Source organism: Pan paniscus, chromosome 9 (assembly GCF_029289425.2).
Source record: "Pan paniscus chromosome 9, NHGRI_mPanPan1-v2.0_pri, whole genome shotgun sequence".
Taxonomy (NCBI): domain Eukaryota; kingdom Metazoa; phylum Chordata; class Mammalia; order Primates; family Hominidae; genus Pan; species Pan paniscus.
Window position 1 is genome coordinate 68,980,165 of NC_073258.2, and position 119,562 is coordinate 69,099,726.

General features: G+C 49.2%; 3 protein-coding genes across 14 annotated transcripts; 2 read left to right on the top strand and 1 right to left on the bottom strand.

The window, feature by feature from the left end:
• The first annotated feature begins 947 nt into the window (after positions 1–947).
• Positions 948–7,115, top strand: NDUFS8 (NADH:ubiquinone oxidoreductase core subunit S8). Of its 4 annotated transcripts, none has more exons than XM_003828744.4 (7): positions 948–1,196; positions 2,622–2,679; positions 2,756–2,806; positions 3,393–3,482; positions 3,581–3,753; positions 6,722–6,850; positions 6,931–7,115. In XM_003828744.4, exons 2-7 carry the CDS (start codon positions 2,622–2,624, stop codon positions 7,060–7,062), a joined length of 633 nt encoding a protein of 210 aa, XP_003828792.3. In that variant the 5' UTR covers positions 948–1,196; the 3' UTR covers positions 7,063–7,115. The 4 variants fall into 4 exon arrangements, with proteins under 4 accessions (XP_003828792.3, XP_003828793.3, XP_034789077.2 ...); XM_003828745.3 differs by having other exon boundaries at positions 1,171–1,340; XM_034933186.3 differs by having other exon boundaries at positions 1,189–1,424.
• Positions 7,116–9,428: 2,313 nt separating this feature from the next.
• TCIRG1 (T cell immune regulator 1, ATPase H+ transporting V0 subunit a3) lies at positions 9,429–21,342 on the top strand. 4 transcript variants are annotated; one of them, XM_003828746.5, is made up of 20 exons: positions 9,429–9,573; positions 11,771–11,891; positions 12,252–12,330; positions 13,142–13,362; positions 13,445–13,530; positions 13,870–13,996; positions 14,070–14,152; positions 14,313–14,406; positions 14,590–14,802; positions 15,416–15,560; positions 17,881–18,020; positions 18,095–18,252; positions 18,330–18,420; positions 19,327–19,445; positions 19,529–19,742; positions 20,111–20,236; positions 20,410–20,514; positions 20,585–20,702; positions 20,934–21,111; positions 21,188–21,342. In XM_003828746.5, exons 2-20 carry the CDS (start codon positions 11,775–11,777, stop codon positions 21,264–21,266), a joined length of 2,493 nt encoding a protein of 830 aa, XP_003828794.4. In that variant the 5' UTR covers positions 9,429–9,573; positions 11,771–11,774; the 3' UTR covers positions 21,267–21,342. The 4 variants fall into 4 exon arrangements, with proteins under 4 accessions (XP_003828794.4, XP_063464688.1, XP_063464687.1 ...); XM_063608618.1 differs by having other exon boundaries at positions 14,297–14,406; positions 18,095–18,420; XM_063608617.1 differs by having other exon boundaries at positions 14,313–14,443; positions 18,095–18,420.
• A 1,948-nt stretch (positions 21,343–23,290) lies between these two features.
• CHKA (choline kinase alpha) lies at positions 23,291–91,405 on the bottom strand. Of its 6 annotated transcripts, none has more exons than XR_004665134.3 (13): positions 90,797–91,349; positions 66,386–66,497; positions 50,848–50,901; positions 45,462–45,575; positions 41,163–41,296; positions 40,628–40,732; positions 39,318–39,376; positions 36,869–36,956; positions 36,226–36,334; positions 34,965–35,071; positions 32,390–32,471; positions 32,038–32,268; positions 23,291–24,483 (listed from the first exon to the last, which is right to left on the bottom strand). XR_004665134.3 is itself a non-coding variant. In XM_034933181.3 (13 exons), exons 1-13 carry the CDS (start codon positions 91,132–91,134, stop codon positions 24,424–24,426), a joined length of 1,392 nt encoding a protein of 463 aa, XP_034789072.1. In that variant the 5' UTR covers positions 91,135–91,349; the 3' UTR covers positions 23,291–24,423. The 6 variants fall into 6 exon arrangements, 3 of the variants coding, with proteins under 3 accessions (XP_034789072.1, XP_034789073.1, XP_034789074.1); XR_008620218.2 differs by having other exon boundaries at positions 31,931–32,268; XM_034933181.3 differs by lacking the exon at positions 32,038–32,268 and adding an exon at positions 51,933–51,962.
• Between the last annotated feature and the right edge of the window lie 28,157 nt (positions 91,406–119,562).

The window sequence follows — 119,562 nt, forward strand, 5'->3', positions numbered from 1 at the left end:
CCCTCTCCATTCCTCAGCTTGAACTCCCCCAGGGTCTCCCTGTGGCCCACAGGTCCTTTGGAGGCTCGGGCATCTGCATGCAAATCCCAAACCACTGTCCCCTTTGCACACACTGAGCCTGCCCTTGTCCTCGTCCTGGTCTACCATGCGTGTCCTCCCTCTGCCTCCTTCCTGTCCTGGCCTGCCCAACTCCTACCTACCCTCAGCGCAGATCCTCCCAGCACACACATGCAGGCAGCCTCGGGGCCTCTGCGGGTCCCTCTACCACAGCATTCCCGGGGAGAGGCCCGGCGTGGTGGCTCACGCCTGTAATCCCAGCACTTTGGCAGGCCAAGGCAGGAGGATCGCCTGAGTCCAGGAGTTCCAGACCAGCCTGGGCAACATGGCGAGACCCCGTCTCTACAAAAAATACAAAAATTAGCCGAGCCTGGTGGTGGCAGGCGACTGTGGTTCCAGCTGCTCGGGAGGCTGAGAAGTGAGGATCACCCGAGCCTGGGAGGTCGAGGCTGCAGTGAGCCGAGATCGCACCACTGCATTCCAGCCTGAGCCACAGAGCCAGATTGTCTCAAAAAAAAAAAAAAAAAAAAAAAAAAAAAAAAAAAAATTCGCTGGTAGGAAACATAGGCTGGTTGAGTACGGGAGTCATACAGATCAGGTGGATCAGGCGGCCGCACACCGCAGCTCTACGGCCCGGGAACGTTACTAAATACTCCCATGCCTCAGCTTCCCGCCTTAACGTGGTAACACGTTACTGTAGTTTCTCCACGCAGAGCTGCTGTGAGGATTAAAAGAGGCCGCGTGAGTTGAGCATCTCGTCGCCATTACCGTCATCACACGCCCCCCACCCAGCCCCGGCGGGCCCACCCTCTGCACCCACGGCGAAAGCAAACTCTTTCTAAACCACGCCCCGGATGTCCCGACTCCAGCGGCTCGGAAGTCTTCACTTATTGGCCTCCCCAAACCAACATGGCGGCCCCCTACAAATTTCAAGCGCCGGTTTCTCCTAGCCAATCAAAAGAAAGATATTTCTGAATCCCGCCTCTTTCAGCCGCCTTGCTGGCCAATCAGACCACACCATGGAGCATCAATACAGAAAAGGGGGAACCCGCTGGCCCAATGGCAGCGTCCTACAGTGTAGCCTCCGCCTCCCGATTGACTGGCCTGCTTGGCAAGGCAAGTAGCGGCGGCGCTTCAAGGTGGGTGTTCACGTTTTGGCCGTGAAAGTCGGGCTTGGGCAGCGTGGCGTCGGGGGAGAGTGTGGTGTCCCCGTAGGCGCCGCCAGCTCTGCGCCTGGGCTTCCCCTCGGCTCACTCAGGACCCGCGGCCTCCGTGTCCTTCAGGTGCAAAGGGGAGCCGGCTCTCAGGGCGCATGCGCCGCCCGCTCTGCGCCACCGGCCTAGTTAGGGTCGGAGATCACTGGGAAGGTGGGGAAGGTGCTGGGTTGGGTCCCTGGAACTGCAGTCAGTGATCCAAAGGAGTGGGCCTGTTAGGGGGTTCACAGGTCGTGGGATGAGCACTTATGAGCGCCGGCTAAGTGCCGGGCTCTGGGCTCTGGGGTGCCTTTGGCATGTACGGGCTCCCCTAATTCCCAAGACCAACCGCCCCCAACCCACTTCATAGGTGAGAAGACGGAGGTCAGGTCACATCATCTGCCCAAGGTCACGCGGCAGGCTGGGGGACAGTTCCAGGAGGGCCTTGAAGCTGGGGAAAGGAATGTGGTACCGAGGACTGTTCAGGCCTTGAAGGGTTTCCAGCAGGGCAGGGCTGGGTTCCGATCCTCCGCCCACCTCCTTATCGTGTGACTTCCGACAAGTCACTTTTTAATCTTTTTTTTGAGACAAGGTCTCACTCTGTCGCCCAGGTTGGAGGGCAGTGGTGCAGTCTGGGCTCACTGCAACTTCTGCCTCCTGGGTTCAAGCCATTCTCCTACCTCAACCTCCCGAGTAGCTGGGATTATAAGTGCCCACCACCACACCTGGCTAATTTCTGTATTTTTTGGGAGGGACGGGGTTCCACCATGTTAGCCAGGCTGGTCTCAAACTCCTGACCTCAGGTGATCCACCTGCCTCAGCCTCCCAAAGTGCTGGGATTACAGGCGTGAGCCACCACACCCAGCCCTAGCGAGTCACTCAACAAACTGAGTCCCAGCGCCTTATTTGTGCCTCCCTCGTGGAGTCCTTGTAAGGATAGGATGGCAGCGCTTTCCACCCCTGGGCACGGTTCCTGGGGGAGGAGAGCTAACAAAGTTCTCTCTCAGTGCATGCTGGCGGGGGCTGGTAATGTTGTTTTTGGTCAGATTTGGGGAGGATGAAGGGAGGAGCAGAAAGGTGGGAAACAGGATCTCTGGGAGGGAGAAAGGAAGGATGGATTTAAAAGGTTTCTTAGGTGAGGCAGAACTTGGGGTCCACAGAAACTGAATTGTAGCTCAGCCAAGCTGAATCAGATGGAAAGCTGGGAGGCGCTGGGAACAGGAAAGCCATCTGTGCCTCTGACAGCAATGGGGTGCGAGTAGAGGGCAAAGTGACACATGTCAGTGGAGACTTGGGATCCTTGCGGTGCCAGTCTCAGAAGAGGATGGTTCTTGGGCACACCCCACCCTCCATCCCTTTTTATGCCACCAGATGCGCTGCCTGACCACGCCTATGCTGCTGCGGGCCCTGGCCCAGGCTGCACGTGCAGGTAGGACCAAAGAAGCCTTTGCTGGGGGTAGGGGAGTCCAGTCTCCTGGTATGAGGTCACGCCCTTCTTTTTGCAGGACCTCCTGGTGGCCGGAGCCTCCACAGCAGTGCAGTGGCAGCCACCTACAGTGAGTACCTGGGTGGCCTCTAGCCTCAGGTGTTCCTGACTGGTCCTGCTGGAGTAGGGGAAGAGACCTGAGTTCCAGTCCTGGCTTTGTCAGGGGCGTTATTCTCTGAGCCTGTTTCCACTCTTAAAATGATTATGGTGATGGAGACTGACTCTGATTCACAGGGGCAGGGTCCATCATTGCCGAGGTTAGCATGTGTGATCTCAGAGCTCCCTGGGTGTGATGGGGAGGGGGTTGCCAGGTGTGAGCCATGGGTACCTGTGCCTATTGCCAGTCCCTGGTGAAGGCAAAGGCTCAAGCCCCCCACCTACCCCCCTTGATTCCTCTTTCAAGCCCTGTTGGGCAGGGAAGTGCGTCTGAGCTCCAACGGCCACCCAAGCACAGGGAGAGGTAGGCACGGACGGGCTCGGGCCAGAGGCGGCCTCCAGGGTCCTTGCTGAGGCTAGGGAGAGGTGTGGTGAGTGTACAGCCCCTTTGTAGCCCAGCAGTTGCACCTGGAAGTGAGGGCCAGGCTGCTCTCCCTGAGGCTCCAGGGAGACAGTGTGTGAGGCCTCTTGCCATGGCCTCCCTGCCCGCCTCTCTGCAGAGTATGTGAACATGCAGGATCCCGAGATGGACATGAAGTCAGTGACTGACCGGGCAGCCCGCACCCTGCTGTGGACTGAGCTCTTCCGAGGTGCGTCCTGGGCAGGAGGGGACAGGGCAGGTGCCGGGTGGGCACGGATGCATGGGGGAGGAGGGTGCCCCTGCCCACCACACCTGTGCTGCCCACAGGCCTGGGCATGACCCTGAGCTACCTGTTCCGGGAACCGGCCACCATCAACTACCCGTTCGAGAAGGGCCCGCTGAGCCCTCGCTTCCGTGGGGAGCATGCGCTGCGCCGGTACCCATCCGGGGAGGAGCGTTGCATTGCCTGCAAGCTCTGTGAGGCCATCTGCCCCGCCCAGGTGAGCCCCTGCCCCAACCGGCCACCACGCCAGCCCCTGCCACTGGGAGAGGGAGGCCAGGCAGCCCTAGGCCCAAACCCTAGCCCCTGCTTGATGTGCGTCCCCAGGAAGTCCCTTTCCCCCTCTGAGCCACTTCCCTCGTGAATGGGAATGATGAGGGCTTGCTACCAGAGCACAGAGTCAGTGAGTTGGCAGAGTGAAGCTTCCAGCCCTGGGCAGGCGCCTGACACACAGAGGTTCCCCCTTGGGGTCTGGCCAAGGGTGTGACCCCTGGGCATCTGAGCCATGGGGTGGCACCTGAGGCCATCCACGCCTCCCTGGATGTAGCCACCGTTTCTGGAGTCCTGCTTGTGTGCCTGTTGCAGCTTCCCTTCCCCAGTGGCTGCTCCCCTGAGGCCCGGCTTTCCGTTCTCTTAGTGGGTCTTGTGCTTACCCGTGGGGGCCAGGCCTGCCAGCACGGGAACAATATGACTCGGTCAGAGCTCTGGTCAGACCCCTGTGTGTGCCTGGCAGGAGCCCCGGCAGCCGCCGTCGCTACTTTCTGTGCGCACAGCAACCCCTCCCAGTGTTCTGTGACTCGGGTGGCTCCTGTCCAGATCCTAGTTTGTCCTCTGGAGCACTCCCAGGTCCTCCAGGCCATGAGCTGCGGCCCTGATGTCTCTGCTCCAGCCACGGACTGAGAGTGCATAGGAGTGTCCCCAAACAGCAGTCACGATGGTCACAACCTTGGCTTCCAGACAGTGAGTGCTATCCACAGACAGACCCGGTGCTATGCCACGTGTGTGACTCACAGCCTCTCCTGTAATCTCCACAACCCCTCGAGGAGGTAGAGGTTATTGTCTCCATCTTTATAAGCACTAAAGGATGAGCCTGCCAGCCACAGGTCCCACTGTGAGTTGTGGACACTACATTTCTGGGATGGGGGCATATGAGAGTCCTTGCCAAGCACATTTGAAGGTTTTCCCAGCCAGCCCCTCCCCCAGCGGGCTACCCAGGAACTGAGAGTTAGGACGTGCCCTTGAGTTTGGGCTGTGCCCCCACTTGCTGTGTAGCTTTGGGGAGCCCCTCAACCTCTCGGAACCTTGTTTTTCTCATCCATCAAATGGAGAGAAGTAGATTTAAGGCACAGGATTGCACCCAACAGTGTAGGCATTCTTGGCGATGTTGCAGGTTCGGCTCCAGACCATCGGGGTAAACTGAGTCACACAGCTGTTTTGGTTTTCCAGTGCATTTAAAAGTTAGATTTAGACCGGGCACAGTGGCTCATGCCTGTAATTCCAGCACTTTGAGAAGCCGAGGTGGGCGGATCACTTGAGGTCAAGAGTTCGAGACCAGCCTGGCCAACATAGTGAAACCCCGTCTCTACTAAAAATAACAAAACTTAGCCGGGCACGTTGGCAGGTCCCTGTAATCTCAGCTACTTGCTAGGCTGAGGCACGATAATCACTTGAACCAGGAGGTGGGGGTTGCAGTGAGCCAAAATTGAAAAAAAAAAAAAAATTAGGGCCGGTTGCGGTGGCTCACGCCTGTAATCCCAGCACTTTGGGAGGCCAAGGTGGGCGGATCACAAGGTCAGGAATTCAAGACCAGCCTGGCTAACATATTGAAACCCCGTCTCTAGTAAAAATACAAAAATTAGCCGGGTGTGGGGTTGCACACCTGTAGTCCCAGCTACTCAAGAGGCTGAGGCAGGAGAATTGCTTGAACCTGGGAGGCGGAGGTTGCAGTGAACTATGATTGCACCACCATACTCCAGCCTGGGCCACAGAGCAAGACTTCGTCTCAAAAAAAAAAAAAAGGATTTACACTGTACTGTAGGCTGCGAAGTGTCTAAAACACAATGTATATACCTTAATTAAAAATACTTTAGGGGCCAGGCACAGTGGCTCACACCTGTAGTCCAAGTGCTTTGGGAGGTCAAGGTGAGGGGATTACTTGAGCCCAGGAGTTTGAGACCAGCCTGGGCAACATGGCAAAACCCCGACTCTACAACAACAACAAAAAAATACAAAAAATTAGCCCCTGTAGGCCCAGTTACTTGGGAGGTTGAGGTGGGAGGATTGCTTGAGCCTGGGAGGTTGAGGCTGCAGTGAGCTATGAGCTGCACCACTGTACTCCAGCCTGGGTGACAGGGCAAGACTCTGTCTCAAAAAACAACAACAACAACAACAACAACAACTTTATCCCTAAAAAGTGCTGACCCAGAGATAAGAAGCAAGCACATGGTTGGTAAAATGACATCAGTGAGCTTGCTTTATGCAGGGTTGCCCCAAACCTTCAATTTGTAAAACTCAAAATATCTGGAAAGCTTGGTGAGGCGAGGCGGGACTGTAACTCAGCACTCACCGCAGGGTGAGACCCTTAGGGCAGCAGGTGCTACACTGAACAAAGCGGTGAACAGCCCCCTCGTGAGAGGGGGTTCTTGGCAGATGACGCCAGCAGCTGACAAACAGGCAAGGCAGGCCGGGCACGGTGGCTCACGCTTGTAATCCCAGCACTTTGGGAGTCCAAGGTAAGCGGATCACAAGGTCAAGAGATTGAGACCATCCTGGTCTACATGGTGAAACCCCATCTCTACTAAAAAATACAAAAATTAGCTGGGCGTGGTGATGCACACTTGTAGTCCCAGCTACTCAGGAGGCTGAGGCAGGAGAATCACTTGAACCGGGAAGGCCGAGGTTGCAGTGAGCCGAGATTGTGCTGCTGCACTCCAGCCTGGCGACAGAGTGAGACTCTATCTCAAAAAAAAAAAAAAAAACCAGCAAGGCAGGGACGCCAGCAGGGCACGTGCTGAGGAGACAGGCGCGAGCACCAGAGGTGCAGGGCGGCCTCTTAGCCGGAGTCCAGGAGGCCTTTGAGGGGAGAGGGCTTCTGGCAGACCCCAGGGGTGGGGATGAGCAGTGACGGGGGCCCTGGGGGCTGGGATGTGACAGGGCAGCGTGGCAGTGTCTGGTGGCCCCTTCCGCAGGCCATCACCATCGAGGCTGAGCCAAGAGCTGATGGCAGCCGCCGGACCACCCGCTATGACATCGACATGACCAAGTGCATCTACTGCGGCTTCTGCCAGGAGGCCTGTCCCGTGGATGCCATCGTCGAGGCACGTGAGGCCCCCGGGTGGGAGGGGGCCTGAGGCTCCTCAGCAGGGCCTAACCACCGTCCCTGCACCTCAACCTGCAGGGCCCCAACTTTGAGTTCTCCACGGAGACCCATGAGGAGCTGCTGTACAACAAGGAGAAGTTGCTCAACAACGGGGACAAGTGGGAGGCCGAGATCGCCGCCAACATCCAGGCTGACTACTTGTATCGGTGACACCCCACCGGCCCGCAGCCCCTGCTGCCCAATAAAACCGCTCCGACCCCACAGCCTCTTGTCTTGACTCTGGTGGTCCAGGGTGGGGCCGTTCCCGGCCTGCCTGAGGCCTGTGGTGCCTCCAACTGGACTAGGTCGCCACCTAGTCTTTATGCTCTCTGGAGTCCTGCTGCCCCAGCCCTGCCTTCCTGTAGACTCCAGGGCCCCACCAGGCCCTCATGGCTAGACCACAGGCCGCAGCATCCCTGTCACCTTGCCTCTTCCTGGGCGTCTTCCCCAAGGCCCAGTGATGCCAGAGGTCACCACAGACCTGCCGTTCCCACTCTCCCGGGTGTCCTGGCTGGGGCCTGGGCCTCCTGTCTCCCAAGAGCCATCCACTTCTAAGACGCTTAGGACTTGGAGCCTCCCAAGACCTCAGGCTGAAGAACAGCAAGTGGCAGAAACTCAGGCCGGGGCGTCCTTGCTGGGGGTAGGAGGAAGCCTGCTTGGGGTGACAGTCACACGAGGGTGACACAGGCCCTGCTGGCCCTGAGCTGGCCTGCCTCCAGCCACATCCTCTTTCCTGTGTTCCCCACGCCAGGGTGCTGGCCCGGCCACTGCTCACCACTTCCTGCTTTGCTGGCCCAGCGACATGGTGGGGTTTCCCTAGGGCCACACACAAGCCCCTTGCCCATATAATGGCCAAAAGCAGCCCCCTTGAACTTGTGCTAAGTACTGTGGAAGGATTTCACTTCATTTGCAGTGAGGAAACCAGCTCCGAGAGGTGAAAGGGCTACATCCCATAATAAAACTCAGTTCAGAGACCTTGACCCCCCCCATCCACCATCATTTCCAAAAGTGCTTTTTACAAAGCACTACTTTGTAAAAAGCTACTTCTTCGAAAGAACAAGTTTCCTGGCCCAGTGAGTGTTGGAAATGCTCCAGCTGCTGTGTGCCTGCTGGCAGGTACTGCATGGTAGACATTCAAGGCTCTGAGAAGGCCTGCACCAAAAACACCAGCCTCTCCCAGCCCATTCCCAGGGAGCTTTTCTCAGGTCTAACACCTGGGCCTCCTTCCTAGACCAGGCATTGCCATCTAATGCCAAAGTGGCCAGGCTCCCGCTTGGGCCCCACAGCCTGTGGCACTGGGGTGAGAAGTAACTGCAGGAGGCGAGGGGAAGCCTGGAGCCCGGGAAGTGTCCACAGGTCTGGCCCGCAGCTCATCTTGGCCACTGATGAAAACAGGTGTTCTTTCCAAAAACAAGGCAGGCGCAGGACTCCTGAAGCACCACCGGTTTAGCTTTTCCCAGACGTAACCGCCGTTAGAGCGTGGCATGGAGCCTGTAGCTGTGCACTGAATACTTCTATTCCAAGTGGGTCAGTCTTTCCAGCTCACCGCTGGGTTCTTTCCCTTACCGTGGTCTCCCAGGCACTTACTGCTGAGACCCCACTCGGGCTGTCTGGTTGTATCAGGCCCCGCCCCTGTCAGAACAGGCCTATGGCGCCCAACCACAAGTCCCCCAATTTTCTGAGGAACCACAGCTGAGCTTGGCTGTGACTCAGTTTCCAGGCCCGGCTCTGGGGCTCCACTTGTCCACCCCTGCCGCAGCCCCACAGGCCTGTGCTCGCTGTGTGGGGCTTAGGGATCACCAGAGCTGAAGGGCCCCTGGCCTCCAGTGGGAATGCCCCAGGCCTGTCCAAAGTGCAGGCAGCTGGACGGTCGTGAGTCCCAGCTTCCAGGCACTAGGACCTGATGACGCCCATGGTGCTGACCTGGAGCAAGGTCACAGTGACACCCCCCCTCTACCCCCCGCGGCTGCAGCTGCAGGTGGAGCTGACAGCTGGCCTCTGGCCCCAGGGTATCTCCCAGGGCCTGCTGGGTGCGGGGCGCTGGGCAGAACAAGGCAGCATGGCCTGGCCCTGTGTCCTGCTGCCAGTGAAGCAGGCCCAGAGTGGGGCAGCCACCCACCCAAGGGCCAGCGCGGGGCCTCTCCAGGGTGGTCAAGAGCAGGAAGGTGTAAGCACCGGCGGGTTTCACTGCCACCCACCCAAGGGAGGGGTCCCGGAGGTGGGGGAGCATCCTGGGGACCCCAGGCCCATGAGCCTGCGAATGTTGGGGTCCCATCAGCCAGAGGCGCACAAGCCTCGAAGTGAGAGGAGAGCAGGGTCTCATCTCCTATCCTGAGCTGGGCCTGAGCGGAGCTGCCCCTGCATCGGGGCCAGCATAGACGCGCGCGGTTGGCACTGGTCTGTTATCCGCTCCTTTCTCCAGGCCTCCTCTCCGGGATTAAGCGCCTCAGGACCCGTCCGCCAGGCCACAGCCTGGGCTCAGCCTCTCCCAGACTTCCTGGACTCCAGTGGAGGCTTGGGCCGGGGGCGGGGCGTCCCTGGCCCCTCCCCGTCGTCCCGCCTGCCCGGAAAGGAGTGAGCGGCGCCGAGTCCCGGGCTGGCGGGAGTGCAGTTCTGAGTCCCGCCCGGCGTGCGCGGAGCGGGGCAGCCAGCAGCGGAGGCGCGGCGCGCAGCACACCCGGGGTGAGTGCCCCTGCCGGGGTCTGCGGAGCCCCAGAATTTCCTGCCCACCCTCTTCCCCCTGCCCCGGGGAGGAGATCCTGGCGCCCCACCCAGTTGGCTCCGTGAATGCAGCTCAGCCCGCCACCCCGCAGGGTGTCAGGCCTTGCGGGGGGCCACGGAGGATCCCCAAGGGAGGAGGAGAAGGATGGGGTGTTTACCAACAGAGCCCAGCATTCCCGGGCCTGGTGTGCGCGGAGCTTTCCCCGCTGCTGCTTCCTTGGAGGGAGGGACCCATTCTACAGATGGGGAAGCTGAGACCACACAACTAGGAAGTGTCAGAGCTGGAGACCAGCTGGGTCATTTGACTCCAGAGCCCACCCCATTTGGAATGGAGGGGGCGCCAGACCCTCTCCTACTGCCTTCCCATCATCTGGAGGGGAGGGCAGAGGTGCAGAGAGACCTGGTGGGTTCCTGGAGGGGCCAGGAAAGGGGCACAGGGTGAGGAGTGGGCTGGAGCCTGGACCCCAGGGCCGCAGGATGGAGGCGTATTCATTTACACCATAAAAGTGGCTGGGTGACCCCTGGCTAGAGCGGGGACCAAGGGGGACAGGGGTAGGGGGTGAGCCAGTGGAGCCTCACATGCCAGGCACGGGGGATGATCACGTCCCCACACCTTTCCCCCCGCCCATTACAGGTTGTTCCCCCACCCCCTGGGAAGTGCTGGAAGGAGCCCAGCCCTCGAGCCCTCGGCATAGTGGCTGTGGGAGCCCTCAGCATAGTGGCTGTGGGAGCCCTCGGCATAGTGGCTGTGGGAGCCCTGATGGCCCTGAGCCAGGGGTGACCCCTCCCCAGATCCCCAGAGCTGATTCCCCACACCCCCTTATTTGGCCAGCACAGCCCCAAAGGGAGCCAGGTCAGACGCAACCCTCCTCTGAGCTCACCCTTTGTGCTGGGCACATAACATTGGACTTTACCTCTCCAAGTGTCAGTGGAGTCCTGTATAAAACAAAAGCACCGTACCCCCTCCCCAAGGGTTTCTCCCCCCAGGGATTAGTGTGAGGTCGTGTGGATGAAGGGATTCAATTGAGGCTCTGGTTATTTTTGTCACCTCCCTAGATCCTGTCTCTGTCAGGGGTGCCACGTCCCATTCACCCAAAGAGGAAGTAGAGGCCCAGAGAGGGTGAGAGACTTGCCCAAGGTCACACAGCCAATCTCAGCCTGGGCTCCAAGTCCCTCTGCCCTGTGGCCGGGCCTGGTCCTTAGGGATGGAACCCAGCCCTGCTGCCCCCTGCCCTGCCCACCTGCAGCCTTGGGCCATCTGCTCAGTGTTCCCTCGTTCCCTCCTTCTCTCCTTTCCCAGGCTGGGGCTGGGGCTGCGTTTCCCTGTTTAGAGTTAAGTAAACCAGACCCAGGGGAGGAAGTGACTGGCTGGGCAGGCGGGGCCCTGACCAGGCCTGTCCCCTCCCCCTAATTTTCGAGCTAAGCAACTGAGTCCCACAGAGGGGCCCTGGGCCCTGAGAGCAGTGGCTTTGGAGCTGGAGGGGCCCCAGCATCCAGGGCGGGTTGGAAGTGGCCTGGCACCCGCCCCCACCCCACATCGGCCTTGAGCAAGGCCCCGGGCCCTTCCCCGCCATTCTGTAGTTTCACTTTTGTTGGTTTCAACACCTGGAAGGCTGCGGCTGCTGCCGGGCGGCCTGGGCCTCAGGGGACAGCCCCCCCACAGCAGTGCTCCCTGGCTAGCCCCAGGGTACCCGGTGGAGATGCCCGCTCCTACCACTCAGCACATGCAGCTCCACAGGGAGCAGCGAGGGCTCCAGCCACCCCCGGGGCAGCCCTGGGCCTAAGTGCCTGGGCCAGTGGGGTCCTGTCTAGGGTGACGGCAGCCCGAGAGGAGGGAGGCCAGAGTGAAGGTGGGGGTGGAGCCGGTGTCACTGGGAGACGCTGGAGGTAGGGGCGGGGGTCCCCATGGGCAGAGCAAGCCAGGAGAGAGCTTGAGGTCGGCCTGAGGGTGGGCTTCGGGGTCTCCCAGTCCCACTGCTTACTTTCTGCGTGACCTCAGCACCGCATCAAGCCTGCCCAGGCCTCAGTTTCCACCTCTGTCAGATGGGGGTGGTAACAGCAGCTTCCAGGATTCAGTGAGTGAAGGTGCACAGGTGCCCGTGATTGGGAACTGTCTGTGGTCCGCCCCTGACTGGCCCCCATCTGTGTCCACCCACAGGACCATGGGCTCCATGTTCCGGAGCGAGGAGGTGGCCCTGGTCCAGCTCTTTCTGCCCACAGCGGCTGCCTACACCTGCGTGAGTCGGCTGGGCGAGCTGGGCCTCGTGGAGTTCAGAGACGTGAGTCGGGTGGGCAGGCGTGGGAAGGGGGCTATTGCCAAGGTTAGCCCGGAGGCCGGTCCAGGATGGGGACTGCCCCCCCCCATAGGGCCCTGGCCCCATTTGAACCCCAGCGGCCCCTGCCATGGGCACTGCTCATGGGAAGCCCGCAGCTGAGGCCCCTGAGCTGGCTCCTCCCCATGCCCTCCTGGGGCATGGGGTCTGGTCTGTGCTCTGATCTGCGTCTTGTGGCTCCCAGGGCACTCCACACCTTTCTGGAGGAGGCAGCTAAGGCCTGGGGAGAGTCAGGCCTGGGCTCTAGGGTGAGGAGCTCCCTGACCCCCTTCCCGGGACACTCACCCCTCCGTGTGGCACCCACAGCTCAACGCCTCGGTGAGCGCCTTCCAGAGACGCTTTGTGGTTGATGTTCGGCGCTGTGAGGAGCTGGAGAAGACCTTCAGTGAGTTGGTCCCAGGCCTACATTCCAGGCAGGCTTCCTGGAGGAGGCATGGGCCAAGTTTGATCTGAAAGGAAGAGTCTGGGTTTGCCAGGTGGAAGGCAGAGAAGGGAGGTATATGCAGGGCCCTGCAGGGCCAAGACAGAGCAGCTGGGATCTGTGAAGTGTGCTTGCGAAGGTGGCTGCCTTGTGTGGGCTGAGCAGAGGGCCTAGGGCAGGGCTGGCTGGGGAGGCCTGGAATACAGCATAAGAGCCCAGGACTTCGTCCTGTGGGCGCCAGGAAGCCACAGGGGTTTCTAAGCAGGGAAGAGGCACAGACAGCTTTCTCCTCTACAGCTGGGCTGGGGTGGGTGGGGCCCAGGATCTAGGGTAGGGTACCCCTAAGGAGCAGGCAAAAGGGACCCCTGCCCTGGGCAACCCCTCTCAGGAGGAGCCTGTGGGGGCACCAAGGCAGGGGCATGGGGCAGGCAGGGTTTTGTGTTTGCTGGTGCAGTTTACAGCTTTTCAACGATCAGGCAGACACAGGACTCACGCCAGCTCCGGTCCCAAGCCCTGCAGCGCAAGGGCCGGCCTGTGGGGAGACCTCAGGCCCTCTTCTGAGTGGTGGCCAAGGGACTGGGGAGGGAGAGTGAGCCCAGACCTGAGCTCAGGGAGGGGAGCACAGCTTCTGGATGAAAGTTTGGCCGGGATTTTCCGGCCGCCTCCGCCTGGTGAATCCAGCAGCTGGTGGCCGATGGAGTTTGGGGCAGCAGGTGGGGCCCTCAGCTGTTGAGACAACCTCGACTGCACCCCACTCCCGTTCCTCTGCGCCCAGCCTTCCTGCAGGAGGAGGTGCGGCGGGCTGGGCTGGTCCTGCCCCCGCCAGAGGGGAGGCTGCCGGCACCCCCACCCCGGGACCTGCTGCGCATCCAGGAGGAGACGGAGCGCCTGGCCCAGGAGCTGCGGGATGTGCGGGGCAACCAGCAGGCCCTGCGGGCCCAGCTGCACCAGCTGCAGCTCCACGCCGCTGTGCTACGCCAGGGCCATGAACCTCAGGTCAGCTCCCGCCCAGGCAGGAGACTGGGGGGCTGGGGAAGGGCTGTCCGGCCTAGGGCTCATGGTGCTTCTGGGTTCCTAGCTGGCAGCCGCCCACACAGATGGGGCCTCAGAGAGGACGCCCCTGCTCCAGGCCCCCGGGGGGCCGCACCAGGACCTGAGGGTCAAGTGAGTGAGGGATGACCTCATGCCCTTGCTGGCCAGCCCAGAACCCCTGGCCAGTCGCTGGGCTGGGCCAGGCTGAGCTCCGACTCCTTGTCCAGTGCTCTCCCCAGGCTGGCCCCGCCTCCTCCTTCAGGCCCAGAACTTCCCACAGTCCCAAGCCCTAGCCCTGGGGGGTTCTCCTCTTCTGGTCCTGCCCGGGAGGCCTCCTGCCTTCCCCTGTGGGCAGGGCCAGTGTGCCCAATTGCCCGATTGCCCGTGCTGGGCAGGGTCCTGCCCGGGGGGCCTGGTGGGGGAGGCAGGGCAGGAGGTTGGAGCAGCCCTGCCCAGCCCCGTGGCCGCCAGCTTTGTGGCAGGTGCCGTGGAGCCCCACAAGGCCCCTGCCCTAGAGCGCCTGCTCTGGAGGGCCTGCCGCGGCTTCCTCATTGCCAGCTTCAGGGAGCTGGAGCAGCCGCTGGAGCACCCCGTGACGGTGAGCAGCTGGCGCTGGGCTGGGGGGTCCTGGGCAGAGCGGGACCCCAGAGTCAACTGAGCCTGCTCTGCAGGGCGAGCCAGCCACGTGGATGACCTTCCTCATCTCCTACTGGGGTGAGCAGATCGGACAGAAGATCCGCAAGATCACGGACTGGTGAGTCACTGGGAACACCCGCCCCACCGCCCTGCTCCCCAGGCCCCTGCTGTCACCTCCCAGCCCACCCTATCATGACTCCTCCCCATGAGCTCCCTTCAGACTCAGAGTCTCGTATCTGTGTCCTTCGGGCCCCTCACGCAGCGCATCCTCCCTCCAGCTTCCACTGCCACGTCTTCCCGTTTCTGCAGCAGGAGGAGGCCCGCCTCGGGGCCCTGCAGCAGCTGCAACAGCAGAGCCAGGAGCTGCAGGAGGTGGGTGCCCCCAGCCTCCCGGAGGCAGGTGTAGGAGGTGGGTGCCCCCGGCCTCCCGGAGGTGGGTGCAGGAGGTGGGTGCCCTGGCCTGGCCTCCCAGAGGTGGGTGCAGGAGGTGGGTGCCCCCGGCCCAGCCGCCCCACCTGCCCGCCCAGCCCCCGCTGACTGCCCACTCTGGCACAGGTCCTCGGGGAGACAGAGCGGTTCCTGAGCCAGGTGCTAGGCCGGGTGCTGCAGCTGCTGCCGCCAGGGCAGGTGCAGGTCCACAAGATGAAGGCCGTGTACCTGGCCCTGAACCAGTGCAGCGTGAGCACCACGCACAAGTGCCTCATTGCCGAGGCCTGGTGCTCCGTGCGAGACCTGCCCGCCCTGCAGGAGGCCCTGCGGGACAGCTCGGTGAGCAGCCTGAGGCCTCGCCCCCTCTCCGCCCGCCCCTCCTACCAGGCCGGGGCGTTTCTGCCTCACTTCCAGCCTCTGGCTCCCTGCACCTGGGCTTTGCCTAGGGGCTCCTTCTCCTCCCAGCCTCCTCCATGGCCCACCGCTTCCAGGGAGTCTGCCCTGATGGCCCTGGCCCAGCAAGCCCTACCCTGACTTTCCTAAGTCCCTGGAGGCCGCACAGGATAGTTTTAAAGTCAGAAGCCTCATTCCAATCCAGGCCCCACTGTGACCTTAGGCCTGCTCATGGTCTGTGGAACCGGTGTGATGCCCCTGCCTCCGGGGGTCACCCGCCGTGCACAGCAGGTGCTTGCGGGTGAGGCTGGGCTCCTTCTCCTGGGCTGTCCCTAGGAGGCAGCACGCTTGCCTTTCCCAAGCAATTGCCAATCCATGTGGTGTCTTTGGGCCCCCACCAGGGCAGAGCAGGGCTGATCATCTCACGTCAGAGAGAGGGGAAGGGGCTGCCCAGTGAGCCCCCACAGGGCTCTACATCTCCAGCTGGGCCTGGCTGGAGATCCCAGGGTCCCTGAAGGCCCCCGCCACCATTCTGGTCTGTCTCTGCCCTGGCACCCAGATGGAGGAGGGAGTGAGTGCCGTGGCTCACCGCATCCCCTGCCGGGACATGCCCCCCACACTCATCCGCACCAACCGCTTCACGGCCAGCTTCCAGGGCATCGTGGATGCCTACGGCGTGGGCCGCTACCAGGAGGTCAACCCCGGTGAGAGCCACGGCGTCCTTACCCGTGTCCTGGGAGGCTCAGCTGCCCCACTGGGTGGGTGTGAGCCTGAGGGGGAGGTATCTCCATCCTGGGCCTGGCCTGCCCTCCTGGGATGGGGAGCACACATCCCATCACTCTCAAGGGGCTGTTGGGCTCTGCAGCCAGTGTGAGGCTTTATGTCGGCCCCCAGCCAACTCTCCCTTGTTGAGTTTACAAGGGAGCCGACACGGGCTTGTGCAAAGAACAGAGGCTGTGCGGTGGGCATGGCCCAGGTTGGAAGCCCATCTCGCCTACTTTGAGACATTTCTTAGCTTCTCTGAGCCTCAGCTGCCTCACCTGCAAAATGGAAATAATAGCGCAAACCTCAGAGGAATGTTGGGAAGCTTAGTGACTGTTGGAGACTGCAAGCTGGAGCCAGGGGCAGCCTCTGGTGTGGTTGGTTTGGTCGCACAGCTTTTTTTTTTTTTTTGAGATAGAGTCTTGCTCAGTTGCCCAGGCTGGAGTACAGTGGCATGATCTCGGCTCACTGAAACCTCCGCCTCCCAGGTTCAAGCGATTCTCCTGCCTCAGCCTCCCAAGTAGCTGGGATTACAGGCACGCACCACCACACCTGGCTAATTTCATATTTTTAGTAGAGATGGGGTTTCACCATGTTGGTCAGGCTGGTCTTGAACCCCCGACCTCACGTGATCCACCCACACAGGCCCTTGGGGGCCCAAGCACCCTGACTCTTGCCCACTGGGTGAGGCAGGGCCCCTCCCTGGCCTGTGACCAAGTCCCCTCCCGACACGGGCTCCACCACATCACACCCATGCTATGGGCCGGGCCCCCACTCAGTGTCACTCGGGGCACTGGGGGGTTTGCTGCTTCTGCAGGGCCAGTGTCCTGGGGCTGGATCTGGGCCCCACCAGGATTCCCCTGCACGTGGGCAGAGGCTGGTGCAGCTAGAGCATTGCCTGGAGGCCCGTGGCAGATAGAATGCTGCCAGCTCAAAGCACCAGCCTTCGGGGCAGCGTGTTTGCCAGGGAAGCTGTAACAAAGTGCCACCGGCTACTGGCTTAAGGGGCAGACACGGTCCCACAGTCCTGGAGGCTGGAAGTCCAAGACCAAGGTGTCAGCAGGGGCCGGGGGCACTGGCTGATGCCTGTGATCTCAGCACTTTGGGAGGCTGTGGTGGGAGGAGGATCTCTGGAGTCCAGGAGTTCGAGACCAGCCTGGGCAACATAGCAAGACCTTGTATCTTAAAAAAATAAAAGATGATGAGGTGTTGTCAGCAGGAGTGGCTCCTTCTGAGGCTGTCCAGGAAGATCTGTTCCCGGCCTCTCTCCTGGGCTTGGAGCGGCCGTCCTCATCTTCATACGCTGTTCTCCTTCTATGTGGGTCCAAATGTTCCTTTTCATAAGGACATCGGGCACACTGGATTGGGGCCCACTGTAATGGCCTTATCTTAACCCAGTGACCTCTGTAAGGACCCTGTCTCCAAAGAAGGTCACATCTGGAGTTCCTGGGGGTTGAGACTCCAGTGTATCTTTTTTGGGGTCACAACACAGCCCCTGACAGAGTGTGTATGTTGGGGTCCTCCTGCCTCCCATGAGGACTTGTTCCCATTTTACTGATGGGAAGTCGAGACTTCAGAGCTGAAGTGACCAGCTCGGCCTCCCGGAACTTGCCATGTGCCAGCTGGGGCCACCTGTGGCTCCCTGTCCTCTCTGGCTTCTGTGTGGAGCTCTGGGAACAGCAACAGCTGAAGCTGCTAACTTCCTGTGGCTCCAGCAGCTGGCCGGTGCTGCCCGCGGAGAACTTATGAAGTGGCCTGGTGTTACCTGCATTTTACAGATGGGGAAATGGAGGCTCAGAGAGGTGAAGTGGCTGGGCCAAGGTCACACAGCTCCTAAGTGGTGGGTTCTTTTTTTTTTTTTTTTTCGGAGACAGAATCTTCGCTCTGTCGCGCAGGCTGGAGTGCAGTGGCGCGAGCTCAGCTCACTGCAACCTCCGCCTCCCGGGTTCAAATGATTCTCCTGCCTCAGCCTCCTGAGTAGCTGGGATTACAGGCACCTGCCACCATGCCCAGCTAATTTTTCTGTTTTTAGTACAGGCAGGGTTTCACCGTGTGGGCCAGGCTGGTCTCGAACTCCTGACCTCAGGTGATGTCCCCGTCTCGGCCTCCCAGAGTGCTGGGATTACAGGCATGAGCCACTGTGCCTGGCTGCTAAGTGATGGGTTCTTGACTGCAGGCCAGCAGGGCCTCCGTGGCGTCTTGGGCCGGGAGGCAGATGCTGGTGTGTTCGGGGGTTCCCAGCTCACCCACCTCTGCCCACAGCTCCCTACACCATCATCACCTTCCCCTTCCTGTTTGCTGTGATGTTCGGGGATGTGGGCCACGGGCTGCTCATGTTCCTCTTCGCCCTGGCCATGGTCCTTGCGGAGAACCGGCCGGCTGTGAAGGCCGCGCAGAACGAGGTGAGGGGCGGGGCTGGGGTCCTGATGAGGGTAGCAGGGCCAGGCAGCCCCTTACCACACCACTGCCCCCCCAGATCTGGCAGACTTTCTTCAGGGGCCGCTACCTGCTCCTGCTTATGGGCCTGTTCTCCATCTACACCGGCTTCATCTACAACGAGTGCTTCAGTCGCGCCACCAGCATCTTCCCCTCGGGCTGGAGTGTGGCCGCCATGGCCAACCAGTCTGGCTGGAGGTGAGGCCCAGGCCCCAGCCCGGCTGGGGGCCCCGCAGCACCCGCAGCCCTGACCGCCCTCCCCTCCGTTGCCGCAGTGATGCATTCCTGGCCCAGCACACGATGCTTACCCTGGATCCCAACGTCACCGGTGTCTTCCTGGGACCCTACCCCTTTGGCATCGATCCTGTGAGTCCTGGGATGGAGTGTCCGTGGGTGGTGAAGGCAGCTGGGAGTGGGGGCTGGGGCTCCCCTCGGTTCAGCCGTCCTGCAGCGCTGTCGCTGAGCACTCCTGTGTGCCAGGCCCTTTCCTCAGCACAAGAGGCAGACAAGCCTCCTGCCCTGCGGAGCCTGCATCACAGTCCCCTGAGTGTGCGGAGGCAAAGCGAGACCAGCCAGGAACCAGTCTCCTGAGTGTGCAGAGGCAAAGTGAGACTGGACAGGAACCAGTCTGCAGCTTGCACTGTGCCAAGCACTGTTCCCAACCCTCTGTGGAAGTGATTTTCTTTTTTCTTTTTTTTATTTTTGGATATAGAGTCTCATTCTGTTGCCCAGGCTGGAGTGCAGTGGTGTGATCTTGGCTTACTGCAACCTCCATCTCCCGGGTTCAAGCGATTCCCCTGCCTCAGCCTCCTGAGTAGCTGGGATTACAGGCGCCCGCCACCATGCCTGGCTAATTTCTGTATTTTTAGTAGAGACAGGGTTTCACCATGTTGGCTAGGCTGGTCTCGAACTCCTGACCTCATGTGATCCACCTGCTTCAGCCTCTCGAAGTGCTGGGATTACAGGCGTGAGTCACCGCGCCCGGCCTGATTTTCTATTTGAACCTCGTAACAACCCCGTGGGCCTCACGTTAGTAGTGTCCTCACCTAAAGAAGAGACTGAGGCACAGAGGTCATGCCCAAGGTCACCCAGGCTGGCACCGTGGCAGCTGGCCCATCTGCGCTCTGTTGCCCCTTGGTGGGTGGGTGATGGATGAGGCTGCAGGCTCCGAGGGGGAAAACAGGGTGGTGAGAGAGTGACTCGGGCCGGGGACTTCCTGGCAGTGATGGCGAGGGAGCCCCTGAGTCCAGCCCGCCCCTGCTGCCACCCTAGATCTGGAGCCTGGCTGCCAACCACTTGAGCTTCCTCAACTCCTTCAAGATGAAGATGTCCGTCATCCTGGGCGTCGTGCACATGGCCTTTGGGGTGGTCCTCGGAGTCTTCAACCACGTGTGAGGGCCAAGGCTGCCCGGGGGACGGGAGGCTGGCAGGCCAGAGTGGGCCCCAGTGAGCACACCTCCCTCTTGCCCGCCAGGCACTTTGGCCAGAGGCACCGGCTGCTGCTGGAGACGCTGCCGGAGCTCACCTTCCTGCTGGGACTCTTCGGTTACCTCGTGTTCCTAGTCATCTACAAGTGGCTGTGTGTCTGGGCTGCCAGGGCCGCCTCGGCCCCTAGCATCCTCATCCACTTCATCAACATGTTCCTCTTCTCCCACAGCCCCAGCAACAGGCTGCTCTATCCCCGGCAGGTGGGCTGCGGCTGGTGGGGGCCGGGCTCACACAGCCTCATGGGGACCCCGCGGTCACGGGGCCACTGGGAGCTGCAAGATCCTCGTCTGAGAAACGGGGATGCAGACCCCGGGCCATGCAGACAGGGCCGTCAGAGGTGATGGTGTGCATCTTTAGCAGGTGGCACAACTGGCGCTGGGAACCGGGGGTCCCTTCCCTCAGGAGTCCTTATGGAGGCAGACCCTCACCCAGTGAGGGCACGGAGCCCCCGGGGGCCCTGGAGGGAGGAGCGACCGCAGGCTCTCTGGGCCCCGTGACTGCTGTGACTCAGGTTCCTTTGCAGGTGTGCACAGCAGGGACACCCTGACTCTCGCCCTCTCCCTGGCAGGAGGTGGTCCAGGCCACGCTGGTGGTCCTGGCCTTGGCCATGGTGCCCGTCCTGCTGCTTGGCACACCCCTGCACCTGCTGCACCGCCACCGCCGCCGCCTGCGGAGGAGGCCCGCTGGCCGACAGGTGGGACCGGGGCCTAAGGTGTGGGGGGCTGCTTGCGGGGAGAGGCCACTGTCCGGTGTGTCCCTGACTCCTTGCTTCCTGACGGACTCCTGAGTGGCCAGGAGCAGGCCTGGCGGGTGGCGGGGGACCTCCTGGGGCTGGAGTGCTGCCAACACTGCCTGCTCATGCCCCAGGAGGAAAACAAGGCCGGGTTGCTGGACCTGCCTGACGCATCTGTGAATGGCTGGAGCTCCGATGAGGAAAAGGCAGGGGGCCTGGATGATGAAGAGGAGGCTGAGGTGGGTGCAGTGCCTTCCTGGGGGTGGGACGGCTGAGGCCCTGCCGGGCCTCACTGCACCCGCCCCGCAGCTCGTCCCCTCCGAGGTGCTCATGCACCAGGCCATCCACACCATCGAGTTCTGCCTGGGCTGCGTCTCCAACACCGCCTCCTACCTGCGCCTGTGGGCCCTGAGCCTGGCCCACGCCCGTGAGTGACCTGGCCACCGAGGCTGGCCCCAGCTCCTGGCTTCTCACATACTGCTGCTGGCTGGGCGGGTTGCTTCTCTCTGGGCCTCAGTTTCCCCTCTGTAAAGTGGGACTGTCCAAGGAGGTCCCTCGCCGGCCCCCCGTGCAGGGAGGGCTTCAGGCTGCGGCAGGTAGGTAGGGGGCTGGCAGGCACCCACTTGCCGTTGGCCCCCACTGTCTCCTTTGCTTGCAGAGCTGTCCGAGGTTCTGTGGGCCATGGTGATGCGCATAGGCCTGGGCCTGGGCCGGGAGGTGGGCGTGGCGGCTGTGGTGCTGGTCCCCATCTTTGCCGCCTTTGCCGTGATGACTGTGGCCATCCTGCTGGTGATGGAGGGACTCTCAGCCTTCCTGCACGCCCTGCGGCTGCACTGGTGAGCGACCACCCCCTGGCCTGGGCTGCTCAAGGCGTGAGTTCCCCTCACCAACCCCTCCGCTTCTCACCCCCAGGGTGGAATTCCAGAACAAGTTCTACTCGGGCACGGGCTACAAGCTGAGTCCCTTCACCTTCGCTGCCACAGATGACTAGGGCCCACTGCAGTTCCTGCCAGACCTCCTTCCTGACCTCTGAGGCAGGAGAGGAATAAAGACGGTCCGCCCTGGCAGTGATGTCTCGTCTCTCTTCCCTCCTTTTTAGCTGAGGCAGGTGGCAGGGTAGAAGGCATGGTGTAGGATCTGGGACCTCAAAAGTCAAGGCCTGGACCTGAGCAGATCTGCAATAATGTCAGACTCTTGGGGCGAAAAGGGGCAGAAAAGGGCCAAGGAGAGATGTTTCCAGCACATTCTAACTTGGAGTGAGCAAATGTCTTCCCAGGCCTGGTCAGGGGAGTGAGCTCCCCATCCTTGGAGGTGTGCAACTGGCTGTGAGCGGGTGTCTAGGTTACTCTCTGTTGGGAGTGGTGCCAATATCCATGCCCTGGTGCCGGGCCTCAGGGGGCTGGAAGTACAGAGCAGTGTGGGGCACCTGAGCCCCAGCCAGTGCTCCATGCAGGGCCGTGGTGTCACACGCCCAAGGCCACACACCTGCCAGGAAGGGTAGAGGCTGTCCCCAGCAGCAGACATTACCCAGGACTCTGGGGTTCAGAACAGGGGCTGAGCCTGACTCCAGGCCCAGCCTCCCCTCACCTGAGACTACAGTCTTCCTGATCCCTCCCAGGTGGTCCTTCCTGCGTTGCTGGTGGAATGGGGGTGGCTTTCTGCAGTTCCCTCTGGCCTGGGTCCCACCCCCACTGGGAGGCAGAGGAAGTGCTTCCCAGAAGCCAACAAGCTGCAAAGTGGTTCTTCCCACAGCTGTGGCTGTGGCCAGCTGCTGGGAGGAGCCTGTCCATTGGCTCCTGGACTGCCTTGCTCAGGACCTCTGGATGCCAGGGGTCGTATCAGGGGCTCTAAGGTAATTCCACATGCCCAGTAGATTCAGCTTAGAGAAACGGTGCTCACAGTGCTGGGGTAGGAGCAGAGAAGGCTAAATGAAGGACTCCGGAGAGCTGCAGGTGGATCTGGACCAAATCCAGAACCCAACGCCTTACTCCCTCCTGGGGAGAGAGCTGGGCAGAGACTTGGGGCGGGCAGTGAGGTGGGGATAGGTGAGCAGCACTCGTGCTGAGTGGCCCGTGTGATTTAGGAGGGGTGCAGTGTGGGATCCCAGGGACATGACCAGTCAGCCCCGCCCGGGCTTTGACATGGGGGTACCTGGCAGTGGTGGCTAGAGAAGTCCAGTTTGCCAAGAGAATGGCACATAAGGCACTGGGGTAGGCACCTCTGGGGCATGGACATAGGGAGACATAGGGATGGGGTGGGTCACCTGTGTGGAGGACTGGGCATTGAACAGCACAGGCCCGAGCCCATCCTTGTCCATGTGAGCTTATGGCCTGATGTAGAGACCACCAGGGGCTCCAGGAAAGTTAAGCTGCATGGAGAGAAACGATGGGCCAGGGCCAGGCCCGGGGTGGTTTAGGGAATGGCAGTGTCCTGGGTAGAATAGGAAGGCCTGAGACTGTGACTGAGCTGACAGTGGGGCAAAGTGAAGGAGCCCAGTATTGGAAGATCGGCTCCACATGTATCTCTGCGAGGAGACTGCAAGCGAGCTCGTGTGGACCAGGCAGAGGCGAGGGCTGAGTGAGGCCAGCAGTGGCCTGGGCACAGGAAGACGGTGAGTGAGAAGCCACTGGAGCTCCTCTGCAGGAGCGCAACACCTTTACTGCTTCATTCAGTTTGGCTTCACCTGCTTAAAACTGTAACTCTCTAGAAGGCTGAACAGCGAAAGCCTCCCTCCTGCCCAGCCGCTCAGCATCCCCAGGCACCAGCACTGCTCCCAGTCTCCAATGTCCTCCAGGGCTCTTCGCTTCTGGGCTAGAAGCAGGGAAACCAGAGTGTGGTGGGGAAGAAGAGGAGGAGGTGGAGGAGGGCTGATGATGGGGCCACATGCTGCTGGGATGCCAGCTGAGAGCAGTGGAGCACTGCTAAGCTGAGGGGCTGAGTGGGTGCAGATGGAGCCCTCCGTGGGCTCCTTCAGGTACCAGGAGCCCTCCCTGAGATTCAGGACACATCCAAGGGTGACAGCTTGAGGTTGGGTTTTTATTTTATTTGTATAGTACAATCTCTGTGGTAGCAGAAATATATGCACAAAAAACAATTCAAATAAGAGTTCAGAGTAAAAAAAGTCAGCTAAGACTGTATCCCGCGGGACATTTCATATATATGGATTTCACAGCTACACTCGATCCACGCCCCACATACAGGCTGCTGTCTCCCACAAGAATGATGATGTCAGGGGCATCAGGAAAGGTAAGGGCCGGGAAACCGGGCCCTTGGAGAACCCTGCCCAGGGGCGGCCCAGCCTACTCACAGGATCCGACACTCCAGGCAGAGCAGAGGGCAGGAGAGGCCCAAAGAGCTAGGTCAAGCAGCTGGCTCCCCTGGGAGGGGAGCCGGGAGACACGGAGGTCCTCACACTGCCCCCGTGGCCACGCATGGCTGTCTGCACACTCCATCAGGAGGAAGGGCAGGGGAGAAGTCACATGCAGTACAGTGAAACTCATCAGTGTCACACACGCCCAGCAGGAGGGGAGAGCTCTGCTCCACACGCAGGCGGCCTTGGCTGCTCCAGAGCAATCCGCTGCTCCAGCTTCAGCCATGGGACCAAGAGGGTAGAGGAGCAGCTTCCGGAGGCCCCAGGCAGAGGCCACCTTGCAGCAGTGACTGGCGACTTCGCAGTACATCTCTGCTCACTTGCCGTCCCTTGGGAGTGAGCACCGTCTATAACACATAGCCATCTACAAAAGCCTGGTCACAGTGTTCACCAGCACATTCATGAAAATTTAAATCAACATTAACCAAAGTACCTGCAAGTAACACTGCTTACTCTTGCTGTTTGCCTCATCTGACTGGAAACCTTAGCCCCCAAATATGAAATGCCTTCTCTAGATTAAAAGGATTCAGAGATGTTGCACTATTGCACTATATTTCTGCTTCCCGATCTCGTTTCTGAGTCCTAGTGAAATCGTAAACAAGAGATGAAATAAACGTCGCTCCATTTTAATACCGTCTTTAGTATCATACACATGTGTTCAGTAGTGAGCCACCCAAAGCCTCCTGCCACAGGAGCAGTAGTCGAAGCACAGAGGGGACCCCGCTCTGCTGCCTCCCCATGCAGTCCAGTGATGAGGTGGATGGAGTCCTCCCCACAGTCACACCCCAAGCTTCCTCTTCTGGTGGAAATAGGCATCAAACCTTGCTTGGGCGTAGTCCTAGGAGACAGCAAAGAGAAGGCCTCAGCAAGGAATCCTGCTGGCCTGAACCCTGCCCATGTGTCCCCCAATCCCCACCCCGGGGCAAGAGCTGAGGGCACGGACCCATGAGACCAAAAGCACAGGACTGGCCTGTGCAGCAGGGCTGCTCGGGGGCCTCGCTGCTCTACAGGTGCAGGCTCCTCAAGCTCCCAGCCCACCCCACACACCTTCATTCTCAGGAGGCCTGGTTTATAGGCATGGGCCAGCCCAGCCCTGCCTCTCAGGATGGACGTCTCATCCACATGCTTAGCACTGCTACCATTCATCACCTTGCTAACCCTGGGTGCTGTGGGCACTGACTGACCGACATAACACACCTTTTAGAGCAAAAGACCCCTGGGACATAAGCAAGTCTAGAACAGAAGGGGAGAAAAAAGAGGATGCCCATCGCCTATTTCCTGGGATCTCCTGTAGCATGACTTTTAAGAAGGACACTGAGAGGCAAGGGAGAAAACCCGGCTTGGTGTTCTGTTTCTGCCAGTGTATTTTCTGGGATTGTGTTGTGTGAGGACAACACAATCTCAAAGACCCACTCCTAATCTAAAAGTCTGCAATTCTAGAAGCCAGGAAGATTACAATTAACACTTTTTTGAAAAATTAACTGAGCTGTAATTTCTACTCTACAAGCATGAGCCCATTTTAAGTGTCCAGTTGAGGGCCTTCACAGATGCATCCAGCCAGTTCTCCACCACCGCAGTCAGGAGGAGACCTGTGTTTCCAGCATCCCTACAAGCTCCCATGGGCCTCTTGCAGTTGGCCACAGGCAGCCACTGACTCAATTTCTGTCACTATGGACTGGACTTTTCTTTCCTAGAGTAGCACATAAATGCCACTATACAATATGCAGCCTCTTGTCTGGCTTCTCACTCAGCGTGCTGTCTCTGAGTGGCCTGTGCTGTCATCCATTGGTGCCACCTTCCTTTTGCACTGCCGAGTGTTCTCAGTACACGGATCTGGCACTGTCGTATCCACGCACCTGCTGACTGGCATTTAGGCTGCTTCCAGTTTGGGACAATTACAAATGAAGCTGCAGACCAGGCGAGGTGGCTCACACCTGTAATCCCAACACTTTGGAAGGCCAAGGCAGGCGGATCACTTGAGGTCAGGAGTTCAAGACCAGACTGGTCAACACGGCGAAACCCCCTCTACTAAAAATACAAAAATTAGCTGGGTGCGGTGGCGGGCACCTGTAATCCCAGCTACTCAAGAGGCTGAGGCAGGAGAATTGCTTGAACCCGGGAGGCAGAGGTTGCAGTGAGCCAAGATCGGGCCACTGTACTCCTCCTGCCTGGGCAACAGAGTGAGACTGTCTCAAAAACAGACAAACAAATGAAGCTGCTATGAGTGTTTGAGTGCAAGTCTTGGTGTGGAATTTGTTTTCATTTGTTCTGGAAAAATTCCCCAGGAGGGCTGCTGGGTGGTCTAACCCATCTTCACACTGGCTGTCGCGACTGCATTCCCAGCAGCAGCGCATGCGCATTCCCATTGCTCCATGTGCTCGCCATTTGGGACCGTCAGTTCTTTCAAGTTTTAGCCATCACTGTGGGTGTGTAGGGTATCGCAATGAGGCTTTGATTCACATTTCTTTAATGACTAATTATACAAAACACATGAAAAGATTCTTACTGGCCATGTGTTTCTCTTAAGTGTCCAAATCTTCCATCCATTTATAAAGCAGGCTGAGGCCGGGCGCGGTGGCTCATGCCTGTAATCCTAGCACTTTGGGAGGCCAAGGCGGGCGGATCACCTGAGGTCAGGAGTTCGAGACCAGCCTGACCAACACAAAGAAACCCCGTCTCTACTTAAAAAAAAAAAAAAAAAATTAGCCAGGCATGGTGGTGGGCTCCTGTAATCCCAGCTACTCGGGAGGCTGAGGCAGGAGAGTCGTTTGAACCCAGAAGGCAGAGGTTGTGGTGAGCCGAGATCGCACCACTGAACTCCAGCCTGTGCAACAAGAGCGAAACTCCATCTCAAAATAATAATAATGAAGCAGGCTGTTTGGTTTCTGGCTGAGTTATGAGTTCTTTATATATCCTAAATATGAGTCCTTTATTAAATATACATTTGTAGTATTTCCTCCCAGTCTGCGGCTTGCCTTTTCATTTTCTCCATGATATCGTTCAGAGTTACTCATTTTGATGAAGTCCAACTGTGATGACATATATGTGTGTTTTTGTCCAGGGTCCCTGGCTCATAACTCCCATAGCCCTTACTACAGTAAACAGAATCTCTCTCTCTGACCTTCTGCCGTCCTTTCACCTGCCCAAAGCTAGACTCTAATCTGACTGTGGGTCATAAGACTCTTATTCCAGAGGGGGTCCTGCGCCATACCCTGGGATAAGGAATGCTGTACAGAGAAGCCCGAAGAACCTGGTCAGGTCTTGCTGGGTTTAGATCACACCTTTTTTGTCCAATCACATTTCAACACGGTTGTCCACGTTTCAATCATGCCTATCCAATGACATCTCCATAAAATGCCCAAGAGGACAGGGTTTGGGGAGTTTCTAGAGAACTGAATGTGGAGGCTGACAGGAAGGTGAACAAGAATCAGTTCCCCAACCCACCCACAGGGACAGAAGCTCCTGTGCTGGGAATCCTTTCAGACCTCACCCCACCTATTTATTTCTTCACCCTTAAAATACCCTTTGTTAGCTAGGCATGGTGGCGGAATGTCTGTAGTCCCAGCTACTTGGAAGGTTGAGACAAGAGGATCGCTTGACCCCAGAAGTTGGAGACCAGCCTGGGCAACACAGTGAGACCCTGTCTTAAAATAAAAAAAAGTAATACACTGGTAAACTTAGGTATTTCCCTGAGTTCTGTGAGCTGCTCTAGCAAATTAACTGAACCCGAGGGGAAGGTGGGAACTCCAATATATGGCTAGTTGGTCAGAAATTCCAGAGGCCTGGACTTGCAACTGGTGTTGGAAGTGGGGGGCAGTCTTAAGGTATCAACCCTCAACCTGTGGGGTCTGATTCTGTCCCCACGTAGACAGTGTCATAATGGAATTGGAGGACACCCATCTGGTGTCCACTCCAGAACTGATTACTTGTTTGTTGGTGGGGAGAACCACCCCTGACGTGGTCACTTTAGTCTTCTGTGGTGATGATTGTTGCTGATGAAAGGAATGGGAAAAAGCACTTTGGTTTTTATGTGTTTCCTGCTCACAGCAACTTACTCTATTTTTTCCTCTTTTATGGCTAGTGCTTTATGTAACCCAAGAAATCTGTGCTTAGGTCAGTAAGCTTTTCTTTTTTTCTTTTTTGAGACGGAGTCTCATTCTGTCGCCCAGGCCAGAGTGCAGTGGCATGATCTCGGCTCAATGCAAGCTCCACCTCCCGAGTTCACACCATTCTCCTGCCTCAGCCTCTCCAGTAGCTGGGACTACAGGCACCTGCCACCAGGCCCGGCTAATTTTTTGTATTTTTAGTAGAGACAAGGTTTCACCGTGTTAGCCAGGATGGTCTCAATCTCCTGACCTCGTGATCCGCCCGCCTCGGCCTCCCAAAGTGCTGGGATTACAGGCGTGAGCCACCGCGACCAGTCTAGGTCACTAAGCTTTTCTCTTGTGTTTTCTCATAGAAACTTAATAGTTTTAGCCTTCACATTTAGGTCTATTATCTGTTTCAAGTTGACTGTTGTTTATGGCACAGAATCAGGTTCAGTTTTTTCTCCACATGACTCTTCAAATGTTCTTGCATCATTTTTTGAAAATACAATCCTTTCCCTCTTAAATTACCTTGGCCTTTCTGTTGAGTACCAGGTGATTATATACACATGGATCTATTTCTGGACACTGTATTCTGTTCCATCTGATTTGTTTTTTGTTTTGTTTTGTTTTTGAGATGGGGTCTTGCTCTGTTGCCCAGGCTGGAGTGCAGTGGTGTGATCACAGCTCCCCTGACTTCCCAGGCTAAAGTGATCTTCCCAGCTCAGCCTCCCGCGCAGCTGGGACTACAGGCATGTGCTACAGACACCCAGCTAATTGTTTCGTATTTTTTGTAGAGATGAGTCTTGCTATGCTGCCCAGGCTGGTTTCCAACTCCTGGGCTCTAGCGATTCTCCTGCCTCAGCCTCCCAAAGTGCTGGATGACTGGCTTGAGCCACCACACCTGGATGATTTACATTATCTTATGCCAGCACCACACTGCCTTGACTTCTGTGCTTCAGAGAAGTCTTATAACCAGGTAGTAGAAGTCTTCTTTGTTCTTTTACAAAATTATTTTGGTTATTCCAGACTCTTTGCATTTTCATATAAATTTTAGGATCAGCATGTCAATTTCTACACAGAAGCCTGTGGGGGTTTTGATTAGGCCTGTGGGGAATGTACAGGTCAGTGTGGGGAGAATGAGCATCTTTACCTTAAGGCTTCCATCCATCAAGGTGGTATCTTCTCCATTTATTTCACTTCTTTATTTTTTACACTCTTTCATAGTTTCCAATGTACATATCTTACACTATTAAACATTTTTCCATGTACAGTTGTTTCTACCATGTAGAAATCCAACTGATTTTTGTATACTGACCTTGTATCTTGTAACTTTGATAAACTCATTCATTAGGTTAAGCAACTTTTCTGTTGATTCCTTTATTATTTTAAAAGCACACAATCATGTCACCTAAAGAATAAAGGCAGTGTTTCTTCTTCCTTCCCAGTGCACCTATATTTCCTTTCTTTGTCTTGCCTCACTGCACCAGCTAGGAGCTTCAGTACAACACAGAAGACATGCAGTGAGAGCAGGTGTCCTTGCGTGTTCTGTACTTGGGGTGGGGGTCAAAGGGGACATTTTCCCTGTTACCACTAGTGATAATGTTGGCTGTGGGTTTTTCTTTTTCTTTTTTTATTGAGACAGAGTTTTGCTCTTGTTGCCCAGGCTGGAGTGCAGTGGCGTGATCTCGGCTCACTGCAACCTCCAACTCCTGGGTTCAAGCGATTCTCCTGCCTCAGTTTCCTGAGTAGCTGGGATTACAGGCATGTGCCACCACCCCTGGCTAATTCTGTATTTTAGTAGAGACGGGGTTTCTCCATGTTGGTCAGGCTGGTCTCGAACTCCCGACCTCAGGTAATCCACCTGCCCTGGCCTCCCAAAGTGCTGGGATTACAGGCATGAGCCACTGCGCCTGGCTGGCTGAGGGTTTTTCATACATGCCTTTATCTGGCTGAGGAAGATCCCCTCTAGTCCTAGTTTGCTGAGATTTTTTTTTATCACATTGGATCTTGTCAAATGCTTTTTCCTGTGGTCCCTGAGATAATCATACGGTTTTTCACCTTCATTCTGTTAATATGAAGAATTATATGAACTGATTTTTTCAAATATAAACCAGCCTTGCATTCCAGGGATAAATGCCACTTGACCATAATATATTATCCTTTTACATATGTTAGTGGATTTAATTTTTGCCAGTGTTTTGATAGGGATTTTGTGTAATGTTTCTTCTTATAGAATATAAACATTTAAGCTACAAAGCCGTAAGTTTCTAGATACTGCTTTATGTATATCCCACAAATACTGACATGCTATGTTTTCATTATAATTCAGTTTAAAATATTTTCTCATTTTCTTTTTAATTTCTTTGACCCAGGGTTTATTTAGAAGTGTACTGTTTAATTTCCAAATAATTGAGAATTTTCTAGATATCTTTTGTTGTTGATTTCCACTTAAATTTCACTGAGAACATATCCAGTATTATTTCAATCCCTTTGAATTTATCAAGACCTGTCTGATGGGCCAGCATGTGGTCTATCTTGAGGAATATTCCATATTCATTTGAAAAGAATGTGCACCCTGCAGTTGCTGGAGGGTTTAATGAACGTGCATGAGGCCAGGCTGGCAGGGAGAGTTGTAAGGCCCTATCCCTCCTTCTGCGTGTGTTCCTCCTTGTTCTAACCACAGAAGAGGAGTGGTGAGATCTCCCATGTTTTTTGTTTTGTTTTGTTTTTGTTTCTGAGATAGAGTTTCGCTCTTTTTTTTTTGAGACCTGGAGTCTCGCTCTGTCGCCCAGGCTGGAGTGCAGTGGCGTGATCTCGGCTCACTGCAAGCTCCGCCTCCTGGGTTCATGCCATTCTCCTGCCTCAGCCTCCCGAGTTAGCTGGGACTACAGGCACCCACCATCAGGCCCAGCTAATTTTTTTTTTTGTATTTTTAGTAGAGACGGGGTTTCACCGTGTTTGCCAGGATGGTCTCGATCTCCTGACCTCGTGATCCGCCTGCCTCGGCCTCCCAAAGTTCTGGGATTACAGGCATGGGCCACCGCGCCCGGCCAGAGTTTCATTCTTATTGTCCAGGCTGGAGTGCAATGGCGCCATCTCGGCTCACTGCAAACTCTGCCTCCCAGGTTCAAGCGATTCTCCTGCCTCAGCCTCCCTAAGTACCTGGGATTACAGGCATGTGCCACCATGCCTGGCTAATTTTTGTATTTTTAGTAGAGATAGGGTTTCACCATATTGGTTAGGCTGGTCTCAAACTCCTGACCTCAAGTGATCCAACCACCTCGGCCTCCCAAAGTGCTGGGATTACAGGCGTGAGCCACTGCAACCGGCCGAGATCTCCAACTTTAATCGTGAATCTGCCATTTTCTTCTTTCACTTTTGTCAGTTTTAATATCATGTCTTTTGAAGCAAGACAAGGGTTTTTAATGTCCTCTGGATGTACTGGTGCCTTTATTATCACAAAATGCCCTTCTTTATCTCTAGTAATATTCCTTGTTACGAAGTGTGCTTTGTCGTACAGTATCATTTGACCATGACTCAAATCTGCTTTAAAAATCCAATGTCCCCTTCTTTTACCTAATATCATCCTTGCATTACCAAACCTTCTGCCTAGAAGTAGAAATCATTGTAGTATAAGACTGAGGAGGTCAAAATGAACTAGTCCCATCCCTGTCCCAAAGGAAGGCAGCTCACTAGACTGTGGACATTTGTGTTATCCCCCATCCCAAGACAACTCACCAACATTCATTCACTATGGAACAACAGAAAGGTTTGTCTGAAGGTTAAAAATACTTTCTATTTCTATGTCAGTGACAGTTTTTTTTTTTTTGAGACAGAATCTTGTTCTGTCACCCAGGCTGGAGTGCAGTGGCATGATTTCAGCTCACTGCAACCTCCACCTCCTGGGTTCAAGTGGTTCTCCTGCCTCAGCCTCTTGAGTAGCTGGGATTACAGGCGCCCGCCACCATGCATGCTAATTTTGGTATTTTTAGTAGAGATGGGGTTTCCCCATGTTGGCCAGGATGGTCTCGAACTCCTGACCTCAGGTGATCTGCCCACCTCAGCCTCCCGAAGTGCTGGGATTACAGGCGTGAGCCACCGTACCCGGCTGACAATTCTTAAGGTTAAAATTAAATGACAGCCTAGCTTGGTTACAAACATGCCTATGAAAAACAGGAGGTCTAATTCAATAATTACCAGCTTCCAACCCAAAGTCGGGCACTACAGGCTGGAGAATGAAGTGGTAACCGATAAATAAAACCTTCCACAGCACAGGCAGGAGCCACCCACTCTTCTTCACTTACTGTCCCGTGTCAGAAGGGACTGAGGTCAGAGCTGGACTTCGAGGGTGCAGATGCCTACATTCCCCATCAGGATTGCAGGCACTTCTCTGAAGCAGGGGAGGCAAGGTCAGCTGGCCTGGAAGTGAGGGCAACCTCCAAAGGCAACCACAGCATCAGTGACAGCGGCTTCTCCCCCGGCTTCCTGGGCTGAGCCACACTGTCCTGATGCCACCAGGTCACCACATTCAGGTACTTGGGGAGACAGAGAACCCTCTGTAAGGAACGGTCATTTGCTGCCAACATTCACAAATACTATAGCATTTTTACCTGGGAGTAGGAAGAAAAAAAAAAAAAAAACGCTGCTAAAACATACCATGTACCCAAATTCAATAGATGAAATCTTGGCTTGTACAATGGACCACAGTCCCCAGAGGAAATGAGATGCAAGGGCAAACCTGGAATGATAAAAGCAAGAAACACATATGAGACATACAGTATCAGTTACAGGACTGATGAAATGATTTCATGCCAGATGGACATTTTAACTTGTGTGGATGCAAACCTAGTTAGTGTTGGCAAATCATGGGTCTATATTCCACGGGACTAACTAAGAACAATGGGAATACCACTCCCACACCCTTCCCTCATCTGCTAGTGACAGGTGCACTGGTGAGTGTGAACACACACAGCTGGCCTGGCCATGACACACGTAAATGCCACTTGGCCATAATATATTCACAAGGTGAATATATTCACATTCACAGGGTGCAGGTGAAGGCCTGGGTGGCCATGCTGGCAGAAAAGAAAGCAAACTTGCTACAAGGGAGGGTGCACACCATAGCAACCAAGAGGCAGCCCTTTGCTGGAGGCGGGATGAAGCTCTCACTCCTTGAGCAAGAGAATTCTCAAATCCCATCCTTGTCCCATCCCCTCCTGTCACACAGAAGTGAAAAGAGCAGATGAGAGAGCGTGAGCCATGTCACCATCTCTAAGCTGTATCAAGCCCCCAAGTCACTGTGAATCCAAGTTCCTCCTCAAACAATACCCTGAGGGCTCATCCACATGAAGATAAAGCTCAAATTTAGGAGTGCCTGCTCTAGTATCCTCCAACCCTACTCTCTGTTCATCCTGTGGTCCCCGGCCCACAAGAGTCCCGTGTGCTACCCTTTCTGTCTGGGTTCTCCTCCATCTGTTTTTTTCTATTTCCACCAGTTCAAGAAACAGAAAGAGATGATGTATGCTGCGGTGGAGCCCAGCAGGTAGGCAGATGTGACATCACACTTAGTGTGGGGGGTGAGCACTCTGGAGGCCACGAGGAGATGACTGTGCTAAGTGCAGTGGAAAGATGAGGGGGCCACAGTGACTTAAACAGCCATTTTACCAAAAAATGTCACAGGAGACCCCAAATAATAGGAACAACCCACAGGCCTCTTGACTAAAGAGATGGACAAATAGTGGTCTAGACCTTTGCAGAATCTGGAAGTTTCAGGGCCCTGCTTTGAAAATTGTTGAGAAAACAGTTAAAAGCAAGACTTAAAACTGATAAACATAAGTTTAATCATTTTCTAGGAGAAACTTAAGAGTTAAAACACAGCATATGGTGGCCGCCACTCCAGAAGCATCAGCGACAAGTTTGCAGGGCCAGGTGCAGTAGCCCACATCTGTAATCCTAGCACTTTGGGAGGCTAAGGCAGGAGAACCACTTGAGCCCAGGAGTTCATGACCAGCCTGGGCAACAGAGCAAGACCTCGTGTCTACAAAAAAATACAAAAATTAGCCAGGCATGGTGGTACGTGCCTGTAGTCCCAGTTACTTGGGAGGCTGAGGCAAGAGGCTTGCTAAGAGTTAGAGGCTGCAGTGAGCCATGATCGCATAGCTGCACTCCAGCCTGGGTGACAGATCAAGACTCCATCTCAAAAAAAAAAAAAAAAATTCTATAGGCTCTGGGTGGCAGCAGCCCTGTATGGCTGGGTTGTTGTGTCTGGATGACAGTTCAGAATGCCACAAAGTGTCCTGACCCTTCTTGGACATGGGAACTCTTCTTGTGATATGGTTTGGCTCTGTCTCCCCACCCAAATCTCATCTTTAATTGTAATCCCCATGTGTGGAGGGAGGGACCTGGCAGGAGGTGATTAGATCATGGGGGTAGTTTCCCCCATGCTGTCCTCACAATAGTGAGGGAGTTCTCACAAGATCTGATGGTTTTAAAAGTATTTGGTAGTCCTACCTTCTTCTCTGTCTCTCTGCCCCTCTCTCTCCTGGTGCCATGTAAGACGTGCCTTGCTTCCCCTTTGCCTTCTGCTATGATTGTTAAGTTTCCTGAGGCCTCCCTGGCCATGCAGAACTGTGAGTCAATTAAAACTCCTTTCTTTATAAATTACCCAGTCTCAGGTAATATCTTTGTAGCCATGTGAGAACAGACTAATATACTTTGCCTGCTGTATGCTCAGATCTGAAAGCTCTGCATAGTCTCGGCCACAATGGAGAAGTAGCAGATTCTATTTTTGACAAAGTGCAAGTCCTAAAGATGTACGATTAAAAAGCTCCTAGGCCAGGCGCGGTGGCTCACATCTGTAATCCCAGCATGGGAAGGCCGAGCTGGGTGGATCACTGGAGGTCAGGAGTTCAAGACTAGCCTGGCCAACATGGCAAAAACCCATCTCTACTAAAAAATACAAAAATTAGCTGGACATGGTGGCAGGCACCTGTAATCCCAGCTACTTGGGAAGCTGAGACAGGAGAATTGCTTGAACCCGGGAGGCGGAGGTTGCAGTGAGCCGAGATTGCGCCACTGCACTCCAGCCTGGGTGACAGAGCAAGACTCTGTCTCAAAAAAAAAAAAAAGAAGAAGAAGCTCTAAAATACTCATAATTGCAAGTCAGCATCTCCCAAATATAGTCTATAAAGAGGAAAGCTATCTTTACAAATCAAAAAAGGAAAAACGTTACCTATTAACTTCAAGCAACATTTCTTCTTTTATAATGGATTTTTCTTCAGTACTGAGGTTTTCAAAGTCATTTTGGAATGCAGGCAAGTAACTGGAAATAAAATGGAGCTTAAAAAAAAGTAATTGTGTTAGGATCAATGATGGTTAAAATAGACAATGTCAATAGCTGTCACTAAGCATATGCATCTACTGTGACACACTGGGAGACACACACTCAACATGATGTTCAGCATCTCTGACATCCTGGGGCTGGCACCAGTGAGCCAACCTTTGCTAGGTTTTCAGCCGCTCTCTCTCCCCAGGATTTCTAGTGGAGATACAGTGTCTAGGCTCTTCAGCATACTTTTTCCATTTAGAGTAGCACTTAAAACATAAACTGGAGACCACTATTTTGGAGGCAGGCTTGGTGCACCCTCCCAATCCTACTCAGCTTCAGCACCGCTACCAAGGTTTCAGTGCTGGGCTGAGGAATGGGAGAGAAAGATCTCAGGAGGAAATTCCCATGAGAACTGATTCTCCACACAATCACCAGCCTCCTCCCATCATTCAGGACAGGAAAGGGAACTGTTAACACCAAAGATATTTCCTCCCACTACTAAACCCTGGTGCCCGAAAGATTACTTCTCTCTCCATAGTGTGAAATGAACAGAAAAAGGTCAGTGATCACCAAAAAGATGGCCAGAAAGCAGAATCAAGGCTGGGCTTTTCAAAAAAATACTACAAGGAACTACAAAGGATGACAAAGCTCTTCTCTGAATACAAGTATCTCTGGCACAGAGATTTTTAATAAGCTGGACTAAAGGGTCAAGTTTGTGTCTACATTTAACAGGAACAAAATAACATTTTTTAACATAAACCAAATTTTAAAAGGTTATCTTTAAAAATGAAGATGTAGGCCAGGCGTGGTGGCTCACAACTGTAATCCCAGCAGTTTGGGAGGCTGAGGCAGGAGGATCACTTGAGCCCAGGAGTTTGAGACCAGCCTGGGCAACTTGGTGAAATCCCATCTCTACAAAAAATACAAACAATTAGCTGGGCGTGGTGGCATGCGTTTGTGGTCCCAGCTACTTGGGAGGCTGAGGCGAGAGGATCACCTGAGCACAGAAGGTCAAGGGTACAGTGAGCCATGATCGCACTACTGCACTCCAGCCTGGGAAACAGAGTGAGACCCTGCCTCAAAAAATAAAAAAGAAGATGTAATTCTAACTGCATGAAATTGACATGTAATTTTCCTATCAAGTATACAAAAACTCATCTCCTACCTGTTGTTTCTTGGTGGGATACTTCCGGATGTTTGCTCTGAAAAAAGGGTATTTTTCATAGCTATAATCATACATCCACTCACAGAAGTGATTTCCAATGTCGAATCCCCTGAAATAAGACATAAGACAGTGCACACAATGAGGCAAACCGTATGCCTGGAGGCTCCCTGACTGCAGAAGAAAGAAAGGCTGAGTTCCGAGCACGCCACTCCTGTTGCCATCTGGACTTGCTGAGGGAGCAGGACTGTAGCTGCTTTAATGACAGAGAGAGACAACAGGTGGTTGATCAGCATCACAGCTGACTAAAGCTATACAGGTGCACCTGAACCACAACTCCAGAACATTGTGTCTCCTAGACCAGGATTTATGAGAAGAAAATGATCTCTGAAGCCAAAAGAAAATGCCAAAGTCTGGACTGAATGGCATGGCTGTCCCCAGCTAGCGCCGTCTGCTAGGAACAAAGAAGGCTGTGCTGCTTCACCACAACCATCACGGGCCACTGGACGAGAAGCCACTGATTCCAGGTGAAGCAGCTTGCAACTCAGAGCGGCATTTTGACTTATTTTCTCTAATAACTGTTAATTAAGCATATCATAATGATAAATCAATATTGAGATGGAAACACTGGACTGTAACACAGTACCTGTAATTGTAACTGCTGTATTCGAAATCAATGAGCATCAGTTTCTGTTTTTCAGAATTCTCTCGGCCTTCCAGCAACAAGATATTACCTGCAAAAGGTTTGGATAACATGGTTTATGTTTTACAATAGAAGGCTCAAGTCCTTGAACAGCAGAGCCGAGAGAATGGATTTGATCCCTTAGGGAATCCTAACTGAATGTGGCTTTTGGTCTGTGGACATCACCAGGGCCTAGACAGAGTGTAGAAGTGCTCACGGGAGGCATAACCCTATGCAGGGTGGCTCCTGACCCACCTGGCCATGAGAACCCCTGCTCACAGCCCTAGTCCTCGCCAGACCCCCAGGATCACTGTGGAACAAAGCCTGGCCTCTTGCTCTGCTGTCAGGACAGTACTTCCCAAATGTTCTGCATGGTGGCATGCAGGAGCTCGTGCTAGCCAAACACCACCCTCAGCAGCCCTGGGACTTGGTTTGCTGTCTGCAGGCCAGCTGGCTGCAGCACTCCAGCTGGGAAGCTGTGGGAGTGCCCTCCCGGTAAGAAAGGCAAGGGAGAGCTCAGCTGCCACAGGGGATCCCCTGCTTTGTTCTTGCCTGCTTTTCCTTCCCAAGGAGACCACAGGCAGCATTCCTACAAGACTATTTGCTTTAGTATTGGATTCTGGGTCAGGAGTTGGTCAGCCATCAGCCTGGCTCTGCAGGCCTGCGTTCCTGAGATCCCCACACTCGACATGATGTTCAGCATCTCCGACATCCTGCGGCTGGCACCAGTGAGCCAACCTTCGCTAGGTTTTCAGCCGCTCTCTCTCCTTAGGATTTCTAGTGGAGGTATAGTGTCTAGGCTCTTCAGCATACTTTTTCCATTTAGAGTAGCAATTACAATGTAAACTGGAGACCAGAAAATGTGTATTGGCTCACACTTGTAATCACAGCACTTTGGGAGGCGGAGGTGGGAGGATCACTTGAGTCCAGGAGTTTAAGACCAGCCTGGGCAACACAGAGAAACTCCACCTCCACAAATAATTAGCCAGGTGTAGTAGTGTGCGCCTGTGATTCCAACTACTCAGGAGGCTAAGGCAGGAGGATCACTTAAGCCCAACAGGCTAAGGTTACGTGGAGCCTAGACTGCACTACTGCACACCAGCCTGGGTGACACAGTAACAGTCTCAAAAAAAAGGCAAATTGGAGGCAGACGCCCAAAGTAGCACAACAAAATTAATGTACAACTGTTACCTCTTCGATCCTTCCTACACTTTGCCATCATCAACACAGCCGATCTCCTCCAGTCCCCTCTCTCTAGTGATGTCTGTGCCATTTATCACCCCCTCACCACCAGAAGGGCAAGGGTAATACACAAAGCTGTAGCTGTAATGTCTACACCCTCCTTGAGTTAGCCAGCGAAGAGCAGCTAATTAGTAAAAGGTAATTTGGCTCAAATGAATGGCTTATGGATGACGAGTCTTCATGAGAAACTTTTCTCAGGATTAAAAGCAAACTGCTGAGCCTGGCAAACAAGGGCTCAAGATGGGACCTGAACTACTGTGACTAGGGGAGGCAAGGTCAAGGCAGAGCAAGGCCATGTCAGCAGCACCAGTGGGAGCTGCATAGTGGGGGGCCTCTGATGAGACTGTTCAATGTGCAATTGCATGGGATGAAGTTTTGTTACAGTAAGGAACATATCACTGTCATGTTTTCAAAGCAGAGAAGCCTGAAATAATTAATAGCACAGTGCACTGATACTAGGAGAGGAGGTGTTAGGATTACACGTGTTGCGATAAGCAACACTACGCTGTGTGGTGCAGAAGGGGGAAGGGCCCGGGACTCAATGGGGTAGGCAGTGGATCTTGTTCTTTTATTGCTTTTTCAGGTTAAAAAAAAATCATACATGTTTACTGTAAGGAGTTAAACACTGAAAAAGTAATATGTGACTTAGAAAGTTTAAGTTCTTCATCCCAATTCCCAAGTTTAGTGAATATTCTTTCAGATTTCTTCCATGTAATTTTTTTTTTTTTTTAACAGGATCTTGCTCTGTCATCCAGGCTACAGTGCAGTGGTGCGATCACAGCATACTATAGCCTTGAACTCCTAGGCTCAAGCCATCCTCCTGCCTCAGCTTACCAAGTAGCTGGGACTACAGGTGCACACCACTATGCCTGGCTAATGTTTTTATTTTTTGTAGAGATGGGGTCTTGCTATGTTGCCCAGGCTGGTCTAGAACTCCTGGGCTCAAGCAATCCTCCCACCTTGGCCTCCCAAAGTGCTGGGATTACAGACATGAGACATTGTGACTGGCCTCATACTCTATAAAAATAATACAAAACCTCATTGTCTGGTTGTATCATAATTTAATGTACCTAATACTCTTGATGCTACCTTACATTTTTCAGACACACTGCCAGTAATTTTCTAAGTATGCACACAAACCTCATCTGTAACAGAACATAGCAATTCTTACCTTCTTGACAGTCATTATGACAAAATACAACTGGAGATGGAGTAGATTCAAGCAATGATCTGAAAAGAAAGGTTTCACTGTTACCCATCAAGCTTCTCAGTCAGCTGCACACAGTCTTGCTTTCTCCACATGGCCAGCACCAAATTCGTGCTCCAAAGCAACACACAGTTTCAGAGTAGTATCTGTGATGTGAATTCTGACAACTGCGTCATTACGTGGCAACAACTCCACAGGCCCTCTGCACTCAGCTCTTCCCCCGGAGGACCTCTGCACGTGCTGCTCCCTCCTGGAGCCCCTTTCTCTGCTGGTCTCGGCTTGTATAGCACCCCCTTAGACAGCCCTTCTCTTACCAGTGACCCAAGCAGGTCCTCCTATGCAGACTAAGGGCCTACTTTGATCTGTTTCTGTCACAGCACTTATCACAATTTGACATTATTTTATTTGTTTACTTGTTTTCCCTCAGCAGCGATCATCAAGCCTAGCAGAGGAGGCACAAACCTGAGTAATTAAAGGTGTAAATACTTGTGGCTGGGTGTGGTGGCTCGTGCCTGTAATCCTAGCACTTTGGGAGGCCGAGGTGGGCCGATCACGAGGTCAAGAGATCAAGACCACTCTGGCCAACATGGTGTAACCCCATCTCTACAAAAATACAAAAATTAGCTGGGTGTGGGGGCGCATGCCTGTAGTTCCAGCTACTCGGGAGGCTGAGGCAGGAGAATCACTTGAACCCAGGAGGGTGAAGCTGCAGTGAGTCAAGATCGCGCCACTGCACTCTAGCCTGGCAACAAAGCGAGACTCCGTCTTATAAAAAAAAAAAAAAAAGGTGTAAATACTTGTTAGTGTACAGATGTGAGTGGCCTGCACCAAGCATCACTCTGAGGACAATGACGGCCTTGCTTCAGAGATCAGTATGAAGATTCTGTTTCTTGCAAAAGCCAAGGTTGAACTGTAAGGAAGAAGGATCTTCCTCACACTCCCCAGCCTGCCCTTACTCCCTTCTCCCCACCAGAGAAAATCCACCCCACTAGACACTCTACTGCCCTGGCCACCAAGCCACTCCTTTGACATTTTCCTTCTCAATGGAACCTTCACAAACTGACTAGAGGCCACGTGTGGGCTTCTAGTCCATACAGTCCATAATCTCTAGTCCTCTAGAGAACCATAATTCCAGATGACAAAACTTATGGTTTAAATTCATCCTGTAAAACCAATGTAAAATGCCAGACATAAGGCAAGCTCAATCAATGTTTACTGACAACAGTTTTAGTGACTAAGAATATTTAAAGTCAGGAAATAGAAGGAAAACTCACCTCAGGTTTTCCAGTTCCAAGGGCAGATTGTAACTGAGCAATTTGTGGAGCTTTTTAATTCTGGATTCCTCAGTAAATTTAATTCTCAGCACTTCCTTTAGATACCTATTAAAAAATTTTCAAAAAAGAACAGAACAAAGAATCACCGATCAATTCACCAAGGCTTGCTGTTCTTGGGGCTTTGGTTAAACATCCAATCCCAGCGCAGTCACAATGCCAGTGGGACCCCTCTGACTGCCATGACTGAGGGGAAGAGGAGTGGCCTTGGGGGTTCGTGGCATTCTAGGAAGGTGACTTTCTTCTGTCCCTTCACCCGTTCAATAGCATTTTTGCATAAGCCTTCTCTCCTGGTTTAGGAATTGACTTTTACACACAATAAAGACTTACTTATGAGACAAGTATCACCAGCTGACACCCTGCACTTCAGTGAACTAGGAAGACCTCTGACTACTGTGGCAAACAAATGCTCACTTATGGTACTTCTGGGAGCCACCACTGTAAAACTATGTTAGGACCAAGTGATTTGACCACTTACTTTTCCATTGTGCCAAAAAGCCATTTTGGTTCCTTATTGAATGGCATTTTCATACCATGAAATGTAGCCATTTTCTCGGCGATTTCTGCAGAAATATCTGGCAAACTTAATTCTTCAGTATCTAATCGCCGGCTCTGAAATAGAAAAGGGAGTTAAAAACTGACATTTACCAAGTAAACTAAAAAGAGTGAGATCACACAGTCTTAGGAACGAGAAGTGTTTTTGTAGTGCATTTAAGTCTCACCCAATGCCCCAAATTCCCTTAAGAATGGACACTGTGTCCCTACAGACAGTGACCCAGCAATTGCTATGGCATTTCTACAGTGAGGAGCCGGCCACCTCCAAAGATCTATTTCATTTTGAACCCCTTTTAACTATGAGAACTCCTTCCTTAAATTTTATTGAACTACTACACTATCATCTATTATTCTGGCCTCTAAAACCACCCTGAATGTCTATTCACTACCCAATGCTGAAGTCCATGTCTTCAGCAGTTTATCACATGGCCCCGCTTCCAGCTCCTCCATCAGCTGGGACATTCTACTCTGATGTGTTGCAGGTGAGATGTGGGGTCCAGAACAGGTCCTAACCAGGAGATGCGTCACAGAGACAGGGGGGCCGTCTCCAGCTGCTCCCAGTGGTGGTGTCAGCACCTGGCCTGGCACAGAGCAGGTGTCCAGGGCAAAGTTGGGCAAAGAAACAGTGTCTAGAGGACTTCCTCCTGGCCTCTGCATCCTGCACTTCCCCTAAATCAGCCCGAGGCCATGCTTGTTTGGCTGCCCTTTTACAGGAGGCCCATGGGAGCTCACAATCAACTGAGACCTCCAGAGCTTCCTCATGCAACCTGCCACCCTGCAGAAATCTAAAGAGAGGTTTCTGTGAAAATGCAAAGAAGTACAGCACAGGGGTAAGAGTGAATGCTCCCAACTCAGGGAAACCTCAGTTGAAATTGTGGCTTTAATTCTCATTTCAAAGCTACATGGCCATCCAAGTTACCTCATACATCTGTGTGTTCCCATTTCTATCAAATGGGAATCAGGACATGAATTCTCTCACAGAGTTGCCAGGAGAGCTGGAGGAGAGAATGCAGATGAGGTCTCTGGGACAGCACCTAGCCCAGGGTGCAGCTCAGCAAGTGGCAGATGTCTGCTACTGAGAGCTAAGAGCTCACTGTAAGCACTGGACTCAACCTTCTATTCAACTCCCTCCAGAAAGCACTGTCACCACAGCACTGTCAACAAATTACCATGCTGCAATAAGAACAGGGACTCCGGCCGGGCGCGGTGGCTCACGCCTGTAATCCCAGCACTTTGGGAGGCCGAGGCGGGCGGATCACGAGGTCAGGAGATCGAGACCATCCTGGCTAACACGGTGAAACCCTGTCTCTACTAAAAATACAAAAAATTAGCCGGGCGTGGTAGCGGGCGCCTGTAGTCCCAGCTACTCGGGAGGCTGAGGCAGGAGAATGGCGTGAACCCGGGAGGCGGAGCTTGCAGTGAGCCGAGATCGCGCCACTGCACTCCAGCCTGGGCGACAGAGCGAGACTCCGTCTCAAAAAAAAAAAAAGAACAGGGACTCCACTTCCAGCAGCAGGACACACAGGACTTATTAAGGTAGCTCACTCAGCTTTCAAAACTGCCATTAATTTGGCAACAAGGAAAATCTGAAGCTAACATGCTCAGATATGAACAAATCTCAGTATTCCAAATTCCTTCCCCAGTAGAGAAAGAGAAACAGACTACATACCATCCCTAGTGGCCCGGCTATTCTCACATGCCCTTTGAAAGATGGCTATAGGAATCATGAAACTAAATCACCTGATCCCAAGCAGTGAAGAGTAAGCCTAAGCCAGGCGTGGTGGCTCATGCCTGTAATCCCAGCACTTTGGGAGGCCAAGGCGGGAGGACTGCTTGAGCCCAGGAGTTTGAGACCAGCCTGGGCAACACAGGGAGACCCCGTCTCTACAAAAAAATAAACAAAATTAGTCAAACATGGTGGCACGTGCCTGTAGTCCCAGCTACTCGGGAGGCTGAGGTGAGAGGATCACTTGAGCCTGGGAGGTTGAAGCTGCAGTGAGCTGAGATCAGGCCACTTATACTTCACTATACTGGGCAATAGAGTGAGACCCTATCTTAAAAAAAAAAAAAAAAAAAGCAAATCTAGAAATAACATATGGTATTAGGTTGAATCAAATGAAACTGCCATTCTTGTTGGTCAAAAACAGTCAAACACCGGCGGCATCATATGGTTCAAACCTAGTATATAACAGAATTTTTTAAAAATCTTCACTATGGCTGGGTGCAGTGGTTCACACCTGTAATCCTGGTGACTTAGGAGGCTGAGGCAGGAGAAGAGCTTGAAGCCAGGAGAGTTCAAGACCAGCCAGGGTAACACAGCAAGACCCATCTCTACAAAAAAAAATTTTTAATAAGCTGGGTGTGCTGGTGTGCACCTGTACTCCCAGCTACCTGAAAGGCTAAGGCAGAAAGATCACTTGAGTCCATGAGTTCGAGGCTGCAGTGAGCTATGATCATGCTATTGCACTCCAGCCTAGGCAAGAGAGTGAGACTCCCATCTCAAAAAATTTAATATATAATAAACAATACATACAAGAGCATAGATAGAACTTAAAAACTAGAACAAAATCAGTTCCACAGATACTATAATCTATGTGTCCTGATGCCTGCCCTTTTTGTCCCCAAGATATTTTTATTATTCTGAATTGTGTTAACACAATTCCCTTACCTTTTCCAAAAAGAGAACTTTTACTACATGTGCACATATTCTTAAACAATTTTTAACATTTATCAGGCTTTATAGAATGGTATGATACTACTTACAGTCTCCTGCAGTTTGATCATTCAACATTATGTTTGTAAGATTCACCTATATTGCCACTTATAACCATATGAGGTTCTATTATTTGCAAAATTCTTTCAAAAACTTATCATCTCGGCCGGGCGCGGTGGTTCACACCTGTAATCCCAGCACTTTGGGAGGCCAAGGCAGGTGGATCACCTGAGGTCGGGAGTTCGAGACCAGCCTAGCCAACATGGAGAAACCCTGTCTCTACTAAAACATAGCCAGGTGCCAGGGAGCAAACTAAAGGAAAAAGCCAGCGCAGTGAAGGCACCATCCACTCATCTAAACACATCCTCAGCACTGGCAGCTAGCACAACACTAGCACAGATGGACAGCGCCACTGTCAACTAGAAGAGGATACCTCTTCTGGGGAGACAGAGCACAACTAGCCTCCCTGTTTCTGGGCTGTGGGATTAGACAAAGAAACCCCTGCCCCTGGTCCCCAGCCAGACGCAGCAGAGCACCCCTCTGCCAGGCATCCTAGTGCTGGGCTCCATCTGCACAGATGTACAGGGCAGCCCTGGACATGCCCAGGCCTCTCATGGATAAGATATCTCATGCAGCAGGGCAGGAAAAGCTAGCGGCTTATGATTCTAGTCCTCAAGGAACTTACGCTCAATGAAAATGGGGAATATCTGATCTATCTAGGAAGAGAATGCAGGCTGACAAAGACCAGCATTGCCAACCAAAGAAGTATTGCCAGGGCTCAGAGCCACACTTCAACACTTAGGGTTCATGAGAACCCTTGGGCATGAAGCATTGTGCAGGGCATGGAGTCAGGGGTGGGTGGGTAGAGGAACAGGAACTATGCTTTAGATATGTACATGTAACTCTAAGACATGGTATACTGGTAAATGTTATAGCAACATTAAAACTGCCTTGGGACAATAAGAAAGGGAAAATAATCCTGACTGCTTAGAAATAAGACTGCAAGGTCTTGGAGCAAGGCCTTGAAATCTAAGAATTTGACCAGCATATGGGGACAGGAAGATGGGAGGTAGGGAGACTCAGTAGGAATGCACAAAACAAACCAAGGAAGGGTGATGGGAAAGAACAGGCATGGCCCCCACAGGGCTACAGTCAGAGACTGAGCAGGGCCAAGGTGTTCTAGCAGCAAGTTCTATAAAGCAGGGCCCTAGAAGTTGAGAGGAACACGGTGAAAAGGGCAAAGTCTCAGGGTACACAGCCTCAGGGGACAATAAAATGGTAAGTTTCATATATATTTCAAATTTGGATGAATACACCTTTACAGAAAAGAAAGAGGTTCGGATGTAAGTACAAAATAAATGTTGCTTTTCATGATTTCTGATACAGTTTAATGACACAGGTGAGGTTAACAGTGAAAACACAGCATTGCAGGTTCTTGCAGCAATGAGACAAAGAAGCCATCTTCTGTCTGTGGCATATGTCAACTAAGCGTTTATGAACAAATCTTACCGGGATGAACTGCTCCAGTCGGCCTTGGGGAAAGATGCCATAGAGTTTTGGCCCAAGTGACCTCTCTGCGAGAATGGCAAACATAACGCTCTCCAGAACCATGGCCTCGGCCCCCTAAAACAGATGGCAACAAATCAGGTGTTTACTGAGTGTTTGCTAAGCCCCAGGCATCAGAAGCACTCTCACAGGAGTGTTTCATCTGATCCTCATGAGTATTCTTTCACGTGGGCACTACTGTTATCATCATCCCCATTTTAAATATGAAGAAACAGAGGTTCCAAAGTCACACATCGTGTCATTTGCAGGATTCATGCTTGCAAGCACTATGCTATATTGATAAGATTTAAAATATGAGTTTAATTTAGGTCACTAGATCCAAAAATAGAAAAATATCCATCAGTGCTTTTATTGCTTCTATTTATTTCGCAACCTATATAGGAGTCTCACCCTTGGCATCTCACCAAAGGCCACAACACCATCCATTCTGGTAAGGGTTGATTTGCTTTTGGTTGAGTGTGTCTAGTTAAAGCAAAGGATCCAAAGGACCTTCTGCCTACTAAATTGGGCTCATGGGTCCAACAAGCTTGAAAATTACTGATTTAGGTCCAGGGTCTACGGCTTTCTAGTCCAAAGAGCAGCCTAGCATGGAGCATCCTAGATTGCTATTTTCAGTTGGCACACCTGACCTTTTCCTGTTATTGAATGTTTGTTGTCTTGCTGAAATCTCTATGATGCTGTCTGTTCTATCTTCGTCCTAATAATTAACGTGGGATCTATCATCATTTTGCCTTCAAAATCCATGCTTTGATCTCAAAGCAAATTCAGTCCTTGGTCTTTCCCCCTTAAACAGCACATTACAGCATAAGGGTTTCCATCTGTTGGAGTGAAGGAGTCACGCTTACCCAGAAGTCCACCTGAATCTCTTAAAGAGCTTTTACAGGCCAGGCGGTGGCTCACGCCTGTAATCCCAGCATTTCGGGAGGCTGAGGATGGCAGATCACCTGAGGTCAGGAGTTTGAGACCAGCGTGGCCAACAGGGTGAAACCCTGTCTCTACCAAAAAAGTATAAAAACTATCTGGGCATGGTGGCGGGCAGCTGTAATCCCAGCTACTCAAGAGGCTGAGGTAGGAGAATCGCTTGAACATGGGAGGCAGAGGTTGCAGTGAGCCGAGATCACACCACTGCACTCCAGCCTGGGTGACAGAGCAAGACTCTGTCTCAAAAGAAAAGAAAATGAAAGAGAACACCCAGGCACAAGCAAGAAAAATGACAGGTTAAGGACAGCAGAGAATCCTAGAATAAGTGTACCAACTACTGGTGGTCTTCTTGTCATCACTATGTCTCCAGGCACCTTCCTGATTGCTCCTGAAAGTGAGCATGGTAAAAAGTGGGGTTGGACAGACATGGCTGGGTTCTCTCCTGTACCACGCACTGGTTTAGCCACAGCTGGTGACAGTGGAGGGAAAACTGGTCCTACTTTTTCACATATCTCAAGTTGGAACAATTTACTTGGGCTTCAGAAATAAAGACTCATTAATACATTTGCCTAAAACACACTTACTCAATGTCTACTATGTCCTGGCACCGTGCTAAGCGCCAGGGAACCAACAAAGAACAAGATACATAAGGCCCCTGCCCACAACGGGGCTTACATGACAGAGAGGGAGGGATGGGGAGAGAGAGAGAAATGGACAGTAAGCAAGTACACGCAGCTATGGACTGGGCTCACTGCCATGAGGGAAACAAGGGTGACTGGTGTGGTGGTGTGGGTATTTCTAAGGAGGCCACACTGAACTGACCTGAGATCTGAGGTGTGAAAAGCCACAGCAGCCCCATGGGAGCATAGGGCCATGAGGAAGGAACAAGTGTGACGCCTTCAAGGAACTGAGAGGCCTGTCTCACTGGAACAGGACAATCAAGGAAAAGGAAGAGCAGAGCATGAGATTGCCGGGTGGACTGGGGCTTACAGATACCAATTCACAAGTCCTCAACATGTTGTTGATGTTTACAGCTCACAAACTGGGTTCGATCCCCTGGGGACAGAAGAGGAGGAACCAGCACAGGCCTTAAAATGCCCTTTCTTATGTGACTGTCACCACAGTAAGAAAGCTTTCTACAGGGCACCCTCGCATACACCCCCAAAACAAACACTATCCCCACAGCAATACTCACTCTCACAACTGGGCAACACTTATTAATATTTTCTACTCTATTTCATTTTAAAAAGCAATCAACATGCTAACATTTCATGCCCCACTAGAGGTTCACAAGCCACAACTTGAAAAACTGGTTTAAGTTCAGGCAGCAAAAAGAGGGGCCAGGCCAGAAGGCGAGGTGAGGCAGGCGCCACTGCCAGGAAGGAGAGTGGTATTCCCTAATGGTGCTGCTAAGTGGCCATTAGATTTGGCAATATGGAACCTGTTGGTGACAAAAAAAAGAACAGCTTCAGAGTGATGGGTGGACAGATGTCAGATTGGAGCATGTGAAGAGTGAACAGAAACGGGAGAGAGAAGTGGTTGAGAATGGAACAAGGGGTTTAAACTGACTTTTCACTTTATCTATGAAGTTTCATTTATTTAAAACCCAGGAAGAAGAGTATTGATGTTATGAACTTCTTGAGAAGACATAACAGCATTTCTGTGGTATTTCAGCCAAAAATGCATAACCTCAATTGTGAGAAAACACTAGACAAGCTGAAATTGAGGAGACATTTCCAAAATAACGGATCAGTACTCTTCACAAGTATAAAGATTACAAATAACAAAAGAATTGTTACAGGCTGAAAAAGACTAAAGAGAAGTAGCCAATGCAATCTTGAGATCTAGCTAAATCTCGAGACAGAACAAAAGAAAATATGCATAGTAAAACTTCTGAAATTCAATTCAGGTCATAGTTCAGTTATTTTTTCTTTTTTGGAGACATTATTATTATTTTTTTTTTTTGGAGATGGATAGCCCAGGCTGGAGTGCAGTGGCGAGATCTCAGCTCACTGAAGCCTCCGCCTCCCGGGTTCATGCGATTCTCCTGCCTCAGCCTCCCAAGTAGCTGGGACTATAGGCATTCGCTACCAAGCCCAGCTTATTTTTGTATTTTTAGTAAAAACAGGGTTTCACCCTGTTGGCCAAGCTGGTCTCAAACTTGTGACCCCAAGTGATCAGCTCACCTCAGCCTCCCAAAGTGCTGGGATTACAGACGTTTAGTTATCACTATTGCATCAACGTTAATGTCCTGGTTTTGACCATTGCACTGTGGTTATGTGAGATGTTCACATTAGGGAAGCTGGGTGAGGGGTGCATGGGAAATCTCTGTACTATTTTTTTTTTCTTTTCAGTCGGAGTTTCACGCTGTCACCCAGGCTGGAGTGCACTGGCACGATCTCGGCTCACTGCAAGCTCTGCCTCCTAGGTTCACGCCATTCTCCTGCCTCAGCCTCCCAAGTAGCTAGGACTACAGGTGCCCGCCACCACGCCTGGCTAATTTTTTTTGTATTTTTAGTAGAGACGGGGTTTCACCATGTTAGCCAGGATGGTCTCGATCTCCTGACCTCGTGATCCACCCGCCTTGGCCTCCCAAAGTGCTAGGATTATGGCGTGAGCCACCATGCCAGGCCTCTCTGTACTATTCTTGAAATTTTTTCTGTAAGTCTAAAATTGGTATGAAATAAAAAGTTAAAAATAAATTCATATAAAATTCACATAAAAAAGACCGAAATCGGCCGGGCGATTTCATGGCGAGTTTGAGGGGCATGTGAGACATCCGAGGAGGGACTGCTAGCCAATGGCATTAGTTCCAAGTCGAGGTCAGGGTTGGAGGAAGAATGTAGCGGCCCTTTGGCCTATAGATCAGGTGACCGAGGGAGACAGGACAACATGAGAAGAGGGCCTATGGTCAAATCATGGGGCGCCCTAGCATGTAGACAGCCAGATCTGTACTTTGTGTCTCTGTGTCATGGCTGCCCTCAGGAGAGGAAACATTTCAAAAGGGTGGGGGTCATGTCAAATGCTACTGAGAAGTCAAAATAAAATGAGAACTGAAAAGTACTTTGGATTTAGCATCACGCAGGTCCTGGTGATCCACCATTTTCAGCTAACAGGATGTCCAAAGGCCTCTGCACAAAGGGCTTGGAATGGTTCACAACAGATTGTCAATCACTTCCCACCCAAGGACTTCCCAGTCACTGTCACTCCAGAGAGCACAAGTTCTAGATCCTCTAGCAGGGCCCCCAGAGCAAGACACATGTAAAACAAGCCGCTGAAAAGTGTGGAAAAAATATCATCACTTTCATTCCTTTTTTATCTCAACCGTTTTAATGTCTATTTCTTGATTTTTTTCTTTTTTTTTTTGCATTTGGTGGGGACGACTCCTGTCGCCCAGGCTGGAGTGCAGTGGCACAATCTCGGTCTACTGCAACCTCCGCCTCCCAGGTTCAAGTAATTCTCCTGCCTCAGCCTCCCAAGTAGCTAGAATTACAGGTGCCCACCACTATGCCTGGCTAATTTTTCTATTTTCAGTAGAGACGGGGTTTCACCTTGTTGGCCAGGCTGGTCTCAAACTCCTGACCTCATGATCCACCTGCCTCAGCCTCCCAAAATGCTGGGATTACAGGTGTGAGCCACCGCATTCAGCCTATTTCTTGACCATTTTAATAATCAATATACAATTGGTAAAAATGATGTGGCGATGTGTGTATCTACAGCTTAGACCCACGTATGTTGGGCATGTGTGCACATGCACCCTTCTCTGTGAGCCTGCACATAATGGCAGAGATGCTCAAAAGGCGCTTACGCTGGGGCATGCAGACCAACACCCCAGACCCCTGCCTCTGAGGCTCCATCCGTCAGTGCTCTTGGCCTCAAGCCATCTGCACATGTGTGTTTCAGAGAGTGGGGTCACATTCTCTAAGTCTAGGAAGAAGCTTTTCCAACTTGGGTATCATCCATAGGAAAAAACATTGCTGTTAGCCCAGGGAAAATGGGTGGCCACCAAAACCACTGGGCAGTGACCCGCTTCCTGATGGGAAGTGTGGGAACGACCAGAAAGGGGATGAGAGAGGCATCACAGCAGCAGCAGCCAGGGCCTCCTCATCAGGTACCACACACAAATGCTCCCCTGGCTGCCATATGCCAACATCCGAATGCTGTTTCAATTGCCATAAAGACACCAAACTTCCACAGTCTACACTCTCAGGAGGAATGAGGAATACCCACCGCTCACTCAGTCTCCGTAAGGTGGCTTCTGATAGATATACCAAGAGCCCCTCCTCGTAGAAAGATAGATCAGGATTTTCCAAGGGTAGATAAGAGGCACTGCCAAGCCCTGGAGTAGCGAAGGGTGGCTAACACTAGTTCATATCTCACACAGATGCAGAAAGACTGAATTACTTACTTGAAATTCATTTTCTTTCTGAGCTTGTTCGGATCCCTCTTTATTACAGGACCTCTATGAATGAGAAAAAGGAAACACTTCTGGTGAGATGGGGAACACTAAACAGACACTAACTTTGCAACCACCAGAACAGTCAGGGTTTACAAAACATCACAGGTCTTTAAGGAAGGTTTCTCAGCCCACCGATGTGACGGGCAGCATCTAATGCACCAGCAGCCTCCAGCACTAGTACCAACACCTTAGAAAGTGCTTCATTGCTTTACGAGAAAAGGGATGTGCCGGTGAGACCCGATAGCTGCACGTCTCACAGCCGCCCCATGTACCTTTCACAATTTCATTGTTAGAGGAAAGTCAATAGAGTGCACTCTTCCAATCAGGCCTTCTAAAGACAAGCGGTCAGGCTGAGTCTCTCACCAATTTAGCTACGTGGTTCTCTCAAGTCAACCTGCAAGAACAGGGAGTGTAAACATGCCTGTGGACAGCTGTGGTCAGCACAGAACTTGGACAGAGAAGAAAGCGCTGTGCAGGCAGGAAACCTGGCACAAAATCTGTGCAGACATGCCCTGCCGACTCGCCACTTTCCCAGAGTAACCCCTCTAGTTCAGCCGGTCACCAGCTCAAGCTGAACTGTTCCTCTACCATAAAGAGGACTGTGTGTATTTAATAAAGTCTCTAAAATTATTTCACATATTAATATATTAAGAAATACTTATATCACTTTCCTCAATGAAATTGCAAATTTATGATAACCAGGATTCTAGCAATAAACACACTAGATCATTAACTACCATAAACAACCCTTGGGCTACATTCTTTCTCATGGTACAGATCATATATTTTAAGAGCAACCCCCCACCCCAAATGCTTTAAAATCCTTCGTACTATCTTTAATAAGGGAATGGGGAAAAGTAAAGTCAGAAACTTGTGTCACGTCAAACTTTTATACTCAAATACTGCCTCTAAAAATGTTACTTGTTAAATTAAACTAAGTCTGCTTAAGCCAGACACAAAAGGAATCCCATAAAGGAAACCTCTTTAAAAAAATTTAAGGTAACAGATTCTTGAACACCCCATGAAAAACATACCTTTCCATTCCACAGCTTTATCAAAAATACCTGTACCAAGGGTGGAAAGTGTGGACAGGAAAAAAAATGCCACGTTAAGCAACACCAGCTACTCTAGCACCAATCAAAAACCTAGTGATTTAAAGCAACCACTCATCCATCACACACTGAAATAACATTACAGACGTTTTAATGCATGTTTTGTATAAACAGTACATGTTCTATCTTAATATAAAAGTAAACAAAATAAGTATCCATGTTCATAAATCTATTTGCAAAAGGCTCTTAACGTTTGCACTGATACATATTCAATACTATATTTAGCATACAGTTAAGTACATTTGGTACAAAGTACAGAAAGTACAAATGGGGATTTATGATATTTTCATTTGTGTAATCTGCAGTTCTCTGATGAAAAGATGTTACAGGTTAAATCCCGTTACAATGAAAGCTATAAAAATCAAAATACTACAAAAATGCTTTCAGATCTTTGCAGATGGTTTGATGTGCGATGTGGTAGGCGCTGGAAAGCTTCCCTTCACCCTAATTCCAAACACTCTCGTGGCCGCATCGTTCCTTAGACTCTGCTTTGCGGGTCGCCTCTTCCAAGCAGTCTGTAAATTCCTAATGAATAGGGACTGCGTCTTTTATTGATGTTAGTCTTCTCCCAGAGCACCAAGCAAATCTCGATGCCCACTACACTTTTTAGGCTGCATGAATAAATGAACACTCCGGAGTGGTATAGCACGAGGCAAGTGAGCCCAAGGAGCTGCCTGGTGCCATGCAGCCAACCAGTGATAGCAAATTCCCATCCAGGGTCTTGGTAACAAGGAAGCTGGCTGTGGGGTTAATTAGAAATGCCCCTTCAAAAGTCCTTGTGTTTTTTTCTCCAAAGAAACTTAAGAACAAAAAAGTTCTATAATCTGATATATTACATATTAATACTTTGCAGTATAAGCTTTAAGACAAATAAGTTAGATACTCTTCTGAAATTGTTGTAACGGGATTTGACCTGTACACAATTCTAAATGACTATGGTTATTCCTATGCTGTTGTTACTCTAACTGTATCTTCTTAGGGAGATACAGTTAATGGGTTATTTAGCCATCAGAAGTCCCTTTCCCTTATCTAATGGCGCTCGCAAAAGCAAGTTACTTCATCCAAAGTTAAAAATTGGCTGAGGCCCCAAAGTCTTTCCTTTTTTTAAACATATTGGCACTATAAGTGGTAGTAAATCCATGATAATCTCCCCTGCCCACTCCCTCACTCCACCCCCAGATGAATTCATCACTTATACCATAAGAGCACCATTATGAAGGCAAGATGGACTTCTGCAATATCCAGCCCTCTGTTCTGTTTCCTCAGTACAGAATGTTCAGGCTCCCTAAGTCCTGTAAATAAGAAGTGTAAGACCAGGAAATCTCAAACCAAGTGTATATTCATGGAAAGGTAAGAGAAGAACTTTTTCGTCCAGGAAGACAGGAAGTTAAATATATTTTGGGGCCGGGGGGGTGGCCCACGCCTGTAATCCCAGCACTTTGGGAGGCTGAGGCAGGTGGATCATCTCAGGTCAGGAGCTTGAGATCAGCCTGGCCAACATGGTGAAACTCCAACTCTACTAAAAATACAAAAAAATTAGCCGGGCATAGTGGCGCATGCCTGTAATCCCAGCTACTCAGGAGGCTGAGGCAGGAGAATCGCTTGAATCCGGGAAGAAGAGGTTGTAGTGAGCCAAGATCACGCCACTGCACTCCAGCCTGGGTGACAAGAGCAAAACTCTGACTCAAAAAAAAAAAAAAAAAAATATATATATATATATACATATATACATATATATATATACATATATACATATATATATATACACACACGTATATATATATGTATATATATGTGTATATATATATAGGAATCCGTGGGATTTTACTTCAGTGACATAAATTCATTTGAAGTAGATATTAAAATACATTGTATAAATATTTAGTATGACATCCAACTTTTCTCTAACAAGTTAATAAAAATTATCCTCTATAAGTTATAAAACAAAACTAAGCTTTTTACATTTATTAGAAATTTGAACACTAGTTATTTAAGTAATTATTAAATTTTTTTAATGTGAACATTACTGTGGTCATTTTTTAAAAATCATCTTATATAGATACAGACTGAAATATTTACAGAATAATATAACATCTGGAATTTGCTTCAAAATAACCCTGGTGGAGTAAATGAGGGAAAAGATGGAAGAAGACTGGCTGTGAGGGGAAGATGAGGAATGGACACTGGGGTTCATTATACTCTTCTACTTTAGGGTATATCTGAAATTCCCCATAATAAAAACTTTTAAAAAATAAACATTGAAATTTCAAGACCTAAGAAATCAGAATGTCTCAATTATGCCTAAGACACCCAACTCCATAAATACACTGAAAACCACTGAATTCTACACTTAAAAGGCACACAATAATGAAAAATATATTGCCACTGGCTTCCTCCCACCTTCTTTCTTTCCTTCCTATTTTGGGCTTAGTTTTCAAGAGAATCTTAAGTTAGAGTCATATATTCATTAGCCTGTGATGTAGGAAACAAATGAGGCTACAGTGACAGCATTAATAAAGGAGGCATACTTACTATTTTAAAGTTAGCTTTTAAGAGGTGAAACTTTAAAAAAAAATTTGGAGACTGGGTCTCGCTCTGTCTCTCAGGTTGGAGTGCAGTGGCAGGAATAGGGCTCACTGCAGCCTCAACCTCCCCAGGACGAGCAATCCTCCTGTATTAGCCTCCCAAGTAGCAGGACCACAGGCATGTGCCACCATACCTGGCCTTTTTTTTTTCTTGTAGAGACAAGATCTCACTATGTTACCCAGGCTGCTCTTGAATTCCTGGGCTCAAGTGATCCTCCTGCCACAGTCACCCAAAGGGCTGAGATTACAGGCATGAGCCACCATGACCAGCCTGAAAAAGATTTTTTGATTGGCCAAGAACTTTTAAATTTAAAAACTAAATTCCTTAAAGTCTGAATTATATTAGCTACGGAGTAAAATGAGAAAATAGAGGACTTTCATTTTTACTTTATTTCTATACTTTAAAAAGTGCTTAAAAGCGTGTATTATTTTTATAATAAATACATTTGATACAAGGTTTCAAATGTTACTTTTCTAACAAAATTGCAATTTAAGGCTTTGGGGTTTTTTTGTTTGTTTTGTTTTTTGTTTTTGAGACAGCGTCTCACTCTGTCACCCAGGCTAGAGTGCAGTGGTGCAATCTCAGCTCACTGCAACCTCCACCTCCTGGGTTCAAGCGATTCTCCCACCTCAGCCTCCGGAATAGTTGGGATTACAGGGGTGTGCCACCAAGCCCGGCTATTTAGGCTTTGTATTTTAAATGAGACTATGAAAAGCAGTAAATATTCATATTACAGAGCACAGGTTTTCAAAATGTTCTACTTCATGCTTTAAAAATAAAATGGGCCAGGCACGGTGGCTCACGCCTGTAATCCCAACACTTTGGGAGGCCGAGGCAGGCGGATCACGAGGTCAAGAGATCAACACCATCCTTGCCAACATGGTGAAACCCCTTCTCTACTAAAAATACAAAAATTAGCTGGGTGTGGTGATGTGCGCCTGTAAGTCTCAGCTACTCGGGAAGCTGAGGCAGGAGAATCACTTGAACCCAGGAGGCTGAAGTTGCAGTGAGCCAAGATCGCGCCACTGCACCCCAGCCTGGCGACAGCGAGACTCTGTCTCATAAAATAAAAATACAATAAAAAAAATCAATAAGTAGTAAGACAACTCCAGGACCAAGGAGGAAGAGACGTCCCTTTATTGTATTTTGTGTTATATGATTTTAGGATTCAAAAACCTACTTTAAGTTACCTAATGTTCCACAATATAGCAGGTATATTTCTTTTAACCTATTTAAGCCATCAGACAGAATAAACTTATTTGGCCAGTACTTAATGGAAGACTTCTCTAATACTGAGGGAAGTAGGTTTATGACTAAACGAATAAAGCCCCATTCGGGAGATGAAAACAAAGCAGCATCTCAGTTTTCCCTAGAGTCTGTGTATAGTAAGAAATGGGTGAAAGCGGCATAAAGAAAGTGTCATTAAGTCACATATAGTTATCATTTAAATGTCATTTGGCCGGGCGTGGTGGCTCACGCCTGTAATCCCAGCACTTTGGGAGGCCAAGATGGGCGGATCACGAGGTCAGGGGATTGAGACCATCCTGGCTAACACAGTGAAACACCATCTCTACTAAAAATACAAAAAATTGCCTGGCGTGGTGGCGGGTGCCTGTTGTCCCAGCTACTCGGGAGGCTGAGGCAGGAGAATGGCGTGAACCCGGGAGGCGGAGCTTGCAGTGAGCAGAGATCGTGCCACTTCACTCCAGCCTGGGCGACAGAGCGAGACTCCGTCTCAAAAAAAAAATGTCATTTAAAACATCTTTAACACCCGAAACATTTATCTTCAAAGTATCTTTAAAGGTCCAATACTACATGAGCTGCTGTGAGACAGATTTTTAAAAGTGATGAATCAGCTACAAAGAATAGCATGTCATCAATAGCAAAATAAATTGGAAATGCTATTTAAGAAACCAAATCATTATCAATTATGGATAATATAATATGAGCCAGGCATGGTGGCTCACATTGGTAACCTTAGCACTTTGGGAGGTTGAGGGGGGCGGATCATTTGAGGTCAGGAGTTCAAAACCATCCTGGCCAACATGGTGAAACCCAGTCTCTACTAAAAATACAAAAAAATTAGCCGGGCCTGGTGGCAGGTGCCTGTAATCTCAGCTACTTGGAAGGCTGAGGCGGGAGAATCGCTTGAACCTGGGAGGCAGAGATTGTAGTGAGCCAAGATCACACCACTGCACTCCAGCCTGGGCAATAGAGTGAGACTTCATCTCACACACACACAAAAAAATCATAATATAGAATAGAAATAGGTACTATGTTAAATATAATGGTGGCTGCTGAACTAAAATGATATATAAATAAGAGTACAGGTTTTTTATAGAAAAAAAATTGTGCCATCCATTTTTTAATAGAAAAAAAGAAAAATACACACAAAAAAAGAAAATTAAGAAACATGGATGACATTCTCTTCTTCCTACCACCCCTTCCTCACCAAAAAATAACTAAATGGATCATTCAGCTTACTGTCTCTTTTAAAGGCTTTACATAAAACGGTAGGTTGATTGTGACCTTTTAAAAATGCTTTGAGACCTATAAATAAATAAGTAAGAATAATCCTGTCTGGGTGCAGTGGCTCACGCCTGTAATCCCAGCACGTTGGGAGGCCGAGATGGGTGGATCACCTGACGTTGGGAATTTGAGACCAGCCTGACCAACATGGTGAAACCCTGTCTCTACTTAAAATACAAAAATTAGTCAGGTATAGTGGCGCATGCCTGTAATCCCAGCTACTCAGGGGACTGAGGCACAAGAATCGCTTGAACCTGAGAGGCAGAGGTTGCCGCGAGCTAAGATCACACCATTGCACTCTAGCTTGGGCGACAGTGGGAGGCTGTCTCAAAAAAAAAAAAAAAAAAAAGTATTCCTACTGTTAGCTAGACTCAGTTTCCTCAGTTTCTAGGATATCTAAATTTTGGTCTCGGAAAATAATCCATCTTTCTACTAATCTGGTATTATCTTCCTGAACTGAGTACTGAAACAACTCCCAGGTCATTGTATTCATCCTGAGAATAGGAGGATATGGTGCATCATTCGGATTCAATTCAGTAGCTGTGATGCCCATTTGGTCTTGGAGTGGCATGAACTTCTTTACTGTGTAGCCTGTGGCTTCAGAGACCCTTAATACCCACCCTGGTTATCTCACCACACTCAACCCTCTAGGAGAGAAATAATTTTTAATACAGGGGTGGCATCTGTTTTAATCCCTGGCCTGCCAAGTCCCTGTTGATGATGAAGCTATGTTCCATCTCAGGAGAGGTGGGGCAGGAAAAAGCATGAGAACCATGACTCTATACAATGTGTTCAATTCTATAGAATTGAAAGAGTTATGTGACTCTTTCAATTAACATTTTGCAGTATATTTTCTTGGCAATATGTTTTCTTCTCAGAGTTATCATGGACCCTAACCTTACTTCTTCCTGATTTCTATGAAAAAAATGAAATCATCCCGTATTTCTTGCTTTTATGGTTTCTTACAGCATTCTTTCTCGAACTCCTGACCTCAGTGATCCACTCGCCTCAGCCTCCCAAAGTGCTGGGATTACAGGTGTGAGCCACTATGCCCGGCCACTTACAGCACTTTCTGAAAACATTTTACAGAACACGTTAAAATGTGAGATCTCAATGCAATGATTTAAAGTATAGCTTATGTGATTATTTAATAAGCACATATGAATTACAAGAATTTAAACAGATAAGTGATTTCTAACATTTTATGGTAGTCTTTAGAGTGTCTTCAATTATCCCAAGGACCAGCCTAAAACAACTTGATCTTTTTGGACATTAATAATTTCAAAATTGGATGACTTGATGAATATCCCTAGGAAACTAGAACTTCTAAAACACTTTAGGCAACACAAGCCAGCAGAAAGACAGGTGAGTGGAAGCCCAGGTTTTAAAAAGGCCTATTTCAGCACCTTCTCAAAATCTATGTCTGATCTAGGGCAACCTGCTGACCCAACACTCCTCAGACTTCCAAGACTAAATAAAATACCTTCCTTCTAAGTATCCCAAAGGTTGACTTGCAAGCAACACTTTTACGGGAAGTGTGCCTTCACTACATCAAGTCAGCACTGCAGAGCTCCCTAAGGTCTCAGGTACCCAGCTAAGACATATGAAAGTATACTGACTGGTAAGGACAAAGAAGAAGGTTTGTTTCTAATTCTGACCAAAATATCAAAATATATATGGTGTCTCCTTAATGTTGGAAGTGATATGAAGGAAGAACTTGATTACTTCAATTAAGTTATCAAGTTGAGGCCCATAAATTTCTAAAATTCCTAAATGTTTGTCATTTTCTACTGAGGAAACAGAAGAAAGGAATCTGATTTGCTTTGGACAAAAAAAATAAGTGATATATTTATTACACAACATTCTGAAATCTTAATCACTGTACCTCTTTAAGCACAGCACAAACTGTAGCTGGTGCTACTTAACAAGCATTACAACTTTCTTTTTTAAAAGCAATTCTTGAATCCAAGAACTAAAAGAAAGAAATTAAAGCTGTAGAGAATGCTCCAACTTCAGAGGTCTCATACTATACCGTGAATCGTGTCTGTCACCTGGAAACCAGAGTGCTCCAGGCACGATCGCATGGACAAGCCTGCAGCAGAGAACACATGCACATACAGCTAAAGTGGTACATTACCCCCAACGCCCTTCACTCCACCCAACATAAAGACATTCCTTCCCAAAGAGGGGTGGGCTGCGGTCAAACCATCGTTCCATGGACCAGAAATCCGCATTGGCTTCATGCTATAAATCCCAAACATTTAATACCAGCAAGACAAAGACACTCTGAATATGTAAAAATTAGACATAGTAGTCTGTGGTTTATTTGGTTATCAAAAGAAGGCACCAAAGCAGGTATGGAAGGACTATTGGTAGTAATTTGGCAACTATCTTGGGAGAGTATCAGCTAAAGAAATATTAGGTTAGACCAAATGGGAACGCACAACACTAGAAAAATGTTTTACTTCTGAGAAGGAAGTTTTGACTGCCTTAGGAACACAGAATTAAACCATACTCAAAAGTATAAGGGAATTTTTTTAAAGCAGAGTGAACAGAACAACTTAAATTCCTAATGATCCTAACACAATGAGGAAAACAGTGGCAATTCATAGAATTCAGTTACCAGGGACATGACTCCTTCAAGGAGTACCAGCAATGCTGGTCTTTGCATGGTGTGACCTTAGTAACATAAAGAAATAGTTTTTAGCAGCTGATTTCTCAGTAGCTGGTAGTTTAATATTAACTATTTATGAGTTATTCCATATTTTATTGTGGCTTAATTTTTAATTAAACTGGGGCTAAGAGAAAATAGGGAGGAAGACATTTGTTTTCTAGATTTAAAAAGGACAGTGTCTCAAATTTGACTCTTTTAAGTTGCTAATACATATCTGCGTTGTGCCTTGATGCCTTTATTATGGTTAGTACTCAAACAAGCACTAATATTAGCCTTCTATTACTCAAAAAACAAACAAAAACAATTTTCCAGACAACATTCAAGAGAGATCTTTGATGTGTATTATAAACGTTCATGCCTGTGAGACCGCTCATAACGGTGAGGCCAAATCTCTCCACTCATGCACAGAAGGAAGTGGCTTAACACAGAGTCACTGTTCTGACAGAGGAAGGGACAAAGCAATCCTCTGAGACTTCCGCCAACTGGCACAGGTTACATTGAATGAACAATACGTACTGACATTTGTGTCTTCCACAATTCATGATAAATAAGCAAACTGGTTATTTGTAATCAGCCAAACTTGCTTCTCTGAAAAGGCTGCTACTGGACGTTGCAGAGCTCATGTTCCTTCCCAGTATCAGAAAGGAAAAAAATCAAGTTACATTTATAGCTAATTTTATACATTTACGCTCTCTTCTAGCAATTCCATCTCTTTCCACAATGCAAAGGCTGAACTATTACTTCTCAAAACTTCTATTAAATTATCCTCCTTTAGTTCAGGGTAGTTTTACAGTTGAGTTTGGTTTTCATAATCTATGTAGCTAATGAAAATAACCTCATTTCCATTAAAATTAAAGACAGTCTATGTAAAACAGACGCTAAATTATACTCACATGCATTATTTTAAGATCAGACCAATATTTTTATGTTTAATAATTTCCTACAAATAATATCGTATAGTTGTGTGTGTCTTATCTTGTTCATATTTTCAAAAGGACCCATTCTTGACCTTGCCAAACACAGGAATTTTCATAAGCACCCTAAAACTAACACAAATCCTAAACAAAAACTCCAGGATACAGTCAGGAAGTTTGTTTCCGTCTCATCTTAGATAGAAATAGGGGCTAGAAGAGACAGATGTTTGTGGGACAGAAGCTGTGGAGCTGAACCCAATCAGAAAGTTTCACCTTGGCTTTCTGGCACTTAACCCTTAGAGAACTGTACCAAAGAGCAGTCATTTCAGTGTCACTATGGAAATAAAGGAAATCAGACATCTTATAATGCCAAGATGAAGAAAAATGAGAAAGTTGAGAATCATCTAGTTATTTTAAACCAAGTCACCTGTAAATCATTTGCTGATCAAAGAACGTGTAAAATGTTACCACCTCTGATTCTCACAGAGGTAAAATGTTCAAAAGCTAAAAACAAGGAAGAGAAATGGAAAGAAGGGACATACTAAACTAAATCTGTCATATAATTAAGGAAAAATGCAAAATACTCTGAAAAAATACATAGACCTATTATTTGTGCAGTAGACTTCAATTAACATTTTTCAAAGGAGGAGTGAATTCTAACCCATCTTAAAGGACATTATAGCTGCATTTATAAAGTTGGCTTGGGAGATACCAGTTATATTGTATAAGTACACATACATGTATAGGATATGTGTATGCTTTCCTATACGGTAGAGCAAAAAGAAGGAAAGCAGAAGACTTGAGTCATACTATATTTAATTCTCTCTTTAACCATGATGTGATTTATTATTGGGGGCTCTGTATTTGCTCAGCCACATCTCTCAATTAATGCAAATCTTGACAATTTTTTATCAATCCTGACAATTTATCATAAATTCTGGCTTTTTTTGTTGTGATAGGAACAAAACCCTCATTGTAGACCATAAATATCTCCTTCCATTATAGGCCAGATTCATTCTAAAGAGCTGGCTATACATCAGCAATTTCATCACAGCTAGATCACAGCAAAAATAAATAATAGAAACTTTAAAGCTGATTTGAAAATATTTGGAAAGGAATTTAAAATCCTCGGCACAGTGTGTGGCAGCTCAGCTTCTAAAGCACACAGCAGCTGTTGCCTGGCTCGCATCTTAGAAGCTTCTAAGCCTGTTCTCTACTTTGCTTCTTTTGTACCATAGCCATCTTTTGGAGTTCTTGATTTTGGTTCCCCTCCTCATGTTGTCACAGTACTCCCAATGACCAACAGTCTCCAATGGCCATTAATATCTGAAACTCTTAACTGGCAACAAGTATGACTGCTAAACTCTGCAGAGCTAGGAAACCAAATATACTTAACTCTGAGACTCTAGGCTTCATGGTTTCCTAAGTTTAAACTACAACCAAAAAAGTGTGTTCGAACTAAGGACTCGACCAACTGAATAATTATATTGAAAATATAGATTCCCACCTAAGAAGCAAAGAAATAGTTTTTTTCTAACAAAAATCAGTTTGTTGTCTATGTCAACTGTCAGATCGTTAGAGGTATGCTTATTATCCGTATAGAAAACTACTAATTTCCCATCCAGTTTTTTGGGGGGTTTTTTTTGTTTGTTTTTTTTTTTGAGACGGGGTCTCTCTCTGTCCCCCAGGCTGCAGTGCAGTGGCATGATCTTGGCTCACTGCAATCTCCACCTCCTGGGCTTAAGAGATCTTCCCACCTCAGCCTCCAAAGTTGCTGGGACCACAGGCACATGCCACCACGCCCAGCTATTTTTTTATAGAGACAGGGTTTTGCCATGTTGCCCAGGCTGGTTTCAAACTCCTGGACTCAAGCAATCCACCTGCCTTGGCCTCCCAAAGTGTTGGAATTACAGGAGTGAGCCACCATGACCAGCCCTAATTTCCCTTTCTATCCAAGGTGCTTTCAAGTATGGTTTCCACCTTACATCAGTAGATATAGCTTCAGGAATGGAAACTCATTTAACATTTGCCTAATAAAAATATAACTGAGAAGCTAAATGTAGGGTACCTCCCCCCAAATTGGAATTATATGTAAAACATACTCCATTCTATTAGTTTGGTAAGAGCTAATTACATTTTAAGTGGCTTAAATTATTCTTTTTATTTTTCTTAGTTACTTAATAGTCTTTTTTCTTAGAAATAAATCGGGACATAGAATTCTGTTCAAACAAATTTTATTTCCAGACATTTCTACTGTATTTAACTACTGTCAGGTACTACTTCCAGACTGCCAAAATTTCAAAATGGAAAAAAGACTAACAATTGACAATGAATCTTTATTAGAGGAAGGCTAATTGCCAAGTAGTAGGCTATGCTGCAGCTGGCTTTTACTAAGTGACTCATATAATAAACCAGAACATTCTAGAGTTGGGCTGTCCAATACAGTGGCCACGAGCTACATGTGACTATTTTAATTTAAATTAATTTAAATTAAAAACAATTTAAAACTCAGTTCAACAGCCACACTTGCCACATTCCACATATTCGTTAGTGACATGTGGCTGATGACGAGTGTATCAGACAGCACAGATGCAGAACCCTCCATTATTCCCATCACTATAGCACTGTTCTAGAGCACAGGATTAAACTCCCAGGTTAGTCTAGCCCACAGAGGAGCACCTTGTAACACATTTAAAATGCTTCTTAAGTTAGAAATGAAAGCCTCATAAATCAGATTTAAACAATAGTTTTAAATCACATGTAATTTCAGCATCTACTTATTATTGCAAAAGTGTTGTATAAATGCAAAACACAAAAAACAGCAGAAATGGGACTTAATCGTTGCAGAACGTAAACAGTCCTCAAAGAAAAAATGACTATCAAGACATAGCAGGCCAAGCGCAGTGGCTCATGCCTGTAATCCTAGCATTTTGAGAGGACTAGATGGGTGCATCACTTAAGGCCAGGAGTTTGAGACCATCCTGGGAAACACGGTGAAACCCTGCCTCTACAAAAAATACAAAAATTAGCTGGGCGTGGTGGCTCACTCCTGTAGTCCCAGCTACTCAGGAGGCTGAGGTGGGAGGATCACCTGAGCCCAGGAGGTCGAGGCTGCAGTGAGCCATGGTTGTGCCACTACACTACAGCCTGGGTGGCAAAGTGAGATCCTGTCTCAAAAAATAAAGGCACACCAGTAAAAGTGCCAAAATAACGATGAAAGATTTCAAAAACTATACTTTGAAATTGCAACTTGATTAAATTTAAAACCCAAGCTGCATGGTGAACACAAGAATCTTTTCTGCTGGTGTATTAACAGCAAGGGGTCTGTGTTTTCAGCTGGCATCAACTGTTGTCCTAGCTGGATGCCAGCTATCTGCACCTAATGACAAAGTGACCTCAGATATCCTCAGCAAGTGCACACGTGTGTGGAATAGCTACATACCTTCAAACATACTAACTTGTTCCCAGCATTTTTAGATCTTAACCATTTCCACAGCTTGACAGAGTCATGGAAAAGCTATCCAATTAAAGGGTTTCTTCACATTATGACAATTTTTTTAATGAATTAACATCTAGACTGCCAATTTGAACTTTAATATTTCTAAACATATAATCAAATATCATATGGATATGATCTACTTTTTAGATTGAGCTGAAATAGGCCGGTCTTTTAAAAAATTTAGTTTGAAAACTACTCTGCTCTATTTCATTAAGATAAAAATGGGCCCTTCCAAAGAAGATTAAAATGGATATCAGGGCCAGGCGCGGTGGCTCATGCCTGTTATCCCAGCACTTTGTGAGGCCAAGGCGGGCAGGTCACAAGGTCAGGAGATCGAAACCATCCTGGCTAACATGGTGAAACCTCATCTCTACTAAAAATACAAAAATTAGCCAGGCGTGGCGGCGGACACCTGTAGTCCCAGCTACTTGAAAGGCTGAGGCAGGAGAATGGCGTGAACCCAGGAGGCGCAGCTTGCAGTGAGCCGAGATTGCACCACTGCACTCCAGCCTGGGCAACAGAGCAAGACTCCATCTCAAAAAAAAAAAAAAAAAAAAAAAAAAAAAGCCAGGCACGGTGGCTCACACCTGTAATCCCAGCACTTTGGAGGCCAAGGTGGACGGATCACGAGGTCAGGAGATCGAGACCATCCTGGCTAACAAGGTGAAACCCCGTCTCTACTAAAAATACAAAAAGTGAGCCAGGCGTGGTGGCAGGCGCCTGTAGTCCCAGCTACTCAGGAGGCTGAGGCAGGAGAATGGCGTGAACCCGGGAGGCAGAGTTTGCAGTAAGCCGAGATTGCACCACTGCACTCCAGCCTGGGTGACAGAGCAAGACTCCGTCGCAAAAAAAAAAAAAAAAAAAAAAAACAAAACAACAAAAAACGGGTATCAAAATCCTACCACAGGCCAGGCGTGGTGGCTCACACCCGTAATCCCAGCACCGCGAGAGGGTGAGGCGGGCAGATCACCTGAGGTCAGAAGTTTGAGACCAGCCTGGCCAACATGGTGAAACCCTGTCTCTACTAAAAATACAAAAATTAGGCGGGTGTAGTGGCACACCCATAATCCCAGCTACTCGGAAAGCTGAGGCAGGAGAATGGCTTGAACCCGGGAGGCAGAGGCTGCAGTGAGCCGAGATCGTGCCACTGCATTCCAGCCTGAGCTACACAGCCAGACTCCATCTCAGGAAAAAAAAAAAAAATCCTACCACAGAAATACCTCAACCTGGCCAGGTGCAGTGGCTCATGCCTGTAATCCCAGTACTTTGGGGGACCACGGCGGGTGGATCACTTGAGGTCAGGAGTTTGAGACCAGCCTGACCAACATGGTGAAACCCCGTCTCTACTAAAAAAGTACAAAATTAGCCAGGCGTGGTGGCATACATAACGTCAGCTACTTGGGAGGCTTAGGCAGGAGAATCACTTGAACCCGGGAGGCAGAGGTTGCAGTGAGCTGAGATCACGCCATTGCACTCCAGCCTGGGCAACAAGAGTGAAACTCCATCTCAAAAATATATATATCAACCTAATATTTCTACCGTGCTCAATGAAATAAATTCATGACATTAATAATAATAATAATAATAAACCCAGACAAGTTGGGATATCCTATAACTGGATAATTCAATAGGTACTTTAATTAAGAATTAGATTATTTAAGTAATATAAAACTTTAGACAGATTATGACTTTAACAAACAACTCAAAGTTTTAAAGAAATCTCAGAGAAACAGTTATTAAATTCAGCTTCGTTGAGATCATACTTTGTTAACTGGGACTATCCTCTAAAATCTTTTGGATAATGTTATAAAAACAATACCTTCTCCACATTAGAACTTTATAATCTAAATCTGAGCTGAAAATTTTAATCAATATGTAGAACCAAGAATCATCAAGCACTATTGAAGATTTAACCAACATTGTACCTTCTCTGGATGTAAAACTGGGAATACTTGCACTAGTTTACTAATAAATAATAACTAAAAAAAACACGAATTAACTTAGAATGCAAACCAAGCTGTGCAGCCCAATTAAAGTAAAAGTAAAAGCAATATACTCAAATATCTTTAGTAACACCATTAAAGTACTTAAAATCTCTTTCCAAGGTATCTCAGCAAAGAGGATTTAAAATGTTAACAGGATCCCCCCCTCCCAAAGTAGCCTACCAACTCACCATCTGCAAAATCGCTCCATACAGCCGCAGGAGCACTTTCCGAGGCTCATCGCCAAGGGTGGCTGTGGTGTCAGGTAGGGAGCACTGGAACAGCATGTTGCTAAGGCCGCCTCTGTCAGAAATAAGAGGACAGTAAGTATCTTTATTGCAGGTGAGCTAAATCACTCTTCTTGGATAAATATGGATGAAAAGTCAGGGTTACACAAGAACTGTTCTCATCTTATCTCGATTTATTCTCTCAATTTAACTCCGTGAGTCACATTAAAAACAGACAAATTCCCTTTCTGTTTTTCTGCAGTAGAGGTGGGGAAGCGTTTTTGAAATTGCCTGTGTGGGCCGGGCACGGTGGCTCACGCCTGTAATCCCAGCACTTTGGGAGGCCGAGGTGGGTAGATCACGAGGTCAAGGAATCTAGACCATCCTGGCTAACACGGTGAAACCCCGTCTCTACTAAAAAAAATACAAAAAATTAGCCAGGCGTGGTGGCAGGTGCCTGTAGTCCCAGCAACTCAGGAGGCTGAGGCAGGAGAATGGCATGAACCCGGGAGGCGAAGCTTGCAGTGAGCCGAGATGGCACCACTGCACTCCAGCCTGGGCGACAGAGCAAGACTCCGTCTCAAAAAAAAAAAAAAAAATCTTGAGGCAATATTTAAACCTTCTTCTCTAGGGCTTTCCATTTGATATGTATTAATAGTTCCAAGATCTTCTACGCTAGTGTTACTAAAAATCTGTCAACTGATTTTGACTAGGAGCTTGTTCAAAAAACTCCCAACATTAACTGGTTACCACGGCCTTCAGATGAAACAGGAGACCTCAATACTCTAATCACACACCAAGTAAGTAGCTAAGCAAGGAATCAAACCCAGGCATATGGCTCCAGAGTCCCTGCTTGTAACTAACCATGAAGAGTTGTCAAAGAGATAGGAGGCAAAGCTGGAGAGCACCATGTGCCACATTAAAGACGTTACAGAAGGTCGGGCGCAGTGGCTCATGCCTGTAATCCCAGCACTTTGGGAGGCCAAGGCAGGTGGATCACCTGAGGTCGAGAGTTTGACACCAGCCTGGCCAACATGGTGAAAGCCTGTCTCTACTAAAAATATAAATTAGCCGGGTGTGGTGGCACACACCTTGTAATACCAGCTACTTGAGAGGCTGAGGCAGAAGAATCGCTTGAACCCAGGAGGCAGAGGTTGCAGTGAGCCGTTATCGCGCCACTGTACTCCAGCCTGGGCGACAGAGTGAAACTCCTATCTCAAAAAAAAAAAAAAAAAAAAAAAGAAAGAAAAGATAAAAGAAAAATGTCATAGGAGCTGCGTGAGCTGCAAAATCACCTTCCATCAGGACTACTCTCTATAAACCTCTATGACACAATCATCTCCATGTCCTATTATTGCTATAACAAATTACTACAAATTTAGTGGCTTAAAACTGAAAACAGATTCTGATCGAGCTCATTAATTTTTAAAAATAAGGGTAACTAGGTGGAAATGGGGAGTTGGTTTAAGTTTAATGGGTACAGAGTTTCAGTTTGGGAAGATGACAACATTCTGGAGACGGATGGTGGTGATGGCAGCACAACAATGAATGTACTTAATGCCACTAAACTATAAATTTTAAAATTGTTAAAATGGTATTTTTAATGCTGCTTATTTTACCACAATTTTACTTGATTTTATCTATTTATTTATTTTTTTCAGAGAGGGTTTTGCTCTGTTGTCCAGGCTAGAGGACAGTGGCACAATCTCGGCTCACTGCAACCTCCACCACCCAGGTTCAAGCGATTCTCCTGCCTCAGCCTCCCAAGTAGCTGGGATTACAGGTGTATGCCAGCATGCTTAGCTAATTTTTGTATTTTTGGTAGAAACGGAGTTTTGCCATGTTGGCCAGGCTGCTCTGGAACTCCTGACCTCAGGTGATCCACCCATCTCGGCCTCCCAAAGTGCTAGAATTACAGGCACACCATGCCTGACCTTATTTTACCACAGTTTTAATAAAAAAGTATGAAGTACTGATATATACTACAACATGAAACTTAAAAACATTATGCTAAGTGAAAGAAGACAGTCACAAAAAACCACATGTTATATGATTCCATTCATATGAACTGTCCAGAACAAGGAAATCTATAAAGTCCATTCGTGGTTGCCAGGAGCTGGGGTGGGAAGGGGTACTTAGGGGTAGGGGATGATAGCTAAAAGTTTCTTTTTGAAAGATGAAAATGTTCTAAAACTGACTGTGGTAACAGCTGCAAGTATCTGTGATTACACTAAAAGCCACTGGACTGTACAATTTAAATGGGTGAATTGTATGGTATGTGAACTATATCTCATTTTTTTCTTACCAAATAAAAAATTTGAATGTGCTTCTAGCACAAACAATTTTTTCCCAGATTTAAGTAAGACATATTTAAGAGGTTTTTTCAAAGGTTACTTAAAATGAAAAACCATCATGAGTCTCTAGGAACAAGACAGCAAGAGTCAGGATCTATTTTCCCAGAAGGTTGTCTACCTTAGTTAAAAAGAACAAAAATAAAAGGGAACCCAAAGTTCTTGTTTTCCCAAAGCAAGCTGTGAAGCAGGCCGACAGCGTGTAGATCAAAGGAACCAAAAGCAGCCTTAACCTTTCTGCTAAACTTGGGGTGGCGCCTCAACTGTGTGGCTTATCAGAATCCCCCTGCCGCGTCTGGTCACAGCCAACATGGGTTTCTGGCTACCAAGCAACAGAACGGGCATTAAAACAGAGTTAAAAGCCCTAGTTTTTCTTCCGGTCACATACTCTGGAAATCTCAGTCAAATGCAAAGGCAAACAGATGAAGTACTGTTCTAAATTGTGTAACCTGATTCAAAGTTTACCCCCGTACTGCTAAAGAAGGAAGGCAGACTAGCTTGGCCAGAAACAAGCTCACAACCTGGAAACCCTTCAACTGCTTTTTATTACCTGTAGCCTCTATTGTTCAATAGGTTTTAGTGAATAAATTGTCAATTATTTTTTAGTGACAGTCAAAATAAATGAAGCAAGGTGACTGGCACCAATAACCCAAACTGTGAGAAATTTACCTAGAAAAAAAGCCAACTACCAATGAATCAAATAATAATATGACCAGGAACAATAAAATGTGGTAGGAAGAAATGCCAGAAATGGTAGCAAAAATGTAACAGTTCAATTTATCATATAATTTGTCAAAAATATCCTCCCAAGTAAAACCCCAGGAGCTCTCAAGGATTTGCAAGAAGTTTTGAAACCACAAACTTTATCACCTGGCATAACAGCTTTATAAGTCATAATTAGATATGAGAGGCATGGGCTGGATGTGGCGGCTCACGCCTGTAATCCTAGCACTTTGGGAGGCTGGGGCGGGCAGATCACTTGAGGTCAGGAGTTCAAGACCAGCCTGGCCAACATGGTGAAACCCTGTCTCTACTAAAAATACAAAAATTAGCCGGGCATGGTGGCACGTGCCTGTAATCCCAGCTACTCAGGAGGCTGAGGCAGGAGAACTACTTGAACCCGAGAGGCGGAGATTGCAGTGAGCCGAGATTGTGCCATTGCACTCCAGCCTGGGGGACAAGAGCGAAACATCATCTCCAATAAATAAATAAATAAATAAATAAAGACAAGAGCGAAACATCATCTCCAATAAATAAATAAATAAATTTAAATATATATATGCACACACACACACATATATATGAGAGGCACAAGATACTCAAGCAAAATCTCAAATACAGTGACAATAACATACTTATTCCACACTCAACACAATGACAGGAAGGAAACAGAAAAAAGCAGGAAGTACCTGCTGGCAGGAATTCTCACCCCTGCCCTCCAGACCCAGTGGTGCACGCATCACTAACTGTCAACCCATGATTCCTTAAAACAGAATACTAAGGGAATAACAAGCAGTATAAAGAGGTTCTTTTTTTTTTTTTTTTGAGACGGAGTCTCGCTCTGTCGCCCAGGCTGGAGTGCAGTGGCGCGATCTCGGCTCACTGCAAGCTCCGCCTCCCGGGTTCACTCCATTCTCCTGCCTCAGCCTCCCGAGTAGCTGGGACTACAGGCGCCCGCTACCACGCCCGGCTAATTTTTTGTATTTTTAGTAGAGACGGGGTTTCACCGTGTTAGCCAGGATGGTCTCGATCTCCTGACCTCGTGATCCGCCCGCCTCGGCCTCCCAAAGTGCTGGGATTACAGGCGTGAGCCACCGCGCCCGGCCCTTTTTTTTTTTTTTTTTTTTTGAGACGGAGTCTCACTCTGTCACCCAGGCTGGAGTGCAATGGCGCGATCTCGGCTCACTGCAAGCTCCACCTCCCAGGTTCACACCATTCTCCTGCCTCAGCCTCCCAAGTAGCTGGGACTACAGGCGCCCACCACCACACCGGGCTAATTTTTTTGTATTTTTAGTAGAGACGGGGTTTCACCATGTTAGCCAGGATGGTCTCGATCTCCTGACCTCATGATCTACCTGTCTCGGCCTCCCAAAGTGCTGGGATTACAGGCGTGAGCCACCACGCTGGTCCAAAGAGGTTATTTTACATAAATTGTTGAGCAAAAATGAAATGAATCATTTCAGCTTCTCTTGATAGCCAGAAGAACAAGGCAAGAGAAAGAAATAAAAGGCATCCAAATTGGAAATGAAGTTAAATTATCCCTGTTTGCAGACAACATGATCTTACATATAGAAAACCCTAAAGACCCCACCAAAAAACTATGAGAACTAATAAGTTCAGTAAGATTGCAGGATACAAAATCAACATACAAAAATCAGTAGCAGTATTATTTCTAAACGGGAGGCTCAGGTGGGAAGATCACTTGAGCCCAGGAGGTCAAGGCTGGAGTGAGCTGTGATCACGCCACTGCATGCCAGCTAATAGCAAATTATCTGGAATGGAAATCAAGAAAACAATCCTGTTTACAATAGCTAACAAAAAAGAAAAAGAAAAGAAAAAGAAAGAAATTTAACCAAGGAGGTGAAAGAGCTCTGCAATGAAAACTTTAAAATATTGATCACAGAAACTGAAGACACAAATAAATGGAACAATATCCCATGTTCATGTATTAGAAGAATTAATATTGTTAAAATGTCCATACTGGCCAAGCGCGTGGCTCACGCCTGTAATCCCAACACTTTGGGAGGCTGAGGTGGGCGGATCACCTGAGGCCAGGAGTTCAAGACCAGCCTCGCCAACATGATGAAATCCTGCCTCTACTAAAAATACAAAAATTAGCTGGGCATGGTGGTGGGCGCCTGTAATCCCAGCTACTCGGGAGGCTGAGGCAGGAGAATCGCTTGAACTCAGGAGGCGGAGGTGGCAGTGAGCCAAGATCACGCCACTGCACTCCAGCCTGGGTGACAGAGCAAGACTCTGTCTCAAAAAAAAAAGAAAAAGAAAAAAAAAAGTCCATACTACCCAAAGCAATCTATACATTCAATGCAATCCCTATCAAAATACCAATGACATTCTTCATAGAAATAGGAAAACCAATCCTAAAATTTATATGAAATCACAAAAGACCCCAGTAGCCAAAGCAATCTGGAGCAAAAAGAACAAAGCTAGAGGAATCACACTACCTAACTTCAACATATACTACAAAGTCATAGTAACCAAAACAGCATGGTGTTGGCATAAAAACAGACAGAGACCAATATAACAGAATAAAAGCCCACAAATTAATCCACACTTACAGCTACCTGATTTTCAACAAGTGTCAAGAACACAATAGGGAAAAAGACAGTCTCTTCAATAAACAGTGTTGGGAAAACTGGATATCGCACGCACAAGAATGAAATTAGATCCTTATCTCACACCATATACAAAAATAAACTCAAAATGGATAGAAAACTTAAAGTAAGACCTGAAACTATGAAACTGCCATAAGAAAACATAGGGGAAAAGCTTCATGACCTTGGTCTGAGCCAGGAATTTTTTTTAAAAGACCTCAAAAGCACAGGCAACACAAACAAAAATAAACAAATAGGATTATATCAGACTAAAAAGCTTCTGCACAGCAAAGGAAACAAGAGTGAAGAAACAACCTACAGAATGGAAGAATCTATTTGCAAACTATACATCAGTTAAGGGGATAATATAGAAAATATACAAGGAACTCACAACAAAGAAAGGAAAGAAAACCAATTAAAAAATGGACACCAGCTACTCAAGAGGCTGAGGCAAGAGGATCACTAGAGCCCAGGAAGTCAAGGCTGCACTGTACTTTAGCCTGGATGACAGAGCAAGACCCTGTTTAAAAAAAAAAATATATATATATATATATATTTATTTGCCCTAAATGGTGGCGTGTGCCTATATTCCCAGCTTGGGAGGCTGACATAGGAGGATTGTTTGAGCCTAAGAGTTTGAGGCTGAAGTAAGCTATGAATGCACCACTGTACTCCAGCCTGGATGACAGAGCAAGATTCCATCCCTCAATAACAAAAACAAGGCAAAAGACCCAACAGACATTTATCAAAAGACGACAAATAAATGGCCAGAAAGCCACATGTGGTAGGTAGCACGTGCCTGCAGTCCCAACTACTCGGGAGGTTGAGATGGGAGGATCACTTGAGCCTGGGAGGTTGAGGCTGCAAATGAGCTGTGATTGTGCTACTGCACTCCAGCCTGGGTGACGGAGCAAGACCCTGTCTCAGTAAATTAAAAAAAAATAAAATAAATGGCCAACAGGTATATGAAAAAATGCTGACCACCACTAGTCATTATTAGACTGTCTATATCAATGATAAAAGATAACAAACGTTGACAAGGATGTGGAGAAAAGGGAACCCTTACACACTGTTGATGGCAATGTAAGTTAGTACAGATATGAAAAACAGTATGCAGGGTCCTCAGAAAATTAAAAATAGAATTACCATTAAGATCCAGCTCCTGCTCATCAAAGCAAGTTAAAAAAAAAAAATCCAGGCTTGGTGCAGTGGCTCATGCATGTAATCCCCGCACTTTGGAAGGCTGAGGCGGGCAGATCACCCGAGGTCGGGAATTCGAGATCAGCCTGGCCAACATGGTGAAACTCTGTCTCTATTAAAAAAACAAAAAAATTAGCCAGGCATGGTGGTGTACATCTGTAATCCCAGCTATTTGTGAGGAGGAAGCACGAGAATCACTTGAACCCGGGAGGCAGAGTTGCAGTGAGCCGAGATCACACCACTGCACTCCAGCCTGGGAGACAGAGCAAGGCTCAGTCTCAAAAAATAAAAAATAAATAAATTAATTAAATAAAATAAAAAATTAAAAATCCAGCAATCCCATTACTGGTAATACATCCAAAGGAAATGAAATCAGTACATCAGACATCTACACTCTCATGTATATTGCAGCACTAGTCACAAAAGCCATCAATTGATTATAGAATAAATATAAGTGTCCATCAACAGATGAATAAAGAAAATGTGGTATATATACACAGTAGAATCCTATTAAGCCTTATAAAAGCAGGAAATTCTGTCATTTGTGACAATATGGATGAACCTGGAGGACAGTACTTATATTAAGCAAAGTAAGTCAGGCACAGAAACACAGTAACAATGTGATCTCACTTGTGTAGAATCTAAAAAAGTTGATCTCATAGAAGTTGAGAATAGTGCTTACCAGAGGCGAGGGGAGGGAAGGGGAGACAGGGAGAGGGTGGCCAACTGGTACAATATTATAGTCAGATGGAAGGAATAAATTCACCTTATACCTCATAAATAGGACAATTATTATTATTATTATTTTTTGAGACTGAGTTTTGCTCTATCATCCAGGCTGGAGTGCAATGGTGCAATCTCGGCTCACCGCAACCTCCGCCTCTCAGGTTTAAGCGGTTCTCATGCATTAGTCTCCTGAGTAGCTAGGATTACAGGCTCCCGCTACCACGCCCAGCTAATAATTTTTGTATTTTTAGTACAGATAGGGTTGCACCATGTTGGTCAGCTGGTCTCGAACTCCTGACCTCAAGTGATCCAACCGCCTCGGCCTCCCAAAATGCTGGGATAACAGGCGTGAGCCACCGCGCCCGACCAATATGTACAATTATTACATGTCAATTATAAACATTATGAATAATGCTCCAATGCTTCAGCACTTACATCAAATACGCAGGTTATAAAATTATAAAATTCTGGCCGGGCACAGTGGCTCACGCCTGGAATCCCAGCACTTTGGGAGGCAAAGACGGGCAGATCATCTGAGGTCAGGAGTTCAAGACCAGCCTGATCAACATGGTGAAACCCTGTCTCTACTAAAAATACAAAATTAGCCAGGCGTGGTGGCACATGCCTGTAATCTCAGCTACTCAGGAGGCTGAGGCAGGAGAATCGCTTGAACCCAGGAGATGGAGGCTGCAGTGAGTTGAGATCGTACCATTGCACTCCAGCCTCGGCGACAGAGTGAAACTCCATCTCAAAAAAAAAAAAAGAGATTATTTAATGCCTGTTACATTCTATAGCACTATAAAACAAGAAAAACCCATGCTACATGCTACAGTGATACAACAACTTAGTAGGCTGCCCAAGGTCTTGAAATATGTCATCTCTAGGCCGGACACAGTGGCTCACGCCTGTAATCCCAGCACTTTGGGAGGCTGAGGCAGGTGGATCATGAGGTCAGGAGTTCAAGACCAGCCTGGCAAACACGGTGAAACCCCATCTCTACTAAAAATACAAAAATTAGCTGGGCATGGTGGCGGACACCTGTAGTCCCAGCTACTCAGGAGGCTGAGGCAAGAGAATCGCTTGAACACAGGAGGAGGAGGTTGCAGTGAGCCGAAATCGGGCCACTGTACTCCAGCCTGGGCAGCAGAGTGAGACTCCATCTCAAAAAAAAAAAAAAAAAAAAGAAAAGAAAAAGAAAGAAATATGCCATCTCTAATGTCAAACATCTACCTATTTTTAATTATTTGGGTTTTTTCCCCTGTCATTTTTAGCAATGGGGATATTTTGGGATTCATGTATGTGAATCTGCTGAATGAATGCTTAGGCAGATGACAAACCTGAGGAACTGTCTGCTCCAACCTGTAACACAAAGATTTCCACCTGATAAATTAAGATAAGAAGTTACCTAACCAACTATATTTTGCTGAAAAGCAAAAAAGCCACTGAAAGCTCTGCAAACTGTCTACAAGTCACAGGGTACCCAGTCCAGCACATACAGGGCTTAGTCCCCAAGGCTGAGGGCCTGGACCTAGGAGAAAATAGAGCAGGCAGTTCCATGACTATCATCTAAAAGTCAAAATGACTAGAAAGAAAAAAAAATCACGACACAACCAGTGTCTCAACAGAGAAATGATCTTTAAGCCATAGGGCTGGCTACATGGAAAAGAGAATACAGCATAATATCAAAACAGCTACTGAATTTAGAGCACAAGGAAAATAAGAAAAAAAGCAGATTTTTGAAAAATTTCTTCTAACCATCTAAAATTCAAATTGCAGCTATGGCTCAGGTGAAAAAAACAGTGCTGCAGTAAAACATCAGCACCTCTACAGAGTAATCAGGACGGTATTAACCCCCACCTCTCTGAAAACAAGAAAAGCCAGGAGGTACCATTAAAAGAACAGGCTAGGCCAGGCACAGTGGCTAACACCTATAATCAATCTCAACACTTCAGGAGGTCAAGGTGAAAGGATTGCTTCAGCCCAAGAGCTGGAGACCAGCCTAGGCAACATAACAAGACTCGATCTCTACAATTTTTTTTTTTAATTGGCCAGGCATGGTGGCATTGAGCCTGTGGTCCCAGGTACTTGGGAAGTTGAGGTGGGATGACTGCTTGAGCCTGGAAGGTTGGGGCTGCAGTGAGCCGTGATCACGTCACTGCACTCCAACCTGGGCAACACAAAAACCCTGCCTCCAAAAAAAAAAAAGACCAGTCCAGCCCAGTTGGAGTGCTGGCTCTGCACAAAATAGCTGTGCAGACCTTGGGCAGGCCTCCAAGTCTGTTTTCACACCATAAAACAATGTAGCAGTATCTAACAGAAGTTTCTGCGAAAATTACATGAGATCATATGAGCTGTTCACTTATCAGCACCAATTGCAAAGCAAAGGTTAATGTTTAAGAGGATGCCAGAAGGAAGAAAGGATAAAGCTCAGTCTTAAGAATTCTACTCCAGCACGGCTCAGCCTTGACGCTTTGTATCTGGGGCCAGGTCATTCTTTGCTGAGGGGCAAAGCTGCCCTGTGTACTGCAGGAATGTTTAGCAGCAACACTGCCCTCTATTCACTAGATGCCAGCTGTACTACCACCAACATGGTAACAATAAAGAACATGTTCGGCCGGGCATGGTGGATCATACCTGTAATCCCAGCACTTTGGGAGGCCAAGGTGGGTGGATCACGAGATCAGGAGTTCAAGACCAGCCTGGCCAACATGGTGAAACCCCGTCTCTACTAAAAATACAAAAATTAGCCGGGCGCAGTGGCAGGCACCTGTAATCCCAGCTACTTGGGAGGCTTAGGCAGGAGAATCGCTTGAACCTGAGCAGCAGTGATTTCAGTGAGTCAAGATTGAGCCACTGCACTCCAACCTGGGCGATAGAGTGAGACTCTGTCTCAAAAAAAAAATGTTCAAACATTACCAAATGGCGAGATGCGGGTACAAAACCACCCCACTATTCCTCTACTTTTTTTATCATTCTTTCTGCAGTTTTTACCTATTTTTCCTTCCCCAAAATTTGAACACCAATTTGTTCTCTAACTTGATTCCCAACTTATAATCTTTTCCTTCCTCTATTCAAAATAATTTCTTCCTCCTGATTTGCCTATTTCAGTTAACAGTAGTGCCTTTTTCCCACTCACCCAGGCTCAAAATCTTCCTCGTTTCCAATGGCCTGGTCCTCTCCCTATCTCCCAAATTCTCTCCTCCTTTCCATTCTCAATGCTCCTGCCCAAATGTATATCCTCCCCCAACCCCCACTACAGCAGCCTCCTCTCTGGTCTCCCAGCTTCTTGATCCCTCTCTCCTCTATGCTATCCCCTAGGCCACCTTAGAAAGTGTTTCTAAAATACAAATTTCAAGCCACCACTGTCCTTAGCACAGTCCTTGGAACACAGCATGCCTCTGCCTACCCTTCCCACCTAGGAGGTCCTTCCACCAGGCATGGTCAGAAGTACCCCCTCCCACTTTCTCATAAAGTGCTTGCATCCCTTCTAGCCCACGCTGACTCCCAGTCAATACTCGACAAAAAGAGTACTAGGCACATTAAGATGTGTAAATACATCATGAAAGACATGGAAATTACGATCTCATTGTGGAAAACTAAAGATAAGGGCTGTGCCCCACCACGCAGCAGAACGAGGAGATTCCCTGCCACTAACAGAGAATGGAGAGATCCCGGAAGGCCGCTAGACAGGCTGACGGGGCTCCACTGGAGGGGAAAACAGGAAGGAGAACGTGGGCATCACTGAAAGCAATATATGACAGATAACAGAAGAAGTGCTTTTATTATTATTATTATCTAAATTCTACTCCTAGCTGGGTGCAGTGGCACACACCTGTAGTCCCAACTAATGAGGAGGGTGAGGTGGGATGATCGCTTGAGCCCAGGAATTCCAGGCTGCAGTGAGCTATGATCCCACAAATGCACTCCAGCCTGGGCAACAGAGCAAGACCCTGTCTCAAAAAGAAAGAAAAGAAATACCACTCAAACTTCTGGTTTCCAGTCCAGCATGTGTAAGAAGCTTAGAAGTCGCCACCTGATCCTAACAACATGTAAAAAGCTGAATGAACTGAAAAATCAACTCTTAAAGAAATAAGGTGGCTGGGCGCAGAGGCTCACGCCTGTAATCCCCGCACTTTGGGAGGCCAAGGCGGGAGGATCACGAGGTCAGGAGATCGAGACCATCCTGGCTAACACGGTGAAACTCCGTCTCTACTAAAAATACAAAAAATTAGCCTGGCGTGGTGGCGGGCGCCTGTAGTCCCAGCTACTTGGGAGGCTGAGGCAAGAGAATGGCGTGAACCTGGGAGGCGGAGCTTGCAGTGAGCCAAGATCATGCCACTGCACTCCAGCCTGGGTGATCGCAAGGCTCTGTCTCAAAAAAAAAGAAATGAGGTTAAGGGGGAAACTGCTGCCTCCCAAATTGGACAGACAGACCGGCAGATACAGAGAATCACAGTTTACTGGAGCAAAATCCTCCACCAAATCAGCACTAGGGTAGGAAAACCTTAACTATAACTAACAAATTGCCGGAGGCTCAGTGTGGACAACTGTGAGAGTTTAAAACTCCAGGAGACCCAATTACTGGGGAGCCCCATTCTTTGACGAGTTTTACCTCCAGGAGCTCTACGAGTTCCTTACAGTGAAAACTGAGGGGGAAAAAATCCCTTCATGCTTCCAGCAGAGGGAGGGGCAAAGAAACCTTTCTTTTTTTCTTTTCCTTTTTTTTTTTTTTTTTTTTTTTTGAGACAGAGTCTTGCTCTGTCCCCCAGGCAGGAGTGCAGTGGCGCGATCTCGGCTCACGGCAAGCTCCACCTCCCAGGTTCACACCATTCTCCTGCCTCAGCCTCCCGAGTAGCTGGGACTACAGGCGCCCGCCACCACACTGGGCTAATTTTTTGTATTTTTAGTAGAGACGGAGTTTCACCGTGTTAGCCAGGATGGTCTCGATCTCCTGACCTCGTGATCCTCCCACCTCAGGCTCCCAAAGTGCTGGGATTACAGGCGTGAGCCACCGAGCCCGGCCTCTTTTATATTTTTAAATACGCCAGAACATTCTGTTCTTAACAAGGTCTGCCCTCAGGAGAAATTATTTTGCCAGCGCCTAACCTGTTGGGATTTTCTCAGAGCCTAAACTTCCTGAGAGAGGGCAAATACACAATTCCAGCCCCCTCTGGCCATTTTGTCCCACCTAAGCGGGGAGGAGAACTAAGAAAAATGGGTAAAGTTCACAGTCTAGGTGCACAGGCTCACCAAAAGACTGAGACCTCACCATAGGACTATAGGTTAAACATTCAAAAATCAACAATAGGCTGGATGTGGTGGCTCGTGCCTGTAATTCCAGCACCTGGGGAGGCCAAGGCAGGTGGACCACTTGAGGTCAGGAGTTCAAGACCAGCCTGGCCAACATGGTGAAACCCTGTCTGTACTGAAAATACAAAAATTAGCTGAATGTAATGGTGCACACCTGTAATCCCAGCTACTCGGGTGACTGAGGCACGAGAATTGCTTGAATCCAGGGAGCAGAGGTTGCAGTGAGCCGAGGTCACGCCACTGCACTCCAGCGTGGGTGACAGAGCAAGACTCTGTCTCAAAATAAAAAATAAAAAATAAAATCAATTAATATAATCTATCACATCAACAGGCTAAAGAAGAAAAATCACATGATCATATCAATAGATGGAGAAAAACTATCTGACAAAATCCAACACCCACTCATGGTAAATAATAAACTCTCAGAAAATGAGGAATAGAGAGGAACTTCCTCAACTTGATAAAGAACATCTATAAAAAACCTACAGCTAACATTATACTTGATGAGAAAGTCACAGCTTTTCTATGAAGAACAGAAACAAGGTAACAATGTTCCCCCTCACCACTTTTTTCCAACATCATAGGAAGTCCTAACTAATAAGAAAAGGAAATTAAAAGTATACAGATTAGGAAGAGAGAAATAAAACTTTGTAGATGATATGATTATCTATGTAGAAAATCAGAAAGAAGTGAAAAAAAATTTCTGGAATAAGAGATTATATAGCAGGACTGCAAGATACAAGGTTAATACATAAAAGTCAACCAGTTTCCTACATACCAGTGACAAATAAGTGGAATTTGAAATTAAAAGCACATTACCATTTATATGAGCACCCCCAAAAATGAAATACTTATATATAAATCTAACAAAATGTGTATTTTGTTATGTCACTCAATGTGTATTGAGTCATGGGTAGGAAGACTCAATATTATCAAGATGTCGGTTCTTCCCAACTTGATCTGTAGATTTAATGCAATCCCAATGAAAACCCCAGCAAGTTATTTTGTGAATACCAACGAACTGATTCTAAAATTTACAGGGAAGCCAGGCACAGTGGCTCATGCTTGTAATCCCAGCAATTTGGGAGGCCAAGGTGGGCGGATCACTTAAGGTCAGGAGTTCCGAGACCAGCCTGGCAAACATGATGAAACCCTGTCTCTACTAAAAATACAAAATTAGCTGGGCGTGGTGGCATGCACCTATAATCCCAGCTACTCGGGAGGCTGAGGCAGGAGAATCGCTTGAATCCAGGAGGCGGAGGTTGCAGTGAGCTGGGATCACGCCACTGCACTCCAGCCTGGGCAACAGAATGAGACTCCATCTCAAAAAAAAAAAAAAAAAAGATAATAATAATAAAGTTTATCAGGAGAGGCAAAAAACCTAGAATAGCCAATGAAGAATAAAGTCAGAGGACTGACAATACTCAACTTCAAGAATCATTATGAAGCTACATTAATTAGGCCAGGCGCGGTGGCTCATGCCTCTAATCCCAGCACTTTGGGAGGCCGAGCTGGGCAGATTACCTGAGGTCAGGAGTTCGAGACCAGCCTGGCCAACATGGTGAAACCCTGTCTCTACTAAAAATACAAAAATTAGCTGGGCGTGGTGGTGGGCACCTGTAACCCCAGCTACCAGGGAAGTTGAGGCAGGAGAATTGCTTGAACCTGGGAGGCAGAGGTTGCAGTGAGCCGAGATCGTGCCATTGCACTCCAGCCTGGGCAACAAAAGCCAAACTCCATCTCAAGAAAAAAAAAAAAAAAATGAGCCAGGTATGGTGGTACACACCTGTAATCCCAGCTACTCAGGAGGCTGAGGCATGAGAATCACTTGAACCCGGGAGACAGAGGTTGCAGTGAGCCGAGATCATGCCATTGTACTCCAGCCAAGATACTATCTCAAAAAATAAAAATAAAAAAGCTACATTAATTAAAACAGTGTGGTATTGGCAAAAGAAAGGACAAATGGATCAATGGAACAGACTAGAGAGTACAGAAATACACTCACATAGTCAACAGATCTTTCACAAAGAAGCAAAGGCAATACAATGTAACAAATGTCTTTTACAACAAACCATTTGTTGTTTCAACAAATGGTCCTGGAACATGCCCGGCGCGGTAGCTCACACCTGTAATCCCAGCACTTTGGGAGGCTGAGGCGGGTGGATCACCTGAGGTCAGGAGTTCGAGACCAGCCTGACCAACATGAATAAACCCCGTCTCTACTAAAAATACAAAATTAGCCAGGCGTGGTGACGCATGCCTGTAATCCCAGCTACTCAGGAGGCTGAGGCAGGAGAATCGCTTGAACCTGGGAGGTGGAGTTTGCGGTGAGCCGAGATCACGCCATTGCACTCCAGCCTGGGCAACAACAGCAAAACTCCGTCTCAAAAAAAAAAAAAAGTCCTGGAACAACGGGACGTCCACATGCAAAAAAAATCTAGACAGATGTTACACTTCCCAAAAATTAAATCAAAATGGATCATAAAGCTAAATATAAAATGCAAAACTAGATAATTTCTTGATGGTAACATAGAAGAAAATCTAGATGACCTTAGGTATGGTGATTGCTTTTATTTATTTATTTACTTTTTTTGAGATGGAGTCTCACTCTTGTCACACAGGCTGGAGTGCAGTGCCGCAATCCAGGCTCACTGCAACCTCCGCCTCCCGGGTTCAAGCAATTCTTCCTGCCTTAGCCTCCTGAGTAGCTGGCATTACAGGTGCCCACGACTACACCGGACTAATTTTTTTGTATTTCTAGAAGAGAAAGAGTTTCACCATGTTGGCCAGGCTGTCTCGAACTCCTGACCTCAGGTGATCCACCCATCTTGTCCTCCCCAAGTGCTGGAATTACAGGCATAAGCCACTGAGCCCAGCCAGATTACTTTTAGATACAGCATCAAAAGCATGATCCATGAAAGAAATAATTGATAGGCCAGACTTCATTAAAATTAAAAACTGCTTTGCAAAAGATACTGTCAAGAGAATGAAAAGTCACAAACAAGGAAAAAATATTTGCAAAAGACACATTTGATAAAGGACTGTTAACAAAAATATATAAAGAACTCTTAAAACTCAAGAATAGGAAAACACTTTCCCACTCAAGAAGGTGTGGCAGGTGCCTGGCACGGTGGTTCATGCCTGTAATCCCAGCACTTCGGGAGGCCGAGGCAGGAGGATCACGAGGTCAGGAGATCAAGACCATCCTGGCTAACACAGTGAAACCCCGTCTCTACTAAAAATACAAAAAATTAGCCGGGTGTGGTGGCAGCCGCCTGTAGTCCCAGCTACTCGGGAGGCTGAGGCAGGAAAATGGCGTGAAACCGGGAGACGGAGCTTGCAGTGAGCCAAGATCGCGCCACTGCACTCTAGCCTGGGCGACAGAGCAAGACTCCGTCTCAAAAAAAAAAAAAAAAAAAGAAGAAGCTGTGGCAGGAAAAAAAAAAAACAATTAAATTAAAATTTTAAAATGGGCAAGAAGCTCTGTGGCATGCCCCTATAGTCCCAGATACTTGGGAGACTGAGGCAGGAGGACCACATCTGTGAATACCCACTACACTCAAGCCTGAGCAATGTAGCAAGACCCAGTTTCTTAAAAAAATAAAAAGGAAAAAGAAAAAGACACAAACTGACATCTCATCAAAGAAGATATACAGATAGCAAATAAGCACCTGAAAAGATTTTCATCATATGTCATTAGAAAGTTGCAAATTAAAATAAGATACCTGACTGGGCGTGGTGGTTCACGCCTGTAATCCCAGCACTTTGGGAGACCGAGGTGGGCAGATCACGTGGGTCAGGAGTTCCAGACCAGCCTGTCCAACACAGTGAAACCCACCTCTACTAAAAATACAAAAAATTAGCCGGGCATGGTGGCAGGCGCCTGTAATCCCAGCTACTCAGGAGGCTGAGGCAGAGAACTGCTTGAACCCGGGAGGCGGAGGTTGCAGTGAGCCAAGATCACACCACTGCACTCCAGCCTGGGCAAAAGAGCAAGACTCTGTCTCAAAACAAAAACAAAAAACAGCCAGGCGCGATGGCTCATGCCTGTAATCCCAGCACTTTGGGAGGCCGAGGCAGGTGGATCACCTGAGGTTAGGAGTTCAAGACCAGCCTGGCCAACATGGTGAAACCCCATCTCTAAATACCAAAAATTAGCCAGGCGTAGTGGCAGGTGCCTGTAATCTCAAGTACTCAGGAGGCAGAGACAGGAGAATCGCTTGAACCCAGGAAGCGGAGGTTGCAGCAAGCCGAGATCGCGCCATTGCACTCCAGCCTGGGCAACAAGAGTGAAACTCTGTCTCAAAAAAAAAAAGGAAAGAAAAAGAAAATGAGAGACCATTATACGCCTACCAGAATGACCAAACACCAGAATGCTGACACCACCAAATGCTAGTAAGGACATGGAATAACAGGAAATCTCATTCACTGCTGGTAGGAATGCAAAATGTTACAGCTACTCTGGAAGACAGTTTGGCAGTTCCTTACAAGACTAAACGTAACTCTCACCATATGACCAGCAATCATGCTCCTAAGTATTTACCCAAATGAATTGAAAACCTACACATGAATGTTTAGAGCAACTTTATTCATAATTGCCAAAACCGTGAAGTAACCCAGATGTCCTTCAGTAGGTGAATGGATAAATAAACTGTGGTATATCCAGATGACAGAATACTACTGAGTATTAAAAAGAAGTGAGTTATCAAGCCATGAAAAGACACAGGGAGGCTGGGCACAGGGGCTCACGCCTGTAATTCCAACACCTTGGGAGGCCAAGGCAGGCAGATGACAAGGTCAGGAGTTCGAGACCAGCCTGGTCAATATGGTGAAACCCTGTCTCTACTAAAAATACAAAAAATTAGCCAGGCGGGGTGGCACATGCCTGTAATTCCAGCTACTTGGGAGGCTGAGGAAGGAGAATTGCCTGAATCCGGGAGGCGGAGGTTGCAGTGAGCCAAGATCGCACCATTGCACTCCAGCCTCGGCGACAGAGCGAGACTCTGTCTCGGGAAAAAAAAAAAAAAGAAGACAAGACCCAGGGAAACTCAGTGCATATTATCAAGTGAAAAAAGCCAAACTGAAAAGACTACATACTGTGTGATTCCAATTCTATGACATTCTGGAAAAGGAAAACCTATGGAGACTGTAAAAAGATCAGTGATTGGCTGGGCTTAGGAGGGAAAGAGGGATAAACAGACATTAAGTAGAGGATTTCTAGGGCAGTGAAACTATTCTGTATGATACTACAGATGGTCTCCAACTTATGATGGTTCAACTTATGATTTTTCGACTATACAATGGTACAAAGGTGATATGTATTCGGAAGAAACCATACTTCAAGTAAACATACAACCATTTTATTTTTCATTTTCAGTAATCAATAAATTACATGAAATATTTAACACTTTATTATAAAAACAGACTTTCTGTTAGATTACTTTGCCCAACTGTAAGCTAATGTGTAAGTGTTCTGGCAAATTAAAGGTAGGCTAGGCTAAGATACGCTGTTCAGTAGATTCAATGTATTAAATGCATTTCAATTTATGATGGTTTATCAGGGCATAACCCTGTTGAAGTAAGCTCATCATGTAAAGCAGCATCAATACAATGGTGGATACATGTCATTATACGGTGGCCAAAAACCACAGAATGTACAACAGCAAGAATAGGATGTAGTGTGTTATAGACTCTGAGTGATATGTCAATGTAGGTTCCTCAGTTGTAACAAATGTCCCATTCTGGTGGGGGAAGTTGAGAAAGGGGAAGGCAGTGCCTGTGTGCAGGCAGGGGGTTATATGGGAACTCTCTGTACTATCTGCTCAATTTTGCTGTGAACCTAAAACTGCTCTAAAACTGGGCACAGTGGCACACACTTGTAATCCCAGCTACTAAGGTGGCTGAGGCAGGAGGGACCACTTGAGCCCAGGAGTTCAAGACCAGCCTGGGTAACACAGTGAAATCCCCCATTTCTAAACAAACAAATACAAGTTGCTCTAAAAAATAAAGTGTATTAGTTTAAAAAGGAAGAAAGAAAAAGAAAGCCAGCAAGCCAGCCACCCAAGGAACAAAACTTTCCAGTAAAAACAAAGTGTAAATAAAATTGTATCTTGAAAAATGAAATTGAAAATTGTTTCTGTTCTTATATGTAACATAATTTAGGTTATAATACAACTACATATTTATGTTTAATTTGAAAAGCAAACGTTTAAAATGAAAAGTAGGGAGTTTGGGCACAATTTTTCCAAAAAAATTATGATGGCACCATAAGACACAATTAACTTCCTATGTGAGTTTTACTGCATTAATTTTACAGTATCTGAGGACTTGGCCAGTCTTTTCATGGGACTCTCTCCATCTTTTGATATGATTCTATTTTGCAGGGCCCAAGGTATCATCCTCCTCAATGGTTTTCTTTTCACTGTTAGTGGGTCTGTGGAACGTAATGTCAAAAGATGTGTGTGAAACTTAGTCTCCAACATTTCATTCATTGAACTTCATGAAATCTTGTATCCTTCACAAGATTTTAAACTTCATTTCACAACTCCTGTGACCTTATCAATCAGCAATGAAAATAACAAACTCTAAGCTGGGTGTGGTGGCTTACGCCTGTAATCCCTGCTCTTTGGGCAGAGGCAGGCGGATCACCTGAGCCCAGGAGTTCTACACCAGCCTGGGCACCATGGTAAAACCCCGTGGCTACCAAAAAATACAAAAATTAGCCAGGTAGCCAGGCGTGGTGGCTCATGCCTGTAATCCCAGCACTATGGGAGGCCAAAGCAGGCGGATCATGAGGTCAGGAGTTCAAGACCAGCCTGGCCAACATGTGAAACCTTGTATCTACTAAAGATACCAAAAAAAAAAAAAATTAGCTGGACATGGCACGTGACTGTAATCCCAGCTACTCGGGAGGCCGAGGCAGGAGAATCGCTTGAACCTGGGAGACGGAGGTTGCAGTGAGCTGAGATCACGCCATTGTGCTCCCGCCTGGGCAACAGAGCAAGACTGTCTTAAAAAAAAAAAAAAAAGAAAGAAAGAAAATGCTAATAACATACTATTGATTTGATAGGCAGGGACAGAAGTTAGTATTAAGTTGTGATGTCTGGAAATGAACAAATTTTCTAAGTGGTCAGCTCATTAACAACAACTCTCACGTTAGGACAATTTTTATTTTTCCCTATACCACTCACAGTTGAAGAGACTCAGACAAGGATCTCCGTTCATCACACAGCAAAGAGGCCAACTTAAGCTAAAAATGACAATTTCTACACTTATCCAGTTCCGGTGTGCCAGGCACTATCCTAGTGCTGGAGATACAAAGATGAACATGAAATGCCCTCTAGGAATTCAATCTAACAAGAGAATGGAATGAATAAACACACACACAAACGTGTTAAGGGTGGTGATAACAAGGCCTGCATGTACAAAGTGCTAAGGATGAGACACAGAGGGGAAAGAAATTCAGTATGTCTGGTTCTCTCTGAGTTAAGCCTTGAAAGAGGAATTTTAAAGGAAACACACCAAGGGAAAGGCTGCCAAGCAGAGGGTAGGGGCAAAGAAAGGCCTGGTAACTGAAAACACAAAGCTCATTCAGAAAATGCAGGCTCCAGTGTAACTAGCTCAATGTTAGTTGCTGTGGTTCTGGAGAAGGAGTGATTTTAAAACAGTAATAACAAAAAGAACCAGTCTAAAAAGTTAGGCCGGGCAGGGTGCAGTGGCTAACGCCTGTAATCCCAGCACTTTGGGAGGCCAAGGAGGGTGGAACACCTGAGGTCAGGAGTTCGAGACCAGCCTGGTCAATATGGTGAAACCCTATCTCTACCAAAAATACAAAAATTAGCCAGATGTGGTGGTGCATCTGTAATCCCAGCTACTTGGGAGGCTGAGGCACAAGAATCGCTCGAACCCAGGAGGCACAGGTTGCAGCTAGCCGAGATCACACCAGCCTGGGTGACAGAGCAAGACTCCATCTCAAAAAATAAATTTAAAAATAAAAAATAAAAAGGTAGGCCAAGGCTCAAGTTTAGACCATGCAAACAAGTTTGGATTTTATTTTCCAATATTTGAGAAATCCATAGCAACAAGATACAGAATGGATTAGAAGGAACACACAAAATGCAAGAAGATCCTAAGGCACCTCCTGTTCTAGTGTCTAAGCAAGGACAGCAAAGGGACCAGACAGAAGGTGGGGATACAAAAGTAGCTCATCAGGTTTGAGTTACAACTGTGTGCAGAGGAGGGATTTCTGGGGGAATGCAGAGTTAGAAATGATCCTGGGGCTCTGGCCAGGCTGCTGCTACAAACGCAGAGCGAAAGCAGAAGCACATTCCTGGGTGGGGAGGAGCCAAAGGGTTAAATTTGGAATAGGAATGCACTGAGTTGAGATGGTGAAGTCTCATCAACTACTGCAGATACACTGGCACTCAGTGAAACACGGAGCTCCAGAAACGGATCGGGGCCAGGTATGGTGGCTCAGGTCTATAATCCTGGCACTTTGGGAGGCTGAAGCGGAAGGACTGCTTGAGCTCAGGAGTTCAAGACCAGCCTGGGCAACATGGCGAAACCCCATCTCTACAAAAATACAAAAATTAGCCAGTAATGGTGGTGCGTGCCTGTAGTCCCAGCTACTTGAGAGGCTGAGGTGGGAGGATCACCAGAGCCTGGGAAGTCGAGGCTACAGTGAGCTGTGATCACACCACTGCACTCCAGCCTGTGCGACAGAGTGAAACCCTGTCTCCAAAAAAAAACCAAAAACCAGAATCAGATTGGGAAATGTCAGTAAAATTTGATAGCTGGAGCCATAATAACTGCAACTGCCTATGGAGAATCACTGAATTTCAACCAGACGAATTCCTCTCCTTCTCCGCACCTCCAAATGCCCTTGTGTCTTTTTTAAAAGCTAGACATCACCCACTTTCCCATGTCCTAAATCACCTTTTTTTCTCCTTATTAAACTTATTCCATAACTATGTTCTCTTTCAGAACACAGGACTGAGAGAGTGTACTCTTGCAACATTATGTAAAAAGGTCATCCAATCCAAAAGGAAAGCTGTGTTTTCCAAGACTGCTAACTCCTGGAGAAAAGAAACAAGACATCCTCAATGCTTTCCTAATAACTGGTTTGAGCAAAATGCAAAAGTTTAACTGCTGAGTGACTCTCCCTGGAGAAAGCCATGAAAATATCTTAAGGCTGGATCTAGGGTGTCCAAACATTTTCACAGGCCGCAGGCTAGAGCACTGGTGCAGGAGAAGGGGACACCAGAGACCTGGCAGTTCAGGCTTTGAAGGGCAGTAAACAGCCACTGACCTCAGGCAAGTCACTTCTCCTTTAGGTTTTTCATTTCACAGACTGATGAGTACATGGCCTAAAATGATCGCCCTTCTAGTTGAGAATTTTCAGGCCTAACTAAAAGTAGATTAAAGTAAACCTTGGAGAGAGCTGAATTTTTTTTTAAGTGCCATTAAGCAATTCAGGGATTATCTAAACAGCCTCGGTTTTCTTTTCTCTGCTTCCTTACCAACTGCCTATTAACTCTCACTCTTAGCTCATAAGCAGTCAGAGGGGCTGAAGCACAAAGAGGAAGTGAAGCTCAAAGAGTTAATTTTGCTGCATTAGTGGCTCTGGTGAAAGACAGTGGGCACAGAAAAGGAATCAAATGACCAAAACTGGACTTGGGGATTACTGGTGGCAGCCAGCCAGCAAATTTCTAGATACTGCACACAACCTGGTCAGCCAATTAAAAGAAAATTGGCAGAAAATGACGGAACACATTCTTTGTTTTTGTTTTTTTGAGACAGTCTCTCTCTGTCAAAGGCTGGAGTGCAGTGGCGTGATCTCGGCTCACTGCAACCGCCGCCTCCCAGGTTCAAGCGATTCTCCTGCCTCAGCCTCCCAAGTAGCTGGGACTACAGGTGTGCGCCACCATGCCCAGCTAATTTTTGTATTTTTAGTAGATATGAGGTTTCACCATGTTGGCCAGGCTGGTCTCGACCTCCTGGCCTCAAGTGATCCTCCTGCCTTGGCCTCCCAAAGTGCTGGGATTACAGGCGTGACCCACCGCGCCTAGTCGGGAACACATTTTTTCTTTTTTCTTTTTTTTTTTTTTTTGAGATGGAGTCTCACTCTGTCGCCCAGGCTGGAGTGCAGTGGCGGGATCTCGGTTCACTGCAAGCTCCGCCTCCCGGGTTCACGCCATTCTCCTGCCTCAGCCTCCTGAGTAGCTGGGACTGCAGGCGCCTGCCACGACACCAAGCTAATTTTTTGTATTTTTAGTAGAGACGGGGTTTCACCGTGTTAGCCAGGATGGTCTAGATCTCCCGACCTCGTGACCCGCCCGCCTTGGCCTCCCAAAGTGCTGGGATTACAGGCGTGAGCCACTGCGCCCGGCCCGGGAACACATCTTTAAAGGTCTAAATAAAAGGATGCACACACTAGGTTGAATGGTTATGTCTTCGGAGCAGAGTGGTGAAAGAAGGTCAGACTTCTGTTAAGTCTGAATACCTACACGCGTACTTCTGTAATTCAAATTTAAGATTAAATATTTTCAAGTTTAAAAAAAGGAAAAAATGGCCGAGCGCGGTGGCTCATGCCTGTAATCCCAACATTTTGGGAGGTCGAAGCGGGTGGATCACCTGAGGTCGGGAGTTCAAGACCAGCCTAACGAACATGGAGAAACCTTGTCTCTACTAAAAATACAAAATTAGCCGGGCGTGGTGGCGTGTGTCTGTAATCCCAGCTACTCGGGAGGCTGAGGCAAGGAGAATCGCTTGAACACGGGAGGCCGTGGTTGCAGTGAGCCGAGGTCGCGCCACTGCACTCCAGCCTGGGGACCAAGAGCGAAACTCCGTCTCAAAAAAAAAAAAAAAAGGAAAAAACATTTTTACCTTACTCTTATTTTAGGAGCCACGCCTCCCACCTTTGTCTAGTAACACAGCTATAGTGATGTCTCTTAGGGGATGAGAAAATGCTACTCCTCCACTAACAATGACTCTTGGAGAGGGGACAAGACATCAAATCGCGAACTCGAGAAACTAACAGAAAAAAGTTAAAAAGTGGTTTGTGTTTTTAAAGCCAGCCACAACACCTTCATTCAAGGCCCTAAACCGCAGAGACTTTCTAGACCTATCTTAAGCGTCAGTACCACACGCACTTCGTGATGGAACGGTATTGTTCTCCTAAAACAGACCCGTTTTCTCATGAAACCGACGTTTTTACAAAAGCCTGCTTGTGTACGGCCTGCGGCGGCCGCGAACCCGCTTCCCTTGGACTACCCAGGGCTGGGAGAAGGAGGGCTTTCGCCGGCTGCGGTCCCCGGTCCCCGGTCCCCGGCCTCCGCCCCGGCCCCGGCTCCCGCGGCCCCCGGCCCCCCCGGCCCACGCCCCCTGCCCGGACCCCGCCCCGGCCCCGCCCCGCGTCACCTGACTGGCCCGCGGCCCCCAGACCCGGCGCCACCGACCTGATGACACTGATGTGGAACTCGTCCTCGCGGAGGCCCCGCCAGGCGCCGGGCAGGAACTCCTTGCACCACAGATAGGCCCTGCGCCGCGTCCGGGGCTCCGGCTGCTCATCTGCGGGCGGCTGCGGCGGCGGGGGCTGGGGCAGCGGCAGCGGCGGCGGAGGGGGCAGCGCGAGCGGCGGCTGTTGGCCGCCCAGCTGCTTGGACTCGAGGTCGCTGGCGGCGTCGCGCTGCTGCCCCACGCCGGGCGCCGGGGCCGCGCTGCCGCTACCGCAGCTCAGCAGCAGCCCGAGCGGCGAGGGCTCCGCCTCGCCCCCGGTGCAGAATTTGGTTTTCATGCCCGACAGGCGGCCGAGGAGGCGCGGGCGGCCGCAGCGCGAGAGGACTAGGCTCAGGGTCCGGCCGGGCGCCCGCTCGCCGCTCTCTCACTGGCAGGCCGGCGGGGCAGGGGGCCGCGGCGGTTGGGCGCGCGGGACGGCTGCGGCGACTGCGGCGACTGTGGAGACTGTGGAGCGGGGATGTACTGCTGGCCGCTGCACTCGCTCCTCTGCCGCCGCCGCACGAGGAGCGCCGGCCGCGTCACAGCCCGCCCTCGCGCTCGCCACTGATTGGCCGCCGTCTGCCGGCCCGGCGCATCATAACCGCCGCCGCCCTCGCCACGCCGCCTCCCCATTGGCTGCGGCGCCGCCCCCAACCCAGAGCGCTGCGGCCTCCGTGAGTGGGGCCTGGGCGAAGGGGGCGGGGCGTCGAGGGGGCGCCCCGGCGGTCGCAGGGAACGGGGAGAGGGGAGCGAGGCGCGGGGGGCGCCGGGAGAGCGGCTCCGGGGTGGGACGGAGCCGGACTGGGCCGAGCGAGGGAGGCTCCTGAGCCTCGGAGGACCCCGGGGTTGGCTTTGGGAGCTGAAAGTTTCCTTGGACCCCTCGGAAGCCCCGTGACATCAGAGGCCGGGCCTGGCAGGGGCAGGCAGGAAACGTGTCTGGAGGCTACTGCCCTCTCCGCGTGACCTTGGGCGAGCAGCCTCCTCCTGGGGCTCAGTGGGTGTGATTTTGTAACATTTCCCAGCGCTGCGACAGGCGCGTCCTCGCCCTGTCCAACGCGGAGCCCGAAGAATTACTAAGAAACCGAGGTCTGAAGGAGGGAAGAAGTGACGGGCTCGAGGCCACACGGTGGGCCAGGCTGGGCCCGGCTGCACGCCTCCCGCAGCCTCAGTTTCCCTGTCCGTGGTACTGAGGATGCTCGGGCCTAGAAGTTCAGGGCTGGAGGCCCAGGGACCGGCGAGGGAGGGGCATCATCCCCGCCATGGGGCCGCCGCAACTGCCCAGAGCACAGGCCAAAGGTGCGTGCCACGGGGCTACTGGCGTTGTGGACGCTGCCCCTGCCTCCCCATCCCCCGCAGGAAACAGCCTTGTGACCGTGACTAACGCACCTTTGCCGGGGTAGAGGGGCAAGGGCCCCTGCTACCGTTTGCCACACACTGCCCCTCACTGCTCCCGTCCTTCCTGGAAGTGAGGTGCTGATACATATAAAAATTGTGGATCCCATTTTATGGGACATGAGCTGAAACAGGAGGTTTCCTGGGCTGCCAGGGGCTTAGGAAATCCAGTGCCTGATACACAGGAAATGCTTCTATGTGGGGAGTTCACAGTCTTCCAGAAGCAAAAATGTTTTTTTGTTTTTTTGTTTTTTTTTTTTTTGAGACGGAGTCTTGCTCAGTCGCCCAGGCTGGAGTGCAGTGGCACGATCTCGGCTCACTGCAACCTCCGCCTCCCGGGTTCACGCCATTCTGCTGCCTCAGCCTCCCGAGTAGCTAGGACTACAGACGCCCGCCACGACGCCTGGCTAATTTTTTTTTTTTTTTTTTGTATTTTTAGTAGAGACGGGGTTTCATCGTGTTAGCCAGGATGATCTCGATCTCCTGACCTCGTGATCCGCCCGCCTCGGCCTCCCAAAGTGCTGGGATTACAGGAGTGAGCCACCGCGCCCGGCCGCAAAAATCTTTTAGAGTGTGTACTTGGCTAAACTTGCTCCACGCAAAATGGTCTTATTTAAGGATAAAAATGAAAGGGGACTTTTGTAAGGCTGCTGTGGTGACAGGCCTGGAAGTTGACCTGCAGGGACGTAGGAGAGACCAAGGCCCCTGGGACGGAGGCCGGCCACTGGATGTTTGAAAGGCTGAGAAGCCAAGGGCTTCAATCTGGGGAGGCCATTTCGATAAAGGAGCCAAGGACTTTCTCTAAAAATACCGGCTCACAGGGAGGTGGGGCCATGCCAATGGCCTGCCCAGGTGACAAGCCCTTTGTCCCACTGTCCCCTGGCACCAGTCTGGTAATCTCAAAGGAATGCCAGAAATCTGGCCAGGAGGAAGGGACACTAAAGTAAGGAGTGGCCCTCTATAATTTGAAATAACTCTTTCTGGCATCTGCTGGCTTTTGTTAGGAAAAGCCTCAGACATTTTTATGGGATCACAGTTCCCTGTGGGAGGAAGAGGTTGCCTCAAGGCCAGGCATGGTGGCTTATGGCTGTAATCCCAGCACTTTGGGAGGCCAAGGCAGGAGGATCACTTGAGCCAGGAGTTTGAGACCAACCTGGCCAACATAACAAGACTCTGTCTCGCCGGGCGAGGTGGCTCATGCCTGTAATCCCAGCACTTTGGGAGGCCGAGGTGGGCGGATCACAAGGTCAGGAGTTCGAGACCATTCCGGCTAACACGGTGAAACCCCATCTCTACTAAAAATACAAAAAAAAATTAGCCGGGCGTAGGTGGTGCATGCTTGTAGTCCCAGCTACTCGGGAGGCTGAGGCAGGAGAATGGCATAAAACCCAGGAAGCGGAGGTTGCAGTGAGCCGAGATCGCGCCACTGCACTCTAGACTGGGAGACAGAGCGAGACTCCGTCTCAAAAAAAAAAAAAGACTCTGTCTCAAAAATTAAAAATGAAAAAGAAAATTAACAGGGCATTGTGTCTTACACTTGTCCAACTACTTGGGAGGCTCAGCCAGGAGGATCACTTGAGCCTGGGAGGTCAAGGCACCCACTGCACTCCAGCCTGAGTGACAGAGTGAGACCATATTTGCTGAATGAATGAATCAGTGAGCTCCTGGCTCAGCAATTATTAACTTATGACTTTGGGCTGAGCCTCGGTTTCCTCAACTATAAAATGGGGATTATAATACCCCAAGCATCCAGGATTGAGAGAATGTATGCAAAATGCATAGCATGCAAGAAGTAACCATTTGGTTGCGTGCAGTGCATTGCATGGCGTTGCCTCTGCCAGTGGTTGGTTTTCGGAGATGAATAATACATGCACTTGTAGCATTTCACAGCTTGGGAAGACAGTGTCGTATAAGAAAAGAATTTGGGCCGGGTGTAGTAGCTTATGCCTGTAATCCCAGCACTTTGGGAGGCCAAGGTGGGAGGTTTGCTTGAGGCCAGGAGTTCAAGATGAGCCTGGGCAACAAGTGAGACCCTGTCTCTACAAAAAATAAAATAATTGGCCAGGCACAGTGACATGTGCCTGTAATCTCAGTTACTTAGAAGCCTGAGGTGGGAGGATCCCTTGAACCCAGGAGTTCAAGGCTGCAGTGAGCCATGATCACGCCACTGCTCTCCAGCCTGGGCACCAGAGGCTAGGAAAATAAAAATACATTTTAAACAAAAATAATTCAAACACTTTGATAACCAAAATGTCAGTGTCTGTGCACAAGTAGACAAGAGTTTGAGAGAAACTTGCTATGGCAGGTAATTGGAGGTTGTTCCAATTACCAAACCTTTTCCTCTAGGATAAGATAAAAAAATTATCCAAAAGCTCTGTGATTGATGCTGAATTCTGAGAGCAGACTCAGAGGGTGGGTGATGGGCCTTAGGAGGGATAGAGGAAAGATTGGGAAGTTCCCGTCCACTCTCTGAATTTCCTGCTGATGGGTTCCTCGGGGTCCACCCACAGGCCTCAGCCCTGCCACCAACTCCAAGGCCTGTTCTGAGAAAGGGCTTTGTGAGTCTGACTCCCCCCAAGATGGGGGAACCCACTGTCAAGCACCTGGTAGGAGCAGGCTTTGAGCCCTTTCAAAGATGCTGCATGCAGCAAGTTCCCTAAGCAGCAGTGAGGTGAGTGTCATTAGCACTTCATCTCCCAGGTGGCAAGGGAGCTTCACAGGGGATAAAACCATTCGTTAAAGGCCAGCAGGACCTGGGACTCCACCCAGGACCCCATCCAGGGGAGCCTTGTCCTTCTGTCCTTCTGCACCATAAGCACCTTTGGCCCAGGAAGCACTAGACATTTGGCACAGTGGGGGTTCCCTCACGGGCTGGAGAAGCAGAGCCCTGGCAAGGCTGTGCTCACACCTCCTCCCAGGTCACACCCAGGACCAAGCACCCCTGCTCCAGTTCTGAGCCTTAAAATATTGATGAGAGCACAGAGGCCACCTGGCTGCAATCCTCCATGTTGAAGATTGGGTTGCAGTGCCAGCTAGCAGAGTGACATGGAGCTGGGCTTTCCCTGAGTGTTGAGCGTGGCCCCAGCCCAGCTCTGTCAGCGAAAGGCTGTGTAGGTCCAGCAGCTTTCTGGAGGTCTCTGAGCACAAGTGTGGTCTGACTTGGACTGACCCTTCTACCATACATTTGGCCTCAGCACCCGCAGCCAAAGTCTAGGGCCCACAGAGCTCAGAGGAAGCAGGTGACTAGAATACCCATCTGTCTGGTGGGTGGGGCAGGCATTCCTCCTGTCCTCATTTGCAGGGATTTTGAGTATAATATTATGGGTAAAAATTCTGGCCAGGTGCAGTGGCTCACGCCTGTAATCCCAACACTTTGAGAGGCCAAGGTGGATCACCTGGGTCGGGAGTTCGAGACCAGCCTGGCCAACACGGTGAAACCCCGTCTCTACTAAAAATACAAAAATTAGCCAGGCATGGTGGCACATGTCTATAGTTCCAGCTACTCGGGAGGCTAAGGAAGGAGAATCACTTGAACCTAGGAGGTGGAGGTTGCAGTGAGCCGAGATCATGCCACTGCACTCCAGTCTGGGCAATAAAAGCAAGACTCCATAACGCGCGCGCGCACACACACACACACACACACACACACACACACACACACAATCTTTAGAGGTCATGCTGCCACCCACTGTGTGACCTTGGACAGAACATCTACCTTTCTAAGCCACTTTCCTCATCCCCAAATGGAGTCCTACTCTACAGGGCTGTTGGGGAGATTCACTGAAACCAGCAAGGAAAGAGCTGGGTGTAGAGCCAAAGCCCCACAAAGGGTATCTATGCTTTTCAGCTTATTGTTAGCTGGATTCCCAGAGCCTGGCAGAGAGCAGCAAATACCCATTCATCCTAAGTGCCAGTGGAAGCGCAAAGCCTGCAGGAGCTCTGGCAGGTCTAACAGGGCCTGGAGAGTTTTCCATTCTTTGAAGCTCCTGGCACATTCAAAAATTAAGAAACATCTAGGCGGGACACGGTGGCTCACGCCTGTAATCCCAGCACTTTGGGAGGCTGAGGCGGGCAGATCACCTGAGGTCAGGAGCAAGACTCCATCTCTAAAAAAAAAAAAAGAAACATCTCGACAGGGTTACCAAAACTGGGGCATGTTTGAAATACTTAAATTGAACAAATCAGTGCTTTTAACACACATGCAAAAGTCCCATTCAAGATAATTTTGCAATTCTCAAGGTAATAGAGGGATTACTTTAAAATAATAATGGAGCCAACCAAGCATAGTGACACCTGCCTGTGGTCCAAGCTACTGGGGAAGCTGAGGCAGGAGGATCACTTGAGCCCAGGGGATTGAGGCTGTAGAGACATGATTGAGCCACTGACTCCAGCCTGGGTGACAGAGTGAGATACTGTCAATAATAATAATAATAATGGTTTGTAGAGCACCTTAAGTGGTATGGTGTGACAAACATCTTTCAGGCCTGACAACAGATCTCTGTACTAATCTGATTATCCTTATTCAGATGTATCTAAATCTGAGGCCCTTGGGGCACATGATTGCCTCCTGGGGCTGCCATAGTAGACCCTGGCAATGACCTAGTGACCGTCCCTCTACTGGAGATGATCCCCTGGGCCCCTCAGAATGCATTTCCTGTGTCCACATAGCCTGTGTTTTAAGTCAGGTGATTTTTTTTTTTTTTTTTTTTTTTTTTTTTGAGACAAGGCCTCTCTCGTTGCCCAGGCTGGAATGCAGTGGTGCAATCTCGGCTCACTGAAACTTCTGCCTCATGGGTTCAAGCGACTGGCCTGCCTCAGTCTCCCAAGTAGCTGGGATTACAGGTGTGCACCACAACGCCCGGCTAATTTTGGTATTTTTAGTAGAGATGGGGTTTTGCCATGTTGGCCAGGCTAGTCTCGATATCTGCCCACCTCAGCTTCCCAAAGTGGTGGGATTACAGGAATGAGCCACCGTCGCCAGTCTTAAGTCAGGCAATCTAAGCTCCCTTTCCAAGTTTGTTGAAAACCTGCTTTGAGGTTTTGTGCTTTAAGCTTGCATTACATTTGTAACACAATAAATGCAATTTTTGGCACAATAAATGCAAAATTGTGGCGCAGTGACTCATACGTGTAATCCTAGCACTTTGGGAGGCCGAGGCAGGTGGATCACCTGAGGTCAGGAGTTCAAGACAAGCCTGGCCAACAGGGCGAAATCCTGTCTCTACTAAAAATACAAAAATTAGCTGGGCATCGTGGCAGGTGTCTATAATCCCAGCTATTTCACAGGCTGAGGGAGGCGAATCACTTGAACCTGGAGGGCAGAGGTTGCAGTGAGCCAAGATTGAGCCACTTTACTCCAGCCTGGGCAAAAGAGCCAAACTCTGTCTCAAAAAAACAAACAAACAAAATAGAAAATAAATACAATTTTTAAAAAGACCCCACTCATCATGCAGGTTACACTGTGGGGATAACACTTCTGGGCTAGGAGTTGGGCAACCTGGGTTCAGGCACCGCACCCCCTCTGCCGGCTGCACAGGGCCCCTCTCCCCTCAGTCAGCCCTGGGCCCTGCAGGCTGGACTTTTGCCTGGTAGCTTTGGGCTGGCCCTCCCTTCTGCAGGGGACCCCTTGTACAGATGGGTAAGCAGAGGCACAGGGGCACAGGCAGGACAGCGGCTCTGCTCACGCAGGATGCCATGGCCAGTCGTGGGCCTACTCCATCCTTGATCCTCCCCTCCCAAGGGCACATGCCATCCAGGCCTGAATGGCAAGAGGCCCCTAAGGGGCCCCCAGTCCTGTCGGCACCCCCTTTGAGTGACTGACAGGGAGGCAGGGGAGCTGGCAGCCCCCATCCCCACACCAGCTTGTGGAAGCTACCAGCGATCGGTGGGGCCCCACTGGCAGCCCGTCCGTGTAGCCTTGGCCGGGCCCCCAAGCTTCTTAGAATGCCATCTAAGAAGGCAGAGGGGGATGAGCGGCGGCGGGGAGGAGGGGCGGCCTTGGGAAGACCCGCTGGGTCCAGGGAAGCGAAGGCCGGACCCTCCTCCCCCAGCGCTACTGCCCGGGCCGAATTCCAAGGCCAGCGGCTGCCCGCTGAGAAGGAATCCGGACCAACGGGATTCTGGCTTCCCTCTGGCCCCTCCTGGCGAGAGCGGCGCCGGGAGGAGGGGGCCTTAGAAGGGGCGGGCAGGGGCGGGGCCCGCGGGGTAGGCGGAGCTCCAAGGAAAACAGCGGGCGGGGCCTCGCGCGAGGGGCGGGGTTGGCGGTGAGGCGTCCCAGGACCCCCATTCCTCCCTCCGCCCCGGGGCTTCTGGGGAGCGGCGCAGCTTGACCGCCACCGACTGCGGGCCTCCCTGCCCTACAAGCCCCCACCCCTGCCCCCCCCTTGGGACCTGGCGAGGAGTTGCCCCGCAAAGTTGGGGCTGGTGCGGGGTTAAGGGGATTACAATTTTCCTAGGACTTAGTGTGCTGAAGCTGCTTTTGCGATTAGAATTTATATTTACAATGCTGATAACAATAAACTACCCAGGCTACCGCGCCACGTGGACGGGGGTGGTGGATGGAAAGGGAAACCCTTGGCCACCAGCAGCCTGTGATAAGGCCAAGGTTCCCTGGCTGGATTGCTGCCTAGGATGCCTGTGGTCCCTACCCCCGCCCGGGAGGCAGGATTGACTAATCCGACCAAGCAAGGCCTCCAGGCCGGGCCAAGAACCCCTTCCCAGTCCTCTCCCAAAGTCTATGTCCTTGGGCTCACGCTGTCCTCTCCTGTCCTTGCCTCCTGCATCTACAGACCCCTTAGGCCCCCTCCTCCTTCAGAGCATGCACGTTGCAAATTCTCAATGACTGTTTGGAGGAATGAATAAATGAATTGTGAACAAATGGTCTGAAGATTCCAGAGGTAGCCTAATGGGGCCCTGCTGCTTGAGTTCTAATCCCAGCCCCACCAGTTTTTGGCTATTTGGCCCTGGGCAGGTGATTATTCTCTCTTTGCCTCTGTACCTTGCCCGTAAAATGAGGAGAATACCAGTACCTACTGCATAAGGTTGTTAAAGGATTAAATGAGTGAATAGTTACAAAGAGCCTGGAACAGAGTGTTCAAAGAAACACACAGCCACAGTATTAAAAAAATTAAAAACCCATTTCTCTCCAGGCTTCTGCCATCACTCTGTGTGACTTCAACATTCTACCTCCATGACCTATGCAGCACCTGGCCGCTGTTACCTTGCCACCTTCACTGACATCTTCTCTGCATAGGCCTTCCACCATGCCCTGTACTTTCTCCCCACTAGAAATAGCCCTGGCTCTGAAATGTGTTTTAATCATCCCACTTTGGGTCCACCAGTTCCTAGCCTTTGAGCTTAGGCCTCTCCTCCAGGACCCTCCCTGGCTACGATTTCCCAACCCCTCTCGACCTTCCATTCACTGACCTTGCCACTTTCTTGCCTCCAGTCTGCACCTCTCCCCATCCCTAGTGTGGATTCCATCCCCTTGTGAACGCTGCCACCCGTCCTGGCAGAGACTCAGTACTTCCACTCTCTGAATGCATTTCTTCTTCCTAGGCACACCAGAAGACTACATTTCCTAGCCCCCCACCCCCTTGCAGTGTCTGGGACCATGTGACTCCTTAATTAGGTCACTTCTGTCTCCTGGGAGGCCCTCTCTGCCCTCTCTAAGTCTAACTAGTGGCAAAGGATCTAAGGGAAGAAACCTGGCAGAGTTACTAGTCCCAAGAAGCCTGGGTCCCTGAATCACCACATGGAAGTCTACGCGCCCACCACCTGAATGGACTAAGGCATGAACAGAAGTAATACACACCCCTTTAGGGCCAAGGAGGTGAAACAGCTGGTATGCCTTCCTCACACCCTCCTCTGCTTTCATGGTGACCTAGGAAGCTGCAGGATGAAGACAACAGCATCACAAGGAGGAAGCCAGGATCCCTGCGTTACCACAAGGATGAGAGATGCCTAACCAAGACCGTCTGCAAGGATTTTGTGTGAGCCAGAAGCAGAGCTGTGTGGTGTTCAGCCACTGAGATTTGAGGGCTGTTTGTTACAGCAGTTGACCTATCCTGACTGACACATCACATCATTCCTTTCCCCACTATGTGTCTAACATGCTACCAAATTGAATTTTAAGTAAATTAGTACTTATAAATTAAGTACAAATGCTTTTCAAATTCACATGAATCTTTGGCAAATAAAACTGGTTGTAAAATTATTGATAAATATAGAAATGTCTGAAATTATTGATAAAATAGCTTTGTGCAAGTAAGACTAATTTAAGATCATTGGTTCAATGAAAATAACTGAATCTTCTGAGATGTCGGCAAAATGCTCATGTGTTTAAGATTCTTAGATAGGTGTTCACTTAATATTCAGACTTTAAAAATGATTAACCAGGATATAACTTTGACCAGCCTAGTATCATAGTTTTTATAAGTAATCCTGGGCCGGGCACAATGGCTCATGCCTGTAATCCCAGAACTTTGGAAGGCCAAGGTGGGTGGCTCATGAGGTCAGGAGATGGGGACCATCCTGGCCAACATGGTGAAACTCCATCTCTACTAAAAAATACAAAAAATTAGCCAGGCGTGGTGGCACGTGCCTGTAGTCCCAGCTACTCGGGAGGCTGAGGCAGGGGAATCACTTGAACCTCGGAGGTGGAGGTTACATTGAGCCGAGATCTTGCCACTGCACTCCAGCCTGGGTGACAGAGTGAGACTCCATCTCAAAAAAAAAAAAAAAAAAAAAAAAGAATTGTGGAATCTTGCTGGGCATGGTGACTCATGCCTGTAATCCCACACTTTGGGAGGCCAATGCAGGTGGATCACTTGAGATCAGGAATTTGAGACCAGCCTGGCCAACATGGTAAAACCTCATCTCTACCCAAAGCACACAAAAAATTAGCCAGGCATGGTGTCAGGCACCTGTAATCCCAGCTACTTGGGAGGCTGAGGCATGAGAATTGCTTGAACCTGGGAGGTGGAAGTTGCAGTGAGCCAAGTTTGCACCACTGCACTCCAGCCTGGGCAACACAGCGAGACTCCATCTCAAAAACAACAAACAAACGAACAAAAAGAATTGTGGAATGCTGCTCATCCATAAAATGCTAATATCTAATGGGCATTTCAGGATTTCTTGCTTTCTAGATTTATATAAAATGTGCCAAAGATGTGTTCTTATTGAGAAAAAGAAGAATTTTGTCTAATTCAGAAGTTATCTGCCCAGACGCAGTGGCTCATGCCTGTAAACCCAGCACTTTGGGAGGCCAAGTTGGGTGGATTACTTCAGGTCAGGAGTTCAAGACCAGCCTGGCCAACATGGTGAAACACATCTCTACTAAAAATACCAAAAAAAAAAAGTTATCTAAAAGTCAATTCAAATTATGGAGTTAAAAGTGGTTCTTGGCCAGACGCAGTGGCTCACACCTGTAATCCCAGCACTTTGGGAGGCCAAGGCAGGTGGATCACCTGAGGTCAGGAGTTTGAGACCAGCCTGAGCAACATGGTGAAACCCCATCTCTACTAAAAATACAAAAATTAGCTGGGTGTGGTGGTGGGCGCCTGTAATTCCAGCTACTCAGGAGGCTGAGGCAGGAGAATCTCTTGAACTGGGGAGGCAGAGGTTGCAGTGAGCTGAGATCATGCCATTGCACTCCAGCCTGGGCGACAAGAGTGAAACTCCATCTCAAAAAAAAAAAAAAAAGGTCCTTAAACAAGGTTGAAAGAAACCATTAAGTAGGGGAGAGAGAGATGTGAAAAAAATTATGGATACAAAGATGTATTTTTGGCAAAGAAGCTTATAAAGAAAAGACAATACCTTTATATGAGAAAGGATCTTGTATGGAAAATTATTGTCCTAGAGTAGAATGACTGGTTATTTAAGAAAGAGGAAGGCCAGATGTGGTGGCTCACACCTGTAATCCCAAAACTTTGGGAGGCTGAGGCAGGGGGATCATTTGAGCTCAGGAGTTTGAGACCAGCCTGGGGAACATGGTGAAACACTGTCTCCCCAAAAATATAAAACTTAGCTGGGCATGGCAGCATGTGCCTGTAGTCCCAGGTACTCGGGAGGCTAAGGTGGGAAGATTGCTTAAGCCCAGGAGATTCAGGCTGCAGTGAGCCAAGATTGTGCCACTGCATTTCATCCTGAGCAACAGAACAAGACCCTGTCTTTAAAAAAGGAAAGAAGGAAGGAAGGAAGGAGAGAGAGGGAGAGAGAGAGGAAGGAAGGAGGGAGGGAGGGAGGGAGGGAGAGAGAGAGAAGGAAGGAAGGAAAGGAAGGAAGGAAGACAGAGAGAAGCTGGGTGTGGTGGTTCATGCCTGTAATCCCAGCACTTTGGGAGGCTGAGGCGGGTGGATCACCTGAGGTCGGGAGTTCGAGACCAGCCTGACCAACATGGAGAAACCCCGTCTCTACTAAAAATTCAAAATTAGCTGGGCATGGTGGCACAGACCTGTAATCCCAGCTACTAGAGAGGCTGAGGCAGGAGAATTGCTTGAACCTGGGAGGCGGAGGTTGTGGTGAGCTGAGATCACACCATTGCACTCCATCCTGGGCAACAAGAGCAAAACTCCATCTCAAAAAAAAAAAAAAAAGAAAGAGAAAATGAAAGAAAGAGAGAAATAGTCTAGGACAAGTCAGAAAGTCCAAGCAGGACATAGATGGTTTGTGTAAGTTGTGATAAGATTTGTAAAGGGGAATTTACAAAAACAGGAATTTTGTTTGTGATTAAGTTAGCTGCGATTAAAAGGAGATTATTTCTCCTTTCTAAGGAATGGTCCCCTATGTTAAAAGAAGGTCTGCTTAAGGTATTGATTTGCTCTTAATGAAATTATAAGAAATTTTGCTTTTCAATTTTTTGTTTGTTAGTTTTGAGATGGAGTCTCGCTCTGTCGCCCAGACTGGAGTGCAGTGGCGTGATCTCAGCTCACTGCAAGCTCCGCCTCCCAGGTTCATGCCATTCTCCTGCCTCAGCCTCCCAAGTAGCTGGCACTACAGGCACCTGCCACCACGCCCAGCTAATTTTTTGTATTTTTTAGTAGAGATGGGGTTTTACCGTGTTAGCCAGGATGGTCTCAATCTCCTGACCTCGTGATCCGCCTGCCTTGGCGTCCCAAAGTGCTGGGATTACAGGCGTGAGCCACTGTGCCCGGCCTGCTTTTCAATTCTATAACCTGTTTCTTTTGAAAACTTCTCAGATTCATATCTCAGAAGTCAAAATGTTGTTGTGTCTTGCCACTTTCAGCTTTTTCTCCCCTTAAGAAGGCCTGAGATGATAACTCTCTTAGCTTTTTCATCAGCTCTAGCAACATTTTCTCCCTCAGTTCTCACTGCTGTTATGGCCTGATGCTGAAATATCTTATCTTAGAGGTCTATAAAAGCAGTGTTTTCCTTCAGTATAAATCGATTTTAGACTCTTGGCTCTTTCTTGATATATTTAAATTTTCAACATAATCAGGAAATTCTTCATGCAATTACTAACAGTCATGTATTCCCCTGCCATCCTCGAAATCTTGAACATACTCTTCCTGTGTCCAATTAAATTCAAATACTTTTTTCATCAGGTTTGACTTCCAGTTTATATAAATGGGCTTCACACAAGGAGAAGCAGTTACATTGCAGAAGGGTTTTTTTTGTTTTTGTTTTTGCCTTTTTGGTAACTGGCTTAAGAAACAAGATTTTATGTTTCATCAAGACAGTTCCTGTGCTGTCTTTATTAGGATTTTTTTTTTTTTTTTTTTTTTTTTTTTTTTTTTTTTTTTTTTGAGACAGAGTCCTGCTCTCTCACCCAGGCTGGAGTGCACTGGTGTGATCTCAGCTCACTGCAACCTCCACCTCCCAGGTTCAAGCAATTCTCCTGCCTTAGCCTCCTGAGTAGCTGGGACTTCAGGTGCACATCACCATGGCTGGCTAATTTTTTTGTAGAGACGGCGTTTCACCATGTTGGCCAGGCGGGTCTCCAACTCCTGACCTCAAGTGATCTGCCCACCTCAGCCTCCTTTAAGTGCTGGGATTACAGGCATGAGCCACCATGCCTGACTTTATTAGGTCTTTTGAATGCTTAAAGATTTAAAAGGGTTAAAGTTTTTACATCCACATAACCATCTGTATTACCCTTAAAGGCTTTGATTATCACCAACTATTGTTTTACAATGATCTGTGGTTCCGTTTTGATCAAATGTTTTGAGTCATTTTAACATCTTTGACAAATGCCGTCAGAATCAAATCCTAGTATAAGACTCTGACCTGTTGCTGGGGTTTATCAAAGCTTTAAAAATTAATTACTGCAAGATTGTAAAATCTTTTTACAGTTTCCAGTCAGGCCACAGCCTTCAGTGTCACCAATAAAAATAAAGTGCTTTCTTTGTTTTTGTTTTTGTTTTTTTTTTTTTGAGGCAGAGTTTCACTCCCATTGCCCAGGCTGGAGTACAGTGGCGCAATCTCAGCTCACGGCAACCTCTGCCTTCTGATTTCAAGCAACTCTCCTGCCTCAGCCTCCCAAGTAACTGGGATCATAGGCGCCCACCACTTTTTTGTATTTTTAATAGAGATGGGGTTTCACCATGTTGGCCAGGCTGGTCTCGAACTCCTGACCTCGTGATCCGCCCACCTCGGCCTCCCAAAGTGCTGGGATTACAGGCATTAGCCACTGCGCCTGGCCGTAAACTGCTTTCTGAGACACAGGGACAGACTTGTATCCATTTAATATCATTAATTATATGCCTCAATACTAAATAATTTTAATGTTTAGCTACCTATGAGCTTCCTTTCTGTCATTCTCAAAACGATACAGGGTTTATGACCTTTTTTTCCCCTCCTCCTCCTCCTGGCCTTTTTGCTTGAAACATTGTTAATTTTTCATGTTTTGTTTTACCTCCAGAATTTGAAACTATTTAATCTCTCCAGGCTTAGGGGCTATTGCACGAGATTATAAGGACCAGTTTTGAAAAATAAAATTAGTTCAGGCCGTCCAAATCAAGGATAGACACACAGACGCCAAAACAGCTAAACAAAATGCTTGTGTTTTGTATAGCTCATTGCTACAAACCAAAATTACATTTGATCAAATGCATAGAATTTATAGATGAGTCAGTTTCATCACCTTGCCTTTTGGCTTTTGGTTTTTGGCTCCTATGTTGCTTAAAGAGGGTTTTAAGATGAATAGCCGGGCGCAGTGGCTCACGCCTGTAATCCCAGCACTCTGGGAGGCTGAGGCAGGCGGATCACGAGGTCAGGAGATCGAGACCATCCTGGCTAACACGGTGAAACCCCATCTCTACTAAAAATACAAAAAATTAGCCGGGCGTGGTGGCAGGTGCCTGTAGTCCCAGCTACTCTGGAGGCTGAGGCAGGAGAATGGCATGAATCCGGGAGGCAGAGCTTGCAGTGAGCCGAAATTGCACCACTGCACTCCAGCCTGGGCAACAGAGCGAGACTCTGTCTAAAAAAATAAAAAAAAAATGGATGAATGAGTGCCTGTCCACCTCCATTTCATCTGGCCTAGCATATTTAACTGTCTACACGTCTTTTGATTCTAAGTCTCTTGGCCACAGGGGTCCCACTTAGGGACATAATATAGTCAGGGCAGGTAGCACACCACCCTGGCATCAATATGGGGCAGAATAAAAGCTTGGCCATGATACTGCCTCTGGCATACCATGACCAGAAAAAAAAAAAAAAAAAAAAAACACACGCACCTGAAAATCTAGTTGAGGCCATGACAGGAAGTGGGTAGGGGGAGGGAGAGTCAGCCAGGCCTCACTATATTTCCTCGCCTTGGAATTCCACACATATTTGCCCTGATGGTACCACCAATTATAATTCTTCTTGTCCCCCTTGGAGGGCCTTAGTCCCTCTACAAACAACCGTGTCTTTCTCAATTCGCATAACTGCTCCCCATAATACTGGTATCACATTAAATTACTACTTTCTCCCCATCCCATTCATGCTTAAACCAAAGAACCTCTTGAATAACACAGGTACTTAACCTTTTTTTTTTTTTGAGACACAGTCTTGCTCTGTCTCCCAGGCTGGAGTACAGTGGCGTGATCCTCAGCCTCCAAAGTAGCTGGGATTACAGGCATGTGCCACCACACCTGGCTAATTTTGTATTTTTAGTAGAGACAGGGTTTTGCCATGTTGGCCAGGCTGGTCTCAAAACTCCTGACCTCCAGTGATCCGCCTGCCTTGGCCTCCCAAAGTGCTGGGATTACAGGCGTGAGCCACCGCGCCCAGCGGTACTTAACCTTAACAGCTCCCATCCCATTCCAGTCTGTGACCCACAGTGGATATCTGTGGCTATATGGATGCCCACTAAATCAATCAGCCTATAAACAACTCATTCCTCATTTGAGACCACGGGTACCAATGTGTTGATAACATATGGCTCAAAGGTCAACATATAGTAAGACAGGTGAAGCCGGCCGGGCGCGGTGGCTCACGCCTGTAATCCCAGCACTTTGGGAGGCCGAGGCGGGTGGATCACGAGGTCAGGAGATCAAGACCATCCTGGCTAACATGGTGAAACCCTGTCTCTACTAAAAATACAAAAATAGAGTCGGGCGTGGTGGCAGGCGCCTGTAGTCCCAGCTACTCGGGAGGTTGAGACAGGAGAATGGCGTGAACCCGGGAGGCGGAGCTTGCAGTGAGCCGAGATCGTGCCACTGCACTCCAGCCTGGGCGACACAGCAAGACTCTGTCTCAAAACAAAAACAAAAACAAAAACAAAACAAAACAAAAAAAAGACAGGCGAAGCCTTCTAATATACAATTATACAACATCACTTGCCCAAGCACTAAGTGAGCAATTGGCCTTCTGTTGTCTGGGGTCAGGGCTGCTGTGGGCTTGTTGGCCCCATGGGGAGGATTTGCCTAACATGAGGCAACTCTTCAAAACTTTACTTTTCACTCTACACACCTCCTTATAAAATGGGAGATACTTTAGATAAATTGAGACTCTCTCGATTCTATAGCAGATATAGTTATGGATAATAGATTGGCATTAGACTATTTGTTGGCTGAAAAATGACAGGTATATGCTGTGATTAATAAAACCTGCTGTACCTATGTAAACACCTCAGGTCAAGTAGAGGAAGATACCGACAAAATATATGAACAAGGCTGGGCACAGTGGCTCACGTCCAGTGCTTTTGGAGGCTGAGGAGGGTGAATCACTTGAGGTCAGGAGTTGGAGACCAGCCTCGCCAACATGGTGAAACCCCATCTCTAGGAAAAATACAAAAATTAGCCAGGCATGGAGGCACATGTCTGTAATCCCAGCTACTCCGGAGGCTGAGGGAGAAGAATTGTGTGAACCTGGGAGGCAGAGGCTGCAGTAGGCCAAGATTATGCCACTGCATTCCAGCCTGGGAGACAGAGTGGGACCCTGTCTCCAAAAAAAAAGAAAAAGAAAAAGAAAAAAAAAGAGAGCCAGGCATGTTGGCTCACGCCTGTAATCCCAGCACTTCGGGAGGCTGAGGCGGGTGGATCACAAGGTCAAGAGATCGAAATCATCCTGGCCAACATGGTGAAACCCTGCCTCTACTAAAAATACAAAAATTAGCTGGGTGTGGTGGTGCACACCTGTAGTCTCAGCTACTCAGGAGGCTGAGGCAGGAGAATCGCTTGAAGCCAGGAGGTAGAGGTTGCAGTGAGCCAAGATTGCGCCATTGTACTCCAGCCTGGCAACAGAGCAAGACTGCGTCTCAAAAAAAAAAAAAAAAAAAGAACAAGCCAAGTGGCTACATGGTGTTCACAACCCCAATACCCAGACTACTATGCGGAATTCCATAAGGGGTTTCTACCGGCAGTGACTTGGTTTTTACCTAGGACCTTTAATAGCTCTCTTGTTACTATTGATCTTTGGCCTTTACTTATTTAACCTCTTAGTAAAGTTCGTGTCTTCTAGATTATAACAATTCCATGTGGAAATGATGCTGGCACTAGGTTTCTGACCCATCCTGTCTTCTAGCCTGGAAAATAAAGATCTCCTGCCTTTGGGGTCCTTAGATCAGGCAACCAGAGATTTTCACTCTTCCAACACCAGGCAGAGCCTATGCCCATAAGATCAGCAGGAAGCAGTTGTAGAAGGTGGACCTCTGCCCTTCTACCACTTTTTAAGATTAAGGAGGAGTCTGACGCCTGTCATCCCAGCACTTTGGGAGGCCGAAGCAGGCGGATCACCTGAGGTCAGGAGTTGGAGAGTAGCCTGGCCAACATGGTGAAGCCCCGTCTCTACTCAAAGTACAAAAAAATTAGCCATGCAGTAGTGGCGTGCGCCTTTAATCCCAGCTACTCAGGAGGCTGAGGCAGAGGTTGCAGTGAGCCAACATGGTGCCACTGCACTCCAGCCTGGGTGAGAGAGCAAGACTCTGTCCAAAAAAAAAAAAAAAAGGTCTGGTGCGATGGCTCACGCCTGTAATCCCAGCACTTTGGGAGGCCGAGACGGGTGGATCACGAGGTCAGGAGATACAGACCATCCTGGCTAACACAGTAAAACCCCATCTCTACTAAAAATACAAAAAAAATTAGCCAGGCATGGTGGTGGGCGCCTGTAGTCCCAGCTACTTGGGAGGCTGAGGCAGGACAAAGGCATGAACCTGGGAGGCGGAGCTTGCAGTGAGCTGAGATCACGCCACTGCACTCCAGCCTGGGCGACAGAGCGAGACTCGGGCTCAAAACAAAACAAAACAAAACAAAGATTGAAGAGGACTCTACAGTCTCTCCGGGAAGGAATAAGTTTAGAGATCAGCAGGACTTGTTTTCTGAGCACCAGTCACACGACCTTGCTGAACAAAACAGGATCTGATCAAAAGAGGATGCAGGAAAGACATTGGCCAAAACTAGCTAAAACCAACACGGTGACCAAAGCAACCTCTAGATGCCCTCATTGTTCATTGTGCACTAATTACAATGCCTTCGCATGCTGAAAGACACTCCCGCCAGCACCGTGACAGTTTACAAATACTGTGGCCACTCCCAGAAGCTACCTTATACAGTTTAAAAAGGGTAGAGGCCCAGTGTGGTGTCTCACGCCTGTAATCCCAGCACTTTGGGAGGCGGGTGGATCACGAGGTCAGGAGATCGAGACCATCCTGGCTAACGTGGTGAAACCCCGTCTCTACGAAAAATACAAAAATTAGCCGGGCGTGGTGGCAGGTGCCTGTAGTCCCAGTTACTTAGGAGGCTGAGGCAGGAGAATCGCTTGAACCTGGGAGGCGGAGGTTTCCGTGAGCCGAGATGGCGCCACTGCACTCCAGCCTGGGCGACAGAGCAAGACTCTGTCTCAAATTAAAAAAAAAAAAAAAAAAGCCAGGCTGGCTCACGCCTGTAATCCCAGCACTTTGGGAGGCCGAGGTGGGGCAGATCACCTGAGGTCACCCTGACCAACATGGTGAAACTCCGTCTCTACTAAAAATACAAAATTAGCCAGGCTTGGTGGCTCATCGCCTGTGATCCCAGCTACTCGGGAGGCTGAGGCAGGAGAATCACTTGAACCCGGGAGGCGGAGGTTTCCATGAGCCAAGATCATGCCACTGTACTCCAGCCTGGGCAACAAGAGCGAAACTCCATCTCAAAATAAAGAAAGAAAGAAAGAAAGAAAGAATGAATAAATAAATAAAATAAAAATTAAAAAAAGGTAGAAACCCTTGGTTCCAGAAACTCCCCACTCCTTTTGCAGAAAACTCGTGAATAGCCTGTCCTTTATTTAGCATATAATGAAGGAATAGCCATAAATATAGCTGGCCAGCAATCCACGAGGGCTGCCGCTACTGCTCTACGGAGCAGCCATTTTCCTGCACTGTTGCTCTAATAAACTTGTGTTTGCTTTGCTCTGTCTTGTTTGCTCACCCTTGAATTCTTTTCTCTGCAAAGCCAAGAGCTCTCCCAGTCTGAGCCCCAATCATCAAAGATGATTTTGAGGGCTTCAGTATTTAAAGAGGAAAAGCAGGCTGGAGGGGAAGGAGGGAGGGGATGGTCACATTATTAAATCCGTATGTTGGAAGAGAAAAGGAGCAGGGAGGGGAATAGTGACATATTCATCTAGTGCTTCTACATCGGCATTTTACACAAGATAAGGTGAATGCAGAGTATAGATATTTAACCTTTTATCCGTGGCTCTCTGCTTAGGAACAAAAGGAGAAGCAGCTTCTTGCCTGACTCAGCTCTCAGCTTATTTTTTTTCTTTTGGCAGAGTGAATTGGGATTCCAAGATTTTATTTGCCTTTCCCATCATGTGATTGGATACCACAAAGCAGTGAAGAACAGTGAGTGCCCATGTACTTGACAATGAAGAGGAATCTTCCAGACATACATAAAGTGAAGGAAGGCAGGCAAAAGAGTGTGCTTGTGTGATACTGCCTATTTGGGGCTCTAGAAGAGGCAAAACTAATCTATGGGAGTTTGAGGATAATGTTCAGGATAATGGTTTACTTTTGGCAAGTGTTGTCTGAGAAGAGGCACTTGGGAGCCTTCTGGGGGCTGGAAATGTTCTGTATCTTGAGCTAGGTGGTGGGTACACAGGCATATGGCTTGTCAAAAATAATTGAGTTAGCCGGGCACAGTAGCTCATGCCTATAATCCTAGCATTTTGGGAGGCCAAGGTGGGTGGATCACCTGAGGTCAGGAGTTTAAGACCAGCCTGGCCAACATGGTGAAACCCCTGTCTCTACTAAAAAAAATACATAAGATTAGCTGAGCATGGTGGTGGGCACCTGTAATCCCAGCTACTCGGGAGTCTGAGGCAGGAGAATCGCTTGAACACGGGAGGCAGAGGTTGCAGAGAGCCAAGATCACACAACTGCACTCTAGCCTGGAGGACAGAGCAAGATTCCATCTTAAAAAAAAAAAAAAAAGAAGGCCAGGCGTGGTGGCTCACACCTGTAATCCCAGCACTTTGGGAGGCCGAGGTAGGTGGATCACCAGAGGTTGGGAGTTAGAGACCAGCCTGACCAACATGGAGAAACCCTGTCTCTACTAAAAATACAAAATTAGCTGGGCATGGTGGCACATGCCTGTAATCCCAGCTACTCGGGAGGCTGAGGTAGGAGAATCGCTTGAACCCGGGAGGCAGAGTTTGCGGTGAGCCGAGATCGCGCAATTGCACTCCAGCCTGGGTGACGAGCGAAACTCCATCTCAAAAGAAATAAAGACATAAAAGATACTTGGGGCTGGGCACGGTGGCTCATGGCTTTAATTCCAGCACTTTGGGAAGCTGAGGTGGCTGGATCACTTGAGGTCAGGAGTTCAAGACCAGCCTGGCCAGCATGGTGAAACCCTACTAAAAGTATAAAAATTAGCCAGGAATGATGGCAGGCGCTAATCCCAGCTACTCAGGAGGCTGAGGCAGGAGAATCGCTTGAACCTGGGAAGTGAAGGTTGCAGTGAACTATGATTGCGCCACTGCACTCCAGCCTAAGCGACAAGAGCGAAACTCTGTCTCAAAAAAAAAAAAAAAAGTTGAGTCATGTTGTGAATGTATTTAACACCACTGAGCCGTACACTTAAAAATGGTGAAGATGTTAGATTTTATGTTATATATATTTTACCACCATACAAAAAAATTGAGTTATACCTTAAGGTTTGTGGACTTTATTACATGTCAGTTGCACTTCAACTGAAACATTTAGCACGATCGTTGCCCCTGGCTCCTGAGTAATTTTTTTCATTTTTCAGACATGAGGTCTCGCTCTGTCGCCCAGGCTGGAGTGCAGTGGCACAATCATAGCTCACTGCAGCCTCGAACTCCTGGGCTCAAGTGATATTCCCACATCAGCCTCCCAAGTAGCTGGGATGTCAGGCATAATAAGCTACTGCGCCCGTCCCCCCAAGTCATTGCAAATGTTCTTTGAAAATACCACCTTCAGGCCAGGCGCAGTTGCTCACGCCTTTAATCCCAGCACTTTGGGAGGCCAAGGCAGGCAGATAACTTGAGGTCAGGAGTTCAAGACCAGCCTGGCCAACACGGTGAAATCCTGTCTCTACTAAAAATACAAAAATGAGCTGGGCATGGTGGTGCATGCCTGTAGTCCCAGCTATTCGGGAGGCTGAAGCAGGAGAATTGCTTGAACCCGGGAGGTGGAGGTTGCATGAGCCGAGATTGCACCCACAGCCTGGATGACAAAGCAAGACTCCATCTGAAAAAAAAAAAAAAAGAAAATACCACCTTCAGTGGCCACATATTTTCCCATCCACGGATGTGTCCTGGTACCTTCATTCACTCTCAAATCTTTCCCCAGAATTGTTGTGAGAACCACAGCCCCATGTCACAGCCCCAAGGTTGCAGACAAGGTCCCAACCCATGTTAACTTAAGATGCAAAATAATTTATTGGAAGGTTTTTCTTAGACCCCTGGGAAGGCTAGGAAACCTGGCTTGGAAAGAAGGAGGAGCTCAAGGAGGCAGGAAGCTGCCCCACAGCCTGGGTTACCCCAGGAATAGGCTGGTCTAGGGGCCGCTGTAACCACTGCTGACACTGTGGATGTCACCATCAGGGACAGTGCCACTCTGGGACGCTGCGGCCATAGCCACTGGGAAGAGGTCCCAGTGGGCCCAGATTCTTTGTGGAGGAATCTATAGGCCTGAGCTCTAGAGGCTGGGAAATGGAGGGGCAAGTCTCTGGTCCCCATGCTCAACAAGACCCCCTCAGTGGGGAATTCCTCATTGCAGAAGGGGCACCAGATGCAGGGCAGCTAAACAAGCAGCCAGGGGTTCCTACCCCGAGAAATGTCCTCTAAGACAATAACAGCCAGCATTTGTTGAGCTCTCACTGGGTGCCAGGCCCCTGTGCCAAACTTCCTACATGGATTATCACAAAGAATCCTCACGTTAGCCCTGTGGGGTGGGGGTTATTATTATCTTGATTTTGCAGACAAGGAGGCAGGCACAGAGCAATTTGGCAACCTGCCCAGGACCACACGCATGAGGAGCAGGAGGCGGCATTGCATTGGGGGCACCTGTGTGCCAGGTCAGTGCAGGGCACTTTGCAGTCCTCTTAGGGCTGAGGGCCTTGGACACTCAGCACCATTTTCCCTGCTCTGTGGCTGCAGGGGGCTGCAGGGGCTGGAAGCCTGACAGCCACGTTTCCTTGAAGCCCCTGCAGCAGGGTTCTGGGTTACAGCCTGTCAGTCACGGGCATTTGCCTGACACCTGGAAGGCTGTGGGGAGGTGCAGTGGCAGGCAGGGGTGGGCTTTGCCAGATGTGACACTTTGCCAGTGACTTCTGGGGGTCTCCTGGGGCTGACCAGCCCCCCTCCGAGTGGTGCATGCTCCTACAATTCCTCCAGTCCTAGTTTCTTTTCTTTCTTTTTCTTAAGACAGGGTCTCTCTCTGTCACCCAGGATGGAGTGCAGTGGTACAATCATGGCTCATTGCAGCCTTGACCTCCCAGGCTCAAGCAGTCCTCCTGCCCGAGCCTCTTGAGTAGCTGGGACCACAGGCGTGCGCCACCATGCCAGGCTACAAATCCTAACTTCTGGACCAGGTGTGGCTGCCCCTCAGCTCTTTGGAAGGTTTTGCAAGCCTCAAATTCCCCGTGTTCAGTCCTTTCCTGCTTGAAATGCCATTTTCCCAACTGAACCTTGATGAGACAGAGCTGTTAAGGCAAAGCAGCTGGGCCTATAGGCCTGAGCTCTAGAGGCTGGGGAATGGAGGAACAAGGCTCTGGTCCCCGCGCTCAACAAGACCCCCTCAATGGGGAATTCCACATTGCAGAAGGGACACCAGGTGTGGGGCAGCTCAACAAGCAGCCAGGGCCTCCTACCCCAAGAAATGTCCTTCTAGGATAATAGCCAGCATTTGCCAAGCACTCACCGGTGCCAAGCCCCTGTGCCAAGCACTCACCGGGTGCCAGGCCCCAGGAGGCTGAGGCAGGACTGGCTTTAGAACAGGAAAGCTAGGGGTGCGAGCCCGGCTCTGCCAGTTCTGTGGGTTTGTGGTTTTTTGGTCGCTTCATGTGCCTGAGTCTCATTTTCCTGTTTCCTCATTTGGAACAGGCAGTGGTGGCGTCTCTCATGGGGACGTGGAGATAAACCAGGGCGACATCGGGGACACACAAGCCCAGTGCCTGCGGCGATGGCCGATGAGGCACTCTTTCCATTTCCTGGTAGCAGATGAGGAAAGTGAGGCTCAAAGAGGTGATGTCATTTGCCCCAAATCACACAGTCGGGAGGTGGTGGGGTGCGAATTCAAACCCAGGAGTGTGAAGCTTCCAGCTCGTCTGTTTCTCCCTGGCTGTGGGTCAGTGCCCTGTGGGAGGCCAGGATGCCGGTCGGGGACTGGCATGGCAGGGTGAGGGGAGCAGGGTGGGCCAGCCTGCCTCCCCTCCGTCTCCTGGAGCTGCTGCCCTGTGGAGTAGGGGACTGCCATGGCCCTCACCTGTCCACCTTGTCTCCTTGCCTGGGCCTTGTCAGCCCTGTGCACTCCACAGGGCAGGGACAGGGCCTACTGTTGACAGAAGTTCAGAACAAGGCAGTGCTTGGCCCTGGGTCGTGCAGCAGATCAGTGCTGGGGCTGGCCTGGGGCCCGAGCTCAAGCCTCCGAATCCCCTTGCCCAGGCTGGACTCTTGCTGCACGGGGCAGTTTGGCAGAGGCCTGGAAGTTTTCTCTGGGCTGCAGGTTGAGGCACCTGGGCTTGCAGACGCACGTCTGGCGGTCCAGCTTCCTCCCTGGCAGCCTCTCTCCTGTGACAGCAATATGGTGGTCTGCAGCTTCAGGCCAGCTCCATTGCTGCCCATGAGGCTACCCCAGTGGAGAGAGAGGTCACCTTGCCTCAGGGTCCCAGCTGAAGTCCCCAGGCTGCATCTAATGGCCAGGCTTGGTGATATGTTCATCCCTGACCAGTCGCAGTGCCCGGGGGGTGCGCCCTCTCATAGGCCAGCCATGGAGTAGGCTGGGGTCAGAAAAGGCCTCTCCTCCCTGAGACACATGAACTGAGAATGGGGAGGTGACCTTTCCAAAGAGGGGGTAATGGACTCTAGGAGTCAGAAGTAGTGAATGATCCTGATGGGGAAACGCAGGCCCCACTGTCGCCAGCCCTGCTGATGGTGGCCATCCTTTCTTCCTCACCTTGGCAGCAGGAGCTGGATGGAGTCTGGGGAGGTGGCGGGTACATGCTGGAGCTCAGAGTGTGAGAGACAGTTGAGGATGGAATGTTCTCTTGGAGAAGCGAGAATAATGTCTCCTCCCCTTCTCCAAACAGCAAGTGCCCGGCCCAGCCTCTGTCTCAGGAAACTCTCTAACAGCCAAGATCAGGGCCTTATGGAGAGCTGACCCAAGGCCAGGCACTATGTTGGACACATCTGATGAGTCATCTCACTTCAGCCTTGCCAAAGCTTCATGAGCACCCATTTCACAGATGAAGAAACGGAGGCTCAGAAAGACAAACGTTTCAGCCAATAAGTGGCTGAATCTATGCTCAAACCTAGGTCTGTGTGATCCCAGACCCTGAATTCTACAAGTCCACCAAAAACTCCTCTTTATCTTCTTTTATTTTTTATGTATTTATTTATTTTTAGACGGAGTCTCGCTCTGTCGCTCAGGCTGGAGTGCAGTGGCGCGATCTCGGCTCCTCTCCGCCTCATGGGTTCAAGTGATTCTCTTGCCTCAGCCTCCCTAGTAGCTGGGACTAAAGACGCACGCCACCACACCCCGCTAATTTTTGTATTTTTAGTAGAGACGGGGTTTCACCATGTTGGCCAGGAGGTCTCACTCTCCTGACCTCGTGATCCACCCACCTCGGCCTCTCAAAGTGTTGGGAATACAGGCGTGAGCCACCGCACCAGCCTATCTTCTTTTAAAGACATCATCAGTCCACCCTGGGTAATATGGCAAAATCCCATCTCTACAGAAAATACAAAAATTACCCAGGCATGGTGGCACATGCCTGTGGTCCCAGCTTCTTGGGAGGCTGAGGTGGGACGATCACCTGAGCCCTGGAGGTTGAGGCTCCAATGAGCCGTGGTCATGCCACTGTACCCCAGCCTAGGCAACAGAATGAGACCCTGACTCAAGATACATAAATAACTAAAAATAGCCAGGCGGGCTGGGCGCAGTGGCTCATGCCTGTAATCCCAGCACTCTGGGAGGCTGAGGCAGGCAGATCACGAGGTTAGGAGATCCAGACCACCCTGGCTAACACGGTGAAACCCCGTCTCTACTAAAAATACAAAAAAATTAGCCAGGCGTGGTGACGGGCGCCTGTAGTCCCAGCCATTTGGGAGGCTGAGGCAGGAGAATGGCGTGAACCCGGGAGGCAGAGCTTGCAGTGAGCCAAGATTGTACCACTGCACTCCAGCCTGGGCGACAGAGAAAGACTCCATCTCAAAAAAAATAAAAAATAAAATAAAATAAAAACACATAAAACATCATCAGTGTCTTGTTAAAGTAGTGCTGTTCTAGTTGTAAACGAGTTAGTGTGAGGTTGTGGGCCATGTCTGAGGCCTCAGCTCTCAGCCCAGGAAATAAGGCTGTTGTGAGTGAGTAAGGTGGGGGTGAAGGATGTGGGAGGGGGGCTCTACTTCCAAAGTTGCTGAGGCAGTGTTGAAGGCCGCAGGACCCTTCCTCACCACTGTGGCCCAACTATTCTTTCTCCCTCAAAACCCAGCTCGAAGGACACTTCCTCCCAGAAGTCTTCTCTGCTGTGCCTATAACCCTCCCCCGACCCCAGGAAGACACACACACACACACACACACACACACAACTTCTCTGTGTACTCCATCCCCTACGTTGTACTCATCAAAGCCCCAACCATAGTGTGTGTGTGTGGTGTGTATGGTGTGTATGGTGTGTGTGTGTGTGTGTGTGTGTGTGTGTGTGTGTCTGTCTGTCTGTCTGTCTCCCCGGTCAGACTGGGACAATCTGAGGGCAAGGAGAGGGAATTCCCTGATGCCCAAGGTGTGCCCCGTGTAGATCATGATACAGAGTGGAGGCTCAGCAAACAGCATAAATGAATGAGTGAGTGAATGAATACATGGAATCTTGGGGTGAGTTTCCCTGAAGACAGCCCCAGGGTGCTGTGGCTGTAGGAGCTGGACCGTCTAGTGCCTTGGTCTGGGGGTGGCTGAAGCTGGAGGAGGGAAAGAGGCCAGTCCTTTGCAGCTTCTGGAGGCCAGAGTCCAAGGTCAGCTTCTCTCAACAGGACCCCTCTGAACCCGGCTGACACCACGGCCTTTGGAAGCCATGTGGTCAGTAACACGCTGTCACCCTTACTGCAGTCTGTTCACCTGACCTAATGACTGGGAACCTCAGGTCTGTGACTCAATGCCCAGAATGCTGTCTGGTATGGGGGTATGGGTCACACCTGGCTCATCTCCAGAACAGCCCTGTTCTGCGTGTCTGCCAGCCAAGGGGTCACGTGCTAACCTGGCTGCCCCACTGGGGGTGGGAGGGGCAGCTTCAGGATGGGGCCACATCAGGCCCCATCTCCCTACCGGGCCCGTCACTGGGCACCCTGCGCCTCTCTCTCTCATTCCTTCTTTTGAGCCTGCAGCGCTACTCCCCGACCAGAGCACACTTTCCCTTCTCGTCTGGAGGAGAGATGGGGCCTCGTGCCAGCTCTGCCCCTGCCTGACACACACGCTTGGCCCGTCACTGAGCCTCAGTTTCCCTCTATGTATTTCTTGGCTGTGCAAAGGCAGTCGGGGGAGGCTGGCCCTTTAAGCTGGATGAGGCTGGTATTTTGGTTTTTTTTTGAGACGAAGTCTCACTCTGTCGCCCAGGCTGGAGTGCAATGGCGCGATCTTGGCTCACTGCAACCTCTGCCTCCCGGGTTCAAGTGATTCTCCTGCCTCAGCCTCCCAAGTAGCTGGGATTACAGGTGCCCACCACCACACTCAGCAAATTTTTTGTATTTTTAGTAGAGATGGGGTTTTGCCATGTTGGGCAGGCTGGTCTTGAACTCCTGACCTCAGGTGATCCACCCGCCTTGGGAGGCTGGGTTTTTGAGCTTTGTGCTGTTGGGGCCCAGCCCTCAGGGCCGCGTGGGAACCCCCAGGGCGGGGTGTTCTATACCAGGAAGTAGGCAGAGGGCCAGCCCGAGGACAGTTCGTTTCTTGCCAGTCCCCTGACCTCTCTTGGCACACAGGCTGTGGCAGCAGCAGGGTGAAGCCAGATGCTGCTCAGACCTCACACCACATCATTTGCCCAACCCAGAGAAAGCTCTGTCCCTGGCTTCTGGCTCCTTCTCTGCCAGGACTCACTGGGTGTGATGAGTTGGTCTTGGGGCACTGTCTGGGCACAGCCTGTTTGCCCAACATGGCCTCCTGGGCTCCATGCTTCCGCGGGTGGGAGGGGTCTGGACTGGCCCAGGGGCTCTGACAGTGGCTGGCAACCTGAGGTTTTGACTTCAGGGTGACCTGAATCCTGCCGCATTATGGAGGCTGGAGTCTCTGGGGGCTGCTTTCCCAGAGAAGAAGCTCCTTCCCCATCAGCCTGACATTGGCTCCAAGGACTCCATGTGGCTGGAGGGCTCAGGGCTAAGGGGAGGGAAGCCCCGGGATGGCAGTGAGGGGTGAGGGAAGATTTGGGAGGTGACATCTACAAAGAGACCTGAGCGGGTGGGGCAAAGAGGGGGTCCCAGGCAGAGGGAGAAGCAAGTGCAAAGACCTTCATGACCCAGGGGAGCGCTGAGACCACCGACCAGCAGCACCCCCACTTCTTCAAGCCACCACTCCTCAGGGCCTCCCAGGGATCCCCAGCCTGGAGCACCCCATGTGGTAGAGCTGGTAGGCTGGGGGACACTGGGGACTGCTGTCCCACTTGGAGCCTCGGGCTACTCCGCCCAGGAGCAGCGATGTGGAACCTTGTTGGATTTTCATGTTCCCAAACATCCAGGAGACACACAGTTGTGAGTTTCCAGCCAGGCGATCTCTAAGGCCAGAGCAGCCCTTGTGGGTGTCAGTGAGGAAGGGCAGAAAGACTCTGGCCTCAAGCTCAGCTCCCTGCTGCAGGGAGTTGAACGCCCCTTTGGTGAGTGGCTCTAGCTAAACAAACACGTGTTATCATGTGTCAATAGCGGCCACCTCCTTGCTAGCTGGGCTGCTGCTGGCTCAAAGCCCAGAGCAGCCCTTCCGGGGCACTGCCTGCCACAGCCAACAGTCAGGGAAGGGCAGCTACTGCCCTGGGTTCAAGCCCTGGCTACGCCTGCTCCTGCTCACTGTGTGCCCCCAAGCAAGTCACTGTCCCTGCCTCTCTGTACAGTGGGAGGCCTGGATCTCTCTGCTCTGGGAAGACACCCAGCCCTGGAATGGTTGGGCCACACTTGGGGCTGGGGGCCAGGAGGAAGTTGGAGGGCTGGGCTGGGGCTGGGGCTGATTAGTTGAAGCCAGTAGAAAAGTACA

Coding starts and splice junctions, on each gene's coding strand:
- CHKA (XM_034933181.3), bottom strand. CDS start 91,134: ATGAAAACCAAATTCTGCACCGGGGGCGAGGCGGAGCCCTCGCCGCTC. Junction 45,576..50,847: donor AGAAAGAAAATGAATTTCAA/GTAAGTAATTCA, acceptor CATCTGTTTTAG/GGGGCCGAGGCCATGGTTCT. Junction 41,297..45,461: donor GACTGGAGCAGTTCATCCCG/GTAAGATTTGTT, acceptor TTTCTATTTCAG/AGCCGGCGATTAGATACTGA.
- NDUFS8 (XM_003828744.4), top strand. CDS start 2,622: ATGCGCTGCCTGACCACGCCTATGCTGCTGCGGGCCCTGGCCCAGGCT. Junction 2,680..2,755: donor GGCCCAGGCTGCACGTGCAG/GTAGGACCAAAG, acceptor TTCTTTTTGCAG/GACCTCCTGGTGGCCGGAGC. Junction 6,851..6,930: donor CCGTGGATGCCATCGTCGAG/GCACGTGAGGCC, acceptor CTCAACCTGCAG/GGCCCCAACTTTGAGTTCTC.
- TCIRG1 (XM_063608617.1), top strand. CDS start 11,775: ATGGGCTCCATGTTCCGGAGCGAGGAGGTGGCCCTGGTCCAGCTCTTT. Junction 14,153..14,312: donor ATCCGCAAGATCACGGACTG/GTGAGTCACTGG, acceptor TCCTCCCTCCAG/CTTCCACTGCCACGTCTTCC. Junction 18,421..19,326: donor ACCCCTTTGGCATCGATCCT/GTGAGTCCTGGG, acceptor CTGCCACCCTAG/ATCTGGAGCCTGGCTGCCAA.